The sequence below is a fragment of the Puma concolor genome, chromosome B1, assembly GCF_028749965.1.
Source record: "Puma concolor isolate L17-30 chromosome B1, mPumCon1.1.hap2, whole genome shotgun sequence".
Taxonomy (NCBI): domain Eukaryota; kingdom Metazoa; phylum Chordata; class Mammalia; order Carnivora; family Felidae; genus Puma; species Puma concolor.
This window is the reverse complement of record NC_141670.1, coordinates 34,903,616-35,015,559: the sequence shown is the minus strand read 5'-3', so window position 1 is coordinate 35,015,559 and position 111,944 is coordinate 34,903,616. Positions and strand designations below refer to the sequence as shown.

The 111,944-nt window shown below is 47.7% G+C and overlaps 1 protein-coding gene and 3 long non-coding RNA genes across 10 annotated transcripts; 2 read left to right on the top strand and 2 right to left on the bottom strand.

Moving 5' to 3' along the window:
- Positions 1–3,227: 3,227 nt before the first annotated feature.
- LOC147581566 (uncharacterized) lies at positions 3,228–19,276 on the top strand. Its single transcript, XR_015250035.1, has 2 exons — positions 3,228–6,370; positions 16,080–19,276. It is a non-coding gene; the product is annotated as an uncharacterized LOC147581566 (long non-coding RNA).
- Positions 19,277–21,327: 2,051 nt separating this feature from the next.
- Positions 21,328–25,743, bottom strand: LOC147581565 (uncharacterized). Of its 2 annotated transcripts, none has more exons than XR_015249702.1 (3): positions 25,547–25,743; positions 24,579–24,753; positions 21,328–21,432 (listed from the first exon to the last, which is right to left on the bottom strand). It is a non-coding gene; the product is annotated as an uncharacterized LOC147581565 (long non-coding RNA). The 2 variants fall into 2 exon arrangements; XR_015249703.1 differs by having other exon boundaries at positions 25,551–25,743.
- A 3,524-nt stretch (positions 25,744–29,267) lies between these two features.
- On the bottom strand, positions 29,268–48,960 carry LOC147581564 (uncharacterized). The gene is made up of 3 exons (XR_015250034.1): positions 47,268–48,960; positions 43,359–43,471; positions 29,268–29,661 (listed from the first exon to the last, which is right to left on the bottom strand). It is a non-coding gene; the product is annotated as an uncharacterized LOC147581564 (long non-coding RNA).
- An 8,461-nt stretch (positions 48,961–57,421) lies between these two features.
- SLC25A37 (solute carrier family 25 member 37) lies at positions 57,422–97,642 on the top strand. Of its 6 annotated transcripts, none has more exons than XM_086703437.1 (5): positions 57,656–57,795; positions 83,078–83,203; positions 92,066–92,294; positions 94,331–94,387; positions 96,463–97,642. In XM_086703437.1, exons 3-5 carry the CDS (start codon positions 92,072–92,074, stop codon positions 96,981–96,983), a joined length of 801 nt encoding a protein of 266 aa, XP_086559563.1. In that variant the 5' UTR covers positions 57,656–57,795; positions 83,078–83,203; positions 92,066–92,071; the 3' UTR covers positions 96,984–97,642. The 6 variants fall into 6 exon arrangements, with proteins under 6 accessions (XP_086559561.1, XP_086559563.1, XP_086559562.1 ...); XM_086703436.1 differs by lacking the exon at positions 83,078–83,203 and adding an exon at positions 64,214–64,334 and having other exon boundaries at positions 57,662–57,795; XM_086703435.1 differs by lacking the exon at positions 83,078–83,203 and having other exon boundaries at positions 57,422–57,795.
- Positions 97,643–111,944: the final 14,302 nt, after the last annotated feature.

The window sequence follows — 111,944 nt, the reverse complement described above, 5'->3', positions numbered from 1 at the left end:
AGACACAAAACACAGGAGGTTGGGCAACTGGTCGGAGGTAGGACAGTGGGGAGGGCAGGGAAGCCTGTCTTATTTACTAGATTTGGAAGAAGGGGTCGAATTAAACAGACAGAGAGTTCCAGTTGCGGTGGTGAGGCATGGGTGCGTCTCCTCAAGACTGGTCCAAGCCCCAGAACATCGATTAGTTATGCGACCTTGGGCAAGTTATTTGTTTAAACTCCTATTTTCTCAAAGGTAACATGGAGATCATATTACCACCTATTTGGGTTGCTATGAGGAGTTAATGAAATAATCCAAGGGAAGCACTAAGCACAGTGCCTGGCTATAGGATGAGTTGATAAAACTCTGCTGTGAATTTTATTTAAAAGCAACTTGCGGGGGCGCCTGGGTGGCGCAGTCGGTTAAGCGTCCGACTTCAGCCAGGTCACGATCTCGCAGTCCGTGAGTTCGAGCCCCGCGTCGGGCTCTGGGCTGATGGCTCGGAGCCTGGAGCCTGTTTCCGATTCTGTGTCTCCCTCTGTCTCTGCTCCTCCCCTGTTCATGCTCTGTCTCTGTCTGTCCCATAAATAAATAAAAACGTTGAAAAAAAAAATTAAAAAAAAAAAAAGCAACTTGCGGCTTGACAGGGGAAGGTAAGTCAGAAGATGAGGTCTCTATAAATACCTTTCCTAACCACACCCTACCTTACACATCCATGTTGTGCAATTAATGTTCGTTGCTGACAAGTCTCTTTCCCTTTTGTCGTGAGCTCTGTAGTCGTTCAGTCACCTAAATGCTCTTCGTATCTGTACCGTCATAACAGTGACTTCGGATTATAAGCTAATGGTCAGGGCTGTGCCTACTTAGGGTCCATCTCACTTGCCCTAGAGCCTGGCAGAGCTCCCACAGCCACAGCCTTAGAAAGCACTTTATTTATTTATTTTTATTTATGTATCTTGAGGGGGAGGTGGAGAGAGAGAATGGGAGTGGAGGGAGGGGCAGAGAGAGAGAGAAAGAGAGAGAGAATTGCAAGTAGGTTCCGAGCTGTCAGCAAAGAGCCTGCTGTGGGGCTTGATCTCACGAAGCGTGAGATCATGGCCTGAGCCAAAATCAGGAGTCGGACACTTTGCTGACTGAGCCACCCAGGCATCCCTAGAAGGCGGTTTGAAAATGAACGGAGCACCTGGGTGGCTCCGTTGGTTAGGCGTCTGACTTGGACCCAGGTCATGATCTTGCAGTTGGTGTGTTTGAGCCCGCGTGGGGCTCCATGCTGATAATTCAGAGCCTGGATCCTGCTTCAGATTCTGTGTCTCCTCCTCTCTCTCTGCCCCTCTCCTGCTCACAACCTGTCTCTCTCTCAAAAATAAATAAACATTAAAAAAAAATTTTTTTTTTTTAAGAAATTAAAAAGCCCTGGCCTTCCTTGTTCACCCTGGGAAACTGAGGTAGGCCCAGTGCATGTGGCTTGCCAGATACAGACATTGGTAATGCAGCATCTGCTTTTACAGTTAACCTCTCGGCTGCCAGGGGGACAGGTAGAGACAGGTGCTGCTGTCCCGCAGGGCCTCCTGGTGCGGCGTAAGTTTCCCAAGTACACAGAACAGACAGGCTCAAATGTAGCCTCCCAGAGCTGACCCCATTGGGAAGCACCTGTGTGTTCATCATGGACACATCACCTGTGTGTGAATCATCTGGATTCCTGCTCCCTCTGGTAGGAAGGAGCCTGGCCTCCTGTCCTGCCAGCTTGCTGTTTCTTGTATTTTTTAAAGGGTTGTATTCAGACCCCACTTCCTCAGCAAGGTGCTCTGCATTGGGACTTAGGTCCAGTGGTTTACGTTCCTTCCTGTCCTGTCCTTTAATCAAATGATTATGACGGAAAGATCATTTGAGAATTTAAGTAGAATATTTACCATGCCCTAACATAACACCTGGCTTCATTTTCTGGCACATCTTCTTCCCCGTGTATCGATCATTTTACACATTTGCAATCATGGCATATCTGAGTCGATAAGGGCCACGAGTATTATCTCCTTTGGCCCCACTTAATTGTTCGGCTCTTGGTAGAATCCCTGATATATAGCATGTGGTCAATAAGGGATTATTGAACGACTACTATTTTATATTATGCCGCTTCCATTTAAGGTCATAAGAACATTCCCCTGTTTCTATAGCATGACTAATTGCAACCTTTCATGGTTCCCCAATAGCACCGAACAGCAATTTATTAAAGGTTTCCTTACGTTGGAATTCTGACTGTTTGCTTTGTTGTTGTTGCTTTTACTGTTATAGATAGTCTTGTCATAAAATTTTTATGCACATTTTATTTAGCTTTTTTGGAATCTGTTTCAAATACAAAAAATTCCCAAGAATGGAATTACTGTGTAAAGGAGGTTTGGACAGCTTTATGATTCAATAAAGATTTCTTAAGGAGCCAATAGTTCCTGGTGGGGACAGTCCTTTTATGCCTGCGCTCTGCTACGTATTCACATGTCTATTTCTCGAGGGTGTCCAAGTCAATGATGAGGGCCATAGACGCCATCCCCAAGAGCCCCCTAATTCAGAATTCTTTGAAGAGTCTGAAAACATTTATTGGAAGCTTACTACATGGGGCTAAGCAGAGCTTTTGGTTTCTGAATAACAAAATAGATTATTAACAGAAATGATGCCTTTCCCTCAGGTCCTAAAATAAAATCCAAAAACCATGGCCCCCATCAGAGCAAAGTCTCTGAGACTAGCATAGCTTCAGGCAGTTCTGCCTTTGATGCTGAATGAGACTCTGAGATCTCAAATCCCAAGGAGACCTGTGTTAGCTTGTATGGCTCCTCTAACAAGTTGCCACAGTTTAGGGCTAACGACGATGCAAATTATCTGACAGGTCTGCAGAAGTCTGACACGCTCTTGCTGGGTTAAAAGCAAGACATCCACAGGGCTGCATTCCTTTCCAGAGACTCCAGGAAGGATCCGTGTCCTTGTCTGTTCCAGGTTCTAGAGGCTGCCCACAATCTCTGGTTCATACGTGGCCCTCTTTCTCTGTGTTCAAAGCCTGCAATATCAAATCTTTCAGACTCATCTGCAGTTCTCTCTCTCTCTCTCTCTCTCTCTCTCTCTCTCTCCCCCTGACCATATCCTGGAAAGGTTTTCTGCTTTTAAAGGGCTAATGTGATTAGATTGGGTCCACCTAGATAATCCAAGATAATCTCCCCATCTCAAGGTCCTTAACCTTAATTGCATATGCAAAGTCTCTTTGGCCATGCAAAGTAATGTATTCATAGGCCCTGGGGATGAAGATGTGAACATTTTTGGAGGGAGGGATTATTTTGCCTACCAGAAGACCTAAAATGGAAATATGTTTTTTAATTAAAATATATGCATTCACAGGAACATATAATATGATTCATTTATATAATGAATGACTAAATTGGGTGAATCAGGTACAAAAGTCAGTATGAGAGTAGAGAACGCTACATCACCCAGTTGTATTCAGAGAAAATCCTCCAGGATGTCATGTAGATTCTTCAGCACCTTTTATACCAAGGCCAAGCCCACATGTCTGGACCATTGAAAATGCCAGTCTTCCCTCCTGTCCGGGCCCAGGCTCTGCACAACTGTCTGCCTTGTGGAAGGTGGGGCCAGAGCTGAAATGTGGCATAAGTGAGGGGACAGGAGGGCAGGAGGGAGGCCCTGAAGGTAGCCTGGTACCTCAATAGAGAGCTGCTGTTTGCTAGGTTCTATTTATGGGCGTTCCTTTTGCAAGAGCAGCATTTTCTTCCTTGGTGGTCTTTGTCCCTTGGCCTTCTCGTGCTGCTGTTTTTTTTTCCCACCTGGATCTTGTGTTTAGGCTCTCTTGGAGAGGCTCTCTGATGAATGACCCTGGGTGTGTGTGTGTGTGTGTGTGTACACACGCGCACGCACACGTGTGTGTTTGGAGCTGCAAGAGTAGATTAACTGAGTCCTGTTTTTTTTTACTTGTGACTAACTTGACTGTAAGTACAAAGGAGAGTATAGAAGGGCATTCGTATTTCTTTCTGGAAAGCCTGGAAGGTGAAGGAATGGGCTGACAGAGGCCACTGAGTTCAGAGATATGGATCTGATGACAACATGGGCATTGATTTCTTTATAAGATTGATTTCTTTGGGGATGCTACGACGGGCTCTGAGCCTGGGATTCAGGACTCACCCGTTACAGCGGACTGAGTCTTAGGTCCTTGCCTATCCTGAAAGCATGTTGGAAGCAGAACTTTTCTCCAGCCTTGCAACGAGGCTTTGGACTCACCACTAGATGGCACCTGTGCCGTGGCTCTCTCCCGCAGCGCGGCAAGGCGGCCAGAAACTTGTCCCGGGCTGTGGGACTGACCCCCTCACAGGGCTGGACGGGGTTGCTCCTCGGCCACTCCTGTACCTGGTTTTGCTGGCTTCCATTTGGGTATCCACCAGGACTAAACTAGGACCAAACAAGGCGGTTTTTGCTTCATTCTCTGCATCTGATCATAGGCTTAAAAAAAAAAAAATGATCCTTTTGTTCCTGGGGCTCCTGAAAGAAAATGTGAAAAACCTATGAAAACAGATTTGTTTTGTGATTGTATTTTGCTTATTTGTTCATAGGCAACATGGGAGCCGGACAGACTTGGGTTTGAGCTTTGGCTCTCATTTTCTGGACAGTCTTTTCTGTGCCTCAGTTTTCTTCTAAAAATGAATCATCCTTGCCTGATGGCATTGTCAAAGAGGAAGACATAAAAATGATGCAACGTGTCCAGCCAGTGCCTGGCGCTTGGGAGGTGATCTTCTGTCTCACTTCTTCCCCAGACGGAGCAGGAGCTCTGACCCACTCACCTGTGTACCCTCTCAGCTACCATGGTGCCTGGCATGCAGGTAGTCCTCTGCATGGATTTTGAGCAAATGAACAAACTAGCTCACGAATAGAGCTTACTCAACTTAATTTTTTTTTAAATTTTTAATGTTTATTTATTTTTGAGAGAGATGGAGACAGAGCATGAGCGGGGAAGGGGCAGAGAGAGAGAGGGAGCTCAGAGCCTGGAGCCTGCTTCAGATTCTATGTGTGTGTCTCTCTCTGCCCGTGCCCCACTCACACTCTGTCCCTCTCTCTCTCAAAAATAAATAAACATTGAAAATTTTTCTAAAAAGTGCTCTGATTTTTTTTAAATGTTTATTTATTTATTTTGCGAGACAGCAAGCATGGGGGAGGGCAGAGAGAGAGAGACAGAGACAGAGAATCCCAAGCAGGTGCTGCGCTGTCAGCGACATGGGGCTCGAACTCACCAACCATGAGATCATGGCCTGAGTTGAAATCAAGAGCCAGATACCTAACCAACTGAGCCACCCAGGCACCCCAAAAGTGTTCTGGTTTGATCTCATACCAACAACAGGAGCCTTTATATAATATCGCTGACTAGAGGCATTCAAATCACTGCTTAAACACATTTAGGGACAAGGAATTCGCCACCTCAAAAGAAGGTCCCCTTCTTTTTAGACAGTTCTAATTGTAATTATTAGATCGAGACTGTTGCCTCACTTCTACACATTGGTTCTGATTCTACTCTGGAGCCACTTAAGTTTCCTCCCTCTTTCACAGGTCGGTTCTTCAAATTGACAAGAGCTGCTGTCAATCACCTCTTTCTCAACTTTTTCTCCCCCAACCTCTCCACTACCTTCAGACATTTTCGAAGGACTCCTCGCCTCTCCTAGACCACAAACTATCTGGAGCTGAGCCAGTGAACAATCCATCATCCGGAGACCCTCTTGTGCCCTGGCTTCCTGGCTGTGCCATGACGCACAGCTAGATGGTGCTATGCCCAAGGCCCCATTCTGGAGCTCTAGGACTAATGTAAAGTTTGCCTTCTTCCCCTAAGAAGTTATCGGTGCTAACCCCATCTTGCCTCATACCATTTTCCTCAGTGACCGCCAGAAGTCCAAATCCCAGCCTCTGCAGTGATTCACTATCACCCTGACACATCGTCCCCATCCTGCTCTTTACGCATCTGATATGGACATCCTACGTTTTGCCTGTCCAGTACCCTGCCCTCCTTCTCTCGATGACTGCATTGCAGTTTTCCTTTGAAGAACCATTCCCTTACTTGCCAACATGCGGTTCTGGTGAGTTCTGTCCACCGTAAGTGGGCAGCGGACCCAGGCCTGGCCAATCAGAGATGCCTCCACACTAGCTACAGTGGACGGTTAGGGTCGGGATTTCACTGGTGTGATAAGGGAAGAGGCGGTGGCTGAAGACTGGTCTACCTGTTGGACAGCCATCCACTGCTCTGTGGGGAGAAGCTGCCTGAGAACAGAGCCAACGCAGAGGAGAGCACCCTGGGGACATGTTTGGGTCCCCGATGCCTCTGAGACGAAAGCCAGCAGTCCCACTGGCCTTCAGGCATGTGAGCAAAATAAATTCTCTTTTCTTTTGCTTAATTAAGTTTGAGCTGGATTTCTGACATTTCAAACTGACAAGTCCTAATATAATTTCTAATCTGACTCACCCTCCCACCCCTCCCCTCCTGGGGGACATTGCATTGCACCTCTTGGATGACACGGTGAGAGCTTGCCCCGTTCCCTCGTATGTTCTCGCCTCTCCCGTGAATGCCCTTCCCACCTCCTTTCATTAAGTGAAATCTGGTGCTCCCTTGAGGACACTGCTTCCCCTGCAGCTCTCTCAGAAGACAGGTTGATTTTTTTCCCCTACACTTCATGTGCCTCAAGGCCAGGAAGTGGGTAGGAGCCCTTCTTGTTCTCTATCACCATTTAAAAACCACTTCTCTTCCTTCTACTTCAAATTCTCCAGCTTCTCTCAACCTTGGTGTCCACCTGTCCTTACTGCTCGCTGATGACTTCGGCCCTTGTCTCCTTGACTTTCTTTCCCTCTGGCTCTTCCAGGCTCCATTCTCAGCCACTTCAACAGACTCGTGAATGATTCTTCCAACACACGGGTCGTCATCACCTTGGCTGCCCTTGACCTCCTCATCACCAGCAACTATAACACATCCAAAGCCTCAAATTCATATCCCACTTCCTATCATCTTTCATCCTTACAGCTCACCTAACTAGCATACCCTTTGACCTTCAGACTGCCAATTTACACAAACCCCGTGTTCTGGACCCTACAGTCCATCATTACAATCATTCCCTGGAAGAAAACCTAAATCCTGGTCTGTCTTTTCTTCTTTTTTTTTTTATTAAAAAAAATTTTAAAAACATTTATTCAGTTTTTGAGAGACTGTCCAGTACCTGGAAGAAAACCTAAATCCTGGTCTGTCTTTTCTTCTTTTTTTTTTTATTAAAAAAAATTTTAAAAACATTTATTCAGTTTTTGAGAGACAGAGAGAGATAGAGCATGAGTGGGGGAGGGGCAGAAAGAGGGAGGCACAGAATCCCAAGCAGGTTCCAGACTCTGAGCTGTTCGCACAGAGCCAAACACGGGGCTCCAACCCACAAACCATGAGATCGTGACCTGAGCCGAAGTCGGCCGCTTAATCGACTAAGCCACCCAAGTGCCCCTGTCTTTTCTTCTGTTAACATTCACCGTGTTTGTTTGTTTTTAATTTACTCATTTTTGAGAGAGAGCATGAAAGCAGGGGAGGGGCAGAGGGACAGGGAGAGGGAGAATCCCAAGCAGGTTCCGCACGGTCAGCACAGAGCCCCACATGGGGCTTGAACCCACGAACTCTGAGATCATAACCTGAGCTGAAATCAAGAGTCAGATGCTCAACCGACTGAGTCACCCCACCATGGTTTTTTTTTTTTTTTAATGTTTATTTATTATTGAGAGAGAGAGACAGAGCATGAGCAGGGGAGGGGTAGAGAGAGGGGAGACATAGAATCTGAAGTAGGTTCCAGGCTCTGAGCTGTCAGCACAGAGCCCAACGCGGGGTTCAAACTCACAAACTGCGAGATCATGACCTGAGCCAAAGTCGGTCGCTTAGCCAACTGAGCCACGCAGGTGCCCCCCTGTGTTGTATTTTTTTTAATTGATGACTTATTTACACTGGGATCTGCTTCCCAGAATCCCTTTTGCCGAATGGTTCAAGGTTAGAGTTGGTCAAAAGTGAGGTTGTACAAGATCTGGGAAGCAGAGTGAAATAGCAGCCATTACACGCTGAGGGTTGTACGGGTTGTACTTACTTTTCCCTTTCGGGATCTCTCTTCCCACTTTCTGGCAGTGCTGGCCAACAGTGACACCAGACCCAGCCCAGACACTTGGGTGTGAACTCGCAGATGCAGTTACAGTGGAGAACCAACAACCATCCCTGGACTTCCACACCAGCCCCCTTTGTGGTCCTACTGCAGCAGCTGGATATGGCTAGCTTCCAGAATTCCTACACATGCCTACTCATTCTCCAGTGCCAGGGCTGGATCGTGGCTTTTTTCTGATTCTTCAGCTCCAAATTTGGACTTTTACTTGCCCAGCTCCTCCCACGATTGTGTAAGGTCTAATTACTATAATAAGCTCCTTATTCCAGAAAGCTTACTTAGTTCAATCCCAATGACACACTTTCTTTGAGCTTGCCCCAGAGAAAAGTACTGCTGGGGAAAACACACAATCCTGCTAACTACTTATGTTTTTTTGTTGTTGTTGTTGTTGTTTATTTTTTTGAGAGGGAGAGAGAGAGCAAGAGCAAGGGAGGTGCAGAGAGAGAAGGAGAGAGAGAGAATCCCAAACAGGCCCCACACTGTCAGCACAGAGCCTGATTTGGGGCTGGAACTCACAAATTTTGAGATCATGACCTGAACCAAAATCAAGAGTCAGAGGTTTAATTGACTGAACCGCCCAGGCACCCCTAACTAGTTATTTTTAATTCATGACTACATAGGGGTCATCTGGTTTTGTCTATCCAGAATCCTTTCCCTCTTCCTTAGGTAATAAGACCACAGTTTTGCTAGATGAAGTATCCCTTCCCCTCCCACTAAGCACAGTCTTGGTGAGATTTACAATAAAATCATCGTTCTTCGCCTCAATCTGGCCATTGCTCTCTCCTTGGAATCTGAATGTGAAGGGATGGAATCCACTCATCCCAACAGCTGCTGTCCATGAGTCCCTGGTCCTTCAGCTTTTCCTATGACCACGTGAACTCTCTCCATTCTTCCAACAGATTTGTTGCTCAAGCCAGCCAGAGTCAATATCTGAGGCTTGCGTGAACCTCAGATGGATGCTCTGTTCCACCCAGCAGTCCTGCTAAGTTTCCCATCAGTATGGACTCTCACTTCCCAAGGCACTCACTTCATAGCTTTCCCTATTTCTCAAACCTGCATTCTGCTCCACTCAATATCAGGCTCATTTTTCATTCAGAAAATGGAAGTGGTTAACACCTTCCTACCACCAAGCCTACAAGCCTACTGGCAGCTGACCTCATATTTTCCAGTTTCTTTCCAGTTACAACGCTTCCTCTGTAGTAAGCATTCTGTCTCCCTGCCTCTATTAAAGGCCGAGTCCTCCACCTACGCGCTGGACCCATCTCCACTTGCCATCTCAAAGATTATGTGTCTCTCCTCCCTCTCTACTGATCGTCACTTTCCCTTCCTCTACTAGAGCCTTCCCATCTGTACACAATTGTGGGCTAATACCTTCCATCTTTTAAAATACATCCTTCCTTGACTCTATATCCTTCCTTGACTCTATATCCTCCACTAGCCACACCCCATTCTATTTTCCTCACTCAGAGCAAAACTTCTAGAAAAGATTGTTTCTACTTCCTCACCTCCCATTCTTTCTTCAACCCACCCAACTGGGCCTCCATTTTCAGTATCCCAGCCAAAGCTGCTCTTGGGTTATGCCACAGATGACTTCCATGTTGCCAAATTCTTTGGGTACTCCTCTGTTCTGCTCTGTGTGCTCCCCGCGGCACTCAACACAATCAGCCTCTCCCTCATTTTCTGAGTTGCCTCTGTGTCTCTGACACCCCAAACTTCATTTTCCTCTGCCTCACTAATTGCTCTAGAGATGATATCCCACTCTACAATTTTCCTTCCTTTATTTCCCTCATGGTATTTATCATACTGTAATTATCTTGCTTATTTTCATATACCAGCTTATTTTTAGTCTCTCCCTATACTGACAGCAGAACATAAAGTTCTTTGGGCCAGGAATTTAGTTTTGTTGCCTGTACTATTTAACTGGTGCATAGTAGGTATTCAATCAATGTCTTCTGAAAGATAAACATGACATGTTTCTCAGACCTTTTATCATCACCTTTGAACTCTCTTCTCATGAGGCCCTGACTTGGGCTTCTGTGTTCACCTCTGCTTCGTTTTTTAGCAAGAATTCTGCTGGATCAGTTGAGGGAAAACTCTCTACCCTTGATTTCTGGGCAAATTCCTTATCCCCACCCCCCACCCTCACCCCCCACCCCCCAACCACCAGTATCTTACCACTCCAGCTTGCCTTCAACAATAATCCTGTCAAGTTTGTTTAGCCAGAATCCCCTCTACCCCCCATGTTTCATCTTAGTAACTTTCCATCCACTGCCTCTGCTCCTTGGCTATAAATCTTCACTTGTCCTTGTTGTATTTGGAGTTGAGCCCAAGCTCTCTCCCCTACTACAAAACGCCATTGTAGAAGTCCCTACTGAATAAGTCTGACCTTATAGTCTTTAACAAGTATCATGAAGATTTCTTTAATGACCCAGCAGTTCTATTAAGGCAGCCTAAATTCACTGCAGCTTTTTGGCAACCATATCCAAGGCTGTCTCATTGACGTACATGTAAATGGGGCCCCCTGGATTATGCAACTTGGTGGCTCCCACATTACATTTTTGGCCAGCACTAAGCAGGGGGAGTTAAATATATTTTCAAACATTAAAAAAAATGTTTTTAAAATGTTTATTCATTTTTGGGGCGCCTGGGTGGCGCAGTCGGTTAAGCGTCCGACTTCAGCCAGGTCACGATCTCGCGGTCCGTGAGTTCCAGCCCCGCGTCAGGCTCTGGGCTGATGGCTCAGAGCCTGGAGCCTGTTTCTGATTCTGTGTCTCCCTCTCTCTCTGCCCCTCCCCCGTTCATGCTCTGTCTCTCTCTGTCCCAAAAATAAATAAACGTTGAAAAAAAAAATGTTTATTCATTTTTGAGACACACACACACACACACACAGAGACAGAGTATGGACAGGGGAAGGGCAAAGAGAGAGGGAGACACCGAATTCCAAACAGGCTCCAGGCTCTGAGCTGACAGCACAGAGCCCAACGCGGGGCTCAAACCCACAAACTGTGAGATCATGACCTGAGCCAAAGTTGGACACTTAACTGACTGAGCCACCCGGGAGCCCCCAGGTTCAAATATTTTTAATAGACATGCTATAAGGTCAGTTTTCCCCCTTGCTGTATATAGTTTCCTCTCCTCCACCCCTACTCCCCACTTTCTGGAAAGAAAATAAATATTTATACTTCTTTCTAATAGGAAGAGTTTGGGTCCTCCCTTCAGGTCCACTGAGTTTGTATCTTGCTCTTGTCTCTCAGCACCTTAGTGATATGTTACTTGAAATTTGGGTAAGCCTCCTTTATCCATCTTCATTAAAATGCTGAACAGCATAAAGTCAAGGACAGAGATATGTGACACACCAATAGAGAGCTTCCCTCAGGCTCCCCCTTAGCACATTGTCACCTTATGCACACCTTGCTCTCAAATTGCTCAAAACACAAAAATGTTTTGGAACAAAAATGACCACATTGAATCGTGTATGGAAGGAGCATTGGACCCAACACATTAGGTTTCAATTCTCATCTCTGAGACTTACTAGATCTATGAACTTGCACTGGTCACTCCAATGCTCTATAGTGCAGTATACTCCATCTGTGAAACCAGTATCGAAATGGTTTTGAATCTAGTTGCAGGGGAGGGGCAGAGAAAGAGGGAGAAAGAGAATCCCAAGCAGGCTCCGCGCTGTCAGCGACATGGGGTTCCATCTCAGGAACCACAAGATCATGACCTGAGCTGAAATCAAGACTAAACATGCCCGACCAACTGGAACCACCCAGGCACCATCCCATTTTTTCCATTCACTTTATTTATCTTTATGTTTTAACATTTTAATGTTACATATACCATTAAAAAACTGGAAAACATGGGATGCCTGGTTGGCCCAGTTGGTTAAGCATCTGACTTTGGCTCAGGTCATGATCTCATGGTTTGTGAGTTTGAGCCCCTTGTCTAGCTCTGTGCTGATAGCTCGGAGCCTGGAGCCTGCAGCCTGCTTCGGATTCTGTGTCTCTCCCTCTCTCTGCCCCTCCCCCACTCATATTCTGTCTGTCTGTCTGTCTGTCTGTCTCTCTCAAAAATAAATAAACATTAAAAAAAACCTGGAAGACATTTTGAGATGCCTAAAACATTAAAAGCTTTATAAATGTTTATGCCCTTTAACTGTATGAACTCTATTCTGAGGACTTAATCTAAGTAAATAATTCAAGTTACAGAATATGCTGCATCCAAAGATGTTAATGTGATGTTATTTAAAAAGTATAAAATTGGAAACAGTCTAAAAGTGCAGGAATGATTAGATAAAAACACATCATCTATTTAAAACCAAAGGCAGACTTAAAATTTTGTAGGTAAAGTCTGTAATAGCAAAATCTTACAAAGTAATGTTAAGTGAGAAAGTAGAATAGAATTATATTCTGATTATAACTTTACCTTTAAAAAAAAACAAAAAATAAAGCACTAAAAATATCTGGACTACAGAAGAGTGACTGTTTTGGGTGGTGAGGCTCAGGATCATTATAAAATGTTATTTAACTTTTCTACACTTTGCAAATATAAGCATTTGTGTAAATAGGAAAAAAAAATGTGGTTATTTAAAACTCAAAAGTACCTGCTCTCTGGGAAGGAGACTGGTGGGTTGAGCTTATCTCTTTCTGAGGAACCTACTTGTGGGGTTGTGGGGAGACAAGACCGATAAACTGCTGTCCTTCTTCAAAGGCCCCAGAGCCCCACCCCACCCAGCCAGGGGCTCTGGGGCCCCAGCCACTCACTGTCAGGTGCAGCATACTCCCTCCCACTCTGATGCAGCCTGGGCCCTGAAGGTCTAGTCCACGATGTCGTTTTCTCCCACGGGTGCTTGAAATCCCCAGAGAGATAGGGAGGGGGCCTTCGATCCACTCAGGCCTGCCCTGACCAGGAAAGTCCCCTTGTACACTCATTGTCACCTTATGCTACTCCTTCCCAGTGGGACACTTTTGATAACGATGATGCTGCTGACGAATGACAATAGCTTACTGAATTCCTAGAAGGCGCCACTGATTAATTAGAGAGTATTTCAGTGAATCCCCACAATGATGCCTGTACACCCTTGAGAGATATGCATAGTTATCTTCATTTTATAGGTCAGAAAGCTGAGATTTAAAGGGATTAGGCCATTTCCTCAAGATTGCACAGCTAGTAAGTGGCAGATCTAATTGACTGTCCCTGGTCCATGCTCTTGACCACTGTCTTGATGCAGGTTGAATGTCCAACTCATGCTCTCAGCTATACCGTCCCCCCTGCCAACCTCTTCCTTGCAGTTACCACTTCCTCACTTAAACTGGCCGGGGCTGCCTTTTCTCACACCATTCTCCAGTCATCCTTCTCCCCCGAACTCCCTGAGATCTGAGGCAGCAATTTCAGGAGGTTTCGTGTACACACACACAGACACACACACGCACCCGGCACCTTCCCATTACATGCCATTTCTGAATGGCATGTACATATGATGAAACTGAAGCCACACAGATACAAGTCACAGGGGTCCAGGGCACCACCAGAATATAAATTCCGAAGCGTTCCACTTATTTGTCATGGTCTGTGCCAATGGGGGTCTGCCCCACAATGGGGCAGGATGTGCCTGACTGTTCTCTGTGTCAGCCTCCAGCATCCAGGACAGGGCCTGGCACCTCAAGCGGACTCCATAAAAGTTGTTTGAATAAATGAATGAAGGAAATAACTAATGAACGTTTTAATGGTATCACATGTAGCTTCAGTTTCTTCATCTGTCAATAGGTAGGGTTTCCCCTCTCCTTTGAGTTGAGAGCTGTTGAAGGGCAGGGAACGGACTGTATTCCTTGTGTATGTCTAGCCCTCACTGCATTACCCGTAGACAGGATGTACTGTCAATAAAGGTCATTTGAGTGGAGCTGAATCCCCCCAGGCTCCTAGTAGGGGTCTGAGAATGGGTGAAGCAAGGCCTAATGCATGTCCTGCACACGTCTCAGAGAAGAACATTTTGCTGTGAAATTACTGAAATGGATCGTGCTATCTGCCTCCTCACTGCAGAGTCCGTGTGCAAAGTGCCTTCCTGAATCTGTAGAAGGGGTTCCCGCTTGAGAGTTAGTCCCAGGCCTCTGAGTTGGGCTTCAGGATTCTGAAACTGGCTCCGAGCCAGACTCAGCTTCCCCTGGAGGACTGATGCCTGGCCTTCCATTTCTGTTTGCTGAGCACCTGCGAAGGGTCAGGAATCAGAATGGGCTGCTGCTACTTTTCAGGCAAGAGCTCTTTGAATTGCCTTGTACGTTCGTCTTTGGTTGAAGAAACCCAGGAGGGTAAAATGACCTGACAGGAGAGGTTTCCCACACAGACCCTGACAGGATTTCTCTGGGGGAAGGCCCTCCTGCCTGCCCGCTTGCCCAGGACTCTACGGCTCAGAATATTCTATCAAATAACCTCCTTTTTGAGCTCTTTTTCCTCCCCCCCCCCCCCCACTCATGTCCCGTCTCTCTTGCCCCATCTTCCTTATCCGCCACAGAACCTATGTACGGTCAACTGCCGAACAGCACTCTTGAATGGAAGACCGAATGAGCCTCATCCCCCTCCTCCCTTCTCTTGCCTGCCCTCTCTCCCCCACCTGCACACACGCGTGCACGCGCACACACATTTCCCCTTCAGCCACACTCACCGCCATGCCAACACGGCAGCCTCAAGAAGCTAGTAGAGTCATTATCTTATTTTGCTCCCACACTCAGGAAGTCCTGAAGGCTCCGGGCCACCCAGGGGGGAAAAGGGTCCGCTCGAAACCTTTGGAATGACTCAGTGGCTCAGTGGCCAGCACGGGACCCAACCATCAGAGGTGTTACTTCCTTGCCTTCCGAAAGGGGCAGTTTTTAGCAGGCTTGCTCTGATTCAATGGAAAGGCTTTATTTCCATCAGGTTGGAAGGTTTCAGGTTTCAAGCAAGCACACAGCTGTTCAGTTCCGAAGGGCTACCCTGGCCCGAGACTGGAGGACGCACCTACTCTCCCAAAGCGACACAGTGGGTGCGGGGCTGTCCCAAGCTCTGTCGTTTGAGGTATAGCTGAGAATTCCCTTCCCAACTTTAAAAGTCCTTGAGATAAACTTCGAGAGGGACAGTTAGCAATAACGTCCTACTACAAGAGTATAGCATTTACCGTTAACCAAGTACCTTTACAGATAAATATCTCACTCGGACCTCACCACAACCACAGCAGATGAGAAAGATTATGATTCCCATGTCACAGATGAGAAAACTGAGTTCCGGCAAAGCAGCACAGCTTGTGCAAGGCAGTGGTACAGGTGGAGCTCACACCCAAGTCTTCTGGATTCCAGAGCTACTTTCCTTCATCTTACTGGTTTCCCTCTTTGCTCTGCCCCCATTAAAATGGCAGACCCCGGGGCGCCTGGGTGGCTCAGTTGGTTAAGCGTCTGACTCTTGGTTTCGGCTCAGGTCGTGATCTCGTAGTTCGTGAGTTCGAGCCCCACGTCGGGCTCTGCAAGGACAGTGTGGAGCCTGCTTGGGATTCTCTCTCTTCCTCTTTCTCTGCACCTCCCCTGATCTACCCTATCTCAAAATCAATAAAAACTTAAAACACAAAATGGCAGATCCCTCCGGTTTGGTCATTATCTCGCTGCTTAATTGTCAGTAACACTTTTGCAGTGATAAGCAGAGGTTCACTGAGAACATGATCACGTTGTGACTGCCCACAGGACTGACCTCTGGGGGAGGGCCTCACTCCAGGGGCTGGAAGAGCCACGCATACATGCCAAACCACACCTGTCAGCCAGGGCCATTCTGCCAGAAATGAGCCAACCCAGGCATTAGTACCTTTGTGTTGCCCTCCGAGGTGAGATTTCCTCAATTCCTTAGGAAGCCATCTCTCTCTCTGTCACCATTTTCTTCCAGGGTGACAGCGGAATTCTGCCCCCACAGCTGTGTCTGCATCCTGTCCGTTTCCGTGTAGCTGAGTGGCCCGCCCAGCTGGAGCTCCGTGTGCCTGCCATCCTCCCGAGCGCTTTGCTGGAGGAGCCATTTCTAGGAGGAGAAGTCACGTCGAGTGTGGGCCCTGGCCTGGATTATGCCCCTCCGGTCACAGGGGAAGCCAGGTGGACGGCAACTGTCTATAAAGGGTCACCTACCGCTCAGGCCGTGAGTGGGAACACGGAGGGGAGGCCCCACTCATTCTGGTGATGTGGTGGGGCTCCCAGGATCCCTGTGGGTGGATGAACCGAAGGTCTTCTGTGCACCAGGAATAGGAGTCACTTCGTTTCCCCCCTGCCTCGCATTCTCCACCCACCAGAATCAGCGGAATTTCCTGCAGGCCGGCAGTGCTCCCTGACTTCAGGAGCGGTGGCAAGGGACTGGTTTTCTTGTGCTTTCCCAACATCTCTCCATGACATTTTCGCTGTTTCCCCACCTCCCATAGTGACCCTGTGCTTGTCCCTACTGTAATCACACAATAATAAGAACCACAACAAAAATCAACTCCTATCTACTGAGCATATCAGCCTTAGTAAATCTTCAAGCCATGCGGAGTAGGTATGGTCACCGCCATCTTATAGTTGAAGATATGGAGACTTAGAGAAGTCAAGAAACTTGACCAAGGTCACCCAGCTGGTAAGTGGCTGTGCAGAACCATGTGGACCTGCTTCACAGTCTGGATCACTCTTGGCAATTTCTCCCCAACTCAATACACCAATCCTGTGTTCCATCAATTAGGTCCACCAACCGATACGTGTCTACAGATTCCAACCGCCCCTAACCCCAACCCACCTATGGGTCTGGGCACCTGGAGGGACTCAAAAAGCAGGAAGCCATAGCCCCTGCCCCTGCGTTCCAGAGGAGCTGGCTAAGGAGACAAGGCAAAGACCAGAAATTCACATCCAACCTCTTTGCCACCTTTGCCAAGTCACTTCCTCTCTCGGGGCCTCAGTTTTCTTCTCTGCAAAATTAACTGGTTGTACTAGGAGATCCCAAGTACAAAATCCTACTTATCTGTGATCAACTAAGCACAGCCCACCTAATGAGAAGGTGGGGATACTGGGGCCCAGGGATTAGGACTGTCCCCAGGAAAATAGCTAGAGCAAAGCCAGAAAAGAAAACCATGAGATTTGATCCTTAGAAGAAAACTGCCTGGTTACTAAGAATAGGACTAACACCCAAGAATGAACCCAGTGGAGGCCCTGTATAGGGAGGAGGCTCACCGCTTCCGGGTGCTTCTGTAGCCGACAAAGACCAGAGAGCTTCATGCTGATGTGGGTTTCCCCTTAGTTCTTGGGCACTGACGGAAAAGTAAGCTGCTTGCTTCTGATCCTTTTGCTTCTACCTGTACTACAGGGTGTCCTGAGAGCAGTCAGCCTCTAGATCTGTCATTTAGAAGCCATTTTCCTTAGAAGGGAGGGGCCCAGTTGGCAGGCTGCCTTCCTTGCGAGGCATCTGGGTATAAATGTCCACGGCTCGCGGTGTGTCCTAGACAAGGAAGTGTTGGCATTGGTTATGGAGGAAGGGGATAAGTGGCTTGTTGACAGATTTTGTTGCAAAGTTTCTTTCTTAGTTGTGTTGCCTGTTTTTCCCATGCTGACATGGAAGGCACATTTTGAACCTGGGTGACAGTTTTTGCCCCTCCTGACCATATCTTGTAACAATGGGGTATGAGGCCACTTTAGATTTGTGGGCCAGAACGCCATTTATATGACACTGTGCACACATTTTCTCAATCTGTATGTAAATTATTATTGGTATATAATTAGAGCGAGGTGGGATACTCTTCATAATGCTCGTTTGACAGGTGGGGACACTGAAATTCAAGGAACTGATGTGCTTAAATCATCCAGTGTGATATCCAGGGCAAGGTGGGCTCAAATGGTCTTTTCTATCTTCTCAGAGCCTGCGAACCCACGCTCTCTCATATTTCTTTTTTCTTCTCATTCATCCCTTTGCCCCCTTTATACCCAGAGCTCTTCTATACATGGATTTCACTCACCCCTCCAACTAATGACATGGAAAGCCATTGCTTTCTATGCCCTCACTGGGCTCTCAGTTTAGGAGAGAGACGATCAGAGGGTAGGCTTACCTCGCTTTGTCTATTATAATCATATGAATCTATATTTGCGAGGTGCTTTTAATTTTTAGAAATTAAAAAAAAAATCACAGGCGTAATTTAATCACTGAGGATATGGTAGGAAGGCCCAACAGGGTTTAAAAGGGAGGGCAGCTATTTCCCAAACACCTCCTCTGCCAGGTACTTAACGTACAGTAACTCATTTCTCTTCCGGGACAGCCCTGCCTGGGAGCTGTGGTTACTCCTCAGATTGGTTAAGCAACTTGCTTAACTGACTTAGTAAGTCAGATCCAGGATTTCAAAGCAGACCCATCTGTTCTCCAGCTACCCTTCTGTGGCCGTGGCAGATCTCCCCACTGCCAATCCAGCACCACCTCTGATTCCAGGACGTGGGGCTCAGATGTCATATGGCTCCACGATTTGAAGTGTATCCTTGGTCCATCTCACTGTAAATGCCCTGAGAACAAGGCCACCCCAAAAGCTGTCCGTGTCCCAATCTCTGGGACTTTATATGGTAACAGGGACTTGCAAGAGTGATGGATAAAGGGCCCTGAGGTGGGGAGATCAGTCTGACTTATCCAGGTGGACCCTTGTAATCCCAAGGTCCTTCCAGGGGGAGGTGAGAAGGTAGACGAGGAAGGAGGAGAGGTGAGGGGGGAAGCAAGAGGGTGAAGTGAGGGGAAGGGGCTAGGAGACAAAGGAACACGGGTCACCTGCAGAAGCTAGAAAAAGCAAGGAAACATTCACCCCGAAAGCCTCCAGAAGGACCCCTCCAGGTCGACACCTTGTCCAGTGAAACTGACTTCAGACTTCTGGCCTCCAGAACTCCAGTAAGACACTGTTTGTTCTTTTAAGCTTCCATTTTGTGGTCCTTTGTTAGAGCATCCAGAGGAAACTGATACAAGTACTACTTACCCACTTAAGAGAATACCTAAAGCCTTTAAAAAGTGTCCTTTTATATGTAAATGATCTACAGCAATTCATTGTATGCCAAAGCCAAGACTGGCTCTTGGATATTTGAATTAAAAATCATTAAAAAACATTTTTTTTAATGTTTATTTTTGAGAGACAAAAAGAGACAGACAGAGCCTCAGGGAGTGGGGTGGGGGTGGAGGGGTGGAGGGAGGGGTGGGGGCAGAGAGAGGGAGACACAGAATCTGAAGCAGGCTCCGGGCTCTGAGCGGTCAGCACAGAGCCCGATCCGGGGCTCGAACTCACAAACCGCGAGATCATGACCTGAACTGAAGTCGGATGCTTAACTGACTGAGCCACCCAGGCGCCCCTGAATTAAAAATCATTTTAAGTTAGTAGTAAAAGGCAAAACTGTACTGGCCTGGGCTCGACAAGGCCTAATTTAATATTGGCGGTATGGGACTTTTGTTTATGTATTTGAAGGAAAGTTTTAAAAGCTCTGTATCAGACTTCTAATGCAGACTGACCTCCCCTCAATGTATCTAGGAAGGAAGTATACTAAGGATGCAGGAAACAAAGACTAATACTCTTAGCACGGAGGAAAGACTTAGCAAGTTAACTGCTCTTGCCTATGTGTTAACTTCCATTCTGGTGAAGAATTATTTGTTCAGTTACACATTTCCGTTTGAAACAGAGGTGTCTACATAGAAATATGTAGCTTTTTGGCACATAATGTAATTTATCAATTTCCTATGCATGATATATAATAGCTTATACTTCTAAATCTTAGAACGAGGCAAACATATTAACCATTAGCTTTGGAACCGGTGTGTAAATACAAAGAAAATTCACAGTTTGCGTCTCCTTCTCCCAGAAGGAGCTAGCATGTGGATTTCAGCCTCACGTTTGTGGATGTGTTTGTGTTCTTGTGTACGTGTTATTCACAGAGATGTTGTTTGTCACACGTATCTTGTGCAGTTACCACTGACTGCACAAACGACTATTTGTAATCATGGCGGTTTTCATTGTAACCCTTTGGCTGATGAACATGAACTTGAACGATGTGATTCAAACATCGAATTGGCGTAGGCTACGGTGAGAGTCATGGTTATCATTAGGTGTGACCCCCCCGCTTTCCGAAGCAGCTAAGCGGATGTTCACGGGGGCTCACTTACAGTGAGTTAAACAGCAGAACACAGACAAACTCTAGATACTTAGAGCGGTGTCTGCCACTATTTTCCTGGTGACAGCTCTGGGTAGGCCCCACGGGGGGGGGAGGGGGGCTGACAGAAGTGTTATCGGCTACACTCTCCGGAACTGCAACAGAAACATAAATACGAAACAGAAAATATTAATCAATCATGAACTAGTTTGACCCGAATGATACCGACTTGGAATTGTAAGAGCAATTGGAGACGTCACCGAGAAGGAGGCGGAGATATGAGGCTCAAACTGGACCTTTAAAAGAGAGAAAGAAGTCTTAAGTCAATCAAAAGGATACACCCAGCAGATGCGGGGTGGACCCGGGGGGGTTTATCTGAGACTTGCAGGTGCACCCTGCCAGAAGCAGCTTGCACGCTATTGAAGTGAATTTGGGGTCCCAGTAACTATCTTCTCTCCCTCTGTGTTATCCTCAGGGTAGGACATATACAAACACTGCCAGAGACTTTTATTTTGAAACAGCCTAGCTGCTGTTGCTTGGAGACGGACATTAACAAACCTTAATGTCCAGACATGACGCTGAGTGGTCATCCTATAGCTTCTGTATCCTAAGGCACAGGACCACCCCTACAGCAGCTTCATTAACGGCACAGGCTGCTACCCACAGGGGTCCATTTTAGGATTCTGTCTATATGTTTTGTTGGGGGTCGGTGTTAATTCAGAATGAGCGTGCTCATAGACTATATCAACATATTTCAGTTCAGAACCTGTTGTCTGACCTATTCTAGTGAAGACCTTGCCAAGTGGCTTTTGTCACCCCCTCTGGAATGACATCACCGGGATCAAGTCTTCTTCTTTCGTTGTAGCCTCCTCCAACTCATGCCCAGTCCTAGAACCTGAATCAGTCTGCAAAGCCAAATGGATGCCAGTGGGAGGGTTGGGGGGGGGCGGGATTTTAAAGGAAAACTTAAGAAGCTAAGGAGTAAGGAGGAATGATTCTTTCCTACTACCCACATTTTCAACGTTGCTTTCTTTCCATATTTCCTTGCCTTGAAATCACTGCTGGAGTCTCTTCTTGTCCAAAGACAGGCAAGTGACCCAGGGGCATCTTTAGAACGGCCAGAACTGTAAATAACATCTTAATGGCAATAGACCATTGCTACTTTTTTTTCCCCCTTCCATTCCACTTGGCTGGGGCGGGGTGGGGAGCCCAAAAGACTACTTTACTCTGAGGCCAATGGACAGGTGTGTGAATGTCCTCCTGGGCAGCGTGGGCCTGCTGGAGGACAGCCATGGGCCACTGAACCACTTCGAGTCGACTGCCCTGAAGATGGTCCAGACCTGCTGCTGTCTGTGACATAGGGGCCAGGGGCTGCCTGCTAGCCCAGCGGGAGCCTCCCCAGAGTGCCATCGGCTGATTCCTCACCTACGCATCCGGAAGCAGTGAGTCCGGCAATGACAACTAAATCCTAACAGGCCTGTGTGGGAAGACCGTGAACCAACCACTCTTCCTCTGGGTATTTGGCCAAACGTGCACTTGGGGCGCCCCTTCCAGGAGCAAGGAACCCTTCTTACCCTTTAGTGACATCTGCCTCTTGCAGAAGAGGCACTCCGCCAGGTAGGGGACATGCCTTGGACCATACAGGTAGGCAGAGGGTGAAAGACACTCTTGGTCAGTGACTTCTAACCCACACCTTTGCCCTTTGGGCCACACCACCCTCCCTTCTGCCTGTTTCCTAGGTTGTTATCAGATCCAACTGCTTTATCTGAAAAATACTTCTCTCTCATTTTCCCATTTTTTTCTTCTTTCCCCACCTCTATTTGTTTTTATTCCTATTTTGTGTTGGTTTAGACACACTTGTCGGGGAGGTAGATCAGGGAGGCCCCCAGATATTTGGACTGGGTGGGCTGCTATCACATATGGACACATGTGCCTGCAAGGCTTACTCCTCCCTAACAGCTGGCATCTGGAGCGGGGAGATGGCTGCGGCCTCAGAATCTGGAGACACACAGCTGTCATGTGGCCCAGCTAAGGGCTGGCTTCCTGCCCCTACAGATGGCCAGGGTGATGCTTCAGGGGTGCTGAGCCTCCCCATCCTCACCCCAAACACACAGGGCCCTGCAGCCCATTTCTTCTGAGAGGAGAGGCTTAAAGACCGTTATTATGTGACAGTCATAGCCTCGACCTTAAGTCACAGGTCAGGAATAGACCCAAAAGGGAGCATCTCCGGGAACGACTGAACACCTGCTCTGGTATGAAACCAGAGAGACTTCCTGCCCACCTACTGTGCCTCAGTTTCCCTATATGAACCATCTACCTAAAAGCAACATCATGCTCTCAGAATAAAATTTTTGGAAAAACCTGAAAAATATAAAGAAAAAATTATCCACAATTCTCCCATTAACATCGCTTTTTTCATAGATCTTCTATGTAACTGAACCATGTTGCAGGTACAATTACTTATCCTGTTTTTAAATGGTAACCTTTCCTTATTGTAAATGTAATACATATTCGTTATGTAGCATTCAGAAATTTCAAACACAATCTATTATTATTATTATTAGATGCCACGAAGAAATGTAAATGCTACCAATATAATAAAAAAGGTTATGTGTTTATTTAAAAAAAGAAATTTCAACCCAAGAAAAGAGAAATGACTTTTTGTTACTCCACTGAGAAATAACATTTATGTTGATGTATATTTTTCCAGTCTTTTAAACAAGCCTAATATACCTGAAGGGAAAAAAAGCATAGTGGATTCGTAGTTTACATGCCTTTTTGTAGCTTTTCTTTTTCACTTTAGTTTTTTCCTTTTTTTAAAAAAAAAAAGTTTATTTATTTTGAGAGAGGGAGAGAGAGAGAGCACGAGTGAGCACAGGGGACAGGCAGAGAGAGAAGGAGAGAGAATCCCAAGCAGGCTCCATTCTGTTAGTGCAGAGCCTGACGCGGGGCTCAATTTCACGAGCTGTGAGATCATGACCTGAGCTGAAAACAAGAGTCAGATGCCTAACTGACTGAGCCACCCAGGTGCCCCTCCTTTTTCGCTTTACTCGGCATGAATAATTTTTATGTCATTAAATGTTCTTTTTCATGTATGATGATAGACTATAACAAATATGCTTTATTTTTTTTTTAATGAGCTTTCTCTTTGTTAGCCCTTTGTTTGGTTCTAATTTCTCCTCATCATGAACAGGGCCAATTGTGGCTGAATCTTTGCCCTCCCCTGTTCTGCAATAACATCTCCGAATTCCCTGAACCGTCCTAGATTATGGCAGGACGGCACCTGACGAAATGTACGAAAATACCTTGAGAAATAACTACGACGCGTTATTGCCTTTGTCAGTTAATTCAGGATGTAGGCGGTGTTGGTGGAGATGATGCATGTACTAAGCGAAGGATAATAATAAAAGCAAACACATGGCACTTTCTATGCACCAGGTGCTGTTCTAAGAGCTTCACATTAGCTTTAGTATATTTCATCCTTACAACTCTACCAAGTATGCACATACTATGAACTGGCTTCGCCTTCAGATGAGGAAATTGAAGCACAGAAAGGTTGAGTATTTTGTCAAAGGTCACAGAGCAAGGAAATGGTGGAGCTGGGATTCTAAGCCAGACTTGCTCCCAAATCCATACATGTAAACCTCTTGTAAGAAGCCAGTCCTCCTGACAGCGGATGACTGGGAAAAGAGGAGGAGTGGCAGGGTGGACAGCAATATGTAAGATTTTGGTGCACTCATGATGTCCCATGTGCTAGTAAATAGGGGCTTCACAGGGGCTTATCGGAAGGGGCTCATCAGCCTTTAGGCTCTGCCTCAAAGGTCAGAGCACTTTGATGATAGAACAGAAGTGATTATTTCAAACAAAAGTTATCTTCTAGACATATGCACTGCATAGTTAGGAACAAAATGACATGATGTGTTTTGTTTGGGGTGTTTTGTTTATCATCCTGGTTGGGGAGGGGGCCTAACGAACAGACCAGACAGGGGGTAAGTGATAGAAAATCAGCCAAGAGTTGACTTTGTTAAAGCTAAGCGGTAGATACACAGGAACTGTCTCTACTCTTGCATTGGCTTGAAAGTTGTCATAGGAAAACATTTTTTTTTTAAATCTCAAATTAACGGAAACCATCTTGACAACAAATTTCATAAAAAAATAAAAATTAAAATTAAAATAAATCTCAAATCATTGGACTGTTCACGAATGACCTTTGCGGGATATTCCAACCCAGAGTGTAAAGATTCAGAGTCGAACATAAAGATAAACTCACCTCTTGACTGCAGCTTTCTGAAAAGCTTCCCCAGTGTTGATCAGTCCATGGAAACATCCCCTAAGGGCCCAGCTCCTCCTTGTGGACCAGGGGAGTGACCATTACGGGTTTATTCATTCATTCAGGAGGTGTTATTTTTCATCTTGAGCCCAGAGATGAGCCGTGAGGGGTATAGCTGAGTTTCAGAGATGCGATATACAAATAAAAAAGTTGACACAAGGTAACAGTTCAGCAAACGCCCCAAACCTTACAGGAAGCTCAGTGGGTCAGGGAGGCGGCCATGTGTGGTATGCCTCCGCCCAGGGCTTAGAGTTCCCAGGTGGGGAGGAAGGGTGCACGGACTGGGGAGCCCAAGAGGGCGTTTCTTTGTCCCCAGTCATTCTCTTCACGTCCAAGGGGCCTGGGGCTCATGGCCGAGCCTGGGGCAGAGGGCGCACGTGGGATGCTGTCAGCTTTTCTACTCCCCTCTATTTTATAACCACTGGCCCTGGGCTCCACTTTGCAAAGGGAGACGTACTTTCCAGCTGGCTGAACCAAAGAGACAGAAAGCACCTGTACATCAACACCTCCGAATAATATAGGGTGAGCCCAGGGCCTCATAGGGTGCCTCATCGGGTGGCAAAAGTGAAGACAAACCAGGCTGCTTTGTATTTCCTCGGTGACTTAATTGGCCAGGAAGAATAGTAGTGTAAGACGATATATGTAACCTACTCCCAAATGGATTTGACATGATAAGAGGCAGATTAATAGGAAACAAAGCCCCAAAAAGGTGAGGGAGGCCGGTCCCACCGACAATGAGCGAGTGGAAGAAACTTCTGTGTGCTCAGAAAGATCCTAGTGCACCTCAGATCACGTGATCCTCCTCTACCAATAGAAGGTCGGTGAGCTTCCACCCTCCCCCACCCTCCTCGTCCTCCACCGCCGCCTCCCTCCCTTGAAAGCTAGTGTTTATTTAGTTCCTGACTTACTCACTATGGTTTATGCCAGGATTTAGGGTAACAGAGAAAACCGAGAGCCGTAGCTCTGTAATTAGACCGCTCCTGGATTTCAGGCAGGGCCCATCTGTGAATATGCCTGATTTTTCCGATCTGGAGGCAACAACAGAGGGCCAATCTGCGCAGCTAGATTAGCCCCCAGTTCCTTGATCTGCCCCCGCCCCCCCAGATGTGGCATACCCCAGGGTCACAGCTCAATTGTGGAGTCACCGCACCCTCCTGCCCACGCCTGCCAGCCCTCCTGGGGCGCTGATGGCCTTGTCTTCTTGGGGACGGAAAGGCCAGTGGGAGGAGGGGCATCCCTGGAGTTAGGTGCTCCTTGCGTTAGAGAGAAGCTGCTGGGAGGTCTGACTGAAGCCTTCGGTAACTGGGGTGCTGAGTATTAATTTCCATTTTGCATGGTCAGGCCAGCACTCGCACTGCCGTGGACAAGATGGAAAGGTAAGCCCGCCCTGCTCCCAACCAATCCTGAGCAGCAGGGAGCAAGACTGAAAAGTGCAAAAGCTCAGTCATGCAGTGCTCCTCTGCCAGCACACAGGCCTGTGCCCAGAACAGGGACTCATCCAGGGGCTTCTTCATGGGCCAGACGGCACCCATCTTCCCTGGGCACAGAACCCACAATTCCACCACCTGGACTCTTACGTTTTTCCATGGCAATGCCTTTCCTTTCTCTTGGCTCTCCCAAATTTCACCAAAGTCTGTTAGGGGGTCAGCTTTGCCTGTGAGATTTGCTCACTTGCTTATGTGCAAAGGGCCTAAGCTATTTTCATGATGACAAGGCCAAATAGCTCCAGCGTGAGTCTGTGATCTCAGGCCTGAATGTAACTTAGGTGCATTAATTAAAAAAAGAAGAAAAGAGGGGCGCCTGGGTGGCGCAGTCGGTTAAGCGGCCGACTTCAGCCAGGTCACGATCTCGCGGTCCGTGAGTTCGAGCCCCGCGTCGGGCTCTGGGCTGATGGCTCGGAGCCTGGAGCCTGTTTCTGATTCTGTGTCTCCCTCTCTCTCTGCCCCTCCCCCGTTCATGCTCTGTCTCTCTCTGTCCCAAAAAAATAAATAAACGTTAAAAAAAAAATTTAAAAAAAAAAAAAGAAGAAAAGAAAAGAAAAGAAAAGAAAAAAGAAAAAGGTCAAGTCAGGAATGAGCTGCTCCCAATTTGCTGCACAGGCCAGATGGAATCTGGAGAATTATGTTAACTCCTGTGTTTTACCTGTAAAAGAAATGCTGGCTGTTTTACAACATTTCCAGAGGAGAGACCAAGATGTTGAGAGATCTAGAACCATGTCCTAAAAGGACTAGTTTGAGGAATCAGGAATGACAAGGCCGTGAAAGATAAAACTGAAGGAGAAGAAGCACCTTCAAAGCAGCGAGGCCTCCGTTGGCTTGAAAAGGCAGAACCGAGGTGAAGGAAGAGGGAATACCGGGAGACAGGCTTTGAGCTTATATCAGCAAGAGCCTTCAAAGAATTAGGCTTTTTAAACATGGAAAGAGCTCAATGAGGCAGTGAGTCAGGACCTCGTCAGGCAGTAGCCAAGCGGAGGCTGAACAGCCACTCCTCCTAGAAGTGCTGCAGGGGGATTCCTGCATTGGGCAGATTAACTCAAAGATTCTGTTCTTCTGTAACTGTCCGAAATGCAAGTTCAATACTTCATGAATTAGATTTGGAGATAATATGAAAAATTTTCAGTAGCTGCTTAGAAACTTCTAGACTTTTTTTTCCTTTTCCAGAAATGAAAAATGAATGAAGAGGAACAAATGGAAACCATGGATAATGTTTTTGGTTACATCCAGCATTTTGATGTCGCGTGCCTTTATGTTCCTCTCAATTTCAGGTCCTGTTTTCTTTCTTTTACTTCTACCCATACGTCATTTTATTTTCTCTATGGCTCCCTTTTACCCAGAAGGTTTCATTTATGCCATAAGTGGCAGGGCTCTGGAACATTCTGGAAGAGTTCGAGGTCTGGTTATTTGTGAAATGATTAGAGCAAAAAATCTATAATGTCTCATCTGGACTGGTAAGTGTCTCTTTAAACTTCCCTCTCTTTTCCAACCACATCTTCTGGTCATAACCTTGACTGAGTTTAAGAAAAAGCATTAATACTCTTAATATTATAAGAAAAGGGAAAAGAAGCAGAACTGCCCTAATTCTGGAGGAATGCACAGGCAAGTACAACCACACTAATGTTGAAACAAAGAAAAGAAAGAAATGAAGAGTTTCCATAATACTAGAAATGACATATACAATAATTACAATAATTCACATAAGTGCTGGCAAAAGCATACATATCAATTTTTTAATTTTTTTAATGTTTATTTGTTTTTGAGAGAAAGAGAGAGAGAGACAGAGACAGACCATGAGCGGGGGAGGGGCAGAGAGAGAAGGAGACACAGAATCCCAAGCTGGCTCCAGGCTCCGAGCTGTCAGCACAGAGCCTAATGCGGGGCTCGAACCCACAAACTGTGAGATCATGACCTGAGCCAGAGCCAGACGCTCATCCGACTGAGCCACTCAGGCGCCCCAGAAACATACATATCAATTAAAACAGAAGACAGTCCAGAAAAAGACTCAATTCGGTATATAATTAAAGTCCCATTTAAAATCAGTAAGAAAAAGAGGACTTATTAATGAAATGATTAACTCTTTGGGAGGAAAAAGAGAGTCCCATCTCATCCTTCAGACTAGGAAAAATTCCCCAAATAAAGCTAGGGAAGCACTGGGGGAAAATATAGGTGAACATTTACATAATTTGGGGGGAAAGACTTTCTTACAAAAAAAAACACAACGAAACTAAAGATAGAATCTGAAGTAGAAAATTAATATATTTAATTAAAAATACCCATGTCAGAAAACTTAGAATAAGAAAATCTAAAGGCAAATGACGGAACAGAAAAGAGTTAAAAACACACATGAAAAAGAGTCAATATCATAATAAATAAGAAGCTCTCTGTAATCAGTAAGAAAAAGGGGAGTGCCCTAATAGAAGACAGAACAAAGCACATGACCTAATAGTCAATCAACCCAGAAGAAACAGTATCTAATGGTCATAAGGCAATTGAGCCTAGTAACTGATGGCGAATTAAAGCTATGAGGTTCCATTTTTTGTCTGTCCAATGAACAACAATTTTTTTTTTTTTTTTTGAGAGAGTGCAAGAGAGGGAAGGGCAGAGAGAGGGAGACAGAAGATCTGGAATGGCCTCTATGCTGACACAGCGAGCCGAGGTGGGGCTTGAACTCACGAACCCAACTGTGAGATCGTGACCTGAGCCAAAGTCTGACACTCAGCCAACTGAGCCACCCAGGTGCCCTGAACAATTTTTTTAAGGTAAATAATTAGCATTGGTTTCAATTTGCCAAGGAAACTCTCCTATCCTGACGTGTGGGTGAACTGATGCAACATTTTTGGAAGTCTAGTTGGCACTGTATCTCAAAAGCCTTGAAAATAATCAGACTCTTGGCCAAGGGAGTGTAGTTATGGGAGTTTTTTCTGAAGACATAATTAAGGCTGTACACCAGGGGTGAGCTGTAGGAACATTTGTTCCAACCCTGAGCAGAAACTGGAAATGATCTAAACATCTAACAATAAGTGATCTAATAATAAGCGACATGTCCTATGTAGCCATGAAAGATGTTGTTGAAGAGTATTTCACCATGTGGAAAGATGTCCAGAGTGTGTATTTCTGTTGCCGTTATTGCCGTAAATTTATTTTGTTCTAGTCGGTTTTTAAAAAAAAACTTTTTTTAATGTTTATTTATTTCTGAGACAGGGACAGACAGAGCAGGAGTAGGGGAGGGGCAGAAAGAGAGGGAGACACAGAATCTGAAGCAGGCTCCAGGCTCCGAGCTGTCAGCACAGAGCCCAACGCGGGGTTTGAACTCACCGCGAGATCATGACCCGGGCTGAAATCGGACGCTTAACCGACTGAGCCACCCAGGCGCCCCGGTTTGTTTTTTTAATTGAACAAGAAGCAAGACTTAGTCTGGAAGCTTCAAGCCCTGGCGCAGAATTGCAGCTCGAGGGTGCTTTGGGGTCTCAAATCGTCCTCCGGGACACAGCCTCAAGCAAGCAGCCTCTGGCCTGGAGAGCTTCTCTCTGGAAGAAATGGACCCATCCGTGAGGTGTGGCAGCGGGCAGGACTCCTGGGAACTGTTGGCTGTCAGCTGGCTGCTGCTAGGTGTCTCCAGGCCTGGAGCCCTGCGCAAGGCACTGAACAGCACATCAGATCCCATCCAATTACCACCTGGTTTACAGTAAATACGCCTCCAGGCCCATGGGCCCCAAAGCCAGCCGGGTGGTGGCAGAACGGCAGGCGCCCAGGAGCCAGCAGGCTTTTGGGAGAGACTCTGTTTCCTCCTCCCTCCCCTCCCCTTCCTGCCTCCTTCCCCTTCCCTCCCCTACTCCGAGGATAGGCTTGAAGCTAACACGATTTGGGAAAGGCCAGCCTCTTAAAGAAAAAAAAAAAAAAAAAAAAAAAAGCACAAAATTATGAAATAAAATTTCACTACGGGACTTCAAAAGGAGTCCATGCAAGTGAGGGGCTTAACCTTCACAAGCTTTGTGGTAGATGCACCTTTAATCTTGATTTCGGTTTCCATCATTTCCATGAATTTCCTGTTTTTGTTACATATGTACTCCTAAACGATATCAAGTGTCCTTTCACACATTTTTGAGCTTTCTATAAATGATATGCTCTATGGTATTTGTGTGGAAACCTGTTTTTTACTTGTTGTTTTTTTTTTAATTCAACATATTTGGGAAATGTATCCATGTTGATATGTATAGCTTTAGTTTCTATAAATTGCTATATACTATTCCACGGTATGATTATCAGAACTTATCCATTCTCCTGTTGCCATTTTTTTTTTTTGTAAAAAAAGCAGGCTGTACGACAAAAGTAGGTTGTAAAAAAAAAAGGCAGGGCGTAAATCAAACATACACGCGGCAGAGCAAGTAAATCAGTATCATTTTTCGGTAAGACTCGAATAGAACTAGGTCAATAAAACATGATTCAGAAAAGAATCTAGGAACAATGCAGCAAGTTGGTGTATGATACAACACTTCAAGTCGCTGGGGAAGAGTAAACTATTTAATGAATGGTATCAAATCAGTATTTATATGTAGACAAAATAAATGAAAGCAAGTCTCTACCTTAGATGATGCACAAAATTATACTCTAGATGAATTAAAAACCTAAACCCTCGGGGCGCCTGGGTGGCGCAGTCGGTTAAGCGTCCGACTTCAGCCAGGTCACGATCTCGCGGTCCGTGAGTTCGAGCCCCGCATCGGGCTCCGGGCTGATGGCTCAGAGCCTGGAGCCTGTTTCTGATTCTGTGTCTCCCTCTCTCTCTGCCCCTCCCCCGTTCATTCTGTGTCTCTCTCTGTCCCAAAAATAAATAAAACGTTGAAAAAAAAATTAAAAAAAAAAAAAAACCTAAACCCTCAAGGGGTGCCTGGGTGGCGCAGTCGGTTAAGCGTCCGACTTCAGCCAGGTCACGATCTCGCGGTCCGGGAGTTTGAGCCCCGCATCAGGCTCTGGGCTGATGGCTCGGAGCCTGGAGCCTGTTTCCGATTCTGTGTCTCCCTCTCTCTCTGCCCCTCCCCCATTCATGCTCTGTCTCTCTCTGTCCCATAAATAAATAAAAACGTTGGAAAAAAAAAATTTAAAAAAAAACCTAAACCCTCGAAACGAAAGTTTTAAAGTAGTAGGGGAAACAAGTAAGGGGAAATATCATTACACTCCAAGGAAAAGGGAGACCTTGAAGAGGCCATGGAAAGCAAAACTCAAACAGTAAAACGCTAAACAACTTGAGTTCTTGAGTAAATGTTACCTAACTTGTAAACGAGAAAAAGAACTGTGCACTTGGCCCCTAAACAACACAGATTTGAACGGCATGGGTCCCCTCATACATGATGTCTTACAGTACAGCACTATATGTGTATTTTCTTTTTCTTTTTTTTTTTAATGTTTATTTATTTTGAGAGAGAGAAAGACAGCATGAGCGAAGGGAAGGAGCCGAGAAAAAGAGAGAGAGAGAGAGAGAGAGAGGGAGACCCAAGCAGGCTTTGTGCTGTCAGCACAGAGCCCAATGCCATGCTTGATCTCATGAACCGTGAGATCATGACCTGAGCTGAAATCAAGAGTTGGATGCTTTACTGACTGAGCCACCCAGGTGGCCCTGTATTTTCTTATTCTTGTGATTTTTCCTAACATTTTCTCTCTTCTCTGTAGCTTACTTTATTGTAAGAATGTAGTAACAATAAAACGTAAAATCAGCTGTTTACATTATCAGCAAGACTTCTGGTCACCCACAGGCTATGTATCAGTAGTTAAGTTTTGGGGGATTCAGACTATATGCAGATTTTCTACTGGGGACGGAGGAAGTCCTCACTCCTAAGCCCTGAGTTGTTCAAAGCTCCAATATATAACAAAAGATACCCCAAACAATATTAAAGGCAAGCCAGAGGCTGAGAAAATTTGCAATACATGCAACAAAGAATGCGTATAACAGATATATTAAAAAAAAAAAAAACCCAACCTTTAGAAAGATGAGCAAAGGATATGAATACACAATTCACGTAAGAGGAAATATGAATAGCTACAAACCTATAAGACACTCAAACAGTTTTTGTCAGGCAAATACTAATTAAAACAGTGAAGAGACAGTGGTTTACGCCTACTACAACTGGCCACATTGACAGGTCTGGAGGCCAAAGCGTCACTGAGACTGCTGAGACACTTCATATGACCCACAGCCACTTTGGAGGCAACGTGGGCATAGTCTCAGATCCAGAATTTCCCCTTGTAGAAATTTAAAATAGAGAGACGTGGGAAAAAATATATAAGACATTTATTGCAACATTGTTTGAGGTAGTGAAAAATTGTTAACAATCCTAAGGGTCCACTAAAAGCGGAGAGGATGATTAAATATGATATATCCATACAATGGAATACCACTCAGCAGTTGAAAGAAATTAGTTTGGTTCATAAATTAACGCGGTTAGATTTCCAAAACATTGATAAGTTGCAATAGATGATTGCTAAGTTGCACAGTATGATGCCTCTTATGTAAAAATAATCCACAAAATATGTTATATATAATTATAAAACTCTGGAAGGAAACACACAAAAATCCCAAAAGTGGCTGGTCACTTAGATAGAGAGAAGGGCCTGGGATTATGAGATGTGGTCAATGGATGATTTGGTTTAATATATGATAGTCTGGTTTTCTTTAAAAGATGCCTGCATTTATGTATCTCTTGTTCGATTAAAAATAAAAGATTGGGGGGTGGGTGCCTGGGTGGCTCAGTCAGTTAAATGACAGACTCCTGATTTCAGCTCAGGTCATGATCTCACAGTTGTGAGATCGAGCCATGCTTCAGGCTCCTAGCTGGGCATGAAGACTTCTTATGATCCCCTCTTTTTCCCTTTCCCTCTGTGCCTCCCCCCTCTCTCTCAAAAAAAATAAAGATTAAATTAAATTAAATTAAAAGATTGGAAGGATTCATGTTTGCAGTCCTAACTCTTAGAATGAAACTATAAGTGATTTTTACTTCTTTTTTTTTCTTATCTGTATTTTCTAAAATTTCCACAATGTTGATGTATCACATTTGTTATAAGAATACAGTCATTTTTTATTTTTACAAAAAAAATTTAAGTAATCTCTATATCCAACATGGGGCTCAAACTCACAACCCCGAGGTCAAGAGTCACATGCTCTACCAACTGAGCCAGCCAGGCACCCCAAATACAGTTATTTTTTTCAAAGATTGATGAAAGTTTCAAAAATTCTTAAAAAGTTAGTTTTAGGTTACCTGTATTTTTTTTTTTAATTTTTTAATGTTTATTTGTGAAAGAGACAGACAGACAGAGTGTGAGCGGGGGAGGGGCAGAGAGAGAGGGAGACACAGAATCCGAAGCAGGCTCCAGGCTCTGAGCTGTCAGCACAGACCCCGATGTGGGCCTCGAACTCATGGACTGTGAGATCATGACCTGAGCCGAAGTCGGACGCTTAACTGACTGAGCCACCCAGGCGCCCCAGGTTACCTTTAAATATAAACCTCCTCCCCCAGACTTAGACACACAGCACTGTGTTTGGGAAGGATGGCAGGTTTTATCACAAAATTAGAAAAATCCCAAAGTTTGGAAGTATAGCAAAAGGTTCTAGGATTCATTTAGCCAAGCCTGGTTCAAGAGATTCTAGGCAAATGGCTCTTGCATTCTAATCACCAATGTTCTGTTACCCAGCACACTGCAAGGACCTGACTTACAACTTACTGACAATAAATATTTAACTACAGTTAAACATAGCTACTTTCTGGGAGTGAGTTTTCTCAGATGGCTGAGGGCATATCCTTTTAATGTCTTTTACATTTTTTTTTTGTATTGTAATGAGTTACATTGTAATTTAAATTTTTTTTTTAATGTTTTTATTTATTTTTGAGACAGAGAGAGACAGAGCATGAACAGGGGAGGGTCAGAGAGAGGGAGACACAGAATCTGAAACAGGCTCCAGGCTCTGAGCTGTCAGCACAGAGCCCGATGCAGGGCTCGAACTCATGAATCGCGAGATCATGACCTGAGCCAAAGTCAGACGCTTAACCGACTGAGCCACCCAGGCGCCCCTTCTCTGCCTTTTTAAATAGAACACAGAACATCTAGTTATAGCTTTCCCAGTGTTGCCATTTCCCAAGACTGCTGTGAGTTACCCTGTCAGTTTTCTGTCTATAGCACCCTCTTTCCTTCTAATCTACCATGAGTTTAGGAGTTAACTTCTTGGAGTTCTTTGTAAAATAATCAGCCTAAGAGGCTCACGCTAAGAGGATTCCCTAAAATAAAAGAATGCACCGACTTTATGCCATCTTTTTAACTGAAATTAATTTTAGTTTTATTTTATTTTATCTTGTTTTGTTTTTTACTTCCTTCTGGTTTTCAGTGGTGTTCTCAAGTGATGGCTTCAAGTCTGGAAGGTGGGATAGGTGGAGAGAAAAGAACAGCGTCACTCATTGCCAGGGTGATCTCCATCAAGGGCAAAGGTTTTGCTATTGGCACAGGGTTCTTGCCACAGAAATGAGAGGCCAAAAGATGAAATGTCTAAAAAGCCCTACACTGAGACCGAAACCGGAGTCACACAGCATCTGCTGTAAGAGTCTGTGGTTGGTGCAAGAATTTCCCAAGATACAGCAAGTGATCATTAATGACGTCTTTGTCAGAAACAACCTGAAGCAGCCGAGAAAACTGGGTGCTGGGAGGTGGTGCGGGGGCAGAACTATAATCTCAGGCCTCCTTTGGGCAAAATCGGCAGGGGGAAGGTGAGAGAACATAAAGCAGGGCTGCCACGCTCAAGTATCACAGATCGAGACCTTTCTTAACGTGTGGGTCTCTGCGCTTTGCTCTTTCTTCTTCATGCTGCTGTGACCCAGAGGGCTGGTGACTCACCACTAGATCCCGACCCTCTGAGTGCAGGCAGTTATGGCTCATTAGATGTTAACTGCACTGGTGGTGAGCAGATCTAATAAAACCACGTAAGAGAAAGTGCCCGGTGCCTTTCAGGAGTGCTGTCACTCAGAAGAGCGCAGGGCTGTGCACGTTGCCCCTGCGATGTGTCCGTGCCACGGAAACTCACAGAAATCCTACCACAAGGAGACGGCCTGTTCCCAAGTCGCATCCGGGGGCTGTGATGTTCATTTCTGGCCCTTGCCGTTTGCCAGTGTGGTTGCACTGTGCGTGTATGCTGAGGATGATGGCCCCGGGACAAGGCATGGGAGCCTGGGACAGACGGGCCGCCAGGGTCTCCCGGCTTCTTCCTCTCTCTGTGCCTCAATCTTCATTCAATCCAAGTGGAGCTTCACCTGTTGCCCTGCCTCAAGTCTAGCTTCCCGAAAGGTGAAAATAAATCATGCCTGTGGACATGCTCAGAATTACGCGAGGAGGAAGGGGATGGTGTTTGGGGGGAGTATTGTGTTCAGGGGAGTATCCTCAAAGGTGTAATCCCGAGTGGGAAGTCGGGACAAAGCTCTGTGGTTTGCTCACCGGTCCTCTTCAGGGTAAAGCTCAGCCTGAGGGTTGCCCATTCCAGCTTTGGAACACCCACAGCCTTGGGAGGCCACGGTGAGCATGCTTAAATTTGTGGAATATTGGCCCTGGAAAGGACCCGAAAGATCAGTTCCCTCATTCTACAGACAGCAGTGGAGGCACAGAGAGGTGAAGGGACTTCTGCAAGGTTATACAGCTACTCCTACATCCAGGCCTTCACTTTATGAGCCCGGTGTCTTTTTCACAGACTTTCTCAAAGTGGAGTCCTCTGAGATTTCTTGTCCACATCACCCCGTGTATAAATGAGGGCACAGGAGAGATGGTGGGTGTAGAGAGGAGAGTTGCTGAGAGATTCCTGGGTCCTACCTGAGACCCACTGAATTCAGAATCTCCGAGAGTGGGACCTGGGAATCTGCATGGTAGCACCAAGCGATTCCTAGGCAGTCCTGCTTTGTTTCAACAACACCTTGAAGTGTTGCTTCTAAATGATCTATGTAGAGTAGCTACCATTTATAAATGGCCTCCGAGAGAACACAAAAAGGACACAGACTGCTAGTGGTCACTGGACAAAGCCGTGCCCTCAATTAGCCACCATGTGTGACAGTTAGCTTTGTGTCCTTTAAGCCACAATCACGCAGTGGAATGTTCTGAACAATCAAAGCAACTCGGGAAACACACAGACCTCATGTGGCGCGTTTAAGAGCCTTTCTTCTCCCGGGTCCTGGGACGGGTGTGCCTGCCTTGGCAGGTCCCCCCGGCTTATCTTAGCATACCCACCACCTCTCGGAGACATCTGGCTTCACACATGTGTCTCTGGCCTGACAGCAGATGGTTTCTGATGGGCTGAACCCAAACCTCTCCTAATCAACCAAAAAGGACCTGGCAGGTCCACGGGCGATAAATACAGCTGAGATCTCCCCTGTAGGAGCCCCTTGGGAGGTTGAAAATGGAATGCGAAGAAGTGATGGGCAGGCCAGCAGCTTCCACTGAGGGCCCACCAAGGGCACCGTGTACAACTTCCCTGCTGTTCCTACACTTCCAGACACAATCACGCAGAAAGGCTGTGGGACCCAGCTGGGTCCCTGGGTACTCTGTAATGGCTTGAACCTTAGGGAAGATTTTCCTTGGGTGCCCATACACCTGACTGCTCCTTGTCTGTCTCCCAGCAGGTCTCTCCCCACCCTTCCCCACCCCACCCCCCGACTCCAGACAGCCTTGGCTGCTCTCTCCTGCTTGCCCGTCCAGGTAGCACGCAGCAAAGACAGAGCCAGGTTTCAAGAAGGGGCCCATGAGGGGAAACCACTCATTAAAAGACAAACCTCATGTCAGCAGTACCTAAGGGTGTGGCAGGACAGGACAGGCCTGCAGAAGTTTCCTGCAGTCTGCATTTATATTATATTTTTTGAAAGTTAGCGTTTTGGCTTGAGAAAAGGTAGGAAGGGCTGTTGGTTTTAACTTCTCTGAGAGCTGTGGTAGAAAATATGCCAGAGGCTCTAAGAGCGCAGGGGTCCGGTGTCCCCAACACTCCGTTCATGCCTAGCACTAAGAAGGTGTCCAAAGATGATGTGTCAAATGCATAAGCCACGGCCACTTCCTGCTGGGTGATACTCACTAAGGTGGTGGTGACTGACTGCACAGTCCAGGGTGTGGGCCACAGAATCCCAGGCTCAGAAACCCGCTTTTGTTGGTGCCCCAAGGGTACTCTGACTCCTCAGGTGTTTCTATATTTATCAAACACTCGAGATTAATGTGTGGAATGAGGATGCCAGGTCACCCGTGAATTTACACACTGAGAAATAAATGCACGGGGGCCTTGCACGTTCCAACTCCGTAGGCAATCCCTGTGGAAACCCAAAGATGACCCGGATGGTGACCTGCTGAGCACAGAGCCAGAACCAGGGCATTTAGATGAATCAGACATTTTTTGACCTCATAATAGGTTTCAGGCCTTTAAAGAACCATCCCACCAAAGGCAGAAATACCGGTGTGCCGTCGTCATTCACGGCCCTGCGGGTCCTGGCATCAGAGAGGCTGGCAAAGGATGGGACACTGAAGGTTGTTCCCTCTTTCTTTTCTTCATCTCTGTCCAGACAAGTGCCGCTGACGTTTCCATCTGTGAGTCTGCTTTTACTTCTAGACTTTAACAACCCTTTCTGATTAACCCATTCCTTTCCCCCTTAGCTTTATTGAGTTATCACTGATACGCGGCCTCGTATAAGTTTAGGGCATACAGATAGCGACTGGCAAACATATATGATGAAACGTTTACCACAAGAAGTTAACAACCATCATTTCACGTAGTTACAAATAATGTGTGTCTTCCATTTGGGATTTACTCTACTAGCAACTTTCAAATAGACCACGCGGCGGTCATTATGGCCATCGTGCTGCGTACGACAGCCTGAGTACTTATTTCTCTCATAACTGCAAGCCTGTACCTTCAGACCATCTTCCTCCAATCTCCCCACCCCCTACCCTGGCCTCTGGGAACCACAAATCGAGTCTCTTTTTCTGTGAATTCTGCTTATAAGTGAGATCACACAGGATTTGTCTTCCTGTGTCTGACTCACTTCACTGAGCATAATGGCCTCAAGGTCCATTCCTTTTTCTTTTTTTTTTTTTCAAGTTTATTTATTTATTTTTGAGAGAGGGAGAAAGCACGAGCCTGAGTTGGGGAGGGGCAGAGAGACAGAGAAAGAGAGAGAGCGTTTTGGGCACGGGGGTGGGGGGCGATTCCAAGCAGGGTCCACACTCAGCACTGAGCCAAAAATCGAGAGTCTGATGTTTAACCGACTGAGCCACCCAGGGGCCCCCTTTTTTTCTTTAATTGGAATATTGCTATTTTCAACCAATGGATCAGTCAGATTTTATAGACCCGAGCAACCTCTTCTCTCTTTCAAATGACCGCACACCTCCGGTGTATTGTGTGTAGATTTTCAAGTTTAGCACTCAGAAGAAAGCGAACTGTCCCTCATTGCCAAAGCCTTGAGGATCACCAAGCTCCCAGGTACTGACGGCCGCCATAAATCAGGCTTCTAGATAGATCAGGTTAGGGAGTTTTGTTTTACCTTCTCCCTGACCCTCTCAGTGCTGTGCTGTATAGTACCAAGGGCTTAGGTGGATGTTGGTGAGAACCTCCAATGTCAGCTAAGGAGGCCACTGATGCTGAGGAAATCCCTCTCAGTAGGGGCTCAGAGTGGAAGAGTGTAGTGGGCACAGATTTGACCCACCCTGTTAGGGACCATTCCCCCCCCCCTTCTCTGCCACTTTCTCTCCCTTTCTCTGGGGACTGTCTGACCAGCCTGAGGAGTCTCCGCTGTCACTTGGGAATGGACATTTTCGGGCTGTGAAATCTACCTCATGGTGACAGACAAAGCAGCACCCAAAAATCACGGGGCACAAAAAACTAGAGTCAGAAGGAAGCTGGGGGCGCCTGGGTGGCTCAGTCGGTTAAGCGTCCGACTTTGGCTCAGGTCATGATCTCACAGTTTGTGAGTTCGAGCCCCATGTGGGGCTCTGTGCTGACAGCCCAGAGCCTGGAGCCTGCTTCGGATTCTGTGTCTCCCTCTCTCTCTCTGCCCCTCCCCTGCTTGTGCTTTCTCTCTTAAAAATAAATAAGCATTAAAAAAAAAAAAAAAAAGGAAGCAATGATCAGAAAGCACCTAGAATAGTGATCAGTGATCAGCACTTATTGGGTACTTGTTGACTTATTGGATACTTGTTGACTGACTGGCTGAATGAATTCTTGAATAGTCCAACCAGCTCCTTTTAGAAGGGAGGAGACTGAAGGGGGTGGGAAATGCTGATTGGTTCCAAGTGCCACAGCAGAGCCCTGGCACCTGGGGCAGAGTAGGGACTTGAGTCTCAGCTCTGCATTTGTGATATCACAACAGTGGCAACTGGATAAATCAACAGCAGCAGGGGGTGGTGGGAAGGGAATAAGGGTGACACTTAGGGATCATAAAAAGAGTAAAATGATTTTAATGTTCATTTTGAGAGAGACGAGAGAGCGAGAGTAGGGCAGAGGGAGAGACGGAAAGAGAGAGGGAGAGAGAATGAATCCCAAGCAGGCTCCGTGCTCTCAGTGCAGAGCCGAGGCGGGCCTCAATCCCACGAACCGAGATCAAGACCTGAATGGAAATCAAGAGTTGGACGCTTAACCGACTGAGCCACGCAGGGACCCCTGAAACGGTTTTGTTTTTTTTTTTTTTAATTTTTTTTTTTCAACGTTTATTTATTTTTGGGACAGAGAGAGACAGAGCATGAACGGGGGAGGGGCAGAGAGAGAGGGAGACACAGAATCGGAAACAGGCTCCAGGCTCCGAGCCATCAGCCCAGAGCCCGACGCGGGGCTCGAACTCCCGGACCGCGAGATCGTGACCTGGCTGAAGTCGGACGCTTAACCGACTGCGCCACCCAGGCGCCCCCCTGAAACGGTTTTAAGTAATCACAGAAGAACCCAACCAGCAACAACCTCAAAGCTTGCCCCTGTCTTCCGGCCTTGATCCCACTGCCCCTTGAGCTCTCTCCTCCATTCCCAGTTTCACGCAGCATTTTCCTGGATGAGGCACCATGATGTTTTGCTTCCACGTTAAGTTTCTTTCTCTCTCCCCCACAGTCAACATACGTGATCACGAATTATGTAATAAGTAACACTCTCAGTAGGTCCAGCTCCCCTTAAAACACGCCTTCTTTCCTCTTCACCATCAAACCCCTTGAAAAGCAGAGCCTAGACCTGTACTGCTCAATGGTCATCACCAGCTCCATGTAGCTGTTAAGCACTTGAAAGGCGCCTAGCCTGAATCGAGATGTGCTTGGAGGATAAAACATACAGCGATTTCAAAGACAATATGAGAAAGAATGTCAAATATCTCATCAATAATGATTTTGGATAAACTGAGATGAATAAAACATATTATGAACATTAGTTTCACCTGTTTCTTTTTACATTCTCTTTTTAATTTTTTTTTCAAGATTAGATTTTTTAAGTTTTTGCGGGGAGGGGCAGAGTGGAAGAGACTCTTCAGCAGGCTCCACACCCAGCGGGGCTCGATCTCACAACTGTGAGATCATGACCGCAGCCGAAATCAAAGAGTCAGACGCTTAACTGACTGAGCCACCCAGGCGACCCTGTTTTTTAAATTTTTTTAATGTTTATTGTTTTTTGAGAGACCGTCAGAATATGAGCAGGAGAGGGGCAGAGAGAGAAGGAGACACGGTTTCTGAAACAGGCTCCAGGCTCTGAGCTGTCAGCACAGACGCAGCGCTTGAACTCGTGAGCCACCAGATCATGACCGGATCCGAAGTTGGACGCTCAACCGACTGAGCCACCCAGGCGCCCCTCCTCTTTTTACATTCTTAATGTGGCTACCAGAAAATTTGAAATTACATATGCGGCATGCGTTGCATTTTTATTGGGCCCTGCTGGTCTAGACACTGCTTCAAAGCATTTAAAGACTGTAACAAGTATAAAGCACAACGCTCATAAAATTAAAATGGGCTTTGAGTCTACGCAAGAGCTTTTGTTCTCAAACCCTCATTTACAATCAGCTTTCAAGTAAGGGAACGTGGAAGTTGTGGCATGAGAAATTGGGAGGGAAATAAGAAGGTCACTTGCTCATTTCCCAGGAAAACTGACCCTTCAAGGGCAATAATGGTACAGCCAATGCCGGTCCAGGCTTTCTGTCTGTCATAAGACATCCTGGCCATAGCAACACCCTCAGAATCCGTTCGAGGTTGTGCCTTCCTGCGGGCAGCTTCGTGCCCTCTGTGACTGACTGGGGATGCCCATGTCGGGCATTTGAGGTCCAGGGCAGAGCAGGAAAGAGCGCGAGGTGGCATGGAGTCACTGGAAGAGCCTGAGATAGCATGAAAAGTCATGAAACCCTCTAGGTTTCCTCCTACGCGTGGTGCAGTCAATGTGCTGTAGCACGTGCCGGCTCTGGAATTCCTGCCCTTCTTCCTTATGCTTAGCACATGGGAAGCCTTGAGCAAGTGACTGGAGGTCTCTTGGCCTCAGTTTCCTCACTTGTAAGGTGCAGACTACGGTAGTCATGCCTTACGGAGTGGTGTAGCATCCATAAGCTAATCCGTGCACAGCAAGTGCCCCATAAATGTTAAAGCAAACAGACAAGAACTGAAGGACCGAGGGATTGTAAGGGCTCTCCAGTCCCACTCCCACCCAAACTCAAGAAAGCCCCTTGGGGTGCCTGGGCGGCTCTGTTGGTTGAGTGTCCAGCTTCGGCTCAGGTCACGATCTCATGGTTAATGAGTTCAAGGCCCGCATCGGGCTTCAGTGCAGAGCCTGCTTTGGATCCTCTGTCTCCCTCTCTTTCTGCTCCTTCCCCATGCATGTGCGCTCTCTCTCTCTCCCAAAAATAAATCAACATTTAACTGAGAACGAACTGAGGGTTGATGGGGGGGTGGGAGGGAGGGGAGGGTAGATGATGGGCATTGAAGAGGGCATCTTTTGGGATGAGCACTGGGTGTTGTATGGAAACCAACTTGACAATAAATTTCATCTATTAATAAATAAATAAATAAATAAATAAATAAATAAATAAACATTTTTAAAAATGCCCCTATATTTTCCCTGATAGCTAGCCGCTGCTTATTCACCGCCAGTGGTGGAGGCTCAATGTCTCGCTGTCTCCTTGTTAGTTTTTTAGTTTAATTGTTTTTGTTGTGGTAAAATTTATAGAACATCAAAGTAACCATTAAGTACACTTAAGTGCGGTAAGTATATTCACTGTGTTGTGCAGCCTTCCCACTGTCTGTCTCCAGAATTTCTCATCATCCCAAATGGAAACTCTGTGCTCTTTAGACGATAACTCCTCTGGCTCCTGTCCCCTTGGGCCCTGGTAACCACTGTTCTTCTGGTCCGTGTGGTTTTTGACTACCGGAGATATCTCGAATGACGGGAATCCTTTTGTCCTTTGTGACTGGCTTATTTCACTTACCGTAATGTCTTCAAGGTTTACCCGTGTTGTGGCCTGTGTCAGAATTCCCTTCCTTTTCAAGGCTGAATAATATTCCTTTGTATGTGTGGACCACATTTTGTTTATCCATTCACCTGCTGGTGGGCCCTCAGGGTTTGAATGTTTCCTACCAATTCCTCCACAGAGCGAGCGAAAACCTGCCTTTCTGTGACTTCCACCCACCTGTCCAGCTCTGCCCTTGGGGCCCACAGCCTGAGAGTGGCCCACAGGAATCCCTGGATTTTTTTTTTTTTTTAACGTTTGTTTATTTTTGAGACAGAGAGAGACAGAGCACGAACAGGGGGAGGGTCAGACAGACAGGGAGACACAGAATCCGAAACAGGCTCCAGGCTCCAAGCTATCAGCACAGAGCCCGATGCAGGGCTCGAACTCACAGACCACGAGATCATGACCTGAGCCGAAGTCGGATTACTAACTAACTGAGCCACCCAGGCACTGCAGGAATCCCTGGATTTGAAGAGAGGTCCTGAATCCTCACTGCCAATTCCTCAAAAGCTAAGCAGTCTCTGGCTCTTTCATAATTTTCAGATGCTTTGCCATTGTGGTGTGGGTCTTTAGACCCACTTCAATTTAGTGATCTGCTTCCAAACAGGAATTATCCTCAACTCACCTGAGCTGAACTGTATTCCAGGACTACAACCTCTCTTATCTCGACCCTTTACTAACACAGCCAAGCAGCACATTGCCTTTTTTTTTTTTTTTTTTTTTGGTCAGCCATATTTCCTTGATTCATTTATTGAACAGGTTTTATTGGGTACCTTGTAAAGGTGAGGCAATTCAGGGCAGTCATCTGGAGCTTGAGCTCCAGAGCCAGACTTCATAGATGCCATCATTCGTGTTTCTTGATTTCTCGGAGCCTCAGTTTCCTTATCTGTGAAATAGTAAAAATCGAACCCACCTCATTGGGTTGTTGTACTCATTGAGTGAATTAGTGCATGTAAAACATTCGAAGTGTGCCTGACACTCCATAAATGTACTATTTCTCTGCACAGGGCACTATGCCCGGAGCTGGGGGCACAGCAGTCAGCCAGGCAGACCAGCTATGGGCTTTTTGTGGTTTGTAGTCTAGTGAAATGGTCGGACAAGTAAACCATTACATGACAACTAGAATTTATTCATGGGCAAACGTATAATTAAAAGATATATTTTTTAAGTGGAAATAAATCCCAGTTGCCCCACAGCATATCAAGCCTCATGATGAGAAAATTACAGGGTGATATAGGAGCACAAAAGTGGGGCACCTAACTCACCTTCATTCATTCATTCATTCATTCATTCATTCATTTATTAAAAATAAATACTTATTAGGTTCTTGTCATGTGTTAGGTACTATCGTAGACTTTGAGAATGATCAGTGGACCAAAAAAAAAGTCTTTTCTCTTAAAAAGCATATGTGATATTGGAGGGAGACAGACAAAAGCATAATAATAAAACTATAAGTAACAAAAGTCACATTATGCATTAATAAGTGATAAATACAACTATGTTGTCTGTTGGGAGGTAGGCTGGCATGATTCTTGATAGACAGGGTTTTCTAGATAAATGACAGGGAGGACTTTGGGATGACTCCTGGGTTTCAGCCTGAGCAACTAGAGGTGAAGGTGTGGGATCAGGATGGCTTCCCAGAGGAGGTGACATCTAAAGGGGGGGCTGGAAGGACAAGTGTAGGCTATCCAAATGGAGCGTGCCAGGGAAAACGCCCTAGAAACTGGAGCTTGTGCCAAGTTCACAGACAACTACAGAGTGAAGATTCAGCAGTTCAGGGGTGCTCTATCCTGTTCAGCATACCCATCCTGTTTAGGATTGAAGTGCAGCATTTTACGTTTTTAGAGATTTTAAAAACAACCTTGACTTTTAGCATTCCGGGAAGCCATTCCCCCGGTATTATGTCTTCTAAGAGGTTGATAAGTCTGTTGTATTCCATGACTTTTTCTAGTAGCTGACTTTAAAAAATAGTTGAATTGAACCCGGTCAAGGTCAGAGTCCTGTGTCACACCTCCCTTGTTGCTGATACAGGCCCCATTTAACCAATCCTTGGGGGACAGCTGCAGATCAACCCGACCACACGATAATCTTACACGGCCCGTACTTCTCCATCTGACCCCCTAATAACAGCCCTAAGAATCAAATGAGATAAGATGCGTAAAACTGCCGGAAAGTTCTCCAGAGTGACACAAGTTGCCATTGTTTACTATGACTTGGCCACCAACCTCTGGGAATGGAGACACAACAGGGGCTAAGTGAGCATGCTGCTGTCACAGAGCAGATGATGGGAGGGTTTCTACCTTTTCAAATGTGCTGCAGTAAAACATGCCTTGCTTGCACCAAGTTAATGAGTTCCGGGAGACTGCTTTGCTCTTGAAGTCACTTTTGTGGGTGGGAAAGCAATGGTGAGAATTTGAATTGGTCCAGTTTAGTATTATGATGAAATGAAGCCTATTAAATTTAGCAAGTTGTGTTCATGCCCCAATTTTATTATGCACTTGCATTCATCAAAAAACACTCTGATGAAAATTTTATACACTTGCATTTTAGTGGGGGTGGGGGAAGAAAATACTTAAAAAGCAGAATCAGCTGCTGCCTAAGAGACAGGAGATCTTTGGTAAACATAAGCATTGTATGAAATATGTCCACGGTTACAGTAAGAGATGACAAACTTTTATCAAACATTGAAGGAGAACTGACATTTTTGAATACACACACACACACACACACACACACACACACACACACACACACACCCATGCACACACATACTACTTTATATAACTTCTGTTTTGATCCTATGATGTAGGAATTCCTGTGCCCATTTTATAATTGAGAATCTAGACTCAGACATGCTAAGTAATTTTTCCAAGGACGTACAGCTAGGTAATAAGTGCTAGTCGGGACTTCTGACTTCTAAGTTCACCTTTTCTACTATGCCCTGCTTCCTCTTCAATAGATTGAGCACATGTTTATTGCTCTCCTGTTACGAGCAGGGTGTTTGGAGCCTCCTGTGGGCTAGTTTATGGGTATATAAAAGAGTATAAGCCAGAAATTCTGCTCTCCAGGGACTTTAGAAGGGGACTAAGGTGTGTACTGAAGCAAAGCACAGTGCAAGGTAGTAAAGGATAAATGTCATGTGGGTGGTGTGGCAAACAAATCCCAGGAAAGTTCAGTGGAGAGAGGTATGTGTGGGCTGTCAGGGTCAGGGAAGGCTTCCTGGAAGAAGTGACATTTTATTTATTCATTCACACCATTCATATCATAGCTGACTCTGTGCCAGTCATAAGCACTGGGAATGCAACTGTGAAGATGTGACACCGGTGTCTGTTCTCCTGAAGCTTACAGTGTGTGTGTGTGTGTGTGTGTGTGTGTGTGTGTGTGTGTGTGTTAGAGAGAGACAGAGACAGAGAGAGAGAGAAGGGAGATAGTGGGAAGGCAGAGAGAAAATAAATAAACAAGATAATCTGACAGAGCAACGGGTGCTATAAACTTTTTACAAAGTGATTGGGGGCTGGTTTGGATTGTTTTCTCTAAGAATGAGGCATTCGAGTTAGACCTCATCCATTCTTACCACTGCCCAACATTCCATTGTGTGAACACACTAGAGCTGATTTGTCCATTCTGCTGTTGATGGACATCTGAGTTGTTTCCATTTGGGGGCTGTGTGGCGAATTGTGCTGCCATGAGCATTTTGGTACATGCACATTTTGTATGTTTTGGTACTCAAAGTATACATTTCTGCTGGGTATATATTAGGAGTAGAATTGCTGGGTCAAAGGTTATGTGTATGTATGTTCAGCTTTAGAAGATGCTGTCAGACAGTTTTCCAAATTGGTTGTATTGGTTTAGTTAGTTTTAAAAACCAGACTGAAATTACTCTTTCTGATTATGTTGACCAAATAGTCTGGTTTTTGATAACCTGTCCTGGGTAGGCAGATTTCTTGGGAAAAACTGTTACATGGCTTACTGCGGCCCAGACAGATTTTGCGAATTACATTTGGGCTAACTTGAGAAGGATGTCTTTCTCATATCAAGTGAATTAATTAGTAGAGTTTCATATTTTTACTACTAATTAACAAATTAGTTAATTAACTACTAATTAACAAAGCGAAATGAAACACTTCACCGTTTATGTGCGGTGGGATTTTCCCATAGTCCGGAGCTTTAATTTAGGGAAAACACACCTTCCAGGTTATTCTAAGCATGACCAAGTTGGGAGCCTCGGATATTGGTACTCCCCCTCCCAAGATGATCGCTGAGGGGTTCAGACTGGTTGTTCTCCGAGGCCCTCACTGGGCCCTTTCCCTCTACTCTCCATTCCTGAAGGGGACTGTGGAGATGGAAAATCCAGTGGTTATCCTTGGTTAACACTTCTTGATCTGAGAGACTTCGAGTACTAACCCAGCCCCTGCTTTGTTCACTAGTGACTAGGGCACTTTTGTGTGTCTTATTTATTTATTTATTTACTTACTTACTTACTTAGAGCATGAGGAGGAGAGGGGCAGAGAGGAAAGGGAGAGAGAGAGAATCCCAAGCAGGCTCCCCACTGTCAGCACAGAGCATGACCTGCGGCTAGAACCTACGAACCGTGAGATCATGACCTGATCTGAAACCAAGAGTCAGATGCTCAACCACTCAGCCAGCTGAGCCACCCAGGTGCCCCTTTGTGTATTTTTCACCTGTAAGTTCACAATTGGTCTGCAAGTGTTCTCCAACAGCAGCTGAAACTGAGGTCCACCCCTGAGACGCACGTGTGATTAGAGGTCAGGAGAGACATGCCGTGCATAACAGGATACTATGGAGAGAGAAAACAAATATGAAACTCAAAGTAAAAATCACAATGCTGGTGCTCCAATTTGCAAAGGGGCTGCTTTGCTCCAGGACAATTCTTGGAAGCAGCAGGTATCGATTTAATTAATTCTGATCTGTCTCCAAAGCACATGCTTTCTGTATCTCCTATATTCCCTTAAAGACCACCTCTTCTATGCTCAGTAGTCTACTCGAGGTGTTTGAAAATGGTAACTATACTGTCCAGAGGATCACGATCTCTTATTCAGGAGGTACAGAGCTCAGCATAAAACTCACGTGTGGAATTTGGCAAACGTGGCCATGTGCTAATGTGCTGTGTCAGACAAACCTGACCAGAGTGGAGGACTGATGACAATTGATTTCTACAGAACAGGCGTCTGAGATATGACTAATGGCAGCAGTAAATCTTATCAGCCTCAGGGTTTATTTCAAAGGTGTGGAGTAAAAGAATACTGGATGAAACACCCGGGTTTGGATCCCAGTTCTGCCATTAACCACTTTTGTGTCCTGGGACAAGCTGCTTTACCTTTTGGATCTCTTTTGTTACCCGTGAGATGAGATTTACGGCCTACATCCCATTCTTGATCTCTTCCAGTTCCTGGGCTTTGTAACTTCATGTTCCTGGAAAGTAGTGACCTAATTTAGCATTTGTGACATGTCCTTTGGAAGAAAAGGAAATGCCACTTTTTTTTCCTCTTCTTCACAAACTGTGTTCAGAGCTATGCTCATGTGAAGTGAAGGATGTGCTTTAATTTCCTGGAGACCATGAGTGTCTGCAATATTTTCATGTTATGTAAGAATATGGAACGTTTTTGAAAGAAACCCTTACTCCTTTAACAAATATTGATTGCCTAGTCAATTTACATCCTCAAGAACTTAGACTGTAGGGGGAAACCTAAGACATGGCTACTAGAACTACGATGCAAAGTGGGAGGTAGCGACGGGCACCTGGGTGGCTCAGTCGGTTGAGCATCCGACTTTGGCTCAGGTCATGATCTCGCGGTCTGTGAGTTCGAGCCCCGCGTTGGGCTCTGTGCTGACAGCTCAGAGCCTGGAGCCTATTTCGGATTCTGTGTCTCCCTCTCTCTCTGCCCCTCCCCAGCTCATACTCTGTCTCTCTCTCTCTCTCTGTCAAAAATAAATAAACATTAAAAGTGAGAGGTAGCAAGAGTGATGAAGAAAGCATGAAAGTGACAGGGTTCAGCTCACTTCTTCCGGGTCAGATAAGGTTTTATGAAAGCAGAGCTGTCTGAGCTGAGAAATGAGTACTGTTCCAGCAGGTGGAGACATGGAGAGTCTTCCCTTAGAAGAGGGCCACAGGTTGACCAAGGTTTGGGGATGGAAAGCAGGGGCTGGCCATACACAGGGTGATCATATGTCCTCGTTTTCCCAAGACAGTTTCAGTTTATATTTTCTGTCCTGGTGTAGTTGTTAATGGTGCCCCCTTTTCACTCTCAAAAATCATCTAATTTGGATGATAAACTATATTGTCACCATAGCTATAAGTGATACTCTTTAAGAGGCCAAATATCCACATGGCTAATAGGATCTGAGAGGGAAAGAAAGAGAGGGGTGTTACTAAACAACCAGTGGGTCATTGAAGAAATCAAAGAAGTCAGAAAATACCTTGAAACAAATGAAAATGAAAATACAACTTTCCAAAATCCGTGGGGTACAGCAAAAGCAGTTCTAAGAGGGAAATTCATAGGATACAGGCCTACCTCAAGAGACAAGAAAAATACCAATTAAACAATCTAAAGGAAGTAGAAGAAGAACAAACAAAACCCAAAGTTAAAAGGAAGGAAATAATAAAGATAAAAGAGGAAATAAATGAAATAGAAACTAAAAAAAAAAAAAAAAAAAAAAAAATAGGCAAGAGCAATGAAACTAAAAGCTGGTTCTTTGAAAAGATAAAAAAATTGATAAACTTTTAGCCAGACTCATCAGGAAACAAAGAGAGAGGGCCCAAATAAACAAAAGCAGAAATGAAAGAGAAGTTACAACTGACACCACAGAAATACAAAGGATCATAAGAGACTGCTATGAACCATGAAATGCTAACAAATTTGAAAAATTTTTAAAAATGGATAAATTCCCGGAAACATACAACCTCCAATATTGAATCACAAAGAAATGGAAAATCTGAATAGACTGATCACAAGTAATAAAATTGAATCAGAAACTCCCCAAAACCAAAAATCCAGAACTGGATGGCTTCACAGGTGAGGCCTATCAAACATTTAAAGAAGTTAGTACAGGGGTGCCTGGGTGGCTCAGTCGGTTAAGCGTCTGACTCTTGGTTTCAGCTCAGGTCATGATCTCACGGTTTGTGAGTTCGAGCCCCAAATCGGGCTCTGCACCAACAGAGGGGGGCCTGCTTGGGATTCTCTCTCTATGTCTCTCTGTCCCTCCCCTACCCGTGCGCCCTCTCTGAAAATAAATGAGTAAACTTAAAAAAAAATAAAAAAAGAAAGAAGTTAGTGCATATATTTCTCAAATTATTCCAAAAAATTAAAGAGAAGGGAATGCTTCCAAACTCATTTTTCAAGGCAAGTTATTACCCTGATACCAAAACCAGACAAAGACAACACACAAGAAAGAAAATCACAGGCCAATATCCTTGATGAACATAGATGCAAAAATCCTTAACAAAATATTAGCAAACTGAATTCAACAACACATTGAAAGGATCATAAACCATGATTAAGAGGGATTTATTCCAGGGATACAAGGTTGGGTCCACATCCACAAATCACACCACATTAACAAAACAAAGGATAAAAATCATATGGTCATCTCAATAATTGCAGAAAAAAGCATTTGACAAAATTCAACACCCATTTCTAATTAAAAACTCTCAAAAAAGTGGGTATAGAAGGAAGGTACATCAACATAATAGAGGCCACGTATATGTGTAATCTAAAAAACAAAACAGGGGCACGTGGGCAGCCCATCCGGTTAAGCATCCGACTCTGGATTTCAGCTTAGTCATGATCTCGTGGTTCGTGGGTTCGAGACCCACATGGGGCTCTGCGCTGACAGTGCGGAGCCTGCTTTAGATCCTCTCTCCCTCTCTCTCTGCCCTTCCCCTGCTCGTGCTCTCTATCCCAAAATAAATACATAAATTTTTAAAACTGTATCAAAAAATAAAAATAAAAACAAAACAAAACAAACAGAAACAGACTCCTAGCCACAGGAAACAAACTGTTGACTACCAGAGTGGGGAGGGGTGGGGGAGCAGGCAACATAGGCGAAGGGGATTAAGAGGTACAAACTTCCAGTTATAAAAGATTCAAGTCACCGGGATGTCGCGTACGGCAGAAGGAATATACTCAATGATATCGTCATAATTTTGTGTGGTGACTGATGGTAACTAGACTTAAGGTGGGGATCATTTTGTAAAGTATAAAAATATCAAGTCGTTATAACGTACACCTGAAACTAGTAAGATATCGCACGTCAGTTAGACTTCAATTCAAACAAGGAAAGAAAAAGAGAGGAGTCAGGGATGACTAAGCTTGCCAGCTGGTTGCCTGGTAAGATACAGACTAAAAATGGCATCAGAAGGAGTGGCCAACTAGAAGGAAAGACGAGGAGTTCAGTTTTTGATCAGACAGAGTTGTCTGCACACCAGTGACCCCAACCCCTCCTTTCACAGGTAAAGGAAATGGGGCAAAGGACATTAGGACTGGAACCTAGGTCACCTGCCCCTCTTTGCAGCTCTCTCTACCTCACTGTACTGAGTTGAATAGTGTCCCTCCTAAATTCACGTCTGCTGAAAACCTATGAATGTGACTTTATTAGGAAGTGGGCTCTTTGCCGGATATAATCAAGCTAAGATGGTGTCATACTGGCACAGTATGGGCCCCTCATGCAATATGACAGGAGTCCTTATAAGAAGAGGACAATCTGGATGGTAGACATGGAGAACACAGGGAGAACGCTATGTGAGATGGAGGCAGAGATCCAAGTGATGCACCTAGAAGCCAAAGAAGGTCAAGCACAGCCGGGAGCCACCAGACACTAGGAAGAGACAAGGACGGATCCTCCCTTAGAGGCTTTGGAGGGAGCGCGGCTTTGCCAACATCTTGATTTTGGATTTGTAGCCTCCAGAACCGTAAGAGAGTACAGTTCTGTTATTTTAAGCCACCCAGTTTGAGGTACTTTGTTACGGCAGCCCTGGGACACTGATATACCTCCCGAGCTTTCGGTTCAGGTGGGATATTCAGATGTCACTGTCTGGGAAACACAAGGAAATGTGGGGCTTGAGTGCAGAGGAATGGTCAGGATTAAAACAGAGCCAGGGTTGGGAGTGGGAAGGGGGGAATAGAAGAAAGGACCACAGGGAAGAGGAGAAAGGAAGTCTGAGGAGAGGGTGCGGAGAGAAAGGCAAGGTAGAGAGGAGGCAGAGGGCACTGCTGGAAGGGCAAGAAGAGAGAGGAAGTGAGGGAGGAATTTTAGAGGAAGCAGAGGTCAAGAGGTCAGGACTAGACCAGGCTGATTTGGAACTGAGGTCACTGGTGACCTTTTCGAGAGCTCCTCTGTTGGAAAACCGCAGGGGTTAGAAACCATGTGGAGGCTTCAGGAGTGAGTGCATTGTGACTATGGAAAGACAAGGGGAGATTATTCTTTCAAGGACTTCCGGATGGAGGGAGAGATAGGGCAATCGCTTAAGGTGTAAAGCAGGGGAGAGGGATTTTTTTTTTAAACCATGGAGAGTTGAGTCTATTTATGGAGAAAGGTGAGGAGAGGGAAAAACTAACAGATGGAAGCTATCACAGTGGGCGGCTAATGGATGGTCCAGCATCCACCCACGTGGACACACAGACGTGGTACTTCTCGCCCGGAATTGAGCCAGTGCTTTGCTTCCAATGGGGCCTCAGCACTCCTCCGCCACAACCCCTGTCCGGTTCTGGGGCCCCGGGCCATTCACTAGGGCATGGGCTCTTGAGTAGAGCAGGCATGGGGGCAGTGCATAGACGGTGTGGCCTGCGACGTGGGGAGGGGGCAGCTGGCATGGTTGGGTCTCCTCAGTGAAAGTGCGTGGGACAGCTGCTAAAGAGGATGGCCCAGGCATCCACAGAACAGGAGTCAGGGGACTGTCCCACAGTGGTGGGGCCCAGCCACATCACATGGATGATCACCGGTGGACTCCAGCAGTAGAATCTGCAGAAGTGTGAACAAAGGGCAGGCTCTCAAGAGGTAGAGCAGGTGTCAACACTCCTCTCCCAACCTGCCGATTCAACCCCTAGCTCTGACCCTCGCCCATCGCCATCCTTTGAAAAGAAAAGCCTGGTAAAGTGAAGCAGCTCTGTGTTCTCTGGGCCTGATGGCTCTCTCTCACTCCTTCCTTATTGGACATGGGGCTGTAGAGGAAGGCTAGCTTTTTGTCTTCATTTCTTCTCCCATCTTATGGGGAGATTCATCCCAAAGGACGAATCACAGATAGAGCTTTTAGGAAACACGGTGCTGAGCTTGGGAAGGCAAGAGATTCTGGGAATACGGGGCCATATATGTATAAGAGGGAGGGATCCCTCCACTTAGAGGCCCTTGCAGCCCTTCCAACATATAAACTTGACTTGAAGTGAACGGATAGACGGAAGGGTGTACATCAAGAAAAACAAAGACAAAACGCACAGCCCCCCATCCTGGTACCACACCAGCTCCACATGGTGTTCTAGGACGCGTCACTCCAGCTGCGGTCACTCCAAGGCATGGAGCCTCGTCCCTGACAAGTGTGTCCCCGGTGGGGGCTACAGCATTGGCTGAAATCGGGATAGGATCATTAATATGTCTGTGTGTTCCATAGGTGGGCAGGTGGATGCCAGGGCTGGAGCAATTATTGTGGGAAAAAAAAAAAAAGACAGATTCTGGAGACAGACTGGACCTCTTACCTCTGTACTGTTAACTCCTTTCCATTTCTTTCCCCTCAGTATTCCCAAATTATATATACTTGGCCATGGGATTTTATTTTTTACAGGCATTCTTTTTAAGTTTTTATTTATTTATTTTGAGAGAGACAGAGACAGCGTGAGTGGGGGAGGGACAAAGAGAGAGGGAGAGAGGGAATCCCAAGCAGGATCTGGGCTGTCAGCACAGAGCCTGACGCGGGGCTCAAACCATGAAACAGTGAGGTCATGATCTGAGCTGAAACCAAGAGTCAGACGCTTAACCTACTGAGCCCCCAGGTGCCCCTTTATTTTTGTCTGTGTTTCATTCGCCACGTGTTAAGTAGACGTGAAGCATGCCGACCAGTGGGCAAGAGCCACACAGATCCATGACGTGCTCTTCACCATACAGCCTCTGTGGCTTCCCCTTTCTAAATGGAGCTTGGATCCCAGTTAGGTCAGGGCAGTATGATGACATCCTTAGAACTTCAAGACTCAGGAACTTTATGTAAGAATCCAGTGGAGTCAGCGTGTCATTTTGAGTCTCCAGGCCCACCCTACAGGACAGGATCACTGCTCTGCTCCCAGGTCCCTATGCTCCCTCTTTGTTGACAGTGGTGGCCAAAGCACTGGGTCATGGCGTCTGGGATGTCAACTCCCTCTAAACAAGCCTTCACGGCGGTCTAGGACCGGGGCTGGTGTCTATATTCTGACATCCAGGAATGGCTCCTTCATTATCAGACCCTTTTGCTAGTATATACAATATTGTTAGAGCTGAAACCAAGGCTGGGCCTCCAGGGAGAACCCTCAGATCCACATTGCCTAACTGGCTTCCCAAGGGAATCTCCACCATGTGTTGGTAAGTGAGGAAGGCCACTTACGGGAGCTATGGTTCAGGGATCATTCCTGCTGCCACTCCCATTGCCACAATTGCTTCTTGACATCCATGGATCCGGTGACCAGACACTGGCGTGCTGTTGCAAGAGGAAAGCCATTGCCCACCCCAGCTGCTCCTGGCCGGAGCGTTTATGACCTCGCAAGGCATCAGAAAGCATCAAAGAAGCAGGAAGGTGACTTCTGTCTCCTTACTGCCTCCCAGATCTCTCCAGTTCATCTAATTAGCAGAATCAAACTCACATCTGGCCTCCTAGCTGCAAGGGTCTGATAAATGTGGTTTAAAAATTTCTGGCCACTGCAGTATAAGAAGGAGTTTAAGATGGATGCTAAGTGCCAAACCACCATATCTTCCTTACATGATGAGAAAAAGTATTGAATACTTATAGTAAATTTTCCAGATTCTCTAAACGGCTCTAGCTTAACATTTATTTAATGACATTTTAAAAAGTCTGGTGTCTCTGCAAAACTGATGCACATAAGGGAAGGGAAACAAAAATAATATAAAAACAGGGAGTGGGACAAAACAGAAGAGACTCATAAATATGGAGAACAAACTGAGGGTTACTGGAGGGGTTGTGGGAGGGGGGATGGGCTAAATGGGTTAGGGGCATTAAGGAATCTACTCCTGAAATCATTGTTTCACTATAGGCTAACTAATTTGGATGTAAATTTTAAAATATAAAAAATAGGGGCACCTGGGTGGCTCAGTCAGTTGAGCATCCAGCTTCGGCTCAGGTCATGATCTCACGGTTTGTGAGTTTGAGCCCCGTGTCAGGCTCCGTGCTGACAGCTCAGAGCCTGGAGCCTGTTTCGGATTCTGTGTCTCCCTCTCTCTCTGCTCTTCCCCCACTCATGCTCTGTCTCTCTCTCTCTCTCTCTCTTTCTCTTTCTCTCTCTCTCAAAAATAAATAAAACATTTGAAAAAATTTAATAAAATAAAATAAAATTAAAAAAAATTTTTCAAAGAAAAAAAAGTCTGGTGTCTCTGAAAACTATGGGCATGTCCACATTTGCCAAGATTCCTCTTAATCATCCAGAGGGTGGCTTCTCTCCACCAGCATCACCATTGCCAAGTTCAGAAGGCTTCTCATCCACTAGGAGACTGTCTCCTAAAAAAGAGTGATCTAGTTTCGTTCTTTCCACTTTTTAAGTTATAGAGATAATAAAAAGCATTATTTAGGTCTGAAAAATACAGTAAAAATACCTATAATCCTATGTCACTATCACAATGACCACTTCACTCAGTCCATGTGCATATTTACATCTTTGTAAATGTCATCTTTATATAATTTTGTTTTGTTTCTTCACTCAACATTGTATCATAATCGCTTCTCATCTTATGGTGTAATGTAACCACAATTTTTAATGGTCCCATAATAGTCCACTAAGATACAAATTATAGTTTACTCATCCATTCCTCTCTAGTGGAACATTTCAGTTGTTTCCAATTATTTAGTACTATAAATAATATTTTGAAGGGGAGCTTACGCATATTTAAACTTTTGTGGCACATTGCCAGAAGGGACAATGGGTCAAAAATATGTATTGGTTAAAAAGTATCATTTAAAATTCTTTTAAAAAATTAATTTTATTTCAGAGAGAGAGCGCGAGAGAACATGAGCAGGGGAGAGGAGCAGAGAGAAAGAATCTTAGGCAGGCTCCACAGCGCAGAGCCCGACATGGGGCTCGATCCCCGCACCCAGGGATCATGACCTGAGCGGAAATCAAGAGTTGGTCATTCAACCGACTGAGCCACCCAGGCGTCCCCAAAAGTATCATTTTTAAATGAGTATCAACAGCTTTTGATGAACGTTTCTTAAAAATCACCTACAGTAAAAACAATTTTTTCTCTGGCGATCACTAAACAAAGAGCTTGCTTCTTCTACCTATGACATCCTTAGCACTCATCTTGGGGGCTACTACTGGCTGCTACCCAAAATGGGAAACTGGTGCCCTTGGCCTTGAAGTCTTAATTGACAATACTCACATGGCTGTACCTAAAACCCCTGGGGGGGGGGGGGGGGGCTGGGTTGCTGTGACCTGAATCTTGGAACCAGGGTGAGGGCAGAGTCGGTGCAGATCTTCAGGATCTCCCCCACCCTTTCCTATCTCTCAAGGCACAGCTTTCCTGACCAGAAGGCTTCCCGGGATAAGGTGTCTGGTGCTTCACAAGTGCCAGGTCTTAAGCCCCAGAATGAGCACATTTAGATATGCAGATGCCATGCTTTCATGGAGGCTTCCAAAGACAGGTCATTCTCCTACTCTCTGATTCCTCCCCTTCCCCCAGACAGAGCAAGACAACATTGTTTGGTTGAAATAAAGCAGCCTGGTTACACTTGAAGGAGTCCGTTTCGGATGAGTTTAAGAACCAGGAGAGCAGAGTCTTAAAAGGCAGGTAGACGCGATGCTGCAAGATATTACTCGGGGCCCCTCTGCACCCCACCCAGAGATCAGCCTCTAAAGACCTTCCAGGCCTGTCAGTCTTGAGGAAAACGTGCTGAAAGGCGTTCTGATGACTACCCATGCCTTGATCAGTCCAGGGCAAGGTGGCGTTAGCCTCTTCGTGAGAATAAGAGAACAAATTTACCTGTATATTACGTGTTTCAGTGAGAGAAAAATTTTTGATGAAATGGGCGCTCTCCCCAACAAAGCAGCTTAGCACAGGCCCTTGAGTCTAAACTCTGTCACCTCCACGGTATATGCACAAAAGGAGGTGGTGCTCCAGTGACACCGCGCAGTGCGTCCTCATTTCTAGAACTTCACTCCACACACACACACACACCCGCCCCGGGTGCCCCCCTCCCCCATCCGGCCATCATAACTGCTCCATAGATGGCATCCACAGGAACTGCCCCCACTCCAGGCCTTAGGAATGCCAACGCGTGCTGAGTAACACTGTTTGCAAAACTCCGGGCTCTGGGGGAAGATTGCCCGTTGTTCCTGATCTCCCTTCAGCCCTGGGCACGTCCCTCTTGCGGTCCGGCTGACGCTGCCCAGTGACCACCCGCCCCCCTCCGCCCTGCCCGCCCGCCCGCCCCAAGGGCAGCAGCAGCAGCAGCAGCAGCACCAGCAGCAGCACCCTGGAGGTAGTACAACTTCCCGGGACACCCCCATGTCTTCTCTCGCCCCCGTCCGGTTGCTTGGAAATTTGCACTGGACAGTGACGTCACACAGGAAGGCGGGTCCCCACTATCCCGTACACCAATGGCGGGGCCGCGGCTGGCCTCTTCTTTTCCAGCGATTGGTGTCTGGGGCCCCTTTGCTCCACCCCAGCCCGCCATGGCGTCAGGCGCCGCAAAACCGGGGAGGTGGTTCCCACTTTAAGAAGTGAAGTTTTTCGCCCCCTCCCCCTCCCTGCCCACCTCCTGCAGCCTCCCGCGCCCCGCGGAGCTGGCGGATGGAGCTGCGCCGCGGCGGCGTAGGGAGCCAGGCTGTGGGGCGCAGGATGGATGGGGACAGCCGAGATGGCGGCGGCGGCGGCGGCTGCAAGGACGGCGGGTCGGAGGACTATGAGAACCTGCCGACCAGCGCCTCCTTATCCACCCACATGACAGCCGGAGCGATGGCCGGGATCCTGGAGCACTCGGTCATGTACCCGGTAGACTCAGTGAAGGTGAGGCGCGAGAAGACTGTAGGCACGGAGGGCGCAGAGAGGGGAGCGTGCGCGCGTGCGTTTGCATCCCGCGCAAGAGCAGCCTGGGGGAGCGCCCCGAAAACACCTCTCCTCCGGGCTGTGGCGGGCGTGGGCCCGGCGCCCCGGCTCTCGCGGCGAGCGCGCCACTCCTTCCGCCGCGCGCCGGGGCCCCGGGGGGCGCCCCTCTGCCCACGGGGGTGCTCCCGCCGGCGCCCCGCACCGCAGCCTCCGCCGCGGGCTGCTCGCGGCGCTGCGGTGGGGGGAACTGGCGAGCGCCCCTGCTCTCGGCGGCGGCGGCGGCGGCGGCGGCGGCGGAGTGCCCGAGGAAGCGATCGCTGCAGCTCTGCACAGTCTTACCACGTCTGCCCACGCGACCGTAGGGCTCGGGGGGTCCCAGCTCTTCGTGGCTCCCGCCGGCGCGCCCCCTGTCCGAGCCGCGGCGAGAAGTGTCCTCTGGTCCGTGCAGGGCGGCGGCCAAGGCTGCCCACACGTGCGCAGTTTCCGAGGGAGCTCGCCGCCGGGAAGCGCTAACCACGCTGGCGCGGAGAAACGTGGCTCCGGCTCGGCCGCGCGCCCTCTGGCCCGAGTGTGCTTCTGCTCCTGCTCCTGCTCCCCGGGTTTCTGGGGAGGCGTAGGAGTGGTAGGGGTTCTCTTGGTCCTTAGCAGCTCTCTTGGAGATACCGGTTCAGCGACGCCCTTAGGTGATCCCCTTCTCACGGGGTTTCTGCACCTCTTCCCCAGGAGTTCGGGCAGCTGAGCAGCCTAGAGGCAGCGAGCCCTGCGTTGACATTTGCCTTCTCTTTTTGTTGCAGGGAGGCGGGCAGGCAAGGAGAGCGTGAGCTCTACCACTCTTACTGTGGGTTGTGTAATAGGCACTCGGTTTACCCGTCACTTCCCCAGGTAGTTTTACATGCATTTCTGCAAGGAGGCAGCGTTAGCCAGGAGTTTTCCTGTTAGACCGAGAGCTGCCTTCTGTCCGCCTATCCAGGACACCGAGTGGCAGGAAGGTAATACGGGTATTGACACCTTGCACTTTTGTAAGCATAACTCCACTAATTCATCCAGCAACCCAGGGATTGACAGATGAAGAAACTGAGGCAAAGAGATAGCGAACTGATTAACCTACCAGGCTGATACTCCACCTGCCTCCTCGGACTCCAGCCCCAGTGTGCTTTGGTGGCACTTATCTTGAAAGGCAGGGCTCACAGCGCTCCCTCACTGCAGCTGTTATCTTCTTGCTGATGCTGGCCCCACACTGGAGGTGTGAGGACCAGAATGTCTGACTCAGAGGGTTTTCCCTGCACTGGACAGCTCTCCTAGAGCTAGCTGTCAGTGGACAGATAGACACCAATGCAGTGAGAGAAAGCGTGAGCCTTTGAGGAAAGGTGAGGTCCAAGCCTTTAACTGTGCCGCTGAGCCTGAGCCATCACACCTTTGGCTCGTCCAGCATCCCAGCAGGGAATGAAGGGCATGGTCCTTGCTGCCAGGGTTATGGAGGGCAGCGGGGAGATCTTGCCTCTTAGGCTTTCGAAGCTTCTCCAGGGAAGACCCTGGACAGATACCAGGTGGCATTTGTATAGCAAAGAATCCCTCACATGTAATAAAATTTCCCATATTTGAAGCTGTTGTCTCCAGTGCCTTTGGACAGAGTATCTAAAAAGTTAGGGGCAGGGAGGTGTTATTGGAGCAGGCACCAGACCCACAGCATCTCAGAGATGAACGTTCTATCGAGGAACTCTACCGTTTCAGAGATTTTGCGGAGTTTGCTTTAGCGCATCACTGTAGCTTATCTTTAGGATTAGAAATAATTAGTCATGCCTTTTCAACTCCCTTTTCAACACCCTAAAGAGGCATTTGTCTTACATGTTTAAGTTGTGTGTTCTGTTTAGTTTTTTCCCTGCCCCTCCTCCTGCCCTGTAGACGTTGTCTGTTTGGCTACAGATGTCACTGTGTACTTAGTGTTACTTTACTTAGCAGTTTTCACCTGTGGATAGAGGTAACAGGGTGCATGCGGTAGCTGGAGCTGGTCTGGCTGTCCTAGATAAGTCACTCGCCTTACGGGGCTTGACTGTACACTGAAGGCCTGGGTTAGCTAATCATTAAGGAGTTCTTCTGTTTTTTAGCATGCAGGTTTGCTTTTAGAGCACCTCGCTTTTCACCACCACTTTCCCGGAAACGGGTAGCGAGGATTATTCTTTTCATATTTCAGCTGAGAAAAAAGGCACAGAGAAAGTTAAGTGGCATGAGTCATCGCATGAGCCCAGGGGAGGCTGCAGCAGAGTGCCAAGGTCTGCCAAGATCAGCAGAATTGTCCGTGCCCAGCATGACGTATCAGGGATGCGTCCATGCTTCAGTCATGGAAAAATGCTCCATTTGGGGAGACCTCGACTGTGTGCTTAAATGTTTTGGGTGATGGAGACTGTGAGTAATGGAGTCAGAAGCCCTAGGTCGGGTTTGCAGCCCTGCCCCTAACTTGCTTCATGACTTAGGCACTGTTCTGTGCCTCAGTTTTGTCATTGGAAAGTGGGGGCAGTGGACCAGTTCAGTATGTCTCCCCATTCTTAACCTGTCCCCCTTTGTATGTACACAGAACACCCATCGTCCTCCTTTATGATACTTGACATTCCCAATAATTATCACAGTTGAAGCCAAGTCAGTGTGAACTGTAGGTTGGAAGAAAACGTTTTCTTTAATTTTATAAGGCACACAGTTTGAACTTTGATCATGTGACGTTAAGTGAGAGTATCGAGTGGGTCTGCTTTTTCTAGTTTTTCTGTCCTAGATGGTGGGGATCATGGAACCTGGTGCTGGCCGCTTTCACCACTGAGCCTGTCCTCCTTGCTTTTGTGGTCACAGGGGCAGAAGGCCAGCCTTACTAATGCCTTAAAGTATTATGTTCACTATGCCTTCTCATGAAGTCCCATCCCCTCCTCCCCCCCCCCCCCGTGTCATTTTAATGACCTGTGTTTTTCAAACTGTGCGTTGTGACTCATTAATGGCATCAACATTTTAAGAAAGACAGATTGGTGAGAGTTCAGAATTTAAGTGCGTGTGCCATGCAGTAAGGAGAGTGTTGCTTAGTGAAATTGGTGTGTGTGTGTGTGTGTGTGTGTGTGTGTGTGTGTGTGTGTGTGTGTATTCCCTGGCTGGCTGTGCAAAACGCTCTTCCGACTGGGGTTTATGGCCCCAGAAAGTATGAACACTGAACCTGATGGGCACTAATGCCTCTTGAGCTCCAGTCGCGACAGCCTGTGATTATTAAAGCATTATTTGGAAGACCTTCCGCAAACTTTCACTGCTTCTTCCTGTGCCTTCTTCTCTCAGTCCCCAGGGGTGGAGTGTGAGTGCTTACTAACCCATGAAGGGTCCAGCCACCCTGCCCTCCCATCCGTTCTGAGCCCCTGCATCGTACCAAGGTAGGGAACACGAGGGTTCTGCAGGGCTTTTGCCAACTGGTAGCGATGACTCATTCCTTTCCAACTGGGACTTTTGCAGCAGGTTCCCCACGATTCTCTAGCCGGCCCTCCACAGTGGCAAGGGGCATGGTCACCTAGACCAGCACGTGGGGGTGGCGGTGAAAAGCCCTGGTCGGGAACGCTCGAGACCGTGGGGAGAATGCCAGGTGGGTGGAGGAGGAAATTCCATCCAGATTAGGCACACCACTCTAGACCATGCTGAGTCCCGTGGTGGTGAAAGCAGGGGCAAAAGGAAACAGGAAAGATTTGAAGCGAGGGAACTTCCGCTGACCCTTTCTCAGACCTTCGTTTGCTTTGCTAGTCAGGGAAATGCTGCCCTTCACTCTGCTGGGAGAAGGCCTCCTGCCCAGCCGGGCCCGTGGCGCTGATGGCGAGGGTGTGAGGCTCAGGCTTCTCTCTAGGAGCCCGTGGGTGCTGAGCCCGTTGGAAAGCTTGGTTGGCCTCGGGGAGGGGGGGGTGGTTGCGTCGCTGGCCTTGCTGAGCTCTCAGCAGGAGTGAGCCAGGCAGGTGCCAGGAGGGCTCCGCATTCCTCACCCGGGAGTTTGCTCCACCGGGGCCTAGCCATGCAGGCTGACTGGTAGGAAGGGTGCTCAGGCAGAGTCCCCTCCCACCCACGTCAGAGCTTTCAAAACCCAGTGCAGTTCAGTAGATGCCATTCAGCTTCAAAAGGGCGTGAAATCCCAAATTGCTCTAGTTCTTGCGAGAAAATTACAATGATTTTTCTGTCTCTCTTCTCCTGTCTTGTCTCCTTCGCGTCCCTCCCCTCCGTTCTTTTCTGTCCTTAAGTGGGAGGTGCTTTTCTAAAAGGTGCATTTGGGAGGACCAGGGAGTCAAGAAAGGAGTGCCCTTGAACTCGGGTCCTGTTCTCTGCCTCGTGAGCACCCGTGCTGCTGCCCAGAGCCGGGATCTGCACCTTGCAGGCCTGCCGCTGGAGGAGGGGGCGGATCTGACCCAGCCCCGTCTGCCCGGAAGTGGGGGAGGGGTGGGCTGGGGCAGAGGGCTCGAGGGGGCGCCCCTGGGATTCTAGTGGGCAGAGACGGCGCCTTCACCTCTAGAGAGGGGCAGTGGGGGCTTCATGGGGGATTTCACCGACTGGGTCCTTTAAAGCACTCAGGGGTGTGCACATGTCACAGGGGAAGAGAGGGCGTTGCTCTGTGGAGTGTTCTTCCCCTGCCTTTTCCTGGTTTTCATTTGGGCCTGTTTTCACCACCTTTGGCCATCTCATTCATGAGGACTTTTGTCCCAACTGCTCTTTGGAGCAATGACCAACTATAGTCCCACTTTCCCCTTTTTTTTTTTTTTTTTTATGGGTTTTTGACCCCCCCTTCCAACTCCAGTTGGGCTGCCCTTCCCCAACCCACTGGATGAACTGGCTTCTGTGTGTTGAATGAAGCCTTTGGCAGTCTCTCGTAAACCCCAGAACATTCTGGCTCTCTTCATATCTCTCCTAGTACCCAACATTTCCTTCTCAGAGAGTTTTCTTTTTCTTTTTTTAAACCTCAGTGAGCCCTCTGGCCTCATGGGTGCTGGCTGCAGACACATCGCTACAGTCATGCTGTTTTTTGCCGGGCGCTTCAGGAAGCACCGTGAGCCCTAAGCCGGCCCTTCCCCTCCCCTCCTCCACCTGGGGTGTTCACGGCTGACATTTCTCATAGGGGAGAAGTATCTCATCCCTTTGTCTTTAACTATATAAGCCTTCCCTCCATCTCTTTCTGAGCCCGATGTCTCACCCTCAGAGAACTATCCTGGGGAGATTCAGAGCCCAGTCTTTGACTTACTGGTTGGGGCAGGACACTTAGCTTCTGTGAGGTGTCATTTCTTTGTAAAAGGCAGACACTAACTTTCTTGCTGCTTTCTCTCTCCTGACCCAGCTGTCCCTTGCTCTCTTCTTCCCTCGTTATCGGTGAGACCCTACGGAAGTTCCTTGTAACAAACTCCCTCATAGCCTCACCCTGTGCTCCTTCTGCCTGCCTGAGCTGAGAGAAATTCAGCTCTTCTCCTGAGGCCGCCCCTTCCTGTAGGATTCCCATCAGCTCAAACCCAGGCACTGTTATCCACCAGCCTCTTATCAGCCTCTCCTCCTTTGATGCTCCTGTCCTCCCTCTTCTCTCCTGTCGCCTGCTCGCCTCCGCCTCCAGCCTGACTTACGCTGAGGGGCAGGAGGCGGGCTTGTGAGGAGCAGGGACCCTTGAGCCAGACTGTGTGGACTGGGCCCTGGCTCCCCTTAGTGTGGCCTTGGGCAAGTCCCTTCTCCTGTCTGTGCTGTGTCTAAAGCACCGAGGACAGTACCTGTGGTGCAGTGAGTGCTCCCCAGGGGTCATAGGCACCAATGTGGTTTTGCAGCCCCTTCCCCCCCACCCCCGGGGCTTCGGCATCTGGCCCACAGACTGCTCCCACCTCGAATGAATGCTGTCATCACCCGAGAATGTCCCCTCCTGGCCACTGCCCGACTAACATCCAAATCCCTGCGTTCTTTATGCCCCTCAGGCTGATGGCGTCTACCTCCATGGGGCCTCGTCCTAACCCCCACCTTTTCCACCTGGAGGTCTTGAGTCCAGATGTCTCAGCCAGGCCACACTGGACTAGGTCTCAGCCTCTTCTCTTCCCTCTCAGCCTGTCCCTGTCGCCTTCATCCAGACCGGGGCCTACGACCCACTCCGTGCATCCACTCCCGGGGCCTCTCGTTTCCTGCCTTCGGTTCTTCCCGCACCTGCCTGCCCACACCCCAGTCTTGGATGACCCATCGACCCACGGGGCAACCGAGCCCTTCCGGAGAAAAGCCCCATATCGCCTCCTTTGGTGCCGTGTATGCCCACGCCTCCGGGGCCCTCAGCCTGTCCTGCTGTGGGTTCTGGTCAGTCTCAACAGCCGTTCCAGACCATGCTCTTGCTTCTCAAACTCCCATCCCTCTGCTTTTTCAGCGTCTGCGCGGCATCTTGCTTGCTCTAGTTCATAGAGAAACCAGGACCCCAGTCAAGCTCACCTTCCTGTCACTGTCCTTCCAACCAGTGTGCCGTCCCCCACCTTCCTACTGTCGTTAAGGTAAGAGGGCCCTTCCTCTGTCAAAGATGAACCAGCGGGCCTAGGGCAAGGGGGTGTGTGGGGACCTCCCACATACACCTGCGTTTCAGTCCTGGCTCTGCACCTGGGGCCTGTCTCAGCTCAGTCTCCTTGTCTGCAGAGTGGGGAGGTTAATGCCGAGGCCTACCCGGACAGAAGGCTGGGACAGACTTAAACGAGGCAGTGCAGACAAAGCTCGTGCTGCAGTGTCTGCTGCACCAGTGCTCTATGAATGGTCACGATGGGAGTCGTTTCGGTCGTCTCCTGAGTAACTCAGTTTCGGTATCTTTCGCCCTCCCCCCCGACCAGCGATTCCCTCCTAAAAGCATCGGTACAGCCCAGACTTGTCCCGTCTTAAATAACAGACAGACCCCAGACATCTCACCTTGACCCCATGTGCCCCGAGGGTTTTTCTCCGTAAAATAACAAGCGTTGTGAGAGGAACGCGGGCACTCGGCCTCTCCTTCCTCACCTGTCCACCCCCTCCCCCCCTCCCCCACCGGCCAGGCCTTTGGCTCTGTGCCCACCGCTCTGCTGCACCCTCACGGAAGCTGCTGGTGATCTCCTTGCTAATAAATCCAGGCGTCGTTTTCCTGGCCCCTCTGATGTGGGGCAGCCGCCTGGTCTTCCTTGGAAGCCAGCCCACCCACCACCCTCTTTTCTTCCCTCAGGACACGTGTCTCCGTTTCTGCCTGGGTCCTGATAACTCGTAGTTGGCGGACTGGTGTCTCCGGTCCCGTCTTCCCCGGAGCCGGCTGTCCTGTTGCCTCACAGCCATGTCGCACACTTGGCTGTCTCGGTGTCCATGATGGCCACGCTCCCGCCTGGGCCCCCTCCCTCAGGAACGTGGCGACTGTGGTCAGCTTTCCTCTCGCCTCTGCCCACTCTCCCCCCTCCCCCTGTATGTTTCCAAGACCCTTCCGTTTCTGCATCTGTGATAGCTCTTTGATTTGTTCTTCTCCCTCCCGCTGGGGCCACCTCGGTTCAGGGGACTCACTGTCTCCTTTGCAGTGATGGCTTCCCTGACCACCCGAGTCACGACTGAGTACGCCCTCCCTCTCCTCGCCCCCACTTCCCCGTTGCCGGGCTCCGCTGTTTTTCTTCACCGCGTGTGTTACCTTCTAACACACAGTGCCCTTTACTTTTATTTATTGTTTGTATTCTTTGTACATTTATTTATATGTTATTTATGGTTCGTCTCCCCTTATTTGAATGTAAGCTCCCGGTGGGCGGGAATCTTTTAGCTCTTTTGTTCTCTCGTTTGTTCCCATTGCCAGAAACCACACCCGGCACATAGTAGGTGCTCAGTTAAGGATTTGTTGAATGAATTACTGTCAGTCACTCCTGGTCATCCTCACCTCTGAGGCCTCCAGCTTCTAGGCAGGCTGCAGTTTTCTTAAGCAGGGAAGAGTCACAGTGCCCGTCCTGCCCACCTTTCAGGTTCAGTTACTGCCTCTAAGAAGAAAATGCAGCCAGATTTGCAGTGAACCGCGCTTAAACAGTGAACACAATTTAAAAAGTATAAAGCTCTCTGCAGGTGCCAGGGCATGACATTATCAAACTGGGATCCTGTTAAAAGGTAAGGTTAGCTGATTGGAATGGAAAATCCAGCCTGTTCTTCAAGTGCCGCAGAGCCCACAAGGGGGGCTGAGGCCCAGCCCCATCGGCTGCCTCTCATGTCACATGGTGTCTCTCTCCTCCCACTCCCCCGAGCTGTCCTAGTTGCTTTCAGAATAAAGCCTGAACCTTGAGTGGTGTGCAGATACCCAGAGCCTCTCCTGCTCTGACGTGTTGGCCAGAGCAAGACAGATAAAGGTATTCTGTTCTGTGAATACCAGTTGAATGGATGCAGGCACGGTTGTTTTACAGAGACGTGGGGACGAAAGTGCTTTGAAATATGCTATTAAAAAATGCTAGTTTTACTTTTATTTGTGTGTGTGTGTGTGTGGTTTTTGAATCCATGTGGATCTTACCCACAGAAAGACTTTCTCAGCCCTTTTGTCTTTTTTTTTTTTTTTTGCAGTAGAACTCGCAAGTCTCAGTGTTTCCCCCAGTGAGGCTGTTAATTCATCTGGCCACCCACTTCATTCCCCACTTACTGAGCTCCTTCCCTGCCAGGCTCGGTGCTAGACATCAGGCAACAAAAATAAGTCCCGGCCCCTGTTCCCAGGGCATTGCTCCCTATAATTAGACCTTGAGCTAAGGTGGCAGGACTGGCTCTCTCTGAAAAGAAGAATGGCCCAACTTGGTATTTGCTTTCAAATAGGCACAATGTCTGGGGTGTCTGGACTCTGGACCTCAGGCTGCCATCTTGCAGGTCTGGAGCCTGCCGGGAAGCATTGTTTTGGGCTTCTTTGCTGAGCAATCTTGAATTGGCTTCTTCCCCTGGAGGAGACAGTGGCCCTCAGTTGTACCACCCGCCCCCCCCCCCCCCCCAGTCCTCTTCCTTGCTCCTGAGGTCATTAGTCATTCTGGAAGCTGAAATCGGCTCCCAGAAGGTAACTCTGAAAACATCCTCCACCCTACCAGTAATCCCAGACGGTCGGGAAGGGCCGTTGTCTGGTCACTAAGAGGTGTTATGGTTTCACATTCATGCTTTCTCTCTGAAGAGAAAACAAAACGTGTTGAAATAGAGATCCCAGCAGCAGCTTGGTTGAAGCAAGAATTGCATAACAGCTTTAGAAATGTGTGGCCCTTGTTGGGTCAAGTTGAAGGGCTGCAGCTTTGTGTCACTTGAGGGGACTTTCTCTGGGGCTTCTGGATCCATGGGACGCATCGGGCGAGAGACACAGAGCAGTGGCACCCGAGGTCTGGCTGGCAAAAGCCCTGCCCTGATCTCTCATAGTGACTGCTTTTTTGTTCCCTGGTCTGGCTATAAGGGCTACATTTGAGATGCTCCTTTGGGCAGGGGTGTGTGTGCGTTCAGGCTTGTGCTGGCCTTGAGGCCCCTGGAAAGGGTACCCAACTGGGGCAGGGTAGGCCATAGGAAGTTAAGTCCTGGTCCTGCCATTGGCCAGCTTTGAAACGTTGGCCAAGTTACTTCTCTAGGCTAGTGCCTCCTTGTCTAATAGATTAATACTAGTCTTTTCTTTTTATGTTTTATTTCATTTTATCTAAGAAATAAAAAAAATTTTTTAAATACTTATTTTTGAGAGAGAGAGAGAGAGAGAGAGAGAGAGAGACATAATGTGAACAGGGGAGGGGCAGAGAGAGAGGGAGGCACAGAATCTGAAGCAGGCTCCAGGCTCTGAGCTGTCAGCACAGAGTCCAACGTGGGGCTTGAACCCATGAACCATGAGATCATGACCTGAGCCAACATTGGATGCTTAACTGACTGAGCCACCCAGTTTTTTTTAATGTTTATTTATTTTTGAGAGAGAGACAGAGTGTGAGCGGGGAAGGGGTGGAGAGAGAGGGAGACACAGAATCCAAAGCAGGCTCCAGGCTCTGAGCTATCAGCACGGAGTCCGACACGGGTCTCAAACTCACGGACCATGAGATCATGACCTCAGCCGAAGTTGGATGCTTAACCAACTGAGCCACCCAGGCGCCCCTATTTTTTATTTTAAATGTTTAGTTATTTTGAGAGAGCGTGCATGTGCAAGTGGGGGAGGGGCATTAGAGAGAGAGAGAGAGAGAGAGAGAGAGAGAGAGAATCCCAAGTAGGTTCCAAGCTCTCAGCGCAGAGCTGGACACAGGGCTCAATCTCAGGAACTGTAAGATCATGACCTGAGCCAAAATCAAGAATTGGAGGGTCAACCAACTGACTGAGCCACCCAGACTCCCCTAATATTAGTCTTAGACTAACATTGCTGTTTCCCTATTTGACGGGGCTGGGATCAGGTGGGATCCCATTTGTGAGCAGCTTTTCTAAACCCTGACCTGCCCAGATAATGACAGATCGTATCAGAGGCAATACACTTAATGATTGAGAGCAGCTCAGGTTAACAGCGCAGGGTCTGGGGCCAGACTGCCTGGGGACGGTGCCCAGACAAACCTCTTTGTGCCTAATTTTTCTCATCTGTAATAACAGGGATAATAACAGGACCCACCTCAGTGTTGCTATGAGAATTATGATATTGAATTATGACACACCTAGAGTGTTAAGAATAGCGTCGGATACCTGGTAAGCACTCAGTTCGTTTTAGCTCCTATATCGTTTCTAAAAGCGTTATTACTTGAAGGCCTGCCTATGCCTGTATGTCGTTTCTGCACTTGTATATTGCAGTATTTTTGTATTGTTTCGATCTGCATTCTGTCTTTTGATTCTCTTAGCTCTCCTTTGAAGGTGGGAAAAGGCATGAACTGTTTCACGTTTCACAGATGAGAAAACTCAGCTTCAGAAAAATAGCATTTTCTGCTACACCAGAGCTAAGGGGGGAGAATGTGGAAGGGAGCAGGTGAGAGCAACAAGTGAGGTGGGGAGTAGACTCACATGTTAATGGCAGCAGAGCCCCTGGGCTGGGTTCTGAGAGGAGCAGATGATGCGGCCCCAGCCACATTATTGGGAGGGAGGGATTGGAATTAAGGGAGAGCCAGCAGGGAAAGTATGGTGTGGAAGGCAGGGCTCCAACACATACGTAGGAGTTCTTTGGTCAGATACTCCAGTACAGAGGGCAAGGGGATGATGACAAATGGTTGTTGCTGTAGGTAAGTCGTGGCTTCACTCTCTGGAGTGAATTGCAGAGGCACCTTCTCTTTTCAGCAGGGAGTTGAAAAGTTGGGCTCAGTATAGTGATTTGAATTTGGACTGGCCTGAGAATCATTTTGCAAATCATGGTATAAACATGGCCTGTTGGGATGAGCTCTACATCAGAGTTCCGTGATCTAGGGCAGCAGTTTTCTTACCTTACACGGGGAAGAGTAGCGATGCCTGACTTACCTTCCTGGTAGGTCTACTTAGTGCATCCAGGAAGAAAGGATGGTCAGGCTTGCAGCGAACGAGCCTTTCTGCTGCTGAAAAGGTATAAAGCTGTCTGCAGGTGCCAGGTCATGGTATTTATTATCAGACTGGGATCCTGTTAAAGGGCTAAGGTTTGCTCCCTGCAATGGAAAATACGGGCTCTTCTTCCAGCCGCTGTAGGATTCGCCGCAGCTGCGTGGCCGCGGACACTTCACCTCTCTCCTTACACAGTGTCTCCCATCTGTTGAGGAAAGACCAGCAGGTGGGAGCCTGCTCCCGCCTCTTTCGCCGGGTAGTACTCTGAGCATGCTCAAAACAACACACCCAACACTGACTCCCGTCGGGCTGGCACGGAGAGGAGCTGCGTGTGGCTCCTGAGATTGAGGCTAGTGAGTGACCAGGCCACGTGCAGGGGACGTCGGGCCCCGTTCATCTCGGGGGGGTTTGCATTTTACGTGCTCGCTTGTCCTTTTTTTAAAGTGAGTCCGCCCCTTGCGTGCCAGGCAGATGGGGCTGGGGATTTTCCCATCTCGGTCCCTCGTGTCTCGGTTTTCCTTGTTTGTTCACGACTGTGGTCACAGGAAAGTAAGAGGGGAAGGAGGTAGGACACAGACGCCTTTGTCTCGAGGTCCTCCGGTCCTCGTCTCCTCGTGCTGCCCGCTTTGAGGGCAGTGCTGGCGCCTCGCTTGCCCGGGGCCTGGCCGTAGACGCCAGCAGCCCGCGGGAAGCTTGCCAGCCAGGCCTGCTCGGGAGGGGGACGCGCCAGGCCTTGCCTCTGGCTTGCACTGCTCCACTCCCCTGGAGCGGGGCATGTCCCGGGGATGTCCCAGGGCCGTCAGGAGCCTGGACGAAAGGAGCTGACGAGCAGATCTAAGGAGTCCGACCAGAGCAGGGAAGCCTTCCCAAAGGAAAGACGTCGGTGCGTGTGTACATGTGTGGCAAACCCGGGGCATGTCTTTAACTGAAGAACTGAGTCGGTCTCTTTCCTTAGTCACTGTCTCCACAGCTTATTTGGTAAATGTGGGCTTGCGTCAGCTCGGTTCGTAGAAACGTGGAAGAGCTGAAAGGCATTTGCAAAAATGTAACTTCGGCCCCTGGACTTCAATCAGTGACCGAATTAATTAAGGAGGGGGGCACGTGGAGAGTGAGCACGGGTGCTGGGCATGAGGGAGCCAGAAGGCTCGAGACACCTCTGTGGTCTCTGCCCACGGAAGTCCCTGCGTGGCCCGGAGGACAGACTTATGGATGAGTCGTTCCTGTAGGAGGTGTTGAGCCTGTCCTCAGGGGCCCGGAACTTCATCCAGAAGGGTCAGGAAAGGGCCCCTTGGGGCAATGGCTCAGTATCCATATCTAGACCAAAGGAGACAGAGATACTCGAACAAAACCATGTGATTCTCTCCCCTAGGCTGTCACTTCCTGTCCCCGAGGTGCCTGGCCATAAGCAGGACACCCACACCCCTCTGACACTCTGATTTTGGGGTTCTGTCCTGAGCCTCCTGACTGCAGAATCTGCAGAGACAGTTTTTGTGGTTTGAGGTCACCACACTGGGGCCTCCACAGGGGACCTGCCCCCCCCACTCTGAAATTTTCTCCCCCTGTTTTCTGAAATTTCTTCTTTTCCTCCCCCGGGTTCTGGGATTTTAATTCCGTTTGGCCCACTCAGCGACTGCCTGGTGGCTTTTCCTCCCTGAGTAGGAACTTTTACCGCAGCGCTAAAGCCCCGAGGAGGGCGGAAACCAGGAGGAAGGGAGGAAAGCTGTCATGTCAAAGGCATTTCTGCTCATAATTGGTTCATAATTAATGGGTAGCATTAGTGGCAAATGCCAGCAGCAGCAGCAGCCAGAGAAGTGGCTAAAAATTAAATACAGTCACATGACTCGTGGAGGTTTAGGGTTTGCCTGAATGACCTTTACTGGCACAGGTCACAGTTTGTAGGCTTATGAGAGAAAGACTCAACAAACAGTGAGATTGATCTGGAGCCCCATAGCACCTGGACCTTTTCTTGAAACTCAGTTTCTCATGTCATTCCTTAGCACTTTTTAATAATTTTATTTAATGTTTATTTTTGAGACAGAAAGAGACAGAGCATGAACGGGGGAGGGTCAGAGAGAGAGGGAGACACAGAATCTGAAACAGGCTCCGGGCTCCGAGCTGTCAGCACAGAGCCCGATGCGGGGCTCGAACCCACGGACCGCGAGATCATGACCTGGGCTGAAGTCGGATGCTCAACTGACTGAGCCACCCAGGCGCCCCTCCTTAGCACTTTTTTTTTTTTTTTTAACGTTTATTTATTATTTTTGGGACAGAGAGAGACAGAGCATGAACGGGGGAGGGGCAGAGAGAGAGGGAGACACAGAATCGGAAACAGGCTCCAGGCTCCGAGCCATCAGCCCAGAGCCCGACGCGGGGCTCGAACTCATGGACCGCGAGATCCTGACCTGGGTGAAGTCGGACGCTTAACCGACTGCGCCACCCAGGCGCCCCTCCTTAGCACTTTTTAAAGGCAACTATGTAGCTGAACACTCTACCCTGTCCTCTCTTTCCTTTTTAGCCTCTCTGGCTCCGGTGGTGGTGGTGCTTCCTATAAAACGCAGAGTACAGTCCCTCGGCTCGTCCATCAGTCTCTGGCAGTTTTGATAAAGAGCTTGAAACTTGAGGAATGTTCCCCTGGTGTCTGTATGAGGCCAGGTTTAGACAGAAGCTCCTGGAGCTCGCAGCTCCTGGAAACCGAGTCCTGTTTCTGTAAAAGGCCAGTCCGGTGACATGGACAAGAATCGGCTGACCCCGAGGCCAGCCCTCTGTTTCTGTGTCTGCGGATTCCCCTGGCACAGGAGGTCTTTGTTACCAAATCTATTTGCTGAGTGTTTTGAAGAAGGACGTGTGTGGGCCTTTTCAGTGTCGTTAGACAATGCTGAGCTGTTATCCAGAAGAAATGGTCGGGATAGAAGCCAAGATTTGATCTGGTTCAAGTTATACCATAGAAAGTGCCCAGTTGGGACAGGAGCCATCAGTGAAATGGTTAAAATCCTAAAAAGTACGTGAGACTAGAGAGCTCTCTCTTAATGTAATTGTGTTAATTTTTTTCCCCTGGAATCTTTGATAATAAACTTTTTCCTGGCTTCTCAGATAATAAACTGAATTAACGTACACGTATTCACGCAGGCCAGGAAGGGTGAAGCATACGTGAACTTGCTTTGCAAATTACTGAGTATTTATGGTTGGCACTTAGAGCTTTAAGAATATCAGCCTCAAAAGTGACTTTTCACTGTAAAAACAGTGTAATAACAACAAGGAGTATATTGACACGTTGGAAGACTCCTAGCTTCTTCAGTGCTTCTAGAAGAATCTTCCAAGTTTCCGAAGGAGGTGGAGGAGGGGCTGAAGTGCGTGCAGTTTGTGGTGATGGCGATGTAGCCAGGATGGCCTCAGGTGGTAGCACCTTCCATTACTGTCCCTCCGCAGGCTGCTGAGCCCGCTGGTGGTGCTGCCCCTGACCCTGAGTTGGAAAGTCTCGTTTCAGACCTCCCGTGGGTGTCAATTTCAGGGATCTTTTGTATTTTCTGATAATCCAGTCACAAGAAAGTTTCTGAAATTCTCTTCTAGACCCTAAGAACCGAAAGTCACTGCAAAGCTGGACTTTTACCAGGAACTGCTTTAAATTGAAAACAGATTTCTGATCTGTGAGCAGCCAGTTTAAGGGACAGGGAGAACTTTGTCAACTCAGGACTTGAGCTTGGAGGGCAGGGAACGAACTGAGAAAAAGGCAAGGCAAAAAAGCCTTTTCTTTGTGAACACAGGCACATGAAACATTTGTATTTTAGGGTGAATTATAATTAGCTTAAGATAACCAGGGGCCCACCAGCTGAGTGACCGTGAGAAAAACATGTCTGTCACTTGTCCGAGTCTCAGTTTCTTCATCTGTAAAATGGCAAGATTCTAAATTTTTTCCACTCTTTCTTTTTTTTTTTAATGTTTATTTATTTTTGAGAAAGAGAGACAGAGTGTGAGCGGGAAAGGGGCTGAGAGAGGGAGACCCAGAATCTGAAGCAGGCTCTAGGCTCTGAGCTGTCGGCACAGAGCCTGACGCAGGGCTCAAAACCATGAACTGTGAGATGATGACCTGAGCCGAAGTCGGATGCTTCACCGACTGAGCCACCCAGGTGTCCCTCCACTCTTTATTTCCATGGGGCAGTATTACTTTTGGGCACCCCCTTTTGACTTGGATGTATAGAGGGACAAGCACTTCTGTTTGTAGGAGGACACCGGAAGACCCCTGCCCTGGAATGCTAGGGGGGCTGAGGAGCAGGGACCAGAGTCAGCTGCCAATATACCATTTGGGGTCCCTGCATCCCAGAGTGCCTGCCTAGAAATTATAGTCTGTTTGATTTACTTAAACCTCCAAGTACAATGCTTAAAGGCTGCAAACCATTCATTCGGGCAATTCCAGAAATGCTGAATGGTCACAGCCCCACCCTGGAATCAAGGGGAGACATGTAGCAGATGCTTCTGGAAGGCCCTGTTTATGACTCTGACTCCTTCCTGCTGGGGACCTTTTACAAGTTCACTACCAGGAAGCTGAGTCATTGAGGGGTCAGCTGGCATGGCCAAGGTCACACAGCATTGCCAGAAGCACGGATGAGTTAGCCCAGATGACCCGAGCATTTGGGGGGAGCGTTGTGGTGAATGACAGGTTGCGGGGGGGTTCCTCACTTGGGAGGCTGTCAGGCGTGTCCCTTCCTGGTGACAGGAACACCTCTGCTCCTCATGGTTGGCACTCCTATTTGGATTTCACAATGAGAAACGTTCTCCTGTGTTCTTCACCTCCTTTCTTCCTCCTCTTCTGTTTGTAAATCCATGGCAGGAGGTCAGGACCGAACAGACTGAAGGATAAAATGATGTTTTCAGGACACCCGTGGGCTCTGTGTCCTTCTGTGCCTTTCTGGGCTCATCCCCTGGAACTCAGCAGGCTGCCAGTGACACAGCCTTCTCAGGGCCTCTGGCCGCCCCCCACCTGCACTGCCTGTGCCCCAGGTAGCCCCTCCGTCCTGAGCTCCACTTGCCTGACTCACCCAGCCTCAGTTCTTGGCTTCCAAGTCACTTCCAGGACCCCTCCCCACGTATAAATTAGGTCTCGTGCCTTTGCTGTCCTTTTGCTTTCCTTCAGCGTCCTTAGGCTTTGCCATTTTTTATTTGTGCGACTTTTGGTTTACTCTGCCTGTGCCTGCTAGACGACAGACTTGTTGCAGGCAAGGGCCTGGTGCCCTGCACCACTCAGCCCCAGGACCCCTGTTGGCACACTGACGACGTTTATGGAGTGGGGAGAAAAACCCTGCTGTTCTACCACTTTCAGGCCATTCACTCGCGTCCCCCGTGCCAGTCTTGTGCTCTCACTTCTGGAAACCCTTCTCATCAGATGGCTTCGGCTTATATTTTTTTTCATTTTTTTTAATGTTTGTTTATTTTTGAGAGAGAGAGAGAGATTGCGAGTGGGGGAGGGGTAGAGAGAAAGGGAGACACCCGAAAGAGGCTCCAGGCTCCGTGCTCTAAGCACAGAGCCTGACACGGGGCTTGAACCCACAAACCGTGAGATCATGACCTGAGCCGAAGTCGGACGCTTAACCGCCTGAGCCACCCAGGCGCCCCAAGATGGCTTCAGTTTAAATCGTACACCCAAGTTCTCTTTTCCAGGATGAGGGTTTAGTCGGCATGAAAGCTCACCCATGATTGTAGGTTCCTGCCCTTCCCTTCGGCATCCAGTAAAACTTAAATATGACTCCCCCAAAAGCTTATGAAACAGTTTGTACATGCAGACATTTGTGCATGTGAGTGGGTTCCAGAGGCTGGAATGTGAATCTTCAGGATGTTTCCTTCGGTGTCTTTCCCCTGAGACGCTTAGAACTTCAAGCCTGGTGTTTCTGGCGTTTGGTTTTCTTTCTCTGTTATTGGCTGGTGTGCAAGGTGTGTGAAGAGCACAGGAGACCATTGTCTCCGGCTGTGACCTGACCCGACCCACCTGTAAATCAGCCAGCATTATGGAGATAATTTGATCTTAGCATTTGTGTGAAATCTGGCTTTCAGTAACATCTGGGAAGTTTCCCCTGAAGCCCTGCTGAGACCTCCAGCGTATGCTGAGGATACGCTCTGGAGCTCAGCTCTGATGGGGCTGCCCCTCTATGTGGCAGGCCCCAGAAGATGATGATGTGCATCGTGCTGCAGGACACAGTACGTGGATATCAGGACACAGCCCGGAGACAGCTGTCGGCGGGGTTTCAAGTGCCTACTTTGTATGTGCCTGCGGGTAAAATTTTGTGCACCTCTGAGTTCTCGACAATCGCGTATTGATTGTCTGTTGCATAAAGCACGCTGCCAGGGCCCTGAGATCACAAATGCCATGAGGCTGTCCCCTCCTTCATGCCCTTAGACGTTAATGGAAGACAGGCATGCAGACACATCACCTGATGTAATTATAAGTAGAGAAATGAGCAAGAGAAGGCTGGCGACAGGGCTGCTTGGAAAAGTCTTTTCTTCCTGTGGCTAATAGGCTAATAGTGGGGCATGCTTTAGAAGGTGTGGCCTCTGTGAAGGGTGTGGAAGCTGCTGTTGCAGAAGCTGACAGGACCACACTTGACGTGAGAACTGTATACAGGGCTTCAAGGTGCCCGGCTCCCTGGGCCTGCAGAAGTGGATTCCAGGAGAGTCATCACCCACGGCGCTCAGGGGGTCCCCTGAACTCCCCGGCTCTGATGGACTGCCATCGGTGTCGTCACCCGGTCCATAACATACAAACACTTGGCTGGTTTTTGGCCTGAGCAGTTGGGGTACTGATTCCTGGGATACTATCTTTTGGGGTCGGCATGGGCCAGTGTAACAGGGAACCACTGCATCCTTGAGGCTGGGGGCCACCTATGGGAAGGGATGGAGATTCAGATTCTACATCTTAACCATTTCTGCCTTCTGTCCAGGAGTCCCTGGGCTCACCTTCCAGGTGCTTCCTTCCAAGGTGGACTCTGGAGCCAGAAATATTACTGTGTCTAGGGGATCATGCTGTGCCTTTGAGACCCCTGGTTGCCTTTAGCAAAAACATGCAAGGAAGCAAACAAACCAAAAAACGCTATTTCAGGGGTTAGAGGAAGGTTAAAGGTGTTAGAGGATTACGTGATTGTGACAGGATCTCAGACTGTGAACAGCATGTGGAATGAGCTATTGATTAGATTGAGGATTTTAAAAAGGTTGTGTTAAATACATATAACGTGAAATTTACATTTTTTTTTTAACGTTTATTTATTTTTGAGACAGAGAAAGACAGAGCATGAACAGGGGAGGGGCAGAGAGAGAGGGAGACACAGAATCTGAAACAGGCTCCAGGCTCTGAGCTGTCAGCACAGAGCCCGATGCGGGGCTCGAACTCACGGACCGTGAGATCATGACCTGAGCCGAAGTCGGACGCTCAACCGACCGAGCCACCCAGGCGCCCCTGAAATTTACATCCTAACAGTTTTTTCTTTCTTTTCATTTTCATGAAGTTTTAAATTTTAATTCCAGTGACGTTACCATACAGTGTTATGCTAGTTTCAGGTGTCTAATACCATCCTAATGCCCTTAAGTGTGTCATTCAGCAATGTCGAATCCGTTCACAATGTTGTGCAACCAATCTCCAGAACCGTTTTCATCTTCTCAGAGTAAAACTGTCCCCTTGAAACAACCACTCCCCATTCCCCACCCCACCGCAGCCCTTCGCAGCCCCCATCCCACTTTCTGTCTCTGGATTTGGCTATTCTAGGTGCCTCGTGTAAGTGAAATCATACAGTATTTGTCTTTTTGTGACTGGCTTGTCTCATAGTGTCCTTAAGGTTCATCCATGTTGTAGCATGTGTGAGAAGTTCCTTCCTTTGTAAGGCTGAATGATAGTGTTGTACAAGGTACCACATTTTGTTCAGCCGTTCACCCACAGATGGACGTTTGGGTGGCTTCTACCTGTTGGCTGTTATGAATAATGTTGCTATGCACACGGGTGTGCAAATATGTCTTTGGAACCCTGCTTTAAAATTTTTTTTTGTTATAAACCAGAAGTGGGATTGCTGGGTCATATGGTAATTCTATTTTTAATTTTTTTTTTTTTTTTTTTTGGAAACCACTGTACTGTTTCCATAGGGGCTGCACCATTTTACATTCCTACCCACAGTACACAAGGCTTGCAATTTCTCTTGCGTTTCATTTCATTTTTTGGTTTCTTTTCCTTCCCTTTCCTCCCTCCCTTTCTTCTTTCTTTCTTTCTTTCTCTTTCCTTTTTCTTTTTCTTTCTTTCTTTCCTTTTTCTCTTTCTTTTTTTCTTTCTTTCTTTCTTTCTTTTTCTTTCTTTCCTTTTTCTCTTTTTCCTTTCATTCTTTCTTTCTTTCTCTTTCCTTTTTCTTTCTTTTTCTTTCTTTCCTTTTTCTCTTTCTTTTTTCCTTCTTTCTTTCTCTTTCCTTTTTCTTTCTTTTTCTTTCTTTTTCCTTCTTTTTCTTTCTTTCCTTTTTCTCTTTCTTCTTTCTTTCTTTCTCTTCCTTTCTCTTTCCTTTTTCTTTCTTTTTTTCTTTCTTTCCTTTTTCTCTTTTTTCTTTTTTCTTTTTCTTTCTTCTTTCTTTCTTTCCTTTTTCTCTTTTTTCTCTTTCTTTCTTTCTTTCTTTCATTCTTTCTTTCTCTTTCTTCCTTCCTTCCTTCCTTCCTTCCTTCCTTCCTTCCTTCCTTCCTTCCTTCCTTCCTTCCTTTCTTTCTTTCAAATACAGGTAAATGTTTTAACGCTGCAAGTAGGCCTGATGGCCAGTAAGGTAGATATATAGATTTATCTCCCTGCAAGTAAAACACACCCGCACATGTTTGTTTTTCAAAGGATTCTTTTCCAGTTTCGTAGATTTAGATTATGTGAGCCAAAAAGGACATCCTTAAGAGACATCACTATTAACTCCCGTTTATCCGTTTGACAGATAATTTGCAATTGTAATAGATCCGTGAACAAAACAGAGGAAATTTCTCACCCTTTCTGGTGTTTACCTTCTGGTGGAAACCTGTTTTGATACCCAGTTAGCTGGATTGCTCCCAGTTCCTCAGGGATTTGAGGGCAGGGCTGGGCAGGAGCCTAGGTCTTCTGACTCTTGGAACAGGGCTCTGTCCCTTCATGCTCACATTTAAATGCACGGTTTGGGAGGATTGCCCCTGTTTAGGAAAGTGAGACATCCTCGGTGGAGACATCTGTGCCCTGTAGCACCATGTGGATGTATCCTCCGGAATCCGGGGGACCTGAGCACCTGCCCACACCCACGGTGGGGGCCCAAGTCCTGCAGGGTGGCGGTGCACCACAGGAGAGGGGGCAGAGCCCACAGAGGGTTCTCTGGTTCCTCTTGGCCCCATCTGGCTGTTTCCCTGCAGTTCAGAGAAGAGCAAGTCCTTGAGTACAGGAGGGCCCTTTCCACAGTGGTGACCTCCAGGAAATGGGCTGCAGCCAGCAGTGTCAGGGAACCTTGGGGCTTAGGGCTCCTGCTCAGCCCAGCCCGGACTTTCACACTGGTTAAAGGTCTCCAGAACCGCCCTTGCTTCTGAGTAACCAGGCCAGGTGAGCGAGCCTTCCAAGGCACTGCCATCTTGGACCCTTGGCGCCTCTGTAAACTGACACTGGTGGTTTCCCCTCTCCCTTTCAGGCTGCCCAGGTTCCCTTTGTTACATAATCAGGATTAATGTAAGCAGCCGGGTCCAGTCTAGAAACCGAGAGCCAAGAAAGGTGAATGTGGAAGTGGGGTGGGAGGGACAGAGTCCCTTGTGCGTGCTGTGGGCAAGTCCCCTGGCTTTTCCGGTCCTCAGTTTCTCTTCAGTTAAGAGGGCAGCAGAACTGTAAGCTGCTCGGGCTGTCCAGATGATGACTCAGGTAATCTAGTCTCAGTGTGCAGTCATTGTGGGGGGCAGGGGGTTGCTCCTGACCAGGGCTGATCTTGAGGGCACCCTGCTCCAAGGGAATGAGAATTGTAAGAAGGAATTAGAAGTTAGATCTTCCTAGGAATTTGCTGTTTCTCCAAAAACAAAACAAAACAAAACCCAAACAAAAAAACCATCCAAAAACCCAGACATGAATGAGAGCAGTAGCAGCTGTATGCCAGACCCCAGGCAAAGGGCTTTTCATTCATTTGTTACTTCCTTTAATCCTCACAGAGACGTTAGACATAGGTGCTATTATGATCTCCCATTCACAGATAAGGAAACAGGCTCAGAGAAATGAAATAATTTGCCAAAGGTGCAAAGGTACGAGGAGGAAGCAGCAGAATGGGGTTTAGACCCAGGCAGGCCCTCGAGTCTGCGGTGCTGGCCTTGTGGGCCTGGACGCCAGTGGGAATGGGTAGGCCCCTTGCTTTTTCCAGCCTCTTTCTTTTCTTTCTTTCTTTCTTTCTTTCTTTCTTTCTTTCTTTCTTTCTTTCTTTCTTTCTTTCCTTCCTTCCTTCCTTCCTTCCTTCCATCCTTCCTTCCTTCCTTCCTTCAGCTTATTCATTTTATTTATTTTGAAAGAGAGAGAGAGAGAGAGAGAGAGAGAATTCCAAGCAGGCTGCATGTTGCCAGTACAGAGCCTGACGTGGGGCTCGAACTCATAAGCCCGTGAGATCATGACCTGAGCGGAAATGAGGAGTCAGATGCTTAACTGACTGAGCCACCCAGGCACCCCCACCCAGCCTCTTTCTGATCAGAGGGGCTGGGGGTTAGGTTTCACTCCTGTCCGTACCTTGTGTGGTCGTAGGCACTGTGGCCTGGTGTCCTCAACGCCTGTGCCCTGTGGCTGGCAGCTTCCTTCTGGGACCCTGGGGTCTGTTGTGTGAGTGGTTTATAGCCTATCCTACTCTGTCATCTGATGTTCAGTTCAGACCTGCAATGAGATCCTTCGTGCCAAACAGCCATTTGTCAGCAAGCAGGAGGAAGGAAAAGCCTCACACCTTCTTGGCAAGATTAGGTCAGTTTTTGGTGGTGGTTCTTATTAAGATTTCAAAGCCATTTGTGTTAACATAGGTGGTGGTTAAGGAATGTGCTGGAGCCCTTATAAAAATAATGACTAAGATGATAAACATTTGTGGAGCACCTCCTGTACTGTGCTAGGTGATCTGTGCGCTGAAAAGTTTTCTCACGTATCCATTGCAGGAAGCACGTGACGTCGGGGTTTTCACAGATGAGGGAACCGAAGTTCAGAGAAGTTGAGTAACTTCCTCGAAGAGCATACAGCTGAAAAATAGAATAGGACTTCGATTGTGAGGTGGTCGGGGACAGGGGACATCTTTGTGTCTTCGGGCACTAATCACAGAGTCAGTCAGGCCTAGAGTAGAAGCCCAAAATGTCATTGTTGATTGAATGGATGAACTCCGCACCCCAAGAGACTATCCGAGCATCAGGCCGGCGGGTGGGTGAACAAGGTATTTTTGAGATTTCCACAGTTGGAATCTTCAGCAAAGTGTGGTTGCAGGGCTGGGTCTGGGAGTGTTCGGCCAGTCCTGGCACAGTGGTGACCAGCTCTGGGAGCTTGGGCAAATCCCATAACTGTTTCCTAGTTAGGGAAAACTAAGTGGAGGTTGGGGGATAGGTGGGTGGCAGAACTCTGAAATCAAACAAAAGCCCACAGGGAGCCCCACCACGCAAGGCCACAATGGCGGAGCGGCCAGGGCTGAAGGAGCGAGCAGGGACCAGAATGGTCGTGTGGAGAATCAGTGGCCGCATCCTGTTCTTCTGTACCCAGGTCGTCCTGGTGCCATGGGGTGGCTTTGTGTTCTTCTAGGGTACTTCCATGTGGATTCTTGCATTAAATTTGTTCTTTGATGTGGCATTAGGGTGCTTCAGCGAGTTTACCTCTATACGAGGAAAATAAAACACTTTTGAGAATGAGGCGTTCCTTCAGTTCTGCCTCTGACATCTTGTCCTTACTTGTAGGTGGGGTGTTTATAAGCCAATGACATAGACAAGGCTGCTGAGTCAGGGAGGCCCCGGGGAGGCCAGGGAATAGCAGTGAATTAAATTCTTCCCTGAAAGCGGCCTGAACTTTGGAATATTCAGTCTTAGCCTTTGAATACTGAGAGAGCGCCAGGCTTTCATCCATCCAGATGCCCCTCCTGGCCACAACCTGGGCGGGCAAATGGCTCAAGCTCTTTTTGAGTGACAACAGGTTCGTATCGAACGAGCCCCTATTACCCTGTTCTCTTTGGAATCAGCGGCCAGGCTGATGGCCAGCGATGGGAAACAGGGAAGCTATGTGAGCTCCATGTGATTGGGCTTGTGACTGTCTGTAAGCTGGCAGGCTGGACACAGATCCCTCAGGAGCATCGCGGTCTTAAGCAGTGAAGATTTAGGTGACTTTGACATAGTCAGGGTACTATTCCCTCTTCAAAGAGGTCGGACACATAAGGACAAGTATACATTTATGACTTAGCATGACAGGAGAAACAGAGCACATCAGAGACAGGAAGGTAGTTAGAGATCACCTGTGATCCCTACTGTCCACCCCCCAGGGAGAGGTCGTGTGGCCTCCTGGTTCAGAGCATGGCTTTGGAGCCCATCTGCCTGGCTTCCATTCCTGTGTGTACTCTGTGACCTTGGAGCAAGTTGCTTATCCCCTCTGTGCCTCAGATTCCTTGTTTGTAAAATGGAGATAGTTGTTGGTATGACTTTTATTACTATAATTATCTTGTGAATAGAGGCTTGGGGGCTCAGAGAAGCCAGCTGACTTGTTGAAGGCCACCATAGTCCTTAATATCAGGCGTAGGACTAGAACGCCGGACCCTGGGCCCCTGCTCGTCTTGCTAGGGTCACCCATCCCGTCCGTGAACTCTGAGCCCTGTTACCTGGAATCTTGGGAATTTTCCCACGTGTAGGGCAGAAATAATTTAATCCTTTGGGCTGGCCGCAAACTGGATGTTTTGAGTATTTCCTGGGTATATTGGGTCTGAGCCAGGCATGGATTCTCTCATCCCTGCCTCCATCTGCTGGAGAGTTTTCTAGAGAAGGGCAGGAGTGACCAGGGTTAGCTCCTAGGACGAAGGGATGTGGGAATGCGGTGCGCCGCTGCCAGTGGCCTTGCCTGTGGCCGTGGCTTTGGAGAGAGCGGAGAGAGGCCAGCCTGTGATGAGACCTGGTAGGGAGGGCTTCCGTTGCCCGGGCCTGATCCCTGCTCCGGCTGCGAGAGACCCCATCTGTACTGCTTACTGCGTGCCTCTCCGTAGCTGCCGTCACGCGCAATACGTAACCGTGGAAAACACTTGACTGTAAAGTAAATTCCAAGCTCCTGAGCAAGCCGTTCCCATCGTCCAGCCCCAACCTGCCTTTCTCTCAGCAAACGTTTATTGATTGTCTAGCGCCCAGCCACCCTCCTGAGTCCAGAGCCACCTCTCCACCTGCACCTTACCTCTGCATTTACCCTTGAACGTAGCCTTGGGCCATACCTTCCCGTTTCCCAGAGCCACTGCATAGTCGCGTCCCCCTTGGCAGAATTGTTCACTTCCTCTCCCTGCCCTGTTTGCCTTTTATTTTTCAATCAAAGTAACACATGCATGAAGTCAAAAAGTCAAATCGTAATAGAAGGGATCGTAAAGACAGCTCCATTTTTTTTTTTAGCAGTTGAGGTACCGTTCTTCTCTCTAGGTACAGGTCCCATGGCCCCTCTTGGGCCACTCTTTCTGAGTTGGATGTGCTCGGGGTCTGACTCCTCACACTGTGGCCTGTTCTCAGAAGTGCTGTGGCTCCTTCCCTGGAAGGCCAAGGAACTTGGTTTTGGTGGTCTTGGTGGAATTTGTATTTTCTACTGAATACTGAGTCATTTTATCCCTAGAAACAGCAGTGACCCCGAAGCACACCCCTCATGGGCCCTGAAGGTTTCAGGATTTCGTCTGGCGAGTATGAATGAGAGATGTCTCAAACGCTCCGCAGGCCAGGCTCCACACTTTAGAGGCAGCAGGTAACCAGGAACGTTGGTGTGTGGCTGTTCTGAAAACGGGCCTCCTGTGGGGCGTAAGCCAAAAGGCAGAGCAGCCGCCTCGCTGGTTTGTTGTCTTGTGTGTGTGTGTGTGTGTGTGTGTGAGAGAGAGAGAGAGAGAGAGAGAGAGAGAGAGAGAGAGAGAGCCTGCCTGCTCCCTCCCCACCTCCCCTGAGCATCTGGGTGGCCTGGAGCTGAGGGGAGTCTGGATCTTCCCATAGGGGGGGCAGGGAAATGGATGCAGACGCGTGTTCCTACCCACTCTCATCTCTCCGCCTCGTCTTGGTACCGCTCTTCTGACCGATGGCACAATGAACTAGCCCTTTTTCTTGCTCTAAAATGCTGGTTCTCACCAGGGGCTTTCGGAATGTATGTGCCTGGAACTCCCCATCACCATGCCACCACATGCTTCTTTCTCCTTCCCCCCTTCCCCCCTTTTATCTGGGGGGAAGGGAGAGGGAGGCAAGGACTTCTTTGAAGGAGTCATTTTTCTCCTGCTGGTTCCTAAACTTGAAGAAGATCAAGGGGACGGACGCCTGGGTGGCTCAGTCGGTTGGGCACCCAGCTTCGGCTCAGGTCATGATCCCATGGTCCGTGGGTTCGAGCCCCGTGTGGGGCTGTGTGCTGATGGCTCAGAACCTGGAACCTGGTTCAGATGCTGTGTCTCCCTTTCTCTGTCTGCCCCTCCCCTGCTCATGCCCTGTCTCTCTCTCTCTCTCTCAAAAATGAAAAACGTTAAAAAACTTAAGAGGATCAAGCTTTCCTTTTGATTAACAAAAGAGAGAGACAAGGTATATTCTCTTCATGTGGACACCTTTGCCAGTTTGGGAGATTTAAAAAGACATGACTTGGAATCTTGAACTGGAGAATAAACTTCGATGTGCCTCTGCTTGTCACAAACAGCGTGGTTCTCTGTAAAGCATTTCCCGCAGTGCTCTGTTCCTGGTTAGTGTGTGCGTGGGAATGGTACTGAGGGCCATCGTCATGTCTCATTTTTGTTACGATTTCGACAGTGGTTTTCAAAGGGCCGGGGCACAATCATCCGCCTTCTGTGTCAAACATGGAAGGACGACATTCCGAGTTGGGACCCAGATTCTGAGTCGGAATGCCGGCAGTCTTGAACTCAATTGTGCTGAAGGTTTTACTGTGTGTGCATGGTTCTCCTTGATGTGGTTTGGGTTTCTTCTCTGTTGTGCGTGCCTCCTAAGGATTCTGGCAGGTGAGGATAGGACTCTCTAGGCCCTTGATGAGGTCCGTGGCTTCATTCCGGAAGGTAGTTCTTTCCCGACAAAGCACTGTGCCAAAAAGGCCTCTCTCTCCCGGCTGCCTGCGGGGATCTGTGTGCCTGCATGGGAAGAGGCTCCTGGCCTGACACTCTCTGCCCTGTGTAGTTGTGGATGGGAAGCTGGAGTGGCATCAGCGGGCCCCAGTGCAGGGGGTACACAGTGCCATAGATGGGCAGGGGGTGCCAGTGGGAGAGATTTGGGCCTTGGGCCGGAGGGTGAGGCCGTGCACCTGTGGCAGGCTGGCTGTGCGGCTTGGAAGATAGGGAGGGGGCTGCGGTTGGGACCTGCAGTCTGGCCTAGGCATTTCCCTGTGCTTCTACTTAGTGACTGTCCATGCGACTTGGGAACAGTTGGCGCATGGGATAGAGTTAAATTTACAGGTTTGATTGCTGATTCTGCAACAGACACCGGGTGGCAGACGCTATTACTATTTGGCATTTTTCTGGCATTCAGTGGGTGCCTGAACTGAATTTCCTTTCTCTGGGAAAAGTCTGGAACAGAGACCCCTGCGTAGCCTTTTGGGGCGCAGCCCTGGTCTGGGCATTGTGCCCACCCGTTGTGCTGTGATGTTCACACCATGAACTTGGGAGCCCCTCACATGCCCGTTGCTGCGGTGTCTCTGCACCTGCCTCAGAGTAGGAGCTTGGCAGACGCTTTTGAATGGATGAATGGGTAGATTTCGCATTATCTTCTACTGATCCTGAAAGTGCATGTTTTTCAATGCGGGCGTTTTTTTATATTTTCTTTCTTTCTTTCTTTCTTTCTTTCTTTCTTTCTTTCTTTCTTTCTCTTTCTTTCCTTCCTTCCTTCCTTCCTTCCTTCCTTCCTTCCTTCCTTCCTTCCTTCCTTCTTGTTAAAGTAAGCTCTGTGCCCAGTGTGGGTCTTGAACCCAGGACCCTGAGATCAAGAGTCACATGCTCTACCGCCTGAGCCCCCCAGGGGCCCCCCACTTGTTCCTTATTGTTGAGAAATACCGAGAAAGGAGGACTCGGAATCCGGGGCACGTGGGAAGGAGGACTCGGAATCTGGGGCAGGTGGGAGGACAGTGGCCGAGTGATGCTACAGGTCCTCGGGTTGGGCCATTCTCTGCAGGAGACCCAGGGAGGGCAGAGGTCTCCCTGCCAGGCCCAGCTTGCCCCCTTTGCTTTTCTTGCTGGGTGCCAGTTTCCTGTCTGAAAAGGCAGGTGCTGAGCTCCGTGTGCCCTCTGCCCAGGGCCCCTGCAGCTCCTGTCATATGATCCTGTGAGCTCACCTGGGGCAGAGCACACATTTTCCGCTCTCTCTCCACCTGCCTCCTCTCAAGAAGAGAACAGGCCAACAAGGCAGGCTCGTCCTGATTTGTCTTATTAGGGGGGGTAGTTGGGGCAAGGGGCTTGACCCCTCGCTCCATTCTGGCCTTTCCGGAAGCGTATGGAGCTGGTTTAATGCAAATACAGACTTTGTGTCATTGGTATGGAGTCTGATCTAGAATTGCCCTTCTAGAGCTCTGGGAGACTTGCTCAGGTCACACAGTGAGTGGCAGAACCAGGCCAGAGACCCAGGTCTCCTGATTTCTGGCTGGGGTGCTGGAGTAACAGGCCCAGAGGCTCATCGGGCTCTTTTTCCTTGCTGCTCCCCTCTCAGGCCCGTCTTCCAGCCTACTCCTGCCAGCCACTCTGGGCCTGGGCCCCCGGGGGTCCTGCCGACCCCCGGATCAGATCTCTGTGCTTCCTGCTTCCAGGGCCCCCGCCAGCTACAGCTGTTTTTGCAACGTGTGTTCCCCAAGATGGAACTGGTTATTCTGCGAGATAAGGTTTCTGTTGCCCAAGACAAACGTTTGAGAAGTGCCTTGTGGAACAGAATCCACTGGCCGCTTTCCTGAAGGACTTCCCAGAGCCTTTAATCTGCTCATATGCATTCTGAACTTCCAAGGGTGTGGAGAATTAAAATGCGCAGGATGGGGATTTATTATAAAGAAAGGGAGAGCCTCGCAGCCAGGCCTGAGCAGGAACTGAAACCCGGGGCAGGAAAGGCAGTTGGTGAAATTCTCCGTCTCCGTCTTCTTGCTTTGTTTTGGTTGCATTTTTTTAATCTCTGCCCTTTCTCTGTGGATCCTACAGCATTCATTTTCCTTCTCTCCACCCTCACTCCCTGACTTAAGAAAACATTGCGGTGAAACACATGTGACAGACAGTGAAAGTACCATCCTGACCATTTCTGAGCGTATACAGTTCACTGGCATTAAAGTACGTTCGCACAAGTGTGTACATCTTGCAAAAGTGAAACGCTGTGCCCGTTGAACAACCCCCTTCCCCTCCACCCCCCCGCCCCTGGCAACCACCATTCTACTTTCTGTTTCTATGGTTTTGACAAGTCCAGGTACCTCCTGTTATGTGGAATCATACAGTATTGTGTGTGTGTGTGTGTGTGTGTGTGTGTGTGTGTGTGTGTGTGAGAGAGAGAGAGAGAGAGAGAGACAGACAGGCTTATTTCCCTCAGCATTAATGGAGCCAGTGTCAGGAATGTCCTTCCCTTTTAAGGCTGAGTACTGTTCCGTTGTCTGTGTGGACCACTTGTTTATCCATCCATCCATCGAGGGGCGCTTGGGTTGTCTCCACTCACCCCCAACTTCTCCTCTGGTCCCCAGGAAGCTAAAACAGTGCCTGGCTCGCAGTTGTACATTTTACAAGTAGAGTCACTGAAGAAGAAAGAGAGGCTACACTGGTGGTCGCCCCCACTCTGGCCACTGCCTGGCCACCTTGGCTTCCGTCAGCCTCCCTTGTGAGGGGGCTCTGGAGACCATACTGGTGCACGCTGGCCACTCCTCCCTCTTCCCTGAGCCCCCTCGTGGCACCCGGACGGTCAGTATGGGTCATTCTCCCCTCATCTCCCACGTTCCTAGTTATTTTTTTTTAAGTTTCTTTATTTTCGAGAGGGGTGAGGTGCACACGAGTGGGAGAAGGGGAGAGAGAGAGGGAGACACAGAATCCGAAGCAGGCTCCAGGCCCCGAGCTGTCAGCACAGAGCTCGACGCGGGGCTCAGACAGGCGAACCGTGAGATCGTGACCTGAGCCGAAGTCAGACGCTTAACCGACTGAGCCACCCCCAGGCGCCCCTTGCATTCTTTGTTATTGACTTCCCCATCAGTTTTTCCTCTCTGCATCCTGGTGCCCGTCGAGGGTGGGCTCTCCCTGTGGGCAGGTTGAAGAAATGAAGGTGCCGTAGGACTGAAGTGGCTCTGGCCCGGAACTTGGCCACGGTGGGCCCAGAGAGGCCTTGACCGGGTCCTCCTCCATGCTCAGGGGCCACTTGTCTCTGTCCCAAGTATGTGTCATTAAACGTGGCCTTTTTGAGTAGACCCCTGGGCCCTGGGGACAGAGAAGTCTACTGCTTGAGCAGAGATACCCAGTTGCCCTTTTCTTTTCCACAGGGGGTGGTGCGTTTTGGTTCAGTACTGCTTCCTCAGCTGCCTCATCCCCTTAAAAAGGGAGAGGGGAGAAATCAACCTCGAGTTTCCCTTGGAAGTCTACGAGGGCTGGCCTCTGTGAGTGGCTTTGAAAGGGAGGAGCCTTCCCGACATCATCGTGTATGGAAAGGGTGGATGGGAGAAGGGACGGTCACGGTTGCCTGCCAACCCAGGCTGGGTCTTACCCACAGTTACCTCACCCCGTCTGCCAACAGCTCCCCGGAGGATTATTCCACCCCCCCAACATTAAGGAACCCGCTTGAGGTCCCAGAGCTGGAGTTCAGACCAACAACGTTACATTGGCTGGCCCTGAAGCTTCCTGCCTCTGCTCCCCTCTGTACACACTGCCTCCCCGGCCGCCCCCTCCTCACTTAACCCAAGTGCCTGCCTTTCCGCCGAGGCTGGACACAGAATGTTTCTAGAAAGTGCTGGGGTTGAGCAGGCCCTTTATTTAGTGGTTCTCCAAACTGAGTGATGATCAGAATCATCTGGGGAGTTAAAAAAAAAGAAGTTTTGAATCAGTGTATTGGAGTGGTGCCCGGAAAGACATTTTAATTAAAACACTTCCTGGTGATTCTGGTAATCAGTCACTATTCTGACCCTGTCCTGCATTTTCCAGTTGAGGACCCTGAGGACCAGAAGATGAGATGCCATAGCCAAGGCCACTTGGCCCCATTGGAGCCCGTGTCAAGCCCAGAATCCAGCCTCTGAGCTCCTCCCTCTGGGTCCTGTGTGTTTCTCACACTGCCACCCCCGCTTATAAGGGGCTACCCACTAGGACCCAAGGAGCTTCACCATAGGCTAGCCTTGCTGCCCAAGGCCAGAAATTAGGAGTGGTGGTGGGGGAAGGGGGAGAATGGACTTCTGGATCCCCAAGGACCTCTCCTCTGGGTATGGGAGTGACAGGAGCCACCCTTTATTGACAGGCCCCTGGGACTGGCTGCTTCTGGTCTGCCTGTGGCTCAACAGATCACACCTGGGCTTGAGAAATGCAGCAAAATGAGGGCTTGTTATCAATAGGGAAAGGATGGGAGCACCTGGGTGGCTCAGTCGGTTGAGTGTCTGACTCTTGATTTTGACTCCGTTCAGGATTTCAGGGTTCATGGGATCGAGCCATGTGTTGGGCTCCACGCTGAGTGTGGCGCTTGCTTGCGATTCATTCTCTCTTTCTCTTTCTCTCTGTCCTCCCTCTGCCCCTCTCCCCAACTTGTGCTGCCCCCCCCATCTAAAATTAAAAAAGGAAAAAAAAAACAGGGAATAGGGAACGGACGATAGGAGGAAAAGGTAACTCCAGGAAAGATACTCATGTTTTAGGGGGAAGTGAAATAAGCGACATATCCCGTTGCCCCAGTTGGTACCCTTACTTGCACACATTTGTTTGTTCATCCATTTGTTCAACAAATATTTGTTGGGCCCCCAGTGTGAGTTAGACACCAGAATAGGTGTTGCAGCACCCCCCTCCATGGAACTTAGACGTCTGCAGGTTATATACTAGAATCATATTACGTAGCCTCTTGGTGCCTCCTTTGTTATTACAGTAATGATGGTCCTAGACCTCTAATTTCCTTAACCATTCTGTCAGAAGAGGAAACTAAAGCTTGGAGAGGTTAACCATCTTGCCCAGGGTCACACGGAAGTGATGGAATCTGAATCCCATCCCTGTTCTCTCTATACCACCTCCTGCATTGTACTCCAGCTTTTTTATCAGGGGCAATGATAAGAAAAAGCCAGGGAGAATGCAAAGCTTTCTTTGCTCTAGAATGTGAGCGATTTCAAGTGTCTTTTAGAATTTAAAAGATAACCTGTGTTGTCCTTGGAGAAGCAGTGCTGCCCCTTCCGGAGTAAACGCTTTGCATATTCCGAGCAAGGTGGAGTATTCACCCCTGCGAGTCAGGTGCTCTCTTGGTTGACAAGTGTGTGTCTCTTCCCCTGCTCTTGTTTGCTTATAATGTATCCTCCATCATTAAGCCTCTTCAGATACTTTTGGGAACATGTCAGAATAGGAAACAAACAGAAAGGCACAGGGACACTGACCCCGTCCATTCCCACCCGGCACTCCCCTGGAGTGTGGGCCCCAGTGTCCAGCAATGGCTCTGGCTGGGCCAGGGGGTATTTTCACTGGGCTAAAGTGGTACATTTTTGATAAAGCTAAATTTAATGTAAAGAACAGTTTTATGACCAGAGGTAGTCTTTGTTTTTGTTTCTGCTTTCTTTAAGCATTAAAAATGTCTTTTCTCGTAGAGAATGATCCTAATAGAGGGCAGTGGTGATTGCCACTCACATCATTACTGTTTGATGTCCTTTCTTGGCAAAATGAAAAGTTGCCCACGATGTGCCCATTTTCTTTGTGGTTTTTACTAAGCTGGTGAAATCTGAAAATTATTATGAATTTGAAAAATTTTTCTAAGTTTTAAAATAAAAATTTTATTGATTTTTGTTTTAAAATCCAAGCGTAATTAACACACAGTGTTATGTTAGTTTCAGGTGTACCGTATAATGAGTCACCCCTTCCACACATTACTCAATGCCCAGCACGATAAGTGCACCACTTAATCCCCATCACTTACTTCGCCCATCCCTCCGCCCACCTGCCCTCTGGCGAACACACCAGCTTGTTCTTTATAGTTAAGAGCCTGCTTTTTTGTTTCTCTGGTTTTCTTTTCTTTGTTCCTTCATTTGTTTCTTAAATACTACATATGAGCATTAATTTAGATCATTGGTTTTCACGCTGTTCCTCTGAGCCGTTGAGTTGCTGGGTGGGGAGGTAGGGGTGTCTCTGCCTCGGAGTTGAGACCTGGGCCCAGGGCCCTTCACCCCATTCTCAGTTAGAGAAATTCTTCAGTTTTACGTGTTAGGTTTGGGTACGATTTTGCTTGGTGTGGTAGAAGGATATCCATGCTGATGACTGGAGACCCTTTCCTCTAGGCTGTGTGTGTGTTGAGGGGAGTGGAGGAAGGCGTGCTGTTTGTTGCTTTTGCAGGACTGAGGCAGGGTGGGTCTTTCACCTGGGAGATACTGGGTTCTCCAGAGAGACCAAGCCATAAGAGCGATGGTGGGGAAAGTGTGTGTGTATGTGGAAAGAATTGGCTCATGTGATTACGGAGGCTTGGGGAATCGAAATCTGCAAGGCAGGCCAGCTGGAGATTCAGGGAAGAGCTCCAGTCCAGAGACTTTCGGGAGGCAGAATTCTTTCTTCCTTGGGGGACAACAGGTTGTTTTTTCTTCTTCGGGCTTTCAACTGATTAGATGAGGCCCACCATATTACAGAGGGTAATCTGTTTTGCTCAGTCTGATTTAATGGTTTCAATGTTAATCACACCTAAGAATGCCTCCATAGCGACATCTAGAGTACTGTTTGCTCTAGTTGGAGCCAGCGTGGGTACTGTGGTCTTGCTACATGGACGTGTAGATTAATTGTCACACCTACGCAAGTGCCCAGGAAATCTGAAGGGATAACAAAGATGAGGGAAAGCCGAGCTTCTGCCTCACGGAGGCAAGGCTATACACAGGAAGAAATTATGAACAAGACCATTTATATTTATGTGCTAACTTCAGAAGACAAAATGTGAAGTGCATTTAGAGGAGATGTGGGATGAAGCCCAGAGGGCCCCTGGGAGATTCCTGTTTGGGGTTGAACAGCAGGAGCATTCAGACCATGGAGGTCCCAGATAAGTGAGGACACAGGCTTTAGGACCAGAGTGGGAACCACAGGATAATAATACTTCCATTTGACTAGGTCTCTGAGTTAAGGGTTTCATATACATGATTTCATTTGACGTTAGCCAGAATCCTGTTTTTTGTTTTTGTTTTTTTTTTTTTAATTGGGGGTCCCGAGGTCCAGAGAGGTTAAGGGATTCCTCAGGGGTCACACAGCTTGCCATCTGCCTCTTCCCAATCCTGCCCCCCCCAACCATTTCCCCCCTTTGTTGGGCATAACGAAATCCACGTGTGTATGTGAAGGCGGAAGGAGGGAATAAATGTGTTCTTCGCCGAGAAATCCTGTGGAACTCTGAAAATGGGTCGTTTCCTCTCCCTCTCCCCGCCCCGGGTCTTCTTTTTCCTCTTCACCGTCCTTGTTAACTTCCACCGTTTTGTTTTCTCACCCTCCCCTAGACACGAATGCAGAGTTTGAATCCAGATCCCAAAGCACAGTACACCAGCGTCTACGGAGCCCTCAAGAAAATCATTCGGACTGAAGGCTTCTGGAGGCCCCTGCGAGGCCTCAACGTGATGGTGATGGGTGCGGGGCCGGCCCACGCCTTGTATTTTGCCTGCTACGAAAACATGAAAAGGACTTTAAATGCCGTTTTCCACCACCAAGGAAACAGCCACCTAGCCAACGGTATTTTGAAAGCGTTTGTCTGGAAGTTAGAGAGCTCTCTCCTTCAACAGACCCTTCCCCAGGGCTCTCCTCCCTGTGACCCAGCAGCCTGACGCCTCATCTCCGCCATGCTTGCTTATGAATAAAGAACTCTAGAGTCGTGTGTGCGCACACACCCAGACACATGCACACACACACACACACACATGCACACGCTTTTTCTGTTCCCCTCCTTCGCTTTCTAAAGCCTGGGGGCAGTCGGTGACAGAGGTGTTTCAGTTTTCATTGTTGTGCGGGTTTTTCCATTTTGTTTTGGTTTTTTTTGTTTGTTTTGTTTTGGTTTTTTTTTTTTTTTTTTTTTTTAAACACGCAAAAGCACTTAATGATCAGATCTAGGAAAAAAAAAACCCTGACTAGAAACAAAACTTTTCAATACTGGATTCCAAAAAAAAAAAAAAAAAAAAAAAGTTATCTGGACAGCTTCTTTGAGACTATTTAAAAAACTGGTTCAACAGGTCTCTACAACGTCAAGATCTAACTAAGCTTTAAAAGGTCAAGAAGTTTTATGGCTGACAAAGGATTTGCGGCAGCACAGGCGACCTTTCCCACCTTAAGCTTCTGGGGATTTGGGAATTTCACCCCCATTCTCTTCCGTTGGTCTCAGTGGCATCTCTGTGGAGGAGGAGTTTTCTTTTGTTGTTTTGAGGGCAAGAGGCGGGCGGGGGCTCGAGTTGGCACGGGGCTCCTACACAGCCGTGTTTTCCCGGGCCCAGCTCAGCGGCTCTTTTCACCTCTCCTGTGGGTTTGGCTTTTGTTGGGTTTCGTTTGGGTGGGGAAGGGGACTGCGGAGAGCAGCCTAAGGTGTACTTTAACAAAATTCGTGTTTCGACAGTGGACAGGTAGAGTGACCAGCGGCCAACCTTTCCCCTTCTCGTTTTGTTCTACTGAGAGTGCCCCATCAGCAAACCCTGGTAATAACAACCCCCCCCCCCCCCCGGCTGGTTTGCAGACATTCGTTTCGCTTTTTAAAAACGGGCCCCTGGTTGCATTTATTAAGACAGGCGCTGCGGGCCACACTCTGATGCCGTCCCTGAGTCTGTGGCCTTGGGGTTCGACTTCTGCTGCAACTGCCTTGTGTAATGTTTAGTCCCTTGGTCACTGAGCCCCGTGGCGGTGGTTTGATGCAACACAGTTCTGCCCAGCGCTGTTACGGCTTCGCTGCGACGTATGCCGTGGTTGCATTTTGACCTTTCTGGTGGTGATCGTAAGTGTGGGCGGAGGGGGAAGGGGGCTGTGTATGCATTTCTGAAGCGTTATCCCGCTATTTCTCATTCCTCCCACCTTTGGGTGCTCGTCTTAATTGGCTGGGCAGTGGCACCTGCCTGGGGAGGAAACCCAGAGCCAAAAGCAAAGTTCCAGGCCCCAATCAGACTTGGGAAGTGCCTGGTTCTTGAAGCCAGGCCAGATGGGAGCCTCGGATGGGGTCTGTCGTCCCTGAGACAAGTCCTAGCTTTGCCAACTAATCCTGGAAATCTGCCGCATGCAGATCTTCCTGATGCCTGCTTCCCCTGCCTGTTTTCTTGAAAACACCCGGATTTGATTAAGGATTTTTTTTAAAAAATGTCTTTTTCCCCTCTTAGCTGTGTACATAATACCATTCCCTTTGATTGCTCCGGCTCAAGGGCAGAGGGAGTTAGTCTGTAGACAAAGGTGAGGGACAGGGGAGAATTAAAAGCTGGACAGTTTTCTGCTGGAGAAAGCCACGAAGTGTGGTTTCCGGGTACCATCCAACATCGGCGGGTCTAGCCTTTCCGAGCATTGACTACAGATCTGCAAGATGAAAATGTGGGTACCTGTGCCTGTGTTACCTTCTCCCCATTTCCCCCAACAGTTCGATCGTCACTTTATGTCTTTAAGAGTCTGTGCTCACCTGGGTGGAGCTGGTTGTAGATTTTGCTTCTTAGAAAGCGGTGCAGGGTTCCATCTGATTTTAGGTTCCAGGAACTTCCTCAGAACACCCGGTCCCTGAGGGTAATTTTCTGGAGTTTGTTTTGCAGGGATAGCTGGGAGTATGGCCACCCTGCTCCACGATGCGGTAATGAATCCAGCAGAAGGTAATGCTTCATGGTCCCAGGGAATGGCAGAAGGGGATGTGCAAAGGGGCAGGAAAAAAAGGTGGTGGTGGGGACAGAAGGTCGGGCAAGGGGACTTCCAGCCTCCAGTCAGAATAAGTAGGAGAATTCTTTACCATGTTAGCAAAGGCCTTGAAAAGAGGCAAGCATTTGAGCTTATGGTGTTCCTCTTAAACAGAGCTACTGGGACTGTGATCCGTGGACCATGTTAGGAATGCCAATTCTAGTCCCATCTCAGACCTGCTAAATCCGAATCTCTGGGGGTATAGACAGAGTCTGTTTTTTTTAATTTCTTAAGTTAAAAAATTTTGTTTGAGAGAGAGTGACAGAGCATGAGGTGGGGAGGAGGAGAGAGAGGGGGAGACACAGAATCTGAAGCAGGCTCCAGGCTGCTGCTCTGAGCTGTCAGCACGGAGCCCGACATGGGGCCCAAACCCACAAACCGTGAGATCATGACCTGAGCTGAAGTCAGGCCCTCAACCGACTGAGCCATCCAGGCACCCCAGAGAATCTGTCTTAACAAGCTCTCTGGGCGATCCTTTTGCACTCCTCTAAAACCTGTGTGTACGTGTATGTGTGCACGTGCGCACAGGTGCATGCGGGCGCACATGCACACACACACACACACCCCCTCTGGCCCTTGTTAACCTTTATTAACCGTAGGCAAATTTAAGGGGAACCCATCAAAGGCCATCATGCGGGCTTTGGTTCAATTTACTTTTTAAAAAGAGATTTGGAATTATTATGGACACTTTGAAACGTAACACAAGTGTAGAGAGAAGAGTGTTAGGAACGACCACGTGCACATCACTCTACTTGTGAATTAACCTTTGGCCATCTTGTCTTAGCCAACTCCTCCCACGTTATCTTTTTTTATTTTGAATTTTGGGAGCACTATAAAACTATGAAACAGTTGTCAGCTGTGGGGACTTGAGCCCTTAGCCGACTCGGGTCCGCACAGCGAGGAGATTTGGGACCTGGTATTGGGCCACTTCTCAGCTGGGCTGTTCTCTGTGTGACATGTATGAGTCTCTCCACCTTTCCCCCCATCTGAAAATGGTCCCTTGCCAGAAGGGAAAAATCAGAGGTAAAATGTCAGCCTTTCACGTCTTGTGTTCCGAGTTTGTCTGTTTTTGTCTCTTAAGGTTGAAATTTCTTATTTGCTCTCTGCTGCCTCCCATGCCCGGGCAGACAGGGACTCCTTGTTCTGACCTTCAGGGACTTGATGGGTCAGACTGGGAGGTGGGCTTCTGTTTTTATGTGTTTAAAGCAGTGTGGACAGGGACCTGGTGAGTGACCGGTTAACTAGACCATGTCATCCCGGCAAGAATTTTGTTTCTACTTTTAAAGGAGGAACAAGTGAGGTTCAGCACCCTCTCTCCTCTTTGACATAATGGTTTAAGGACTTCATTTCTTTCAAAGTAAAGCCAGCACACTGTATGTGTTCATTTGGTGGTGCGTGGGGGGCTATTCAGACCCTTAGGCCTGAGGGACCACAGCTGGCCCTCATTGGCTTCATCCTTTGAACCAGCAGCTGCCCGGGTCTTCATTGGACTTTGTCATTGAATTTGGGCTGACATAATTCCAGTGTGTCTTCCAAGAGCGCTGTGACACACAGAAGCTAGAAACGCTGAGTCCGGACCACATACAGAGAATAAAGGACAGGACGCGGGAGCAGCCAGGAGGGAGGAGGGCGGAGAGACCGGGGGGCAGGATTCGGTTTTGTGGTGGGTGTGATGCTGGAGGCCCGCGGGCTCTGGGGGGAATCAGATCAGTGAATCTAGTCTGAAGTGGCTGCCTCGTTTGGGGACCACCCTGAACAGGATTCAGGCGGGAGAAACCAGGCGCTGGGGCCTGGGGCCACCTTTGGAAACAGGGAGTGCCCGGAGCTGGCTCTGGGTCCTCAGGCTGGGGGCTGCGTGTGTGCTAGCTCTCCGTGACCTGTTACCAGTGTGTCTAAACTTGCTTGTTTCTCTTTATGGCCTGGCTTCCCATTTCACTGCGACCTGGGGTGGGGCCGATCCCAACCCATTGCCTGCCCGCGGCCCCGACCACAGTCGTGAAGCAGCGCATGCAGATGTACAACTCGCCACACCGGTCGGCCCTCAGCTGCGTCTGGACGGTGTGGAGGACCGAGGGCTTGGGGGCCTTCTACCGGAGCTACACCACTCAGCTGACCATGAACATTCCCTTCCAGTCCATCCACTTCATCACCTATGAGTTCCTGCAGGAGCAAGTCAACCCTCACCGGGGCTACAACCCGCAGTCCCACATCATCTCAGGTGGGCTGGCCGGGGCCCTCGCCGCAGCCGCCACCACCCCCCTGGACGTCTGCAAGACCCTCCTCAACACGCAGGAGAACATGGCCCTCAACCTGGCCAACATCAGCGGCCGGCTGTCGGGCATGGCCAACGCCTTCCGGATGGTGTACCAGCTCAATGGCCTGCCCGGCTACTTCAAGGGCATGCAGGCCCGTGTCATCTACCAGATGCCCTCCACTGCCATTTCCTGGTCCGTCTATGAGTTCTTCAAGTACTTCCTCACCAAGCACAAGCTGGAGAATCGAACTCCATACTAAAGGAATGGGCTGTGGGCAGTGGTTCCAGAATCTTTTATTTTTAAAAGGCTTTCCCTGCCTGCCTCCGTTCCCTTGTCCTCGCACCGAGGTGATTTTGGCGGGGTGTTTGCAGGATGGGCCCTCTGCTCCCCTGATGCCTTAGAGGGAGGGGACAGCCGCTTACCGGAAGGCCGTCCGCAGGGACATCCGAGGTGGTAGGTGGGGAAAGACTGGAAGGGAAGCGACAAATGGCTTTTTGTCTCCCTTCCTCTGGCAAGAATGTAGCTTTTCTGCCTCACTGTAGCAGTCTCCTGCCCTAGGCTCGCAGTTGGCTCGAGAGGGGAGAAAATGTGCAGTGACTGAAAACATTAAAGAAAAAAAAGAGAGTTCTGTATATAAAAGTTCCAGCACACAGTATAAAATAGATGGATAATGTTTATCCTTTATTTTTCTACGTAGACCTTTTTGGATTTGTGTGTGTGCCTGTGTGTGTGTACAGATAGGTGTTACAGCTGGGACTATGAAGCTGTTTTTAAAAAAAATAGAGGGCTGAAGGCTTCCATCGGGTTAAGTTAAAAAGGCACCGAAGTGGTAAATTGCTGAATGCGGCCTAAAATTGTGCGGAGCCCCCCAGATGGAAGTTTCACTTGAATGTAAAATAATAAAGTTTATATTTTGAATTTCTCTTTTCATGGGGGAAAAAGGTACGTGGAAAATGAAATCATGAGCTATTACTTCCAGCTACTTTTTTTTTTTTTTTCTCCTTTTGTTCAGTCAGTCACCTTTGTGCTAAAAATTCCAGGACCAAAGATCTGGCCCTGGGGCACTTTGTCTTGCTGTATGCATGCACGCATGCGTATATAATGGTGGCACATATATAATGTGGCACGGTCACACTGGAGGACCGTGGTCCCCAATAGGGTTAGGATGACTAGTCTTATACCTACTGAGACCATTCCCTTCCTTGTGGTGAGTGACGGGAACGCCTCTCTGGGCCAGCACTCAGTAGCTCTTGAAATGCCAACGTTTTACTTGTTGGGCGGGCAGCTGGGATAAATCCTACCCCATATTCCTGGGACTTCTTTCTGCTTCAGCCTTTAACTGGCACTTCAGATATTGTCTGTGTGTGTGTTGGCTAAATCTGCTTCCTGGTGCCATTTTAGGGATTTTTAAAAACATTGCAAGTATGTCTATGGTATTTGTTCATCCCTCCGCCACCCTTAGTTCACCTGTCACAGAGCCTCTCACCTCACAGTGACAGAGGCCAGGAGCTCGGGCTGAACCCAGCTGCTGAAGTGAGGCCCGAACTCTAATGCACATGTCAAGATGCCTCTCTAGAACTATCTTCAGCCTCACTTAGTCTGCATCAGCTGAGAACTCGAGGCCTCACTGCCTTGTTTTCTGAAATGGTGCATCTGAGCCAGATTATCACTAAGAAAGTGCAACTTTGTTTCCTGCACCCACGCCCTTTGCCAGCCCTCTCCAAGGGAAGATGGCAATTGCCTTGTAGAGCCCTTTAAAAAGGAGCAGGAGGCACGTGTATGTTCAGCCTTTGCCCCGTTGCCCCTCACCTTCCGCTCGGTCGATGTAGTGCATCTCGCTGAGGCTCAGACCCAGGCCCCTTTGGAGGCTCTTATTCCTGCCGAGAAGTCAGGAACAGTTTTCCTCTGGAGACGCTGCACACTGCCTCCAGGGGGTAATTTTGAGGTCAGGGACAGGGGAATGCCCTGTCAGGGAGCTTCCACTTGTGCCCCATGAACAGGACCGTGTTCCCGGCCTGGGAAGGCTCCGCTGCTGACCTGTCCACTTTGGAGTTACCCACCACCCCCCCCCACACACACACACACCAATTGGAAACCAGCTGCAGCAAGCCTGTGCCCCACTGTGGGTGCAAAAAGTCCACGGAGACCACGGTGCTGTGGGAAGTGTTCACATCCTCTGTGAACATGCTGTGCATTACTGTTAAGTTCTGCAAAAGGAAGAAAACTAGAGAGAATTCTAAATTATCCAACCACTTTTTGTCCACGTAAGATAGGCTGCAAAATATTCTTTAATCTCTTGCAGGATTTTGTTTTCGATGTTATTCAGAAAAGAAACTGTTCCCCTCACTAGGAGATCTCCTTGGGATGCAAGGAGAGGCAGGAAAGGAGTTTGAGCGCTCTGGGGGCTGAGCTGGAAAGTCGGCCCGTGGCTGTCCTCTCACCGTACACGTGGATTGGCTAGGAAATGGTGCCTTCCCCACTGTGTCTTTGTGAGGCTGGATAAGCCATGTTTCTGAGTTTTGAAGGTTGTGAAGCACTAAACAAATATAAGTGGGCTGCGTTTTGCGGGAACTGACTTTCCTCCTTGCCCTGGGCTCCAGAGTTTGTATTGTTGCCCCGTGCAGACTGTGACTTTGACATTGAGAAGTAAATAGGAAAATGTTCTCGCTGCACCCCAGTGACAACCACCTTCGCGTGATCACGGCATGTGCTTGGACATTGTACTCAGGCAATGCCACTTGAGTACAGTGCTCGATAACTGTGCGTGCACACGGGTGTGAACGCTAAAGCCCAGACCGTGACTCGCGATGCAATCATTTGTAGACCAGAGCGTTATCTTAGAATTAAAAAGTTGATCTTTTCCAGATGCTATAAAGCTTCAATCCAGGACTACGTCTTCTTACCTTTGGATCGAATCTAGCGACTGACTAGCCTACATCCTTCTGTGTGTCTTCTGTTTCTGTTTTTTTTTTTTTTTTTTTAACGGTGATGCCTTACTCCAAGCCCTGTCCTCCAACGTCCCCCTAACGCTGCATCTCCAACCCATTGTTACGCTAGGAAGGTTTTATTTAGCTTCACTTAAGGGTGGTCGTGTCTGTTGCGGGTGAAGGTACTGCTGCTTCTGACCTGTGAGATGCACCATGTGTGAGAGTGACCAGGTGTCGTTTCCTAAATGCCTGAAGGAAATAGCAGAGTTTCTGCCGGCACGTGTTGCCAGCTCCTCGGAGCAGGGACAAATATACGTTCATGCTTGGGGATATTTCGGGCTTGCTGCTACGGTGGCGACACTGGAGCTAGAGAAAATAAAAGTCTTGATCTTTGAAGTGTTGTGGGCTCTGTGGTGGGAATATTGAAAAGAGGAGAATGGATGGAGAGAAGGAGCCTAATCCATGGGGCTGGTGCCTCGTCCAGCCCCGCTCATTAAAAACCGGACCCGTGGCTGTGAGAGAAAGTGCCATTTCCGCTCGCTTAGAAATGGAGGCAGATCGGGGGCGCTGGATGGCTCAGTCGGTTAAACGTCCAACTTCAGCTCAGGTCATCATCTCGCTGCTCGTGGGTTGGAGCCCCACGTCAGGCTCTGTGCTGACAGCTCAGACCCTGAAGCCTGCTTTGGATCTTGGGTCTCTTTCTCAAAAATAAATAAACATCGCAATAGAAAAGAAATGGAAACAGATTACCACATTGGCTGGCCCAGGGACGGTCACATTATGATGTTGGGGCCAGGGCGAAGAGCTGCCTCTGGCTTTGCTCTCCATGCTGGAGAGGGTGGCAGGTTTCTTTCCTGGTGTGGGAGTGTGAGGGTGACAGGCTGCAAGAACATGGTATGCACCCCCTTGGTACCTGGCGTGTGCCTATTTCTCTCTCTGCCCTTGTACCTGGTATGTGTGTGTCTCTCTTTGTCTCTCTCTCTCAGCCCGGGTACCTGATACATGCACCTCCCCACCTCCCGTCTTTCTGGAAGACCCAAAAGTGACCAGAATCCACACGTAGTTCCTACACATCATAGGTTAAGCCGAAGAACTAAACCCTTTCTGGAGGTAGGAGAGGGTGGAGAGAGGTCTCAGACCCCTTTGAAAAGCCAGGGACGCGTCTTGACTGTTCACACGGTTTCAAGGTCAGGGAACCTACTCGCAGCCCCACCACCGAAGGCCTTGGCGAGGGAGGAGGGTCCCAACTGAGGGCAGGCCTGAGAACCAGCCATGGCCAAGGGTGCGGGAGCTGGGAAGAGGGGCCACAGGGCGCAGAAGGCGTGAGATAAACTTGCAGCTGTGTAATCTTACCGAAGGCCAACTCGAAGTTCACCCATGGCTGGTGGGTGATTGCACTCCGCTGGGATGGGGGGCAGGTATGGCCGGTATGCGTTTGCAGCTCATGCGGATCCATTCGGCAGACAATCCTCTCCCTGCCCCCACGACATCCATCTGCCGCCCAGTCTGCAGTGTGTCCCTCGAGCAGGGCACCGTGCCTGGTGCTGTGGGGAAAATAGCCAAGCGTGAGGTGTGGCTTCCGCCCTCTCCGGCCTGAGCTCATAGAATAGAAGGGAAGACGTGGAAGTAAAACAGAAAAGAGATGCCGTTAGACCAGACTCCGCGACCAAGGCTTACTTGAGCCTCTTACTCACAGCTGTGTCCCCACCAGTGACGCACAGTGCGTTTCTTCCCAGCTTCGCCTTCAGTACTGTCACGTTGCTAGCTTGAAATCGGCAATGGTAGGAATGTTTAGCCACAGAAATAGGCAAATGCTATGAATCAGGGCTTTTTCTTCCCAGCCCACCACGGCTGGCACGCAGCTCTTGGCATGTGGCAGGTGTTTTAGTAAACGTGTGCCGAGAGAAGGGAAGGAGATAAACTTGTCATGCTCAGCCTGCGTGCTTTCTAGTGCTGGCCCCCTCGGTTTCTCCTGTGACAGAGGCCGTCTTCACCACTCAGGAGTCCCCTCCAGCACCTCCACGCTCCTCACACTCCAGCCCAAGAAAAGCCATGAAGGGAAGGGGGTTCCCTTTCCTGCTGGGCCTACGTCTCCTTTCCGTCTGAGTTCCCGTGGCCTCCAGTTGGTCAGCTGCCCCTTCCGGGAGAGATGCCAGTACTACCCACAAGAGGGACCTTAATGAACAAACAGAGAAGAATGTCGCAAGCCCAGAGTTGTACAAGAGAGAGACACAACCTCCGGGAGCAGGGAGTGCTAGTACTGCTCGCAGGGAAATGAAGAGTTGTCTTCAACTCTTCGATTGCAGAATGCGGTGAGTGGCTTAAGAATCATGAGGACAAGTAGGGAAAACAGCTGAGTTTGCAGCCATCTGAGCATTGTGCAGGGTGCCCTAGTGGTAAATTGCAAATAGGTGCTTTGCCGTCAGCTTTGACTTTTCGTCAGTAGGTAACGGGGAGCCACGAAGGGTCTTGGAGCAGAGGACACCGTGAGCTCGGCTTTAGGAAGAGTCATCTGGAGGAAGTGGAGAGGATGGAGTGGAGAAGGAATACTGGGGAGGCCAGGAGACGGTCGCTTTGGTGCCACCGTGAAATTGCCCAGAAGAGGGATAGTGAAGGGAAGAGGCAAGGGCGACTGGGACAGAGTGTGCGCAGCTGATGAGAGGGTAAGTGTGGAATCAGCGGGGCTTGGGAGGTGCATGACTGTAGGGCAAGATGAGAACGAGGACTTGCTGTCTGAGAGCAGGGGTGGTGTCGAGAGGGAGAACTGGCTGGGAGAAATATCAGGTGGTGGCCGAGCTGGTGCCTTGTCTCGACATCCATCCGGCTCTCCTAGTCCTGGTTCTCCTTGGGCATGCGCGAGCCCGTGGCTCCGAGCTCTTGGCTAACAGCTGCTTCTTTAGCTTCCCTCTCTTGGCTTCTGTTTCCCTGCCTTCCTCCCGGCCACCCACCTTTACTACCATCTCTGGCTCCCCTTACCAGCTTCGGTTCCTTTCTGGGCCACCTAGGGATGGCTACTCGGGAAGCTTCTGCCTTTGGGCCTCCTGTCTCTCCATCCCTGTTTGGTGCTGGTCTGCTTTCACGGCTTCAGCTGGGCCCTCTGGAAAGATGACTCCCAGATATGGGATATAGCACCCCGACTTCTCTCCTGAACTCCAGATCCCAATGTCCAGGTGCCTACTGGAGATCTCTCAGATCTTAGTACTTGTTCCCCAGCCCCAAGAGACTCCTTTCTCCTGCTGCCAGAGGCTTACCATGCTACTCACTTGCTCAAAACCTTTGAGGGTTCCCTGTGGCCTGTTGAACTTAAGAATAGGCTCCCCAACATATGCCAGTGTCTGATTTAGCTTCCTGTGTAAAGGAATAAAGAGAAACGGGATAGGATAGCAGGATGGATGTTTGAGATCCTAGGTCTCAATCTCCTGAACAGGTCAGTGCTACCTTCCTTCCAGAACTTTGTTCTCATTGGAACGTCCTCCTACCTCTCCTGCTTCTTCCCCACTTCCCTTCTCTGCCCATCCAAGTCCTATCTTTAAGGTGCCCTGAAGATGGCACTTACTACCCCATTGCGGTCCATCCTGATTCTTGTATCAAATGTGATCTCTCTCTTTCTCATCAGCACCTGGCCTAGAGCGCTGGGGCCTACCTCACTTTGCACTTTTGTTACCGTCTGTCCGGAATGGGTGCCCCATGAGAACTGAGACTGCTGTTCATTCACTCTTGTCTCCATAGCCCCCCAAACTAACATTTCCCCCATTCTGCATAAGAGCAACCATCATTGTTAATTGTATTTAGCAAGCTTCTGAAGTCCTGTTGAGTTTGGAAGGCCTGTGGGACATCGGAGGCGGAGATACCTACCCAGAATTAATTACAGTGCTCAGGAGAAAAACTGGAACCCGGGCTAAGGATTCGACCATTACCTGAAGGGGTATGATGGCTGAAGAAGCCATGCACACAGATGAGAGCCCGGAGAGAGAACAAGAACCTTGTGGAATGCTCATATTTAATGATGAGAGAAGTAGGGGCACCTGGGTGGCTCCATTGGTTGAGCGTCCGACTTTGGTTCAGGTCATGATCTCACGGTTTGGGAGTTTGAGCCCCACATCATGCTCACTGCTGTCAGCACGGAGCCCACTTTAGATCCTCTGTCCCTCCCCTGTCTCTGCCCCTACCCGGCTTGCACTCTTTTTCTCAAAAATAAAACATTAAAAAAAAATAAATGTAATCATGAGAGAAGTAGGAACTGGGAGACACTGGAGTGGTCAGAACATGATGAAGGTTGCCAAGAGGTGAGGCTTCCACGAAGGGGGAGGGGTCATCGGTTCTACCTGTTTCTTTGTAATGTAAAAATAGCTAAAACCATTTTTAAAAATTCCCAGATTTTTCTCCTTGCTCTTGTCCTCTTTGTCCTTGGTTTGTTTTCCCCTCCTTACTTTTGCCTTTTCTGGTTCCCTTCTAAACCCCACCTTTGCAGTTCAGCTGCTTTCCCTCCCACCGCCGTTCCTAATGTATCTGACATAATATTCCAGTAGCCATGGGGCACCTGGGTGGCTCAGTCAGCTGAGCATCCGACTTCAGCTCCAGTCATGATCACATATCATGAGTTCGAGCCTCGAGTCAGTTTGTACTGACAGCTCAGAGCCTGGAGGCTGCATCGGATTCTGTGTCTCCCTCTCTCTCTGCCCTTCCCCAACTCATGCTTTGTCTCCGTCTCTCAAAAATGAGTAAATGTAAAAAAAAAAAAAAGGGGCGCCTGGGTGGCGCAGTCGGTTAAGCGTCCGACTTCAGCCAGGTCACGATCTCGCGGTCCGTGAGTTCGAGCCCCGCGTCAGGCTCTGGGCTGATGGCTCAGAGCCTGGAGCCTGTTTCCGATTCTGTGTCTCCCTCTCTCTCTGCCCCTCCCCCGTTCATGCTCTGTCTCTCTCTGTCCCAAAAATAAATAAACGTTGAAAAAAAAAATTAAAAAAAAAAATTCCAGTAGCCTCCCAAGGTGATAAACAGAGAAGGACACTAAAATGCACTTCCCAGGATTATTCATGAAAGTCAAAAGCTGGAAACAAACTGGATATCTATCTATCAAGAAGTTAAATGATTTGCAGAACATTCGGGCTATCCTAGTAGTTTAGTGGGAAGGAAGGAAAATTCATGAAGGGTCTCCAGCCAGACACTTAAAATTCGGACCCCCCAGTATGTGTATACAATTTGAGAATAATTCCAAGCTTACTTTTCTAGCCTTGCCTCCTAAAAGTAGTATTATTTGGGGGAACATGTGTTCTTTCTTTGGTGAACATGTGGATATGAGGTGACACTTGAGAATTCCAGGTTTCTGTTGACAAAGCTTCGTAAGGAAGCTCTTTGCTTATGTTCTTATTTACCCGTGGCAGTCATGACCTTGCGTTGTCCATTGTTGGTGGGGAACCTGGGGGGAACCATGGGCTAAGAGAACACACGTGCCATGGTAGGAGGGACAGCCCAGCCCGTGTTCACTGTTTACTGAAACTCCTCTATGAGAAGAAAAAATATAAATCCAGATGATACTGGCAGTGTTTTTTGTCCTTGACCCATGGCCATTGAAGCCTGTCATTGCTTTCGAGTCCTCATGAATTTCTGTTGTTGTGAAGGACTCACTGCTGAAAGCTCTTCCTGAATGAAGCAGAACGTAGCTGAAGCTTCATGAGGCCCAGAGCCACAGAGGGAGGCACCGTGGATATCTGGGTTCCTCATTATTGTCATACTGGCCCTTGTGGTGGCTGCCTTTAGGGAAGAGGTAGCTTAAGAAGAAGAAATGAAGAGTAATACTGTGAACATATGCTCTCATCTGTCTATGGATTTGTGGAAGTGGATTCTGGCTTTCTGCTGAATAGTGAGAATATTTTCTTGGTGGATGCCTTTAGCTTAGGTTGACAGGCGACAAATATTATCTCAAGATTCATATTCTGAGCTTAATGTAACCACGTGAGTGAAATATTTCAGCAAATTCTCTCCCTTTCCCTAATTGTAACTGTGTAATATTTGTAATAAAATAATGCGCAAACTTTACTGAAAAACCCATAATGCCCTAATTTTGTGTAGCACTGGGCTTCACGAGGTTTTAAGGAGTACCGCTTTATGGTACGTGCTTCCAATCATGAGAGTCCCAGGCAACAAAAATACCCAAGGATTGAAGGCAATGTCTAAATTTCAATTGCCTTGGGCCCAAGACTGAAAAAACATCACCAGCCTAGAAGCTGGTAAGACCCAAGTGCCAACAGCTTCCTTTGGTTCTTGCTTATGTTCTAGCATTTCCAACGATCCTATTCATGGTTTAGTTTACGTCCATAATAGTGAAACTTTATGGTCAATTCACAATCTTCAGGCAGTTGTATGTGTATGACCTCATCTCTTAATCTGGTTAAATTATACATTAAGGGGTTCATGGTTCATGGTACTGAAACAGCAATCGTACTGAGAGGAGCAACCAGGAAAAAAGAATGTTCTAGATGGAAAGACTACACCAGACCCTGAGCCCATTATTCACATGGTAGAAAAACTTCCTTCACACAGAATGGAGCCTGAGGTTCTAAGCCTCATGGTGGTGTTCCAATGAGGGAGGGTTGCCAAGAGCACTCATATGCAAATGTTCTTAGAGTCTTACCGTCATGCTTCATCTGATCCAGCTTCCTATTTTGAAGAGATTACTTTTTGCTGGTATGACTTAGATCAAAACCTTTGTGTTTATGAAGCTGTCTTGAGTTTCCACCTTGGCCTCTAGAACTCTTTTGTTTTTAAGATCAGCAAGTTAAAAAAAACATATGTGAAAAGCATACAATTATCTTGTAGTGAATGCTAATACGCGGTTAATTTTATTTGTTGCTATAATGAAGTAATTTATTTGGTCTGGTGCGTTTTAACCATTGCGCACACAGTAGATGGGTCAGCATGTGTAAAGGCCTGGACACCAGTCCTGCAGGTCGCTGACTGGTTGGGCAATCTTGAGGGGCTTTGGGCAAATCATTTAATCTCTCCGGTCTACAGTTTCCTCATCTGCAAAATGAAAGGGTTGGGCCAGATGTCCTGTAATAGTTCCTTAAGCTGCAACAGCTTATATTCATATTATATAGGCTCTAAGCAGTCTCTAAGTCTGTAATTAAAGTATGATTACATGCTTTTTATATGAGATTGGAAAGAGGATCTTCACCGACCTTTTAGCCCACCTGCCACAAAGAATCATTCATTATCATTTTTCTTTACCACCATTTGCTTCTCATTTCCTGTACAAATAAAATACAGAAATCCAGGAACTTGGTGTCGGAAAAGGATGGATGTAAGTGTACTTCGCATCCTTCTCTTTCATATGCTTTCAATGGCTACATCTCTGGACAACTGGAATTAAATAATTTAATTGCCTATATGTCTACCTAAATTCTGAGGACCGTTGCTGTGTGTTGAACTCTAGGCTCAGCACAATGCTTGAAACAAAATAGGTCATAATGTATCAAGTGCCTGCAGCTTGGGGAATGTGATAGTAGTAATACCCTTGTTTTCACCTAGTGTATGACTAGGAAGGCACCATGTGGGTTTTCTGTGGCTTCTTTTTTATTGCAGAGGCTATACGTTTAAACTTAAAATTTTATGTATCTGTATACTTAATTTTTTAGAATAGTTTTAGGTTCACAGTAAAATTGTGAGGAAAGGACAGAGTTTCATCTACCACCTGCCCCTGCCCATGCACAGCCTCCCTCATTATTAACATCCCACCAGAGTGGTGCATTTGTTACAATTGATGAACCTACACTGACACATCAATATCTCCCAAAGACTTTAGTTTATTTATATCATGTTTGGCCTTGAGCATGGGTTTGGACAGACATAATGACTGTGTCCATTGTTATAGTATCATGTGGGGTAGTTTTGTTGGTCTAAAATCTGGTGTGCTCTACCTGTTTACCCCTCCCTTCCCCTAACCCCTGGCAACTACTGATCTATTTACTGTTCCCATAGTTTGCCGTTTTTTACAATGTCCTATACTTGGAGTCAAGTGTGTAGTCTTTTCAGAGAGGCTTCTTTCACTTAGTTCATATACATGTAAGTTTCCTCCATTTATTTGCATGGCTTTGATGTCTCATTCTTTTTAATGCTGAATAATACTCCATTGTCTGGACGTACCACAGTTTATGTATCCATTCACCAACTGAAAGACATCTTGGTTGCTTCCAAATAAAGCCGCTATAAACATCGTGTGCAGTGTTCTGTGTAGAAATAACTTCACGGGCACCTGATTGGCTCAGTCGGTTAAGCGTCTGATTCTTGGTTTCAGCTCAGGTCATGATCTCACTGTGCTGGCACCATGGAGCCTGCTTGGGATTCTCTCTCCCCCCCCTAGTTTCTCTCTCTGCCCCTCCCCCACTCGTGCTTTCTCTCTCAAAATAAATAAATAAACTGAAAAAATAAAAGAAATAGTTTTTCACTCTTTTGGTTTGAAAAGAACGTGACTGCTGGATTGTTTGGTAAGAGTATGTTTTGTTTTGTGAGGAACAGCCCAGCTGTCCTCCAAAGGTTCCTCCAAAAGAACCGCCCAGCTGTACCATTTTGCATTCCCACCAGTGAAGGAGAGTTGCTGCTGCTTTACATCATTGTCAGTATTCTGGATCTTGGCCATTTTAATGGGTGTGTATTTGTACCTCGTCTTAATTTGCACTTCTCTGATGGCATGATCTGGAGCGTCTCTTCATACACTTGTTTGCTATCTGTATATCTTTTTTTTTTTTTTTTTTTTGATGAGCTGTTAAGGTCTGAGGGCTATTTCTTAACTGGGCTGTTTATTTTCTCATTGTTGAATTGTGTGGGCTCTTTGTATATTTTGAATAACAGTCATTTGTCAGATATGTCTTTTGAAATATTTTCTCCCAGTCAATGACTAGTCTTTTCATTCTCTTGAAATCATCCTTCTCCGAGCAGAAATTTTTAATTTTCTTTTTTTTTCAACATTTATTTATTTTTGGGACAGAGAGACAGAGCATGAACGGGGGAGGGGCAGAGAGAGAGGGAGACACAGAATCGGAAACAGGCTCCAGGCTCTGAGCCATCAGCCCAGAGCCCGACGCGGGGCTTGAACTCACGGACCGCGAGATCGTGACCTGGCTGAAGTCGGATGCTTAACCAACTGCGCCACCCAGGCGCCCCAGAAATTTTTAATTTTAATAAAGTCCAGTTTATTGACTATTTCTTTCATGGATTGTGCCTTTGGTGTCACATCTGAAAAGTCATCATCAAACCCAGTGTCATCTAGGTTTTCTCCTATGTAACCTTGGAGGAGTTTTCCATTTTATATTTAGGCCTATGGTCCATTTTGAGTTAATTTTTGTGAAGGGTGGGGTGTATAGTCTGTGTCTAGATAACCTTTGGGGCATATGGATGTCCAGTTGTTCTAGTACCATTGTTGAACAGACTGTCTTTTTTTTCCATTGTACTGCCTTTGTGCTTTTGCCAAAGATCAGGTGACTATATTTAAGTGGTTTTGTTTCTGGGCTCCCTATTCCATTTCATTGTCCTACTTGCGTATTCTTTCATCAATACTACACTGTCTTGATTACTGTAGCTTTATAGTAAATCTTGTCATGTCAATCATTTGGCTTTGTTCTTTCTTCTCCTTCAATACTGAATTGGTTATTCTGGGGTTTTGCCTGTCTCTATGAACTTCAGAATTAGTATGTTGATATCACAAAATAACTTCTTGGGATTTTGATTGAAATTGCATTGAATCTATAGATCACGTTGGGAAAAGCTGACATCTTAACAGTATTGAATCCTCCTATCCATGAATATAGAATATCCTTCCACTTATTCAATTCTCTGATTTCCTTCATCAGGGTTTTGTAGTTTAACTCAGATAGGTCTTGTACATATTTTGTTAGATTTAGGCCTAAGTATTTCATTTTGGGGGTTGCTAATGTAAATGATATTGTGTTTTGAATTTCAGATTCCTTTTTTTTCATTGCTGGTATATAGGGAGGTGATAGACTTTTGTATATTAACCATGTATCCCTGCAACCTTTCTCTCACTTATTAGTTCCAGGAGTTTTAAAAAATCAATTCTTTCAGATTTTTTGCACAAGCAGTAACATCATCTGTGAACATAGACACTTTTATTCCTTCCTTCCCAATCAGTGTAGCTTTTATTTCTTTTTCTTCTCTTATTGCATTAGCTAGGACTTCTAGCACAATATTATAAAGGAGTGGTGGTAGGAGACATCTTTGCCTTGATCCTGATCTTATTGGGAAAGCTTCAGGTTTCTCACCATTAATTATGAGATTAGCTGGAGGTTTTTTGTAGATATTCTTCATTAAGTGGAGGAAGTTCCCCTCTATTCCTTGTTAACTGAGAGTTTTTATTACAAATGAATGTTGGATTTTGTCAAATGCTTTTTCTGCATCTATTGATATGATCAGTGGGATTTTTCTTTTTTAGCCTGGTAATGTGATATATTAGATTAATTGATTTTCACATGTTGAACCAGCTTGGTCATGGTTTATAATTATTTTTATACATTGTTGGATTTTATTTTCTAAACTTTTGTTGAGGATTTTTGCATCTATGTTCATGAGAGACATTAATCTGTAGTTTCCTTTCTTGTGATATCTTTGTCTGGTTTTAGTATTAGGGTACTACTGGCCTGACAGAATGAATTAGGAAGAATTCCCTCTGCTTCTATCTTCTAGGAGAGATGGTAGAGAACTGGTTTAATTTATTCCTTAAAGGTTTGGTTAAATTCACTAGCAATCCCACCTGGATCTGGTATTTTCTGTTTTGGAAAGTTATAAATTATTGATTTAATTTCTTTGGTAGATTTGGTCTATTCAAATAGTCTGTTTCTTCTTGTGTGGGTTTTGGTAGATTGTGTCTTTCAAGGAAATGGCCCATTTTATCTAGGTTATCAAATTTATGGAGATGCAGTTTTTCATAGTAATGCTTTATTATTCTTTTAATGTCCATGGGATCTGTAGTGATGTTTCCTCTTTCTTTTATGATATTAGTAATCTATGTCCTCTCTCTTTTTCTTAGTTGACCTGGTTAGAGACTTAATTTCCAAAGAACTAGCTTTTAGTTTCATCTATTCTTATTTATTGATTGGTTTATTTCATTGAATTATACTTTAATTTTTATTATTTCTTTTCTTCTGCTTACTTTGGATTTAATTTGCTCTTATTTTTTTAGTTTCCTAAGGTAGAAACTTAGATGATTGGTTTTAGAAGTTTCTTTATTTCTAACAGATGCATCCAGTGCTATAAATTTCCCTCTAGACACTGCTTTTGCTGCATCCCATTACTTTTTTTCACCTTAAATATATACAATTTTTATTTGCTGAACATACCTCGATAAAGCTGGGGAAAAGGGAGGAAAATGTGATGCAATGGGAAATTAGGAGTTTCAGGTTTGGAATACTTCTTAAGCACTCAGTAATGATTTAGTGTTATCAGAGGCTCAGTGGTTGTGATGAGAACTTTTGCATCATAGGTAGTGAGTAGTACCTGATTGGGGTGTGGTGGTCATTGTAGAAGTCTTTGGGCAGCACATTGCCTTTGTGGAGTTTCTGTCCTGCATCAGAGAGGTCCATGGTGTGGTGTGTCTTGTTTCTATCTGTTCCGCTCCTGCTCTCTGGTCTGCAGAACCCCTTGGAAAAGCCCCAGCATCATCCTGCTCATGATGCCCTTTGTGAGAATCAGCCACCTTGTGAAGGGTGCCAACTCCTGCTATAGCTAAGATCTGGCAGGCAGGGCCTCCCAGAGCCATGAGGAAGAGAAGTTTCTTCTAACTTTCTTTCAGCTCTATCTGAATGGAGACTTTTATCAGATGTTGTATAATAAGATCTCTTGTAACTCCATCTCACAAATTTTGATAAATTGTTTTAATTAATCTTCATTTAGTTCAAAATATTTTAAAATTTCTCTTAGATTGCTTCTTTGGCCCATGTGTTGTTTAGAAATGTGTTGTCTAACCTCCAAGTATTTTCCAGCTATCTTTCTGTCATTGATTTCTAAGGTAATTCCACTATGGTCTGAGAGCAGACATTGTGTGATTTCTGTTCTTACGGTTCTGTGAAAATGTGCTTTATGGCCCAGGATGTGTTCTACTTTAGGTAAATGTTCTATGTGAGCTTGAGAAGAATGTGCATTCTGTTGTTGTTGGCTGAACTAGTCTATAGATGCACATTATATCCAGTTGATGGTGTTGTTGAGTTCAACTATGTCCTTACTGATTTTCTGCTTGCTAGATCTATTTCTGGTAGAGGGGTACTGAAACCGCGAACCGTAGTAGG

What these genes read in the sequence shown, in the direction of transcription:
- SLC25A37 (XM_086703435.1), top strand. Translation starts at nt 57,580, where the DNA reads ATGGAGCTGCGCCGCGGCGGCGTAGGGAGCCAGGCTGTGGGGCGCAGG. An exon ending in AAACAGCCACCTAGCCAACG is followed by an intron (nt 92,295 to 94,330) that starts GTATTTTGAAAG and finishes TTTGTTTTGCAG; the next exon opens with GGATAGCTGGGAGTATGGCC. An exon ending in GGTAATGAATCCAGCAGAAG is followed by an intron (nt 94,388 to 96,462) that starts GTAATGCTTCAT and finishes CCCCGACCACAG; the next exon opens with TCGTGAAGCAGCGCATGCAG.